We start from the raw sequence: 144,179 nt of genomic DNA, 5'->3' as shown, positions 1-144,179 counted from the left end.
CAGGCTCAGAAAAGTAAAAAATAGTGAGATATCTTGCAGAGGGATGCAGCACTCTTAAAATTGCAAAGCTTCTGAAGCGTGATCATCGAACAATCAAGCGTTTCATTCAAAATAGTCAACAGGGTCGCAAGAAGCGTGTGGAAAAACCAAGGCGCAAAATAACTGCCCATGAACTGAGAAAAGTCAAGCGTGCAGCTGCCAAGATGCCACTTGCCACCAGTTTGGCCATATTTCAGAGCTGCAACATCACTGGAGTGCCCAAAAGCACAAGGTGTGCAATACTCAGAGACATGGCCAAGGTAAGAAAGGCTGAAAGACGACCACCACTGAACAAGACACACAAGCTGAAACGTCAAGACTGGGCCAAGAAATATCTCAAGACTGATTTTTCTAAGGTTTTATGGACTGATGAAATGAGAGTGAGTCTTGATGGGCCAGATGGATGGGCCCGTGGCTGGATTGGTAAAGGGCAGAGAGCTCCAGTCCGACTCAGACGCCAGCAAGGTGGAGTACTGGTTTGGGCTGGTATCATCAAAGATGAGCTTGTGGGGCCTTTTCGGGTTGAGGATGGAGTCAAGCTCAACTCCCAGTCCTACTGCCAGTTTCTGGAAGACACCTTCTTCAAGCAGTGGTACAGGAAGAAGTCTGCATCCTTCAAGAAAAACATGATTTTCATGCAGGACAATGCTCCATCACACGCGTCCAAGTACTCCACAGCGTGGCTGGCAAGAAAGGGTATAAAAGAAGAAAATCTAATGACATGGCATCCTTGTTCACCTGATTTGAACCCCATTGAGAACCTGTGGTCCATCATCAAATGTGAGATTTACAAGGAGGGAAAACAGTACACCTCTCTGAACAGTGTCTGGGAGGCTGTGGTTGCTGCTGCACGCAATGTTGATGGTGAACAGATCAAAACACTGACAGAATCCATGGATGGCAGGCTTTTGAGTGTCCTTGCAAAGAAAGGTGGCTATATTGGTCACTGATTTGTTTTTGTTTTGTTTTTGAATGTCAGAAATGTATATTTGTGAATGTTGAGATGTTATATTGGTTTCACTGGTAAAAATAAATAATTGAAATGGGTATATATTTGTTAAGTTGCCTAATAATTATGCACAGTAATAGTCACCTGCACACACAGATATCCCCCTAAAATAGCTATAAGTAAAAACAAACTAAAAACTACTTCCAAAACTATTCAGCTTTGATATTAATGAGTTTTTTGGGTTCATTGAGAACATGGTTGTTGTTCAATAATAAAATTAATCCTCAAAAATACAACTTGCCTAATAATTCTGCACTCCCTGTAATACCATAAGGGGTAATAGTTATCAACTTAAAAATCCAAAACAACTCTTTTATTTTTGTTGAAATTTTTAACATCTCTAAGATGTTCCCTCGTAGAATGTGATATATTTGGGGTCCAATAGGTTCACTCACCCAGATCCCTACGAGAACATACGAGGGAACATCATAGAGATGCTAAAACATTTCAACAAAAATGTTGCTTTTGTCAAGCACTTCAATTTGACACATTTCACTAATGTACCCAAATGTAAAGTGAAAGTAATATATCTAGCCAGAATACTGCCTAGAGGTGGTGATAGAATTAGAATCCTAAATAAAAAAAGAGTTGATTTGGATTTATAAGTTGAAAACTATTACCCATTATGGTATTAATTTAGAATGGGACATGTGCTATTTTCTGGAATAGTGAGAATTTACATGATCATTTATTTGACTTTTATCTCATCCAATATTTGGATACACATTTTAGAAACCAACAACCCAGTGGATAACAATGTAAAGTTTGTCTTTGTCAGGGTACCTGTGAGTAGTATTAAATAAACTACATATGTATCACCCAATTTAATATTTCATGTCAGCTAATATCTCCCTTGACATGAGTTGAGTGGGCTATAGCCACAGCAGACCACCCCTCACTGTTTAAGACATCAATGAGGACAAAAGGGAAACATTTGTTCAATTAGTGAAGGAAGGTCTTTTTCAAGGGATCCCATACAAAGACTTTCCTGCCTGAAAAGTGACTCATCATAGGACCACTGGGGGAAAGTAGCCCAAAAGCCTGGTCCAGGAAAGTAGGTTTAAAGGAAAGATAACATCTTCACATGCAAGAGTTAATTATCCCATTCTGGGTCACAATCCACAAATCCCAGACAGGCTGGCAGTTTAAATCTCTGTATGACATGGGAAGCTAAAGCTCAAATAAATGAATTGTGCCTAATATTCATAATAATTTAAAATACTCAGATCAGATTGAAAACATCTATATATATGTAATATATGTATTGATCTGAAAATTATTGAATACATGTCTTCTGTATTGAATAATTAGCTGCATTGGTAAATTTAAAATGTGTTCCAAAATTTCAGAATAATAACACTGCTTCTTTTATTTCAGACATCTGATTAGACAGAAGATTCCGAATGTGAAGGGATGCACTTGCAATACGTTGTTCAATGAATTATACCTTAGTTGTGTTTTCATGCATTCAAAATAACATTATCAGGAAATGTACTAAATATGGTTTATAATTATATTGAAATGGAAAGAAACTCCAATGAGCATGTTTTACTATAGAATTGATAAAGATGCCATGTTTGGTCTTTAATAGTATTAAATAGTCCCATATATGCTGTCCAGATAAGTTTATCAAACTAGAAAATATAGGTATATTATTTATAGATATTTGATAAAAATATATATACTGAGAAACAGAATGTTTTATATATGGAATGAAAATGCATTCCAGTTTACTTGTCGTCCCCCGGTGTTTTGTGCGAGAATTGCAACTTAAAGGTATTTTAGATTTTTAAAGAATTTAAATTAGCCATATGCATTCTCAAAGGGCCAATGAGAAGACAAGCTCCAAAGAGCCAATGAAAAGACAAGCTCTGAATGGGCCAATGAGAAGGCAAGCTCTGATTAAGGGCGTAACCAAATTCTTGTTGGAATGATTAGAAGTGAAGGAGTGGCTTATCACTGATACAGGCTGCCACACTAGCTGTGAGAAAGAAAGGGGACTGATACAGACTCAAAGAAATTCATAGGGAAAAAACCTCTTGGAGACTTTTTGGCTGCAGACTTACTTGGCTGGCACACACTCACTGGGCTAAAACAGAGATGCACATATTGCGTTAGTTTCTCTGACTCCATTTTGTTGGGACCCTTTCTTAGGATAAGAAAGATAACTTTGAGGCCTGTACCCTTGCAAATAGTGGAATATCCTTTTGTGAATGACCAACAAGAAGCCACAGGATATTAAATTCTCATACTGGTTTGCTGTTGATGTATATGGTTATTTTATATTTTAATAGATTTTAACAAAGGTATTCTATAACTACATTGTAGCTGCAATTTGTAAGTGTAAATTATAAGTACAGGTATGGGTTCCATAGTCCTGTGTAGTTTAGAAATAATTATATTGGTGCTAAATAATTTTATTGTTGGAAAAGACTTTGTACACTATATTTATAAGTCAGTTTTATTTATTGTGAATTCTCTTAGAAATTGCATATAAATTGACTGTTGTGTTAATAATATACAATTTATCTGGTTGTTATTAATTAAGCATTGTAACTTAGTGACCCACATAGTGGCAGTAAATTAGAGTTGCTGGCTAATTATAGATTGTTCTGGTATTCTCAATTGTGATTTCTTAATAGGCGATTCATTTGGAGCTAAGGTTAATTTTTAGAGATTTATTTTATGGTCTGCTTTGTCTAGAAAATTGTAACAGCATAAACGTGTATAATTGATTCATAATCTAGTTTTTACATACATATATTCAATGTGTATATAAAGGTAACTGATCAGAACTAAGGATTAAATGTTAAATTTTAGTTAGAATTATTGTTGTGTAAGTATATAACACGTTGTTGGCAACTGCTAAGATAAATATACCCACATCGTTTGGAGGTTACTGCTGAAATATAATAAATAATAGTGTAACCTAGGATATATATATAACATAACTGGAGTACACTGCTGAGGTAATACAGTATTTATGGTGATATTCAATTAATAAAAGAACTAACACCTTAAAAGTCGGTCATTTACGTGAAGTATTTTTTTTCCATTCTATTATATCATTATTGAGTCTGACTTTGACATGTTTTTACCCATGTTCAGTTCAGCAAGTATGATTAACTTATGATAATACATGTGAGAGAAGGATATATTGTATACTGTGTATCACAGGCATCTTATTGATATTAAGGAATATGAGCACCATGTTATATCCTTTTTCATATATACTTACACATTATCAAAGTATGTTTCTTTTGCTTCTTTAACACTTTTTAAATCACATTTTTTATCGGACATCTGACCTTAGGACCATGAATTTTTTAATGTCTGCACGGGAAATGTAAATTGTATATGACGTCACGTTGACGTGTCAAATTACCATTGGTCTGATGTACCTTTAAATTTTGTTTGCATATTGTCAGGGTATTGCTGAGTGACATTACATACTATATATGTATATATACTGTATATATATATATATATATATATATATATACATACACATATATAAGACAAAACATGTATTGGTGCACCTCCAAACACATAAGACCACATATTTTTTCACATATTTTTAATATATTTATTAATGCTGCAAAAAATTGCCTTCTTAATATTTCTTATTTTTTTTCAATAAAGATGGGATCTTAGTCACACAATATGGCCATATTCTGCTCAGCCAGTCACCACTTACAAGGTGTCCCACAATAGACTGGTCCTAACACTATAAAATTAGCCTGATTGGGCTGAATCATACAATTCTAACATGCCAAAGTAGGATTCCAACATTGCAATACTATACCTCAAATCAAGACTGCATAGAATGAGGCTCCCTGGATTTATTTACCCACAGTTAAATAGCATTGTCTGGAACACACCTGAACAGGTTGGAGTGCTTTAAACCAAAGGGATTTGGTCAATTTCTCTTGAAGTAATACAACAGGGGGGTTAAGCACATCTAACAAAAACATATATTTTAATGCATATATTGTGGGAGTGCTGCCAAAATTACCAAAATAAGTATAAGACAAAAACAGGTATTGGTGCACCTCCAAACACATAAGACCACATATTAACGGCAAGATTTAGAGTTTTGTCGGTAAGGACCCGCGTAGCTAACGCCGGCTTTTTTCTGGCCGCACCATAAAAATAACTCTGGTATTGAGTGTCCACAGAATGGCTGCGTTAGGCTCCAAAAAAGGAGCCTAGAGCATATTTAACGCAGCTTCAACTCTCGATACCAGAGTTGCTTACGGACGCGGCCAGCCTCAAAAACGTGCTCGTGCACGATTCCTCCATAGGAAACAATGGGGCTGTTTGAGCTGAAAAAAAAACCTAACACCTGCAAAAAAGCCGCGTTCAGCTCCTAATGCAGCCCCATTGTTTGCTATGCGGAAACACTTCCTACGTCTGCACCTAACACCCTAACATGTACCCCGAGTCTAAACACCCCTAACCTTACACTTATTAACCCCTAATCTGCCGCTATCGCTGACCCCTGCATATTATTATTAACCCCTAATCTGCCGTTCCGTAAACTGCCGCTACTTACATTATCCCTATGTACCCCTAATCTGCTGCCCTAACATCGCCGACCCCTATATTATATTTATTAACCCCTAATCTGCCCCCCACAACGTCGCCTCCACCTGCCTACACTTATTAACCCCTAATCTGCCGAGCAGACCTGAGCGCTACTATAATAAATGTATTAACCCCTAATCCGTCTCACTAACCCTATAATAAATAGTATTAACCCATAATCTGCCCTCCCTAACATCGCCGACACCTAACTTCAATTATTAACCCCTAATCTGCCGACTGGAGCTCACCGCTATTCTAATAAATGTATTAACCCCTAAAGCTAAGTCTAACCCTAACACTAACACCCCCCTAAGTTAAATATAATTTACATCTAACGAAATTAATTATCTCTTATTAAATAAATTATTCCTATTTAAAGCTAAATACTTACCTGTAAAATAAATCCTAATATAGCTACACTATAAATTATAATTATATTATAGCTATTTTAGGATTAATATTTATTTTACAGGTAACTTTGTAATTATTTTAACCAGGTACAATAGCTATTAAATAGTTAAGAACTATTTAATAGTTACCTAGTTAAAATAATAACAATTACCTACAATTAAACCTAACACTACACTATCAATACATTAATTAAATACAATATCTACAAATAACTACAATGAAATAACTAACTAAAGTACAAAAAATAAAAAAGAACTGTTACAAAAAATAAAAAAATATTTACAAACATAAGGAAAATCTTACAACAATTTTAAACTAATTACACCTACTCTAAGCCCCCTAATAAAATAACAAAGCCCCCCAAAATAAAAAATGCCCTACCCTATTCTAAATTACTAAAGTTCAAAGCTCTTTTACCTTACCAGCCCTGAACAGGGCCCTTTGCGGGGCATGCCCCAAGAAGTTCAGCTCTTTTGCCTGTAAAAAAAAACATACAATACCCCCCCCCAACATTACAACCCACCAATCAGCCAATCGGATTGAACTTGATTCTGATTGGCTGATTCCATCAGCCAATCAGAATATTCCTACCTTAATTCCGATTGGCTGATAGAATCCTATCAGCCAATCGGAATTCGAGGGACGCCATCTTGGATGACGTCCCTTAAAGGAACCGTCATTCTTCAGTTGGACGTCGCCGGATGAAGATGGGTCCGCGGTGGAGGTCTTCAGGATGGAGCCGGTCCTCATCGGATGAAGATAGAAGATGCCGCTTGGAAGATGATGGTTGCCTGTCCGGATCTACTCTTCTTCCCGGATAGGATGAAGACTTTGGAGCCTCTTCTGGACCTCTTCAGCCGCCGGAAGATGGATCGCCAGCCCCCGCTTGGGTTGGATGAAGATTTTGGAGCCAGGACGGATCGGTGAACCTGGTATGGTGAAGACAAGGTAGGATGATCTTCAGGGGCTTAGTGTTAGGTTTATTTAAGGGGGGTTTGGGTTAGATTAGGGGTATGTGGGTGGTGGGTTGTAATGTTGGGGGGGTTATTGTATGTTTCTTTTACAGGCAAAAGAGCTGAACTTCTTGGGGCATGCCCCGCAAAGGGCCCTGTTCAGGGCTGGTAAGGTAAAAGAGCTTTGAACTTTAGTAATTTAGAATAGGGTAGGGCATTTTTTTATTTTGGGGGGCTTTGTTATTTTATTAGGGGGCTTAGAGTAGGTGTAATTAGTTTAAAATTGTTGTAATATTTTTCTTATGTTTGTAAATATTTTTTTATTTTTTGTAACTTAGTTCTTTTTTATTTTTTGTACTTTAGTTAGTTTATTTCATTGTAGTTATTTGTAGGTATTGTATTTAATTTATTTATTGATAGTGTAGTGTTAGGTTTAATTGTAGGTAATTGTAGGTATTTTATTTAATTAATTTATTGATAGTGTAGTGTTAGGTTTAATTGTAACTTAGGTTAGGATTTATTTTACAGGTAAATTTGTAATTATTTTAACTATTTTAGCTATTAAATAGTTCTTAACTATTTAATAGCTATTGTACCTGGTTAAAATAAATACAAAGTTACCTGTAAAATAAATATTAATCCTAAAATAGCTATAATATAATTATAATTTATGTTGTAGCTATATTAGGATTTATTTTACAGGTAAGTATTTAGCTTTAAATAGGAATAATTTATTTAATAAGAGTGAATTAATTTCGTTAGATTAAAATTATATTTAACTTAGGGGGGTGTTAGTGTTAGGGTTAGACTTAGCTTTAGGGGTTAATACATTTATTAGAATAGCGGTGAGATTCAGTCGGCAGATTAGGGGTTAATAATTGAAGTTAGGTGTCGGCGATGTTAGGGAGGGCAGGTTAGGGGTTAATAAATATAATATAGGGGTCGGCGGTGTTGGGGGCAGCAGATTAGGGGTACATAGCTATAATGTAGCTGGCGGCTCTTTGCGGTCGGCAGATTAGGGGTTAATTATTGTAGGTAGGTGGCGGCGACGTTGTGGGGGCAGGTTAGGGGTTAATAAATATAATATAGGGGTCGGCGATGTTAGGGCAGCAGATTAGGGGTACATAGGGATAATGTAGCTGGCGGCGGCGTGTGGACGGCAGATTAGGGGTTAATAAGTGTAGGTAGCTGACTACGACATTGTGGGGGGCAGATTAGGGGTTCATAAATATAATATAGGGGTCGGCGGTGTTAGGGGCAGCAGATTAGGGGTACATAAGGATAACGTAGGTGGCGGTCGGCAGATTAGGGGTTAAAAAAATGTAATCGAGTTGCGGCGATGTGGGGGGACCTCGGTTTAGGGGTACATAGGTAGTTTATGGGTGTTAGTGTACTTTAGAGTACAGTAGTTAAGAGCTTTATGAACCGGTGTTAGCCCAGAAAGCTCTTAACTACTGACTTTTTTCTGCGGCTGGAGTTTTGTCGTTAGATTTCTAACGCTCACTTCAGACACGACTCTAAATACCGGAGTTAGAAAAATCCCATTGAAAAGATAGGATACGCAATTTACGTAAGGTGATCTGCGGTATGGAAAAGTCGCGGCTGAAAAGTGAGCGTTAGACCCTTTTTTGAGTGACTCCAAATACCGGAGGTAGCCTAAAACCAGCGTTAGGAGCCTCTAACGCTGGTTTTCACGGCTACCGGCAAACTCCAAATCTAGGTCTAAGAAGGCAATTTTTTGCAGCATTAAATGTTAAAAATATGTGAACAAACAAAATTGAGCCTAACATTTACTTCCAGATTTGTGCACATGCTCATATATGACAGTGAAAAGAATTTTCATTGAAAAAGCTGAACTTTCATATGGGTATTTGATAATGTATGGTGATTGTTGTTGTAGCTTAATTGAAGCTGGTGATTTAAAGGGGTATTTGGTATATTACATTTATATTAAATAGACTAGTGTATTCCATATATTAAATATACTAATGCTAAGTAACTTTATTATTAGGAAAGGTTTTGTATTTCATATTTATAAATTCAGTTTTATTTATTGTAAATCTCGTAAGAACTGCACATAAATTGGCTATTGTATTGATAATATACAAATTTCTCTGGTTGATTATTTAAAGTATTCTAAAATTATATTGGGTTGAAAATAGTGAATTATATTTCCCTGGAAATTCCATTAGACTTATTGAATTTCAGCTAAGATTATAAGATTATAATAACTTTGGGATATATTTAGTTAATCAAGTGTTGTTAAATCATTAATCCATATTTGGGCATTGGATTAATGTCATAAATTGTTCTAGTATAATTCATGTGGGATATTTAATAAGCAATTCATTTGGAGTTAAGGTTAATTTATAGAAATATTGTGTCCATAATACTGAGGTACCAAACAATTTATTAAATATTTTTTATAACTTGCTTTGCATAGAATATTGTAACAACTAGACATATATAATTGGTCATAATCGATACCCTATTTCCTGCATAAATATTTTCAATGTGTTTATAAAGTTTAACTGGTCAGAACTAAGGATTAATTTAATTTTAAATTAAATATTAATGTTAATAATAATTTTATTGTCATAATTTATAGATAACTCATTAGCATTTTGGAATACACTACAGTGTATTGACAAATTCTACCATATCAGAATTGCTATTGCTGACAATTTTATGATCGATTATTAATATTCATAATTCCATTAATTCCAAAAATATTGTTATGTATAAATATATAACACGTTGGAGGTTACTGCTTACATAGAATTAAATAATATTGTAACCTAGGATATCTAACAATATGTTGTGTTTTATTCTATGACTAAGTTCCCCGTGTTGTGGCGTAAAATGCATCAGAATCTGTCACCTCCATGGGCTTGTTTTAAAATTTCCAATAAAGTCTTTGGTTTTACTTTTGCACACAGCCTTGTTGTGGCCTTTTTTTGTTTTTTGCTGTACTTTGCGGCTTATCCGCCGCTTTTGGCCGGCACCACGCCATCACAGTGCACCTGATAGGTAAACCCCTTATTCGATCATGTGATCACACTTTTTGTTGGAGCCCTGAGTGGTGTTCTTCTTACTGCTCATTTATTACATTTTGACCAACAGCAGATACAAAATAATAATCTGACTAACAGCAGATACAAAATAATATTTTTATTAGAACTATGTATTATGTAGAATTATGTAAAGTGCCCTGAGAATATTTAATACTTGTCAACACACTCACAGTTTGCTTTGTGATTAGTTTCTGCAAAATACCTATTTGGAGATGTTTTCAGAGTCATGTTGCCAAAATTGAGACTAATAAAGTTTTAAACTACTTCCTGTTTACTACTTCTTTGAGGTAAACAGAATCATATTCTTTTTAATAGATTTTAAAACTAAGTAGTATGAAACCCATTAATAAATAAATTAATAAATAATAAACAGAATAAAAACAATAGACTAGATTACAAGTGAAGTGCAAATGGGCAAATTCGGTTCAATAAATAACCAGCCATTACAAGTGGCTGGTTATTGCTACCGCGAGCTCCCGGTAGCAATTAGTGCTCCAAAAATTAACCAGAGGGCAGACCTCTGAAATTTGGAGCAATTGGGGGACATTTAGAAAATGAACCAGTGTATTAATCTTTATTTAAAAATAGAAAATATTAGCATTTCTATCTTTTAATAAAGTAACTGCATAAGGCAGTTATAAGGGGCTAAAATTGGCGGGTTTGCATTGCAGTCTATGGGAACTCTGTGTTCCCTCTAAATATATATGTATACTTATATACATATCTATTTACTTGTTAATATGAGTATATACACAAATTAACACAGATATACAGGTATATGTATATAAGCATACACATATATATTTAAAAATGCTTCCTAATCTGTGCGATTTACCCCCTTTGCTGCACTTAGGTATTGTGCCGTGTATGATGGTATCAGAACGAGACTTTCATTGGAGCCTATGGAGGCACGCTCTCAGTGTTGTTTATGCAGAACTGGGTAATGTGTAATCGATTATCTATTTTTTTAAAAGACAACAATTTTCAAGTAGACTGTCCCTTTGTTGTAGTATTTAAAGATATCAGTGTTAAAGATACCATCAGTTTTAAATGCTTAGGGCCAGATCACAATCAGATTACGATTACATTTTCCCGCGAGTAATCAGGGGTTTATCTCGGGTGTATGCGCTCATCGGGGTTACCACTATCATTTAAAGTTGAAAGTAAACGCTATCGCTTGAGTGCAATCTCAAATTACTCTAGAATGATTACCGCAACTTCAGAGCTCTGGTTAACTGTTTCCTGAAACAAAAAAATTCCACAAAACACATAAAAAATGGAAACATGGCTTTTATTTTTTAGTAAATAGTGGTCAAAATGCACACCCACTAGGAAACTTACTCAAAGTTTGATAAATGTGTTCCTATCATATCACTATGTAATTAATGGTTGTTTTGGGATCTGGAAGTGATGGTACAAGTCTTCAAAAATTTGTGAATTGTGCATCATTGTTTATTTGTGTTGATTACAGTTGCATAATGATTACCTTTGTTGTTTTTATTTTTATGTTAATTTTAATTATATTTACTTTTTCTTTTCCAAATTATCTATTTTCCCTGTATATTACATTATTGAATGTGAATATTTATTCATTTTATAACGTTCTCTTTTTGCATTAAGTTAAAATCATTATTGTTGGTTGAGCAATGTATACATAATAATGTACTTGTTTTTTATCCATAGCTTTGCTTTGACTCAAGTTCAAGTGACACGTGTTGACATCCCATGAGCTGAATTTGACAACATGTCACCATTATTGATTAAAAATATTTAATCTGATTAACACTTGTCAAGATTTAAGAAGTTGGTTCCTTCTCTAATTAAAGAGTGATGAAGCTATTATTTTCACAGCAACACAAAAATTCCAGCACACAAAATTATTTCAAACATAGCGAATGCATTAGGTTTTTTTGTATATAATTTTTTAAAATTTTAATTTTGTTCATAAAGGGAAAAAAAGAAAGAAAAAAGAAAATGCTTACAAAGTTTAAAGGGCCAGTAAACCTAGCAAATAATGTTATATAATTCTGCACATTATATAACATTAGCTTAGCGCCAGATTTCTAAAGTGAAGGGTTAAATAGATATCTCGCAATGAAAACAGAACGCTACTCCTGGCTCTACTGAGCGGGTCTGTTTTCTTCCTAAGCGCATCTGGGCATGCTGTCTAATCACAGCCGGCCTGATCGCGGTATTAAACTCAATGTAGCTCGCACCCGCTACCAGACCAGAGCGGGAGCAAGCTACATTGAGTTTAATAGTGCGATCGGGTTTGCCTGCGATGCGCTTAGGAGAAGAAAACAGACCCACTCAGTAGAGCCAGGAGTGGCGTTCTGTTTTCTTTGCGAGATATCTATTTAACCCTTCTTTTTAGAAATCTGGCGCTAAGCTAATGTTATATAATTTTGCACTATGTTATATAACATTATTTGCTAGGTTTACTGGACCTTTAAACATTTCCACATTTTTAGTTATTTTAACACTGGAAAATCTATATTACTTCATAAAACTGATTTTTTTTTTGTGGTTTGCCTTTCAACCCAATGGAAAAACTTTAAGCAGCTTTTCAAATGTTTTTATTTTTATTTTATTTATTCAACATCCTTAGTTTTCACAACTAAACAACATTTTAGCCTTATGTTATTTCTTGGCTGTTTGTACACCCTTTTCAAAGTTACAATTTTTGTGCATAATAAATAAAAATATAGTTAAAATCACACTTTGAATCTAAGAAATGTGTAAACAACAAACAATTTCAAGTAGACTATCCCTTAGGTTTTCTAGTTAGCTTAAAAGTATTTTGATGGTCCTTAAAACCACTATATTGTTATTAAGAATTGATATTGATTATAGCACACACCTCTCAGCAAAAGACACAGCAAAAAGGCGTGCAGCACTTCTCTCTCAGTAAGATGTGCTCCCCTCCCACTAATCACCATGGAGATTTGAGTGACACAGCCCCCTTAATACCTAGCACAGACATGATAGTGCAGGGCCCAGGGCTGGCCCTCATTTTTACTGTTCACAGCTTGTTTCCCTACAATGTCTTTCCTTCCACTGGGCCCCTTACTCCAGTGTCCTCTATAACCCCCTGATGGCAGCCCTGGTTTTTCAGGGCACCCCATAGAAATCTTTTATGTGATGAATGTTAGTGTGCCGTAGGCTTTCACTCGAGTGCTAACATTTTACTCTCAGCTTGTAATATATGAATAAAACGGAGCGCTATGGATTGCAAATGTTTTACTCTCTACTTGTAATCTAGGCCAGAGTATTTAAAGCACCATTAAACTTGACATTTCAACAATGTATAAAATGTTTCATTATTGCAAGTGAAACATTATTGCAATATGCATTCATTATTTATTTTGCTACCTTTTGCTGTAAAGTGCATCTAAAAATTCTGCTTGTTTCACTTTCTCCCAAGGAAGGTTTGGGTTAATACTTTTTAGGCACTTTATCTAAGCTTTTATTTACTTCACCCACCCCCCTAACATTTATTATGAACAAAAAAAAGAGTTGCAGTACATTTATTAAAAATAAGTTAAACACAGTTAAAGACAAAATAAAAACAGTTTTTAAAATAAAATGGAGAAAATACAACAGAACCTATAACTTTAACAGTTTAGCCTCTCTTCCAGGGAGATAGCAGAATATTGTCAAACACACAGCAGCATGTAGCCTCCCATGTAGAATGACAATATTATTTTGCTGCAATCACAGTTGAATACATTTTTGCCTGGGTCAGATTTCTGACCAAGCCCCTTCCAGAATGGGCAAGGAAGGTAGCCACCCCTCTTTTGCGGACCACCATAAACCACAGTGCAAACCCTGGCTGGAGTTATAGGACAACTTTCTAATTTCTAGTTATGTATATGCAGTACATATACCCTTATAAGCAATCCCCTTGTGACATCATGAGGATTATTTTGATACCAAACATGACATATCTGTCATATTTAATAAATATGATTAAAGCATGTTTCAAGATATCCCAGAGTGTCATCTATGATTGACCTCAGGTTGTCTTCCTAGGGACACTGGTTTCTGTCACTCTGCATCAGAAAAATTGCTCTCCTGAGAAGAGCAGATTGCACTTTGTGTCTTTTCCCCAGACATATGTAATAAAAAAATATAAGTTTGACTTTAGTTCTGGTACAAATTTACAAATAGCAAAGACATTTTTTTTTTTAACTAAATCTATAAAGCGAATACTGTAAATATATATATGAACAAATTCTACCCACTGCTTGCCTTATTTGGAGGAGCCAATCCAGACTTGTTCCTGGAGTAGACACATCTAGTCGTAGTTTTGTTAGCAAAGTCTGTAGTTTGTGCAGTACCCTTTAAATGGTACCATATCCCCTCTGCTGAGACCAATAAGAGGTAGGTATAAATGACTTAAAGCACTACTAAATACAGTAGAATTCCATAATTAACAAGTGCATAATAAAAACACAATGCAATAACATTTACTCTGAGTTTCACAAAAGCAGTACATTTTTCTCTGGCCTTTTTTTTCCCTCCCATTTGCCAGCCCCCTGTATCATGTGTCAGACATCAGCCAATCACACACTAGTATACATATACCCTGTGAGCTTGGGCAAATGCTCAGTAGGAGCCTCAAAAAATGTGTATATAAAAAGATTGTGCAAAATATGAAAATGGAAGTAAATTGGAAATTTTCTTAAAATAGCACTGCGGAATCTGTTGGCGCTCTACAAATAACCGATAATAATATGTGCTCTTTCTTAATCATAAAAGTTTAGTTTTGACTTGAGTGTACCTTTAATTCAGAGATCAAACAATTACTGTGTATAAAGTTTGAAGTGCTAATTTAGTAGCTGGAAAACACAATTTTTTCTGAGTTAAAAAGGGCAAATTAAAGGAACACTGAACTAAAACTTTTTCTTTCGTGATTCAGATAGAGCATGGAATTTAAAAAAAGCTTAGATGCCTTCTTTTTCAAATAAAGATAGCAAGAGAACTAAGAAAAATTGATAATAGGAGTAAATTAGAAAGCTGCTTAAAATTGCATGCTCTATCTGAATCACAAAAGAAAAAAACATAATTTATGTAAGAACTTACCTGATAAATTCATTTCTTTCATATTGGCAAGAGTCCATGAGCTAGTGACATATGGGATATACAATCCTACCAGGAGGGGCAAAGTTTCCCAAACCTCAAAATGCCTATAAATACACCCCTCACCACACCCACAATTCAGTTTAACGAATAGCCAAACAGTGGGGTGAAAAAGAAAGGAGTAGAAAGCATCAACAAAGGAAATTTGGAAATAATTGTGCTTTATACAAAAAATCATAACCACCATAAAAAGGGTGGGCCTCATGGACTCTTGCCAATATGAAATAAATGAATTTATCAGGTAAGTTCTTACATAAATTATGTTTTCTTTCATGTAATTGGCAAGAGTCCATGAGCTAGTGACATATGGGATATCAATACCCAAGATGTGGAGTCTTCCACTCAAGAGTCACTAGAGAGGGAGGGAATAAAACAAAAACAGCCATATTCCGCTGAGAAAATAATCCACAACCCAAAAATAAGTTTATTTTCACTTTTGAAAGAAAAAAACTTAAATAAAAAAGCAGAAGAATCAAACTGAAACAGCTTACTGAAGGAACTTTTCTACCAAAAACTGCTTCCGAAGAAGCAAATATATCAAAATGGTAGAATTTAGTAAATGTATGCAAAGAGGACCAAGTGGCTGCTCTGCAAATCTGATCAACTGAAGCTTCATTCTTAAAAGCCCATGAAGTGGAGACTGATCTAGTAGAATGAGCTGTAATTCTCTGAGGCGGGGTTTGACCCGACTCCAAATAAGCTTGATGAATCAAAAGTTTCAACCAAGAAGCCAAGGAAACAGTAGAAGCTTTTTGACCTTTCCTAGGACCAGAAAATAAAACAAATAGACTAGAAGTCTTCCTGAAATTTTTAGTAGCTTCCACATAATATTTCAAAGCTCTTACCACATCCAAAGAATGTAAGGATCTCTCCAAACAATTCTTAGGATTAGGACATAAAGAAGGGACAACAATTTCTCTACTAATGTTGTTAGAATTCACAACCTTAGGTAAAAATTGAAAAGAAGTCTGCAAAATTGCCTTATCCTGATGAAAAATCAGAAAAGGAGACTCACAAGAAAGAGCAGATAGCTCAGAAACTCTTCTAGCAGAAGATATAGCCAAAAGAAACAACACTTTCCAAGAAAGTAGTTTAATGTCCAAAGAATGCATAGGCTCAAATGGAGGAGCCTGTAACACCTTCAGAACCAAATTAAGACTCCAAGGAGGAGAAATTGACTTAATGACAGGCTTAATACGAACTAAAGCCTGTACAAAACAGTGTATATCAGGAAGTATAGCAATCTTTCTGTGAAATAAAACAGAAAGAGCGGAGATTTTTCCTTTCAAGGAACTTGCAGACAAACCCTTATCCAAACCATCCTGAAGAAACTGCAAAATTCTAGGAATTCTAAAAGAATGCCAGGAGAATTTATGAGAAGAATATCATGAAATGTAAGTCTTCCAAACTCTATAATAAATCTTTCAGACAGATTTACGAGCTTGTAACATAGTATTAATCACTGAATCAGAGAAACCTCTATGACTTAGAACTAAGCGTTCAATTTCCATACCTTCAAATTTAAAGATTTGAGATCCTGATGGAAAAACGGACCTTGAGATAGTAGGTCCGGCCGTAACGGAAGTGGCCAAGGCGGGCAACTGGACATCCGAACCAGATCCGCATACCAAAACCTGTGTGGCCATGCTGGAGCCACCAGCAACACAAAAGACTGTTCCATGATGATTTTGGAAATCACTCTTGGAAGGAGAACTAGAGGCGGGAAGATGTAAGCAGGTTGATAACACCAAGGAAGTGTCAGTGCATCCACTGCTTCCGCCTGAACATCCCTGGACCTGGACAGGTATCTGGGAAGTTTCTTGTTTAGATGAGAGGCCATGAGATCTATCTCTGGAAGCCCCCACATCTGAACAATCTGAGAAAACACATCTAGATGGAGAGACCACTCCCCTGGATGTAAAGTCTGGCGGCTGAGATAATCCGCCTCCCAATTGTCTACACCTGGGATATGCACTGCAGAGATTAGACAGGAGCTGGATTCCGCCCAAGCAAGTATCCGAGATACTTCTTTCATAGCTTGGGGACTGTGAGTCCCACCCTGATGATTGACATAAGCCACAGTTGTGATATTGTCTGTCTGAAAACAAATGAATGGTTCTCTCTTTAGTAGAGGCCAGAACTGAAGAGCCCTGAGAATTGCACGGAGTTCTAAAATATTTATTGGTAATCTCGCCTCTTGAGATTTCCAAACCCCTTGTGCTGTCAGAGACCCCCAAACAGCTCCCCAACCTGAAAGACTCGCATCTGTTGTGATCACAGTCCAGGTTGGGCGAACAAAAGAAGCCCCTTGAACCAAACGATGGTGATCTATCCACCATGTCAGAGAGTGTCGTACATTGGGATTCAAGGATATTAATTGTGATATCTTTGTATAATCTCTGCACCATTGATTCAGCATACAAAGCTGTAGAGGTCTCATGTGAAAACAAGCAAAGGGGATTGCGTCCGATGCTGCAGTCATGAGACCTAAAACTTCCATGCACATAGCCACTGAAGGGAATGACTGAGACTGAAGGAGCCGACATGCTGCGACCAATTTTAAACGTCTCTTGTCTGTTAGAGACAGAGTCATGGACACTGAATCTATCTGGAAGCCTAAAAAGGTGACCCTTGTCTGAGGAATCAAGAAACTTTTTGGTAAATTGATCCTCCAACCATGTTTCCGAAGAAACAACACTAGTTGATTCATGTGAGATTCTGCAGTATGTAAAGACTGAGCTAGTACCAAGATATCGTCCAAATAAGGAAACACCGCAATACCCTGTTCTCTTATTACAGATAGTAGGGCACCCAGAACCTTTGAAAAGATTCTTGGAGCTGTTGCTAGGCCAAATGGAAGAGCAACAAATTGGTAATGCTTGTCTAGAAAAGAGAATCTCAGAAACTGATAGTGTTCTGGATGAATCGGAATATGAAGGTATGCATCCTGCAAGTCTATTGTGGAATATAATGTCCTTGCTGAACAAAAGGCAGAATAGTCCTTATAGTCACCATCTTGAAAGTTGGTACTCTTACATAACGATTCAAAATTTTCAGATCCAGAACTGGTCTGAACAAATTTCCTTTCTTTGGTACAATGAATAGGTTTGAATAAAACCCCAAACCTTGTTCCTGAGGAGAAACTGGCATGATTACCCCTGAAGACTCCAGGTCTGAAACACACTTCAGAAAAGCCTGAGCTTTTACTGGATTTACAGGGATGCGTGAGAAAAAAAATCTTCTCACAGGAGGTCTTACTTTGAATCCTATTCGATACCCTTGAGAGACAATGCTCTGAATCCAATGATTTTGGACAGATTTTATCCAAAAATCCTTGAAAAACCTCAATCTGCCCCCTACCAGCTGAGCTGGAATGAGGGCCGCACCTTCATGCGGACTTAGGGGCAGACTTTGTTTTCCTAAATGGCTTGGATTTATTCCAATTTGAGGAAGGCTTCCAACTGTAAGCAGATTCCTTGGGAGGAGGATTGAGTTTTTGTTCCTTATTCTGACGAAAAGAACGAAAACGGTTAGAAGCCTTAGATTTACCCTTAGGTTTTTTATCCTGAGGCTAAAAAACTCCTTTTCCTCCAGTGATAGTTGAAATAATAGAATCCAACTGAGAACCAAATAAATTATTACCTTGGAAAGAAAGAGATAGTAATCTAGATTTAGATGTCATATCAGCATTCCAAGATTTAAGCCACAAAGCTCTTCTAGCTAATACAGCTAAAGACATGGATCTAACATCAATTTTGATAATATCAACAATGGCATCACAAATAAAATGATTAGCATGTTGCAGTAAGCGAACAATGCTAGATATGTCAAAATCCAATTCATGTTGCGCTAAATTTTCCAACCAAAAAGTTGATGCAGCCGCAACATCACCCAAGGAAATAGCAGGTCTGAGAAGATGACCTGAATATAAATAGGCCTTCCTTAGATAAGATTCAAGCTTCCTATCTAAAGGATCCTTAAAGGAAGTGCTATCTTCCATAGGAATAGTGGTACGTTTAGCAAGAGTAGAAATAGCTCCATCAACTTTGGGGATCTTTTCCCAAAACTCTATAGATTTTGCTGGTAAAGGATACAATCTCTTAAACCTTGAAGAAGGAATAAAGGAAGTACCTGGCTTATTCCATTCCCTAGAAATCATATCAGAAATAGCTTCAGAAAATGGAAAAATACCTGGGGAAACCACAGGAGGTTTAAAAACAGCATTTAAACGTTTATTAGACTGAACGTCAATAGGACTGGTTATCTCAATATCCAAAGTAATTAACACTTCTTTTAATAAAGAACGCATATACTCTATTTTAAATAAATAAGTAGATTTGTCAGTGTCAATATCTGAGGAAGGATCTTCTGTTTCAGATAGATCCTCATCAGAAGAGGATGAATTATTATGTTGTTGGTCATTTGAAATTTCATCAGCTAAATGAGAAGTTTTAAAAGACCTTTTACGTTTATTAGAAGGTGGAAATGCAGACAAAGCCTTCATAATAGATTCAGAAACAAATTCTTTAAAATTTACAGGTATATCATGCACATTAGAAGTTGAAGGAACTGCAACTGGCAATGTACTATTACTGATAGAAACACTATCTGCATGTAAAAGTTTATCATGACAACTATTACAAATGACATTTGGTGGAATAATTTCTACAATTTTACAACAAATGCACTTAGCTTTTGTAGAACCCATGTCAGGCAGCAATGTTCCAGCAGAAACTTCAGAGGCAGGATCAGATTGGGACATCTTGCTCAATGTAAGAGAAAAAACAACATATAAAGCAAAATTATCTATTTCCTTAAATGACAGTTTCAGGAATGGGAAAAAATGCAAAAGCATAGGCCTCTTTATAGAAAAGAAAGCAGGAGGCAAACAACAATGGGGTATTGAAATAATGAAGAAAAAATTGGCGCCAAGTATGACGCACAACGTAACGTAAACATTTTTGGCGCCAAAAATGACCGGAAATGACACACTTGCATCACTAATGACGCTGCCGTGTGAAAGTTCTCAACGTCACGTATGACGCCGGAAATGACGACGTTGCGTCAAAAACGTAATTTCTCGCGGCAAAAATGACGTAATAAAGTCTAACATTTGATTGAAAAAGACTAAACCCCAGGTAAGAAATAAATTTCTTAAAGTGTTTATATTCCCAAATATGAAACTGATAGTCTGCAGAAGGAAATACATGAACCTGACTCATGGCAAATATAAGTACAATACATATATTTAGAACTTTATATAATTTGCATAAAGTGCCAAACCATAGCTGAGAGTGTCTTAAGTAAATGAAAACATACTTACCAAAAGACACCCATCCACATATAGCAGATAGCCAAACCAGTACTAAAACAGTTCTTAGTAGAGGTAATGGTAAATTTGAGAGTATATCGTCGATCTGAAAAGGGAGGTAGGAGATGAATCTCTACGACCGATAACAGAGAACCCATGAAAAAACCCCCGTTAGAGAAATCATCGTATTCAATAGGTGATACTCCCTTCACGTTCCTCTGACATTCGCTGTACTCTGAGAGGAATCGGGCTTCAACAATGCTGAGAAGCGCATATCAACGTAGAAATCTTAGCACAAACTTACTTCACCACCTCCATAGGAGGCAAAGTTTGTAAAACTGAATTGTGGGTGTGGTGAGGGGTGTATTTATAGGCATTTTGAGGTTTGGGAAACTTTGCCCCTCCTGGTAGGATTGTATATCCCATATGTCACTAGCTCATGGACTCTTGCCAATTACATGAAAGAAAATTGGGTTCAGTGTCCCTTTAACAATAGACTTGTGCAGTGTTGAAAAATTTGTTTTGGAACTAATCTATCAGAATGAATATTCAGAAAAATTAGTTTTCCGAATATTTGTTTACTGTTCTATTTGGTATTCATTGCATTTAAAACTAAACAAATACTGAATATTCAGGGAACAGTTATATTTTCTTTAAAACAAATGTAACTGTTTCTTTGCTACAGGTGAAAAAATTCACCTGTAGCCTTATACTTACCCTCTAGCGAGCTAGAGAACTTGCGCTAAAGGACCTTCTGCTTTAGTGCAGGCTCTAGGAGCCGCGGGGTTAAGCCTCCTATTAGTGGATCCGCTGTGCTGAGCCTCTTATTAGTGCGGCCCAAAGTTCTGTCAATAAGGATCGGGATTAGCGTGGCTCTCCAGCACGCTACAGGTAAGTATTTAACCCTTTTAATGGTAATTTAAAGAATACAAATGCATACTAGCGGATTTTGTTAATATTTGTTTTCTTTAAATTAGCGCATTTGTTCGGATATTCTGTATGTGAAAATTAGGGTTGCCACCTGTCCCTTAAAATACAGAACACTTATAAGTTACACATGCTGCAGGGTGTGCAGGGAGGAACATGAATAGTGCTGTCCAGAAACACAATTCATGTTCCTACCTGCACACCGTGCAGCATGTGTAACTCATAAGTGTCCAGGAAAACATGGCTGAGGTGGCAACCCTAGTGAAAATTAAACGAATACTCATGTTTTCGTCACTCATTTGCATTTGCAATGAAAGAAATGCACACTCCTAGAAAATAATGAAATACATTTTATATTACAATGTAAAAGTGTTCCATCTTTTAACCAAACTTAATAACATTATTATTGTTATATTAATTTATTTTTAGAGTGCCACCAAATTCCATATCACTGAGTACATATGTAGGAGTAACCCTGACACTACTATCATGGTATGTACATTAAACATGTTACTAAGAAGCAGTGTACACAAAGCTACTGTATTCAGTGTTTGCAACCTGTTTGTCTGTAGAATATATTTCATTCATAAACTGATTATGCACAGTTTACACTACAAAAGCTGGGGAATTACACAAATGTAACTGTAAGGTCTCTGGGAACTATTTTCTCCATGAATTTGCCTATTCCAGTTCAATTAGCTCCCTTTCTTCCAGAGACAGACGCTTTAAAACGCTACAGGGTCAAAGCTGTAATTGCTATAGTGCAGCAGATGATTACTGGAGGGTTTTTTTTATATTTTCTTTGAACAATGTCACAAAATATTCTGGCCATTCAGCAAGGATAGAATGTTAAATTGGGCTGGTGAGATAAGGAATATAGTTATTTTAAGGGGACATGATACCCAAATGTTGAAACACTTGAAAGTGATGCAGCATAGCTGTAAAAAGCTGACTAGAAAATATCACCTGAACATCTCTTTGTAAAAAAGAAAGATATTTTACCTCAAAATGTTATAAGTATTCACACCCCATTGTAAAGGACTTTAAAGGGACACTGAACCCAAATGTTTTCTTTTGTGATTCAGATAGCACATGCAATTTTAAGCAACTTTCTAATTTACTCCTATTATCACATTTTTTTCATTCTCTTGGTATCTTTCTTTAAAAAGCAAGAATGTAAGTTTAGATGCCGGCCCATTTTTGGTGAACAACCTGGGTTGTTCTTGCTGATTGGTGGATAAATTCACCCACCAATAAACAAATGCTGCCCAGGGTTCTAAAACAAAAATTGTCTGGCTCCTTAGCTTAGATGCCTTGTTTTTTCAAATAAAGATAGCAAGAGAACAAAGAAAAAGTAATAATATGAGTAAATTAGAAAATTGCTTAAAATTGCATGCTCTATCTGAATCACGAAAGAAAAAAATTGGGTTCAGTGTCCCTTTAAGCAGCAAACCAGTATGTCTGTCCCATGACTTGCAAGGGAGTGTGCCTCATGCACACTCATGTTATTTCCCTATTCAGTTTAAGGAAGTTTACTATGAAATCTCATGACATCACAGTTCATGACCTTAGCACTGTTGATGCTGATTGGCTGCTGTTCATTTCTTCCTTTTTTTAACTGCAGCTGGGCAGCAGCTGAAGTATAACTGTTTACACAGCACTTACTCTGGTGAGTTGAGGAAATTGTGAGGTAAACTATCTTCCTTTTTTACAAAGAGATGTTCAGGTGATATTTTTCTGTCAGCTTTTTACAGTTATGCTGCATCACTTTCATGTGATTTAGCAAATAAGTATTATGTCCCTTTAAGTGTAACATTTGAAAACACATTTAGAAGTTACTATAACTGTATTTTGTTTTAAAATATTTGTGTTCTTTGCATTTTTGTTTGATTTTTTTTTTTTTTTTTACTTTTTTACTTTATTTTCACTCAAGGTGTGAAAATAAAATTTAAAGAACAGTTTTATTGATTTTTTTAAAAATATAATACATTTTATTTATAGCTCTAATAAAATGGGAAAAGGTGGTTGCTTCAGTTGACTGTTCTACAGACTGAATGATTATAATGGATGAAACATTTTGTTTAAAGAATATTAAAGTAATCTGAAAATGTTATTTTTTATGTATGTTGCTGTATTGAGGACATTTGCCCTCATTATCCAGTATGTTTCTATCAGCTATGCAGAAATATGTACTTTAGTTTGGTTTCAAAATTAAACTATACAACTTTAACAACGCTTTTTAAGCAAAAATCAATAAATACCTAAATAAAAAAAAACTTTTAATTTTAATTTATGTGATAGAATTTTTGGAGTTCACCCTCCTTTCAACTAGCTTTTTACCTGGCTTCAATCAATGAATATAGCACAGAGAATACTAATCACTACAGCGCACTTTGAAGAATGTCATCCCTTATGACTCGCTAATTTAGGCTTGTGGGTATTAATGCAAATAAACCTTTTTGTTATGTACTGTACCTTTTTGTAGTTCTAATGTGCTTAAATCTAAGAACAATGAAGGACTTTGTAATTTCATTCTATAAAGGCCAAAAATAAGGGAATGCTGAACTATTTAAGGACATGTTGTAGTTCAGGCCACAAAAACTGTTTGTTAGGACGGGAGTACATGAGGAATGAGTTGAACTTTAAAGAGAAATTATATGTTAATTATTGCTTGTGCTTGATAAGTGATACACACAAGCAAATCTTTTTTTTTTATTTTTTTATTCAGTGTTATTTATTTTAAAGGTGCCAACATCTTCCTTATTTACAACTACCTTATTTAGAGCATTCACCACTTATATGAGCATTAGTCAACTGTGCACCAGTAGGGTTTAACACTTACACAATCTATCATCACTTAGCCGGTGTGGTAAAAGTTCAATATTAAATATAGAAAAAACATACCCAAGAGGAGGATTGCCATGGATCTACAGAACACACATTACCAATCTGTCAGCAGCATCACTTCATGTTAAAGGGATATGAAACTCCAAATATTTCTTTCATGGATCAGATAGAGCATACAATTTTAAACAACTTTTCAATTTGTTTCTATGATCAAATTTGCATTATTCTTTTGGTATAAATAAGCAGAAATGCACTAATGGGAGCTAGCTGGTTTGCTAACGATAAGAGGTATATGTATATATATATATATATATATATATATATATGTACAGCCATCAATCAGTAATTATCTCCCAGTAGTGCACTGCTACTTCTTAGCCTACCTAGGTATGCTTATCAACAAATTAAATATGCTGGTATCATGTCCCTTTAATGGTCCTTTAAGTTTTTAAATACCAAAATAACATTTTCTTAGTTTTATTTAAATTGTCTTAAATGTGTGCAGAGATAATATTGCATTAAAATACTGAAATCCGCATTGTGTTCTTGTTTACTTAGCACCCCACAGCCTTCTGGGAAATGTAGTCCAGATCGTGTTATTGTAGTTCTATTTGGAGATCTGGAGCTCTTTGAGTGATTACACGTTTCTAACTTTTAAGACATTTTCAGTTCACAATGATTTTACTTGGTCTAAAACAAACCACAGTGTTGAACAGCATGCATTTTTGACAAAAACATATTGACAAAAACAATTACAATGGGATTATTTGAACATAGTAAAACAGTATGACAGCGTTTTGTTTCATTCCCTTTCTATTGTATATTAATGAAGTGATGGAGCTGATATTTCTCCTAAAAAGTTGCATCTGCACAGCTCTATTACTTTGCACCGTGTGAAGGCTCTTTTAATTTTCTTTTATATATTTTCATCTAAACATTTTATGCAGGTATTTGTTTCTCCAGTAGCTGTCCATTTCATGAGTAGATTGATAAATAGTGTAAATAAAACTCTTTAAGTTCCAATCCTGCCATTTCCACTTACTAAAGCAGCAGATACCCTTTTATACTAGCACACAAAATACTCAATCCATCAAATTAAAGGGACACTGCACCCAAATGTTTTCTTTTGTGATTCAGATAGAGCATGCAATTTTAACCCCTTAATGACCGCAGCACTTTTCCATTTTCTGTCCGTTTGGGACCAAGGCTATTTTTACATTTCTGCAGTGTTTGTGTTTAGCTGTAATTTTCCTCTTACTCATTTACTGTACCCACACATATTATATACCGTTTTTCTCGCCATTAAATGGACTTTCTAAAGATACCATTATTTTTATCATATCTTATAATTTACTATAAAAAAAATATAAAATATGAGGAAAAAATTGAAAAAACACACACTTTTTCTAACGTTGACCCCTAAAATCTGTTACACATCTACAACCACCACAAAACACCCATTCTAAATAGTTTCTAAATTTTGTCCCAAGTTTAGAAATACCCAATGTTTACATGTTTTTTGCTTTTTTTGCAAGTTATAGGGCAATAAGTACAAGTAGCACTTTGCTATTTCCAAACCACCTTTTTTCAAAATTAGCGCTAGTTGCATTGGAACACTGATATCTGTCAGGAATCCCTGAATATCCCTTGACATGTATATATTTTTTTTTAGAAGACATCCAAAAGTATTGATATAGGCCCATTTTGGTATATTTCATGCCACCATTTCACCGCCAAATGCGATCAAATAAAAAAAATTGTTGACTTTTTCACAAATTTTTTCACAAACTTTAGGTTTCTCGCTGAATGTATTTACAAACATCTTGTGCAATTATGGTATAAATGGTGTTAAATACTTCTCTGGGATCCCCTTTGTTCAGAAATAGCAGACATATATGGCTTTGGCATTGCTTTTTTGTAATTAGAAGGCTGCTAAATGCCACTGCACACCACGCGTGTATTATGCCCAGCAGTGAAGGGGTTAATTAGGGAGCTTGTAGGGAGCTTTTAGGTTTAATTTTAGCTTTATTGTAGTGTAGTAGACAACCCAAATTATTGATCTAGGCCCATTTTAGTATATTTCATGCCACCGTTTCCCCGCCAAATAAGATCAAATAAAAAAAAAACTGTTATATTTTTCACAATTTTAGGTTTCTCACTGAAATTATTTGCAAACAGCTTGTGCAATTATGGCACAAATGGTTGCAAATGCTTCTCTAGGATCCCCTTTGTTCAGAAATAGCAGACATATATGGCTTTGGCGTTGCTTTTTGGTAATAATAAGGCCGTTAAATGCTGCTGCGCACCACACTTGTAATATGCCCAGCAGTTAAGGGGTTAATTAGGTAGCTTGTAGGGTTAATTTTTAGCTTTAGTGTAGAGATCAGCCTTCCATCTGACACATCCCACCCCCTGATCCCCCCTGACCCCCCTCAAACAGCTCTCTTCCCTCCCCCACCCCACAATTGTCCCCGCCATCTTAAGTACTGGCAGACAGTCTGCCAGTACTGAAATAAAAAGCATTTTTTTTTTTAATTATTATTTCTTTCATGTAATTAGCAAGAGTCCATGAGCTAGTGACGTATGGGATATACATTCCTACCAGGAGGGGCAAAGTTTCCCAAACCTCAAAATGCCTATAAATACACCCCTCACCACACCCACAATTCAGTTTTACAAACTTTGCCTCCTATGGAGGTGGTGAAGTAAGTTTGTGCTAGATTCTACGTTGATATGCGCTCCGCAGCAAGTTGGAGCCCGGTTTTCCTCTCAGCGTGCAGTGAATGTCAGAGGCATGTGAGGAGAGTATTGCCTATTTTGAATGCAGTGATCTCCTTCTACGGGGTCTATTTCATAGGTTCTCTGTTATCGGTCGTAGAGATTCATCTCTTACCTCCCTTTTCAGATCGACGATATACTCTTATTTATATACCATTACCTCTGCTGATTCTCGTTTCAGTACTGGTTTGGCTTTCTACAAACATGTAGATGAGTGTCCTGGGGTAAGTAAATCTTATTTTCTGTGACACTCTAAGCTATGGTTGGGCACTTTGTTTATAAAGTTCTAAATATATGTATTCAAACATTTATTTGCCTTGACTCAGAATGTTCAACATTCCTTATTTTCAGACAGTCAGTTTCATATTTGGGATAATGCATTTGAATCAATCATTTTTTCTTACCTTGAAAAATTTGACTCTTTTTTCCCTGTGGGCTGTTAGGCTCACGGGGGCTGAAAATGCTTCATTTTATTGCGTCATTCTTGGCGCAGACTTTTTTGGCGCAAAAAATCTTTTCTGTTTCCAGCGTCATACGTGTTGCCGGAAGTTGCGTCATTTTTTACGTCCTTTTGTGCCAAAAAATGTCGGCGTTCCGGATGTGGCGTCATTTTTGGCGCCAAAAAGCATTTAGGCGCCAAATAATGTGGGCGTCTTATTTGGCGCTAAAAAATATGGGCGTCGCTTTTGTCTCCACATTATTTCAGTCTCTTTTTTTCTTTGCTTCTGGTTACTAGAAGCTTGTTCACTGGCATTTTTTCCCATTCCTGAAACTGTCATTTAAGGAATTTGATCAATTTTGCTTTATATGTTGTTTTTTCTCTTACATATTGCAAGATGTCTCACGTTGCATCTGAGTCAGAAGATACTTCAGGAAAATCGCTGTCTAGTGCTGGAACTACCAAAGCTAAGTGTATCTGCTGTAAACTTTTGGTAGCTATTCCTCCGGCTGTTGTTTGTATTAATTGTCATGACAAACTTGTTAATGCAGATAATATTTCCTTTAGTAATGTACCATTGCCTGTTGCAGTTCCTTCAACATCTAAGGTGCAGAATGTTCCTGATAACATAAGAGATTTTGTTTCTGAATCCATCAAGAAGGCTATGTCTGTTATTTCTCCTTCTAGTAAACATAAAAAATCTTTTAAAACTTCTCTCTCTACAGATGAATTTTTAAATGAACATCATCATTCTGATTCTGATGACTCTTCTGGTTCAGAGGATTCTGTCTCAGAGATTGATGCTGATAAATCTTCATATTTATTTAAAATGGAATTTATTTGTTCTTTATTCAAAGAAGTACTAATTGCTTTAGAAATAGAGGATTCTGGTCCTCTTGATTCTAATTCTAAACGTTTAGATAAGGTATTTAAATCTCCTGTGGTTATTCCAGAAGTTTTTCCTGTTCCTAATGCTATTTCTGAAGTAATTTCCAGAGAATGGGATAAATTGGGTAATTCATTTACTCCTTCTAAACGTTTTAAGCAATTATATCCTGTGCCATCTGACAGATTAGAATTTTGGGACAAAATCCCTAGAGTTGATGGGGCTATTTCTACCCTTGCTAAACGTACTACTATTCCTACGTCAGATGGTACTTCGTTTTTATTATCCTTTAGATAGGAAAATTGAATCCTTTCTAAGAAAAGCTTATCTGTGTTCAGGTAATCTTCTTAGACCTGCTATATCATTGGCTGATGTTGCTGCAGCTTCAACTTTTTGGTTGGAAACTTTAGCGCAACAAGTAACAGATCATGATTCTCATAATATTATTATTCTTCTTCAGCATGCTAATAATTTTATCTGTGATGCCATTTTTGATATTATCAGAGTTGATGTCAGGTTTATGTCTCTAGCTATTTTAGCTAGAAGAGCTTTATGGCTTAAGACTTGGAATGCTGATATGGCTTCTAAATCAACTCTACTTTCCATTTCTTTCCAGGGTAACAAATTATTTGGTTCTCAGTTGGATTCTATTATCTCAACTGTTACTGGTGGGAAAGGAACTTTTTTACCACAGGATAAAAAATCTAAGGGTAAAAACAGGGCTAATAATCGTTTTCGTTCCTTTCGTTTCAACAAAGAACAAAAGCCTGATCCTTCATCCTCAGGAGCAGTTTCAGTTTGGAAACCATCTCCAGTCTGGAATAAATCCAAGCCTTCTAGAAAGGCAAAGCCTGCTTCTAAGTCCACATGAAGGTGCGGCCCTCATTCCAGCTCAGCTGGTAGGGGGCAGGTTACGTTTTTTCAAAGAAATTTGGATCAATTCTGTTCACAATCTTTGGATTCAGAACATTGTTTCAGAAGGGTACAGAATTGGTTTCAAGATGAGACCTCCTGCAAAGAGATTTTTTCTTTCCCGTGTCCCAGTAAATCCAGTGAAAGCTCAAGCATTTCTGAATTGTGTTTCAGATCTAGAGTTGGCTGGAGTAATTATGCCAGTTCCAGTTCCGGAACAGGGGATGGGGTTTTATTCAAATCTCTTCATTGTACCAAAGAAGGAGAATTCCTTCAGACCAGTTCTGGATCTAAAAATATTGAATCGTTATGTAAGGATACCAACGTTCAAAATGGTAACTGTAAGGACTATCTTGCCTTTTGTTCAGCAAGGGCATTATATGTCCACAATAGATTTACAGGATGCATATCTGCATATTCCGATTCATCCAGATCATTATCAGTTCCTGAGATTCTCTTTTCTGGACAAGCATTACCAGTTTGTGGCTCTGCCGTTTGGCCTAGCTACAGCTCCAAGAATTTTTACAAAGGTTCTCGGTGCCCTTCTGTCTGTAATCAGAGAACAGGGTATTGTGGTATTTCCTTATTTGGACGATATCTTGGTACTTGCTCAGTCTTTACATTTAGCAGAATCTCATACGAATCGACTTGTGTTGTTTCTTCAAGATCATGGTTGGAGGATCAATTTACCAAAAAGTTAATTGATTCCTCAGACAAGGGTAACCTTTCTGGGTTTCCAGATAGATTCAGTGTCCATGACTCTGTCTTTAACAGACAAGAGACGTCTAAAATTGATTTCAGCTTGTCGAAATCTTCAGTCACAATCATTCCCTTCGGTAGCCTTATGCATGGAAATTCTAGGTCTTATGACTGCTGCATCGGACGCGATCCCCTTTGCTCATTTTCACATGCGACCTCTTCAGCTCTGTATGCTGAATCAATGGTGCAAGGATTACACAAAGATATCTCAATTAATATCTTTAAAACCGATTGTATGACACTCTCTAACGTGGTGGACAGATCACCATCGTTTAATTCAGGGGGCTTCTTTTGTGCTTCCGACCTGGACTGTAATTTCAACAGATGCAAGTCTCACAGGTTGGGGAGCTGTGTGGGGATCTCTGACGGCACAAGGGGTTTGGGAATCTCAGAAGGTGAGATTACCGATCAATATTTTGGAACTCCGTGCAATTTTCAGAGCTCTTCAGTTTTGGCCTATTCTGAAGAGAGAATTTTTCATTTGTTTTCAGACAGACAATGTCACAACTGTGGCATACATCAATCATCAAGGAGGGACTCACAGTCCTCTGGCTATGAAAGAAGTATCTCGAATTTTGGTTTGGGCGGAATCCATCTCCTGTCTAATCTCTGCGGTTCATATCCCAGGTATAGACAATTGGGAAGCGGATTATCTCAGTCGCCAAACGTTGCATCCGGGCGAATGGTCTCTTCACCCAGAGGTATTTCTTCAGATTGTTCAAATGTGGGAACTTCCAGAAATAGATCTGATGGTGTCTCATCTAAACAAGAAACTTCCCAGGTATCTGTCCAGATCCCGGGATCCTCAGGCGGAGGCAATGGATGCATTATCACTTCCTTGGAAGTATCATCCTGCCTATATCTTTCCGCCTCTAGTTCTTCTTCCAAGAGTAATCTCCAAGATTCTGAAGGAATGCTCGTTTGTTCTGCTGGTAGCTCCGGCATGGCCTCACAGGTTTTGGTATGCGGATCTTGTCCGGATGGCCTCTTGCCAACCATGGACTCTTCCGTTAAGACCAGACCTTCTGTCGCAAGGTCCTTTTTTCCATCAGGATCTGAAATCCTTAAATTTAAAGGTATGGAGATTGAACGCTTGATTCTTGGTCAAAGAGGTTTCTCTGACTCTGTGATTAATACTATGTTACAGGCTCGTAAATCTGTATCTAGAGAGATATATTATAGAGTCTGGAAGACTTATATTTCTTGGTGTCTTTCTCATCATTTTTCTTGGCATTCTTTTAGAATACCGAGAATTTTACAGTTTCTTCAGGATGGTTTAGATAAGGGTTTGTCCGCAAGTTCCTTGAAAGGACAAATCTCTGCTCTTTCTGTTCTTTTTCACAGAAAGATTGCTATTCTTCCTGATATTCATTGTTTTGTACAAGCTTTGGTTCATATAAAACCTGTCATTAAGTCAATTTCTCCTCCTTGGCGTTTGAATTTGGTTCTGGGGGCTCTTCAAGCTCCTCCGTTTGAACCTATGCATTCATTGGACATTAAATTACTTTCTTGGAAAGTTTTGTTCCTTTTGGCAATCTCTTCTGCCAGAAGAGTTTCTGAATTATCTGCTTTTTCTTGTGAGTCTCCTTTTCTGATTTTTCATCAGGATAAGGCGGTGTTGCGAACTTCTTTTGAATTTTTACCTAAAGTTGTGAATTCCAACAACATTAGTAGAGAAATTGTGGTTCCTTCATTATGTCCTAATCCTAAGAATTCTAAGGAGAAATCGTTGCATTCTTTGGATGTTGTTAGAGTTTTGAAATATTATGTTGAAGCTACTAAGTCTTTCCGAAAGACTTCTAGTTTATTTGTTATCTTTTCCGGTTCTAGAAAAGGCCAGAAAGCTTCTGCCATTTCTTTGGCATCTTGGTTGAAATCTTTAATTCATCTTGCCTATGTTGAGTCGGGTAAAACTCCGCCTCAGAGGATTACAGCTCATTCTACTAGGTCAGTTTCTACTTTCTGGGCGTTTAGGAATGAAGCTTCGTTTGATCAGATTTGCAAAGCAGCAACTTGGTCCTCTTTGCATACTTTTACTAAATTCTACCATTTTGATGTATTTTCTTCTTCTGAAGCAGTTTTTGGTAGAAAAGTACTTCAGGCAGCGGTTTCAGTTTGAATCTTCTGCTTATGTTTTTCATTAAACTTTATTTTGGGTGTGGATTATTTTCAGCAGGAATTGGCTGTCTTTATTTTATCCCTCCCTCTCTAGTGACTCTTGCGTGGAAAGATCCACATCTTGGGTAATCATTATCCCATACGTCACTAGCTCATGGACTCTTGCTAATTACATGAAAGAAAACATAATTTATGTAAGAACTTACCTGATAAATTCATTTCTTTCATATTAGCCAGAGTCCATGAGGCCCGCCCTTTTTTTGTGGTGGTTATGATTTTTGTATAAAGCACAATTATTCCAATTCCTTATTTTATATGCTTTCGCACTTTTTTATCACCCCACTTCTTGGCTATTCGTTAAACTGAATTGTGGGTGTGGTGAGGGGTGTATTTATAGGCATTTTGAGGTTTGGGAAACTTTGCCCCTCCTGGTAGGAATGTATATCCCATACGTCACTAGCTCATGGACTCTTGCTAATATGAAAGAAATGAATTTATCAGGTAAGTTCTTACATAAATTATGTTTTTCTTCATACAGTCTGCAGTGATGGATCCCCCTTACCTCAAAACCTCCCTGATCCCCCCATACATCTCTCTAACCCTCCCCCCTACCTATTTGCCGCCATCTTGGGTACTGGCAGCTGTCTGCCAGTACCCAATTTGCCCCCAAAAATAGTTTTTTTTTACTTTTTTTATTTAAAACATTAGTTTTCTGTAGTGTAGCTGCCCACCCTCAATAATCTACATCCCTCCCCCTCCCAGATCCCTTACTTAACAACAGAGATCCCTTCCTTCAATTGCATGATCGTTTTTTTTTACAGGAGTGCATAAGTTGCGTGCGCGCGCACTCCGCCCCCCCACCCCCCCCGGCCGCAACCGCCGACAGAACAATATTTGAGCCGATCAAGCAACAACTTTGAGAAAAAAAAAGGCAACGCAATTGAGAGGAGTAGCTCCCACCCACCAACGAATGTGTGAGCCGCAATAGACGATGCAGAGAGGGCCACAGAGTGGCCCTCTCTGCATCGGTGGATAAAATATGGGATTGCAGTGATGGCTCAATGTTGAGGCATCACTACAATCCCTTGTAAGCAGCTGGAAGCGATCATGATCGCTTCCAGCACTGCAAACAACAGAGGATGTACCAGGTACGTCAATTGTCATTAAGGGGAGCTTTTCCTATGACGTACCTGGTACGTCCTCTGTCATTAAGGGGTTAAGCAAGTTTCTAATTTACTCCTATTATCAATTTTTCTTCGTTCTCTTGCTATCTTTATTTTAAAAAGAAGGCATCTAAGCTTTTTTTTGGTTCAGCCTCTGGACAGCACTTTTTTAAATTTATCCACCAATCACCAAGGACAACCCAGGTTGTTCACCAAAAATGAGCCGGCATCTAAACTTACATTCTTGCATTTCAAATAAAGATACCAAGATAAAGGGACATTCCAGTCAAAATGTAAATGCACATAGATTAACTACATATTTGAATAGGAACATATTTGCAATATACATGTATTGGCAAAAATGCTTCTAGTAAAAGTTATCACTGTTTTAGTGTTAACAATTTTCTCTGCACGTGCATGTGAAGCATAGCTAGTTATTGTCACTGCACCCACATTTTAAATACTGCAGCTGCTCAGATCATCACTGGGGCTTGTGTCATGTCAGTAATTAACAAATTGAATCATTACCAGATGGTACAAGCACCTTAGGCTCTCTGAGCAATTACTGTGTATAAAATGCTGGTGCACGTTGCATATGTAAATACTCTTTTTAAACAGCTATAACTTTTAGTAGAAGCATTTTTGCTAATGCATGTATATTACAAAATTGCTTCTGTTCAATACTGAAATGCATACATGTGGTTTCCAATTTTGGCTGGAATATCTCTTAATGAAGAAAATGTGATAATAGAATTAAATTAGAAAGTTGCTTAAAATTGCATGCTCTATCTGAATCACAAAAGAAAAAAATTGGGTACAGTGTCCCTTTAAGTGATAAATATAAGAGGTATATATTAGGGCTAGTGTGTATGTTTTTACTTTAACACCTGAATTGTAAAACAACATTTGTCCTTGGCATTTTTTTCTATCTTTTCTATATTTCAGTATTTTTCTTTTTTAAAATATATTATATTTCACCATATCATTGGCAAATATTTCAGAAAAAAAAATCTAAAATAGTAAACTTGTAATTAAAATGTTGGTTCTTATAGACGTACAAAATTACGAGAATCAGCATTCAAACACACTTTTTAAAATAAAAATTTGAAATTCAAATGGTAAATTCAATATAGCACTTTTTTTGCAAACAAATAAAATAAAATTGAAAGTTGACTGTTCAGCAAACATTTGTTAATTTAATCAATATTGCCAGCATTTGCCCATCCCTACCAGTATACATCTTTCCCATTCTATATATCTCTTGGGATCCGTATTTCACATTTTCAAATGTTTGAGAAATTCCAGAATGAAAAAAATCATTTGTAATATAGTTTGATACAGAAATGAAGGTGTTAATCAGGAAAAAAGATGTAATCTTTTGGAAGCACTAGAGTATTGGCACCAACTCAAAACATTTTTTTTTCCTGTGGATTCAATTACTCTTGGATGGAGACTAGTCTTGGCACATCTTCTGTCTGTGTGTTAATGACTTTTTACTCACAGTCATTCATTGAATTTTTCTGCTATCAAACATCTTTGCCTCATATGTTATCAAGTTTAACGTCTGGTTTGTTCGTACTTACAGTAGACAAGCAGACAGACAAACAACGTTTATATATAATATTAGTCTTTATCTAGCTACTTATCGATATTATCAATATTGCTTTTCAATCAACCTAGATATATCTACCTGCTACATCTGTTTGATAATCATTTGAGAAAAGAAAAAAAAAGTGTAAATACTTTTAGGTGCTTATTTTGTTTCTAGAACTTTTAAATCTAGCGATTCATATCTGTAGCATATATATATATATATATATATATATATATATATATATATATATATAAAAAAAGAGTAAATCAATCAGCACTCTCTGGACTTATAATGTAGTGGATATTTATTCCAAAACAGTGATGTTTCAGGGTGTTAATCCCTTTATCAGACCAACAATTGTGCAGTGATTTTACAAACATTTATAAATACTAAACCCCACCCACTGTGCAACAAAATGCCAACAGTTGTCATAGTAACCATTGTACACAGTATGTCATGTGATCTCCTTGTCATCAAAATCAAAACAAAATACACACAAATCTATCACAGTATAATCTTCACCCATGATAAGGTGACCATGCATATACATGTTAAGGGCACTACTTCCAGAATCTGAATTCGCTCGCAAGAGAAAATTTTAGTTAGCACACCACTTGTAATCTAGCCCAATGTGTTTTAATATTTTTCCAAGCTCCAAATGTAATACAATTTTGACACTTCGAAAATTTTCTTTTGAAGAATATATATGAGCCTAATTAACTTGATGTCCAGTGCAAATACAGACATTTTTCAAATATTGAGTTGTCGAACATAAATTAAAATCGGCAAATCTTACAAATTTTTACATTATTCTAGGCTCTGTCTATGCACACAAATGTGTTGCTATTAAAGAGATAACTGTCTAGAGGTTATCAATATTCAAGTTTATTTCTGTACCACAGAAATACATTTAAATAATTATCATGTCAGAATGTCTACATAGATCTACAAAATATAAAAACACAAATTAAACAGAGAATATGTTGTATAACAGAATGATTCATCAACATTTTGTAGAATGTGTAATATGGGTACAGAATTATACTACAACAGTTGGAGTATCCTGTGTCATGTTTCCTTTGGGCTATACAGTTCAGAAAGTGTTCCCCATCAATAATACATGAGCTGGCCTGGATTTCTGGCAGCAGATTTAATAATTACTTGTTAAAATGTTGTGTAATAAAATTTTCTGACAGGTAGCCTCACAGGGATTCCTAGTTACCTGTATGCCATAAGGCTGTGGCCTCTTTTCTCCAAAGATGTCTTGTGTATATTTCATTCAAAGATTGGGAACAAAGTGCTTTCCAGGCAAAGTTATAGCAAAGGGTTTAAAATGTAAACAGTTCTTCTTGAGCTTTGCATCAGTTGCTTACAGTCTTTTTTTTCCCCCAATAAATAAATTGTACCACATCTGTCATGGTAGATTGTCCTTGATAGGGTAGCCAGTGATGAGCCAGCAGGTCGGGAAATGCTTAACACGTTTTATTAACAGAATCTTAAAGGGACATTTACACATGTTGAAAATATTTTTTGCCTATAAAAAAATGTTAAGTTAAAGCTGTTTAAATTTAAATTGAATCTAACAGTACAGTATTGATTTTGGGCTTCCTAATAACCCTCATTGACTGATAAGGACACTTGCCTCTGCAAATATGGCAGGAAAAGATTGATTTATTAATCCATATTATGTAATCATTTCAGAAGTAGAATCCGTTTATTTAGTTGGTGGCCGCTCTAGTTTCTTCAGTGCATGTATCTGCATTACAAACAGCACCCTGGATAGCATTTACATTTTGTAATCTTTGAGGTTGTCAATGACAAAGGAAACAATAGAGTTGAACAAATACCCCTCGCTCTCTTCTCAAGACTAAAAAACAGTTAAAATGGGAACCCCAAAACACCCAAAAGGCGTCCAATCAATTAAGAAGCATATCACTTCGTAATTCTTCTCCTGGCTAGGAAGTGCATATTAGAGCACTGGGTCACTAAAAATCCGCCATCGATATCCCAATTAAAAAACAAAATGATGAACCAGTTGTGGATTGAGCAATGGGATACTAAAACAGACCAAATGAGCAGACTAAAGGGCTTCCTTAAGAAGTGGCGGATTTATATTAAGACACTGGATCATGAGATACAGAAGCAAATACTCAAACCATTTGCACACTCTGAATTAGTATTAGAAGATAGGCTTAGAGGAGAATGGAGTTGTTTGGATGACAGCATATAATGAGCATTTATGAGCATTTAAAGCGGGGGGGGGGGGGCAGCGGAGGGGGGTCTTTCCTTTTTTTTTTTTACCCCGACCCCTTGGTTAGTGGTAGGTAAGGTAGAGGAACAATCATAACAAGCATAACATACTTAGAGTTGCTAAGTATATGATGGCTGATGGATTAAATTGAGATAGACATGAGGATGCATAGAAGGATCATTGTAAGATTATGGTAAAAGAAAATACAGAGAGAATGCATTAGAAACTATTTTAAAGGTCAAATAGATAATAACAAAAGTTAAAACTTTATTCTAGTAGTGTACGAAATTGCAAATCGAATATATAATGCTCTTAATTAATGTCTGCTTTATCTATGTACTTGCTTTCGTGTAAATGTGTGGACATAATGTTGTCAGATGTTATGGAAATGACCTTGTAGTAATATATAAGCGCTGTGTACTTCTTTCTGTGAAATAAACATAAATTTAAAAAAAAAAAACATAAAAAAAAAGAAGCATATCACTGTTACACACTGAACCTTACATTTGTTGCTTGTATCAACCATTGCAAACACTAAACTTAGAATCCACTTCAATTAATTTATTGGGCATGTACTATACTGCGGATGGATGAGGTTCCCAACTTGGGAACCTGTACGCCCAGCTTTGCTGTGAATGAGCAGAGGACACTGTATGTCTGCTGCTCATATGTGCTATTACTCAAGCAGTTGCTTGTGCATCACCACCGGCTGCTGACCAATCACACATGAGCAGGGTCTGTTAATTACCGTGTAACAAGTGTTGCGCTAATAGCGCTATTGCTTGTGCGCAAACACAGCCAGAAGTAAACTTTGAAAGCACATGGGTAAGCACGCTTATTACAAGTTTAAAGTAAAATGTTTGCATGCAAGCGAAAGCCGATGTACCCTAACTGTTGGACTTTGGATATCGCAACCACGCTAAATTCCTCTCCCCATAGACTTTAATGGAGAGCACAAATTAATAAAAAACTCTAGAGAGAGAGAGAAATATATATTTAAAAATACATAGAACATGTTCCCCTATATATATATATATATATATATATATATATATATATATATATATATATATATATATATATATGTGTGTATATGTATGTGTATACATATATACACATATAAAACACATATACAGTATATATATATATATCATGTACATAGATACACATATTTAGACATATATATGTATGTATATATATTATATATCTTTGCAATCAAACACCTTGCCATATACCAAATACCTTTGAACCCTTATAACGTTTTTGATTAATATTTATATGTATAATTTTTATTATTATAGTGTATATATGAGTGTATATGTATTTATATTGTGTTTAGTGCAATTTTATTACAAGACCAGAGACTCCTATTTCTTTCATGTAATTAACAAGAGTCCATGAGCTAGTGACGTATGGGATATACATTCCTACCAGGAGGGGCAAAGTTTCCCAAACCTTAAAATGCCTATAAATACACCCCTCACCACACCCACAAATCAGTTTTACATACTTTGCCTCCAAGGGAGGTGGTGAAGTAAGTTTGTGCTAGATTCTCCTCAACATCTAAGGTGCAGAATGTTCCTGATAACATAAGAGATTTTGTTTCTGAATCCATAAAGAAGGCTTTGTCTGTTATTTCTCCTTCTAGTAAACGTAAAAAGTCTTTTAAATCTTCTCTCTCTACAGATGAATTTTTAAATGAACACCATCATTCTGATTCTTTGGACTCTTCTGGTTCAGAGGATTCTGTCTCAGAGATTGATGCTGATAAATCTTCATATTTATTTAAGATGGAATTTATTCGCTCTTTACTTAAAGAAGTACTAATTGCTTTAGAAATAGAGGATTCTAGTCCTCTTGATACTAATTCTATACGTTTGGATAAGGTTTTTAAAGCTCCTGCGGTTATTCCAGAAGTCTTTCCTGTTCCTAATGCTATTTCTGCAGTAATTGCTAAGGAATGGGATAGATTGGGTAATTCATTTACTCCTTCTAAACGTTTTAAGCAATTATATCCTGTTCCGCCTGACAGGTTAGAATTTTGGGACAAAATCCCTAAAGTTGATGGGGCTATTTCTACCCTTGCTAAACGTACTACCATTCCTACATCAGATGGTACCTCGTTTAAGGATCCTTTAGATAGAAAAATTGAATCTTTTCTAAGAAAAGCTTATCTATGTTCAGGTAATCTTCTTAGACCTGCTATATCATTGGCTGATGTTGCTGCAGCTTCAACTTTTTGGTTGGAAACTCTAGCGCAACAAGTAACAAATCGTGATTCTCATGATATTATTATTCTTCTCCAGCATGCTAATAATTTCATCTGTGATGCCATTTTTGATATTATTAGAGTTGATGTTAGATTTATGTCTCTGGCTATCTTAGCCAGAAGAGCTTTATGGCTTAAGACTTGGAATGCTGATATGGCTTCTAAATCAACTCTACTTTCCATTTCTTTCCAGGGAAACAAATTATTTGGTTCTCAGTTGGATTCTATTATTTCAACTGTTACTGGTGGGAAAGGAACTTTTTTACCACAGGATAAAAAGTCTAAAGGTAAAAACAGGGCTAACAATCGTTTTCGTTCCTTTCGTTTCAACAAAGAACAAAAGCCTGATCCTTCATCCTCAGGAGCAGTTTCAGTTTGGAAACCATCTCCAGTCTGGAATAAATCCAAGCCTGCTAGAAAGGCAAAGCCTGCTTCTAAGTTCACATGAAGGTACGGCCCTCATTCCAGTTCAGCTGGTAGGGGGCAGGTTACGTTTTTTCAAAGAAATTTGGATCAATTCTGTTCACAATCTTTGGATTCAGAACATTGTTTCAGAAGGGTACAGAATTGGTTTCAAGATGAGACCTCCTGCAAAGAGATTTTTTCTTTCCCATGTCCCAGTAAATCCAGTGAAAGCTCAAGCATTTCTGAATTGTGTTTCAGATCTAGAGTTGGCTGGAGTAATTATGCCAGTTCCAGTTCCGGAACAGGGGATGGGGTTTTATTCAAATCTCTTCATTGTACCAAAGAAGGAGAATTCCTTCAGACCAGTTCTGGATCTAAAATTATTGAATCGTTATGTAAGGATACCAACGTTCAAGATGGTAACTGTAAGGACTATATTGCTTTTTGTTCAGCAAGGGAATTATATGTCCACAATAGATTTACAGGATGCATATCTGCATATTCCGATTCATCCAGATCATTATCAGTTCCTGAGATTCTCTTTTCTAGACAAGCATTACCAATTTGTGGCTCTACCGTTTGGCCTTGCTACAGCTCCAAGAATTTTCACAAAGATTCTCGGTGCCCTTCTGTCTGTAATCAGAGAACAGGGTATTGTGGTATTTCCTTATTTGGACGATATCTTGGTACTTGCTCCGTCTTTACATTTAGCAGAGTCTCATACGAATCGACTTGTGTTGTTTCTTCAAGATCATGGTTGGAGGATCAATTTACCAAAAAGTTCTTTGATTCCTCAAACAAGGGTAACCTTTCTGGGTTTCCAGATAGATTCAGTGTCCATGACTTTGTCTTTAACAGACAAGAGATGTCTAAAATTGATTACAGCCTGTCGAAACCTTCAGTCTCAATCATTCCCTTCGGTAGCCTTATGCATGGAAATTCTAGGTCTTATGACTGCTGCATCGGACGCGATCCCCTTTGCTCGTTTTCACATGCGACCTCTTCAGCTCTGTATGCTGAACCAATGGTGCAGGGATTACACGAAGATATATCAATTAATATCTTTAAAACCGATTGTTCGGCACTCTCTAACGTGGTGGACAGATCACCATCGTTTAATTCAGGGGGCTTCTTTTGTTCTTCCGACCTGGACTGTAATTTCAACAGATGCAAGTCTCACAGGTTGGGGAGCTGTGTGGGGTTCTCTGACGGCACAAGGAGTTTGGGAATCTCAGGAGGTGAGATTACCGATCAATATCTTGGAACTCCGTGCAGTTTTCAGAGCTCTTCAGTTTTGGCCTCTTCTGAAGAGAGAATCGTTCATTTGTTTTCAGACAGACAATGTCACAACTGTGGCATACATCAATCATCAAGGAGGGACTCACAGTCCTCTGGCTATGAAAGAAGTATCTCGAATTTTGGTTTGGGCGGAATCCAGCTCCTGTCTAATCTCTGCGGTTCATATCCCAGGTGTAGACAATTGGGAAGCGGATTATCTCAGTCGCCAAACGTTGCATCCGGGCGAATGGTCTCTTCACCCAGAGGTATTTCTTCAGATTGTTCAAATGTGGGGGTTCCCAGAGATAGATCTGATGGCCTCTCATCTAAACAAGAAACTTCCCAGGTATCTGTCCAGATCCCGGGATCCTCAGGCGGAAGCAGTGGATGCATTATCACTTCCTTGGAAGTATCATCCTGCCTATATCTTTCCGCCTCTAGTTCTTCTTCCAAGAGTAATCTCCAAGATTCTGAGGGAATGCTCGTTTGTTCTGCTAATAGCTCCGGCATGGCCTCACAGGTTTTGGTATGCGGATCTTGTCCGGATGGCATCTTGCCAACCATGGACTCTTCCGTTAAGACCAGACCTTCTGTCTCAAGGTCCTTTTTTCCATCCGGATCTGAAATCCTTAAATTTAAAGGTATGGAAATTGAACGCTTGATTCTTGGTCATAGAGGTTTCTCTGACTCCGTGATTAATACTATGTTACAGGCTCGTAAATCTGTATCTCGAGAGATATATTATAGAGTCTGGAAGACTTATATTTCTTGGTGTCTTTCTCATCATTTTTCTTGGCATTCTTTTAGAATACCGAGAATTTTACAGTTTCTTCAGGATGGTTTAGATAAGGGTTTGTCCGCGAGTTCTTTGAAAGGACAAATCTCCGCTCTTTCTGTTCTTTTTCACAGAAAGATTGCTATTCTTCCTGATATTCATTGTTTTGTACAAACTTTGGTTCGTATAAAACCTGTCATTAAGTCAATTTCTCCTCCATGGAGTTTGAATTTGGTTTTGGGAGCTCTTCAAGCTCCTCCGTTTGAACCTATGCATTCATTGGACATTAAATTACTTTCTTGGAAAGTTTTGTTCCTTTTGGCCATCTCTTCTGCTAGAAGAGTTTCTGAATTATCTGCTCTTTCGTGTGAGTCTCCTTTTCTGATTTTTCATCAGGATAAGGCGGTGTTGCGAACTTCTTTTGAATTTTTACCTAAAGTTGTGAATTCCAACAACATTAGTAGAGAAATTGTGGTTCCTTCATTATGTCCTAATCCTAAGAATTCTAAGGAGAAATCATTGCATTCTTTGGATGTTGTTAGAGCTTTGAAATATTATGTTGAAGCTACGAAATCTTTCCGTAAGACTTCTAGTCTATTTGTTATCTTTTCCGGTTCTAGGAAAGGGCAGAAAGCTTCTGCCATTTCTTTGGCATCTTGGTTGAAATCTTTAATTCATCTTGCCTATGTTGAGTCGGGTAAAATTCCGCCTCAAAGAATTACAGCTCATTCTACTAGGTCAGTTTCTACTTCCTGGGCGTTTAGGAATGAAGCTTCGGTTGACCAGATCTGCAAAGCAGCAACTTGGTCTTCTTTGCATACTTTTACTAAATTCTACCATTTTGATGTATTTTCTTCTTCTGAAGCAGTTTTTGGTAGAAAAGTTCTTCAGGCAGCGGTTTCAGTTTGAATCTTCTGCTTATGTTTTTTGTTAAACTTTATTTTGGGTGTGGATTATTTTCAGCAGGAATTGGCTGTCTTTATTTTATCCCTCCCTCTCTAGTGACTCTTGTGTGGAAAGATCCACATCTTGGGTAGTCATTATCCCATACGTCACTAGCTCATGGACTCTTGTTAATTACATGAAAGAAAACATAATTTATGTAAGAACTTACCTGATAAATTCATTTCTTTCATATTAACAAGAGTCCATGAGGCCCACCCTTTTTTGTGGTGGTTATGATTTTTTTGTATAAAGCACAATTATTCCAATTCCTTATTTTATATGCTTCGCACTTTTTTTCTTATCACCCCACTTCTTGGCTATTCGTTAAACTGATTTGTGGGTGTGGTGAGGGGTGTATTTATAGGCATTTTAAGGTTTGGGAAACTTTGCCCCTCCTGGTAGGAATGTATATCCCATACGTCACTAGCTCATGGACTCTTGTTAATATGAAAGAAATGAATTTATCAGGTAAGTTCTTACATAAATTATGTTTTTTGCATTAATCTTTCTTTACTACTCAATGCAGCCTTTAAAGAACAATAACATTAAAGATAAATAACATAATACATAATAAGAAACTAACAGAAGCTTATTAGAATGAGAGAAAAAAACAGCCAATCAGCACAGAGAATAGCCTATAAACTGAGTACACAGCAAACACTCTCCCTCTTTCTTTTGCTGCTCAAAACAGATAAGTTGTGCATTATATACATGTTCATTGACTCTTGTATATATTTTGTTTGTTTATATATTTTCGTTTTTTGTAATATTTTGTAGCCTCATTAAAAACCTTGCTGAACGTTTTTTCCTAATATTTCTTTTTCTTTTTAGCAAAATGTCGTTTTTCGTTTTATAATGTTAATTTAGTTTTTTCCTTTCCTGTGTCTTGTAACTTTGACAATCCTACTCTCCGGTTTTCTTACCCCTTCTGGCTAAACTGTTTCCCGTTTGACTGAGCTCTTCTTGTGTTTATGTGTCTTATGTGTCTCCTCTCCCTTCCTGCTGCTGTCTCGGCCGCTCCAGCGCCATTTTGTGGGCCGTCCCCCTCCCGCCCATTCACGCTGATGTGTAATTTTACCTCAGTCAGCCAGCTGCAGCTTTCTAGGTGGTCGAGTTGTAACATTGTTTGCCGTTACACTCGACATTAGTGCAAAACACAGTAAAAAATTTCCTTTTGCAGGCCTGTATTGCCATCTACTGGCTACCATTATATATTATTGTTAATTGTTAGAAATTTATTAAGAAAATTGTTTCACTATTGTGATAAACGTTTTTACCCTAATTTAACTTCAAGTAAAAAATCGTTATTGCCATAATTTTTTGCAAATATTTATATATATCTATATTTATATATATATTTTATTAAGGGAGTTATTTTAGTTATATTTATTTCTTACATATTGTATTTGGTTCAGACATATTTTAATTCCACAATGTCTGAAATGCAAACAGATACATCTCCCTTAACATTACAAACTGTACAAAATATGATAGACTCTTCCATGAATAATGTATTTGATAAAATGTCCTCTTTGATGGGAGGAAAGCAGAAAAAGATTTCTTTAAAAAGAAAAAGCCCATCTATTGCCTATAAAGCAAGCAAAAACTTATTGAAAAATCTCGACAGCTTTTAGCTGATCCTATTGTTCCTCACAGCAAAGGAAGAAAAACCGCTGTCAATAGAACCCTGCACCCCGAGGGTAACCAAACGGGGGATACTTACATATGCTAAAAATTAAAATATAATGATAAAGATATTTCAAAAAATCCATCTGCAGAATCAGAAAATTCAGATGGTGATGAATATACAGATATAAACTCTGATAATTTCAATGAATCGGATAACTCCGACAGCCCCCCTGCGGCCAAAAAACAGAAAAAGAAACTTAAAAAGTTTTATGATTACAGTGAGGACGAGGAAGATTTTGTTGACTGTGTGGGCAACCCTAGATTCAAACCAGACGAATTACACCATCCCCGGTCCGCCGAGTGGTGTCCCCCCATAGACTTAGCCAAATTTATTGATTATCAATTACGTAAGCCCCTGAAAAAACAATCCCGTAACAAGATGAAGGCTGAATGTCCTCGCCCCCTTTTACCTAAAAATGCATCTATCACCCCAGAGGTTGACCCCAAGATTTTAAAATTTATTGGCACCCCTGGGTACAAATTGAAAAAAGGGGTAGATCCTGGAAAATTTGCAAACTTCTGGATTCTGTCGGCCCTCTGACTAAACTATTTGAACTGTCCGAACAAGGAATAGCAGAAAATTGTCCTTTGGACCCTTACGTAGTCAGGGAATGGGTCCAAAGACTGCTTTGCTTTATCGGAAATACCAACTGTGCCATGTCTGGTGAAAGACGTCGGAACATTTTAAGGAAAATAGACCCCAAAATTCCAGATTTTTCCTCAAGCAATATCGCATCCGATAAAAATGGTCTTTTATTTGGTGATTTATATTTAAAAGATCTTAGCCAATACGTAAACACTTTCTCCAATTTGAATAAAGAAAAGACATCAGTGAAGAAAATTTTCTACCCTAACCAAAGTTTTTCTGACAGGGCCGGGAGAGGCAGAGGCCGCTTTCCCTGCCGCCAATCCTATTTATCAAGGTCTCACTACTTTCCCCATCAACCTCAATACCACCAACAATTCCAGACACAATACCAAAGAGGTTATTCAGAACCATCTACCTCCTCCTTCTTCCCGACAAGAGGTCGTCCTTGGACCCAGAGAGGTTTCAGGACCAGAGCCAGAGCTAGACAAGCTTCTGGTAAGTTCATTATTTCCTCCTCTTTCTTTTTTCCCAGAAAAAATTGGTGGCAGACTTGCGCTGTTTGCCCAAAATTGGGCTTCAATTACTTCAGATCCTTGGGTCTTACAAACAGTTTCAGGTATTCTCAAAGAATTTATATCTCCCCCAATCCAAATCTCTCTTCCTCATCCCATTCATTTTTCTCGAGAGGATGCTCTTTTGGTCAAAAAAGAAATTTCAACTCTTTTTTCCAAAAAAGCGATTCTTCCGGTTTTCCAACCCCAAGATTTTTACCTGAGCAACTTATTTTTAGTAAAAAAGAAAAACAATCAGTTCAGGCCGGTCATAAATCTGAAGACACTAAATGCTTACGTTGTATACCATCATTTCAAAATGGAAGGAATACACTTACTAAGAGAGTGTTTAAGAGAAAACGATTGGTTGGTTCGTCTGGACCTCACAGACGCCTATCTAACTGTTCCAATCGCTCAAGAACATTGGAAATTTCTGACATTCCGCTGGGAAGACCAATTTTGGAACTTCACTTGTCTTCCTTTCGGCCTGCCTTCCGCCCCTTGGATCTTCACCAAGTTACTCAAACCTGTAGTGGCTTGGTTGAGACTTCGAGGTATTCGTCTCATAATTTACTTAGACGACATTTTAATAATGGACCAAGATTTTTATCCTCTTCAGAATCATTTAACTTCCACAATTTCCTTACTAGAATCCTTAGGCTTCATTGTGAACAAACAGAAGTCGGTTCTTTATCCTACAAAGTGAAGAACATCAAAAAAGAAATTTCCAAAACTTTATCAAAAGATTCAGTCCCCATCAGAACTATAGCCAGAATAGTAGGTTTACTATCATCCTCTATTCAGGCTGTTTTTCCTGCCCCCTTACACTACCGAGAACTTCAAAGATTGAAAATTCTTCATTTGAGGAAAGGGTTTTCCTATTCTCATTTGATTCCTTTGTCTACAGAAGCCAAAGAAGAACTTTCTTGGTGGCTTTCTTATTTGGAAGCCTGGAATGGGAGAGCCATTTTTGGCAGAACTCCAGATTTTGTCATAGAATCCGATGCCAGTCTTTCAGTCTGGGGTGCGCGTTGTGGTCCTTCCATCACGGGTGGCAAATGGACATTGGAGGAGAAACGTTTCCATATCAATTGTTTGGAATTATTGGCTGGCTCGTTTGCAGTCAAAAGTTTGAAACTTGTCCAACATAACCAAAGAGTTTATTCATCTTTGTTTAGACAGGAATATTTCCATCAAAGCGGAATATATTCCAGGACAATCGAACTCTGTGCTGATTGGCTGTTTTTTCTCTCATTCTAATAAACTTCTGTTAGATTCTTATTATGTATTATGTTATTTATCTTTAATGTTATTGTTCTTTAAAGGCTGCATTGAGTAGTAAAGAAAGATTAATGCAAAAATACTTGTCTCTGTGTCTTTAATAAAATCTAGATTATACCTTCAAAATATTAGGATAATCGGAATTTTTGCCCTAATCCTTTATGCAAGGTCATCAGTTGCGCTATCCCAACTAAATTTGCACTTGTGTGGTCAAGTTAACGATCAACTTGTAATACAAGCACAATTTAGCACTGGTGCGATATTGTGCGTGCTAACCTTAGCGTGCAACTTGTAATCTAGCCCTAAATATTTAGTTGTTCCCATTATAAATAATGCTTGTGACCTGTTATGTTGGGGGTTTTGTTAAATATTTTCACACCAGGATTTGAAGTAGTGCAAGTTACAACTGTTCACAACAAGGTTGCTGGTAGCTTCTAGCCCTGGCTTAAAAAGCTGAAACAGCACTTGCTGAGAGTGTGTACAACAAAAGAAAAAAAAAAAAAAAAAAAAAGAATTGCTAAAATAAAAATGGAAACAGAACATTTTCTTTTTATATGATAAATTCATAAAAAAAAATATTGATATCAACAGTGTAAACATTTGTCTAACATATAAATGCTATTATGTGTGATAAATTTTTATCTTCTCTGAGGCTATCTTTGATGTGTGAAGTAATGTAGAGTATTAAAAATATAGTGCTCTATATGTTAATATTCTCTGTTTGTTCTCAGACAATCAGACTGCAAAATTTTCTTCTTTTTTTTTCCCTCTCTTTACTCTGCACATCAACAGAATTGTAGTATTCAAGTAAAACAAGCAGCCAGCAGGGTTTGCAATGAACTTAATGCGTTTCAGCCACTGGGATATTTCCAGTGTCATAGAAAAACAATCACATATCAAAACCCTTTATCCTAAGTGCTTAAGGGAAAAGAAAAATATTAGCTATGTTTTCATATTTTATAATTCCTTGTATTTTGAGATAGATAGATGATAGATAAATGGATAGATAGAGATAGATATATAGCTAGATAGATGATAGATAGATCGATATAGATGACAGATAGATCGATATAGATGACAGATAGATAGATCGATAGATAGATAGATAGATAGATATAGATAGATAGATAATGCATTAATATATGCTTTATTACTTACAGTAGATAAATGATATATGTGATTTTATTGTTCATAAATGAAAAGAAAATAAGAGGACAGATATTCATTATTGTAGAATTATGTCTTTTTCCTCTGGTGTTTCAGTAAACATTCTTAATGATTGATTATGGTGTACTCACATTTCTGGCTCTGGGAAATATCCATAAATTTTGGATAGACACAGCAGATGCTGTAGTTTGGAGGTATATATTTGACTGACATTGTTGTGCTTTAGAAAGCTGTTTGGGAATTAATAAAGGTTTAAAGGGCTTTTCAGAATCTTGTAGATTTGATCTGAAAATAAATTGTGTTGGGAGGAATTATCAAAGTAGAAACTTTTTATGATTCACCAATAAAGTATTATTATAACTGAAGATGTTTGATTTCTACATTATTTTTTTAACATAATGGACTAGATCCTATGTAAGCTGCCATATACAGCCTTTATAATGGCAGCCCTATTAGCAAAGGCTGAGCAGTTCAAGCAGTGCAGAAGCTCCAAAGTAATAGCAGCAACCATTACTTTCCATGGGAGCCACTAGTATATTATAAGGAAAGTATCCAATGACTGTTGCTATTGTGTATGGCATCCCACAAGTCTCCCACAAACCATTTTTTAATGGAGGCACCTATCTAAACCTGCCTAAACTGCTGAGAAAATAAAAAGAAATGGTTCTTTGCACTGAATTAACACACAGCCACAATTAACCCTATCCACCTTTGTCCCTACACCAGAGTGAGTTAACCCTGGTGGCTACAGCCTTGACCCCCTAACTGCAGTAAACTTTTATTCAGAAGTTATAGATTCAAGCTGTTTTTGAAAGCTATTCTGGCTTCATTAGCCTTAGGGACAAATTTATGATATGTCTGTCCAACATCATCCGCTCATCGCTGATGCTCTAATCTGTTAGAGCATGCAATTTTAATGCTAGCAATGCTGTAATGCTAAGAGATTAAACACATACTTAAAGTACTATTGATCAGGACGTGCAGAGCACTGAAGGTTCCAAGCCAAAACTGTAGCTGATCCAATCAGCAGTGCTAGTTGCACAACCATTTGCAGGGGGTGAAACTCATAGCATAACAGCATAGTTTTTAACATTGTAATAGCCCTTTAAAAATAAAAAATGCATTCCTTTGATGTCCGGTGAAAAAAACAAAAACCTCATCGGAATGAATATTCATTTGGCAGCATCCACTGTTTAAATTGGTGCATCACTTGCAACTAAGATCTCACCATCTGTTCCCTTCAACATTACAAATGCAAAAAGATCATAATTTAGGGGAACATCATAAAAAAGTAAACCATAACATATTTGATTGCATTCTTTGTTCATGGAGCAGGCATCTGCTCATCTTAATTATTACCCAACCATAAATCAGAAGGAAATGAGTCTCATAAAGAAGTAAAAATGTTTTCTCGGGGAGTCTGTTGTGGCACAAAATATTGGATGAGTACAATTTATATGACAGCTCACAAAATTTACAAGTAATTCTTTAATTGCAATATATGTTTCTTTAGTGAACTACTTTATGTCACATATGCAAATAAATAAAGAACATATACAAGAATACGTCTCAGTCTGTAGTTCAGTTTAGGTGTCTTGTATTACAGATGAGATGATGTGTAATGGGAAAGAATATGTATTTATTCTACTATTTCATGTGTTGATTATTTCCATATACAGTGTGTGTATATGTACACAAACGCACACACACATACTCCTACTCCTAAATGTAATGTTTTTGACACTCTGATTGACATCAACAAATTTATACGTGGTCTTACTCTCAAAAAGTTTTACCAACTACACCCTACTATAGAGAAAGAGTTTCACATACCTGACACAAGTGCTAGGCATGACTATCTTAATCCGGCAGAAGCAAGGGATTTTCTAAATCTCCATCTGTTGGAATTTGAAAATACAACAGATGAAGTAGCAATTGATAGCCATACCGGCTACAAGCCAAAATCTATCTTTTACCCCACGCAGTGCAGGGGCCAAGTATTAGAGAGCTTCCAAAAACGGATGGAAGAGGATCTCTTGAAATTGGAGAAGGAAACTTTAAAATCTCAGAGTAGGGAACATGAGAATCTAACCACACAACAAAGAAAGGCACTCAAACAACTACAAGATAGAGACAACATCATCATCAAGCAGTCTGACAAGGGGGGATCCATAGTGGTTCTGGACAAATCCTATTATATTAAGGAAGCAGAAAGGCAATTACTTGACAAAGAAGTTTATACAAGATTGCCTGGGGATCCAACACAACGCTTTGGGTCCCTCCTACTAGATCTGCTTGATGATGGAAAACATCAGGGAATTATTGATGATGAAACATTTGATTATTTAAATGTTCAGCATCCGATAGTACCGATATTCCATCACCTCCCCAAAGTACATAAATCTTTGGAGGAGGTAAAAGGACGCCCGATAGTTTCGGGAATAGGATCCCTCTTTGAAAACTTATCAAATTGGCTGGAATCCTTATTACAACCCCTTGTGTATGGATTGCCATCATACTTGAGGGATACTAAACATCTCTTGAGACTGATGCAAGAACATACTTGGAATGATAAAATGGGCTGGCTAACGATTGATGTGGTTGGCCTCTATTCGGCCATTCCACACGATAAAGGGATAGCAGCCACAAGATATATGCTGGATAACTTCAGCAATTACAACACTGACCTCAAGGCATATATAGTGAGAGTGTTAGATTTTCTGTTAACTCATAACTATTTTGAGTTTTCAGGAAGCTTTTTTCTCCAACAGAGAGGGACAGCTATGGGTGCGAAATTCGCACCAGCCTATGCCAATATTTTCATGGGCTGGTGGGAGTTGACGCACCTATACTCTGATCAGAACCCCTTCCTGTCATCAATCACTAGCTATAAACGCTATATTGATGACCTTCTAATCGTATGGTCTGGTACACAAGGAGATTTAGTAAACTTCTGTGAGTATATCAATGACAATATGGTGGGTTTAAGCTTTACCCACAGTTTTGATAAAGTCCAGGTACCATACTTGGATGTCATTTTGATAGGTAGGCCTTTGGAGAACAAAGTAAGTACCTCACTCTACATTAAACCTATCACATCCAACACTTTCCTTCATGCTAGGAGCTGTCACCCTAGACACACAAGCTATGGGATTGCAAAGGGCCAATTTCTAAGATTAAGGCGCAATTGCTCAGAGCATGACAGCTTTTTGCGAGAGAGTCACTTACTTACCCAAAAATTTCTTGAGAGAGGGTACAATAAAAAGACTATAAACAGGGCCTTCAATGATGTTTTGCATCAAGATAGGTCTACTTTACTCAAAGAGAAGCAAAAACAAAAGCCTTCTAGGAACAAACCTACTTTTGTAACCACGTACAGTTCCCAATATTACCAGGTCTGCAAAATTCTGCGGAAGAATCTCCCGATTCTGCTAGCTGACGATATCTTAAAAGATGAGATTAGGGAGGGTTGCTTCTGTGTCCCAAAGCGTAATATAACAATTGGGAACCGAGTTTCCCCCTCCTTACTTAAAAAGCAAAAACCGACAAGCAGCTGGTTAACCCAAAAAGGGCACTATAAATGTGGTAACAGCACTTGCAAAGCTTGTGGTTATGTGAGTGTCAATAGGACGTTCCAATCCACAGTCACACAAAAGGTATACACACATTCCTACTGTACAAACTGTCGAACGACATATATTATTTATATGATTACATGCTTGGCATGTGATAAGCAGTACGTAGGTTGCACCTCCCGAGAGGCGAGAGAGAGGATACGAGCCCACCTCAATGATATTGAGCGGGGTATCCTAACCACAGGAGCAGCCAAGCACTTCATCGAGGTGCATCACAGAGATGTCAGGAATTTTACATGGCTAATTATAGATCATATTCCAAAGAGACCACAGGGAGGTGACAGATCAAAGGACCTCCTTAGAAAGGAGGCCTTTTGGATTTTCACACTGGGAACCAGACAACCCCTAGGTCTCAATATAGAAACAGATCTCATTAACCATTGGTAGTCCTAGTGTGATTTCCCACCAGTCCTAGCCAGGGATACATTAGCATCCATCAATATCTAATGGTATTGTTACTGCTACACACAATTATATATTTTTTTAAGAAATTAAATCTATGGGTATCATTACCAAGCTATACCTGAATAGTTCCAGTGATCGATTACGACTCGTTGGATATTCAGATAGAGGTCCAGTGGTATTACTATACCACAGGGAGATATCAAGGACTAGGGACACCCAACATTCCATTTTTTGGTGCTTTGAGTGTAGTATTTTTATCTAAAACAAGTTATCATAGCGAAAATATCATGTATGTGAACCATTCACCAAAATAATTACTAGAAGTGCCATTAGTAGGTCGTTTAATACTGTATATAATAGACACAGAATTAATTAAGCAATACCATATATAACTTTTGTTTATATGGTATAAGTTTCAAGATTCAGTTCTTTATCAGTACCTAGCAATAGGCACTTGATACCTAGTACATACAATAGTACATGAGTGCTCATAGGATATACAAACATATATTGCACATTTTACCATCATATATGGGCTATATGCCATTTTAATGAGATCGGCTATTAGATAACTAATTTACACAAGATTAATACTATTAATTAAACATATAAACATTAGTGCCTTACTGCTCTGAATGTAATTTATGCTCGCTCTGATTCAATTACAAATGTATTATTAGATGGGTTACCCTAAGGCTGCAGCTATTGACATGTTAGGTACTGCTTAATAACACCTTTGTTTATTCCTCTCTATAGTCTTTAACTTTTTAACTCCTCCCGAGGAGACATTATCAAGTTTTTAACTCCTCCTAAGGAGATACTATTAAGAGTGGGTGTGAACGCAGCACATAACACATCTAATAGCTTGCTTTCCAGTTAACCACACATCTCCCTATCCTTCCCCCAATTAAGTGTACTCACCTGTTACATGATTTGGGCCATATTACAACCAATAATAAGTTAGGTTAGCCTTTTAAAGCTGCATGTTAGAAGTGGGCATTATGCAGTCTATGAGTAAGGCTCTATAGGAGCTGAAACGCGTCAGACATAGCCCACTATCTGTGCACCTAACAGCCCTTATCCATCCGGCCATGTTACCATCAATGCCTGCAAGCCACTATTTCACAAGCTAACACTTTATAGACATTTGCAGAGCCGCTGTGTGCATGCTTTTATATGCTATTTTCTTCAATAAATGAACCTGTTTTGAGAATTCTGTCCGGACACCTGTGTGTTTTTCTATATATATATATATATATATATATATATATATATATATATATATATATATATATATATATATATATATACAGGGAGTGCAGAATTATTAGGCAAATGAGTATTTTGACCACATCATCCTCTTTATGCATGTTGTCTTACTCCAAGCTGTATAGGCTCGAAAGCCTACTACCAATTATGCATATTAGGTGATGTGCATCTCTGTAATGAGAAGGGGTGTGGTCTAATGACATCAACACCCTATATCAGGTGTGCATAATTATTAGGCAACTTCCTTTCCTTTGGCAAAATGGGTCAAAAGAAGGACTTGACAGGCCCAGAAAAGTCAAAAATAGTGAGATATCTTGCAGAGGGATGCAGCACTCTTAAAATTGCAAAGCTTCTGAAGCGTGATCATCGAACAATCAAGCGTTTCATTCAAAATAGTCAACAGGGTCGCAAGAAGCGTGTGGAAAAACCAAGGCGCAAAATAACTGCCCATGAACTGAGAAAAGTCAAGCGTGCAGCTGCCAAGATGCCACTTGCCAGATGGATGGGCCCGTGGCTGGATTGGTAAAGGGCAGAGAGCTCCAGTCCGACTCAGACGCCAGCAAGGTGGAGGTGGAGTACTGGTTTGGGCTGGTATCATCAAAGATGAGCTTGTGGGGCCTTTTCGGGTTGAGGATGGAGTCAAGCTCAACTCCCAGTCCTACTGCCAGTTTCTGGAAGACACCTTCTTCAAGCAGTGGTACAGGAAGAAGTCTGCATCCTTCAAGAAAAACATGATTTTCATGCAGGACAATGCTCCATCACACGCGTCCAAGTACTCCACAGCGTGGCTGGCAAGAAAGGGTATAAAAGAAGAAAATCTAATGACATGGCCTCCTTGTTCACCTGATCTGAACCCCATTGAGAACCTGTGGTCCATCATCAAATGTGAGATTTACAAGGAGGGAAAACAGTACACCTCTCTGAACAGTGTCTGGGAGGCTGTGGTTGCTGCTGCACGCATTGTTGATGGTGAACAGATCAAAACACTGACAGAATCCATGGATGGCAGGCTTTTGAGTGCCCTTGCAAAGAAAGGTGGCTATATTGGTCACTGATTTGTTTTTGTTTTGTTTTTGAATGTCAGAAATGTATATTTGTGAATGTTGAGATGTTATATTGGTTTCACTGGTAAAAATAAATAATTGAAATGGGTATATATTTGTTTTTTGTTAAGTAGCCTAATAATTATGCACAGTAATAGTCACCTGCACACACAGATATCCCCCTAAAATAGCTATAACTAAAAACAAACTAAAAACTACTTCCAAAACTATTCAGCTTTGATATTAATGAGTTTTTTGGGTTAATTGAGAACATGGTTGTTGTTCAATAATAAAATTAATCCTCAAAAATACAACTTGCCTAATAATTCTGCACTCCCTGTATATATATATATATATATATATATATATATATATATATATATATATATATACACATACATACATATACAGAAATCTTCAAGCAAGGAGCACTCTCACCTAACCAGTCTTTGAACACCAGGGTGCAGCTTGTAATGATAAGCTTCCAAGAAAAAATTGCACTCACTGGTTTTGAAACAAACAGTTTTTGAAACAAACAGTATTTTACTTGCGTGACGTTTCGGGGTATTCACCCCCCCTTCCTCAGACAAGGAGCAGTAAACAATTATATTCATCTCTCAAACCCTTGTGCAACCAATCACAATATAGAACCACCTCATTGGTGGATGAATACACACATTTGTTACATAGTGGTATGTGGACAAATCAAATCATAATAGTAGCACCATAATACAAAAAGTATAATAATAAATACATCAATAAATAAGTTTAAACATCATCATACAGTTAATCATTAAACCAAATACAAACATGTAGTATTTACAATATTCTCATCAAGTGGCTATGTGATCCATGTTATATTGACAGCGTTTGCTGTGTTATATCAGTGAGTGTATATGGATATAATCCTGTGCATGTATTAATAAGTGGGTCCACCAAGAGATATTATCTAGTTAGAACTGGATCTTCCATATACTTGCTCTAATCATAGATCAGGGAAAGAGGTTTAAGAACAGGCAATTTTCTTATTATGCTACCAAACTCAGTTGTATTACTCATCTCTCCTGTTTTCATGGTCAAACCAACACAGGAGGGGCATGGTGCCGTGTCGTGTCATAATGACTACATAGGGGTGTGTGCGATTCCTGACACATGATAGGTTCTCACTGGGCGGTCATCTAGGTGACTGTATCAACTACTTCTCCGTATGTGTGTATACAGATAGAAATCCTGCTCATAATGCAGACTGTCATGCATTGGCTAAGGATCCGGAATCTGTGGAGAGTTTGCATGTAAACATAAAAATGCAAACAATAATGCAAACAACATATCCCAAACATTTGTAGTAAGTTACCCGATACTAAGAAACTCAAGCCTGGTATTTATCTTATCCCCCAATTCCCTTAACCCTTTAAGGACACAGCTTTCAGTTTGCTCAATTGTTTTATGACGGAAAAATTCAGTCATATGTCCTTAAGAGGTTAAATCAATTGCATGACAGTCTGCATTATGAGCAGGATTTCTATCCGTATACACACATAAGGAGAAGTAGTTGATACGGTCACCTAGACCAGGGTTCTTCAAACTTTTTTTCACAAGATCCAGTTTAATGATACCACATACCTTTGTGACCCAATTTATATTCTTGTTCTGAACAACATTATATATGTTGTGTTTTAAATGTTAGATTTTGTTTGTGGCCATACTTTTTATTTTTATATCATAACAATTTTTTTGTATCCTAGCTTGGTTGTCTTCTGAGGATGCCAAGGCGTTAAAAGAAAAACAAAGCAGAGTGAGGCATATAGGGCTTGACCTCCTAAAGCTAAAAGCAGATACATTGCTTATTCCCAGTTTTACTAGCAGGAGGAGAGAGACACATTAGACTGGCCCTGCACAGACAGGAACATGAGATTTAACGGCACAACTTAGGAAAGGCTGGATCCCCCTCCCTTTCTGACCTACCAGATTAGCCTGCAGGACAAGAGGGCACACACAATCAGAAGCAGTAGGATTTTCAAAATTGACTGCCGCGCAATGCATACGAGACGAGTGAAATCCAGAGTTTCATCAGCCCCAGTGGAGGGAGAGGGTCCCTCTGCTGTCATCTCACCATAGTGTTTTGCAGAGAGCGCAGGGGCTGTGCAGGAAAATAATTTAGTGTGATGCTTCCTGCAGCTCTGGCTGCCCTGCGCTCTCTGCCTGTCAGTTAACGCTGTCAGTTTTATATTTAATCTCGTGGAGCTGCTGTCTGTCATGTCACAGCTATTTTTTTTTTTTAAACCGTGCACCGCTGCTTGTAGAAAGATGTGCATGCTGGCAACCCAGTAAACACGGTGTTGCGACCCAGTGATGGGTTGCGACCCGTGGTTTGAAGAACCCTGAGTCCTAGACGACCACCCTGTGAGAAAATATCATGTGTCAGGTATCGGACACACCCCTATGTAGTCATTATGACACTGCACCATGCCCCACTTCCCCAGATTTGGTTTGACCGCGAAAATAGGAGCGGTGAGTAATCCAACTGAGTTTGGTAATGTAATAAGAAAATTGCCTGTTCTTAAACCTCTATCCATGATCTATGATTAGAGCAAGTATATGGCAGATTTGGTTCTAAATAGATGATATCGCTTGGTGGACCCACTTATTAATACACACACAGGATTATATCCATATACACTCACTGATATAACACAGCAAACGCTGTCAATATAATATGGATCACATAGCCACTTGATGAAAATATTGTAAATACATGTTTGTATTTGGTTTAATGATAAACTGTATGATAATGTTTAAACTTATTTATTGATGTATTTATTATTATAATTTTTTTGTATTATGGTACTACTATTATGATTTGATTTTACCACATACAACTATATAACTAAATATGTGTATTCATCCCCCAATTAGGTGGTTCTATGTTGTGATTGGTTGCACGATAGAGGGGAGGGGTTTGAGATATGTATATAATTGTTCACTGTTCACTTTAACTTTGTCTGAGGAAGGGGTAAATACCCCGAAACGTTACGCAAGTAAAATACCGTTTGTTTCAAAACCAGTGAGTGCAATTTTTTCATGGAAGCTAATATACATATGCACATATGTGTGTGTGTATGTGTATATATATACAGTATATATATATTGTCAGCGCAATATTAAAAGAATACTTCTTTTATTATAACATCAGGATAAAATACAGCAACGTTTCGAGTCGCTTGGACCCTTAGTCATGCTACAGATTAAGGTTAGACACCTCCCTTATATACCACCTGCAATCAAAATGACTTAATTAGCTAACCATGTTGGACTACAGAAAAGTTATGTTAGTACCCCCTACCAGTCAGGTTTAAGGTAATGTCATTTTTTTTCCACAGCAATTCTTTGTACAATATTTCTTTCAACATAACATAATCCTTCTTAACATTCTACATTAAACTTTAGTGTCATACAATGTGGACCATAGCTACAGCATACAATAATAATGTATCAATATACTAAATATAAAACAATCATAAAAACAAATGGAGATCATAATCCTTATTCAACCCATTCTGATACAGAGTTTGCAGGTGTTGTATCCACCATACTTCCCTCTTTTTAAGCAGCAACTCTCTATTGCCACCTCTCCTTTGTTTGGGGATGTGGTCAATCATAAAGTGAGATGAAACTGGTAATGTCATGTCTTTACATCTTATGGATGATTTATGTGCACTTATCCTATCCTTTATGGGGTTAATTGTCTCTCCTACATAGCCACACCCACATGGGCATTTCAAAATATAAACTACATAACCTGTATCACAGGTATATAGACCATTAATTTCTACTTTTTTTTGTTATCATTAATTTGGGCAACATATTTCCCCTTTATCATCGAATTTCACTGAGCGCAGTGTATATATATATATATATATATATATATATATATATATATATATATATATATATATAATCAATGTAAATATTTGCATAGGAAATTAGCACATCTAGGCAAGATTCCCTGCTCGCTTTTTCCCAGAAATACCTCATATACAATGTTACCAATGCACAAGAGAATTCTGGGGGGTAAGATATGCAAATTAGATATGCAAATTCTCAGTTTTTTTGCTTCAAAAACACAATTTATGCTTACCTGATAAATTTATTTCTCTTGTGGTGTATCCAGTCCACGGATCATCCATTACTTGTGGGATATTCTCACTCCCAACAGGAAGTTGCAAGAGGATCACCCACAGCAGAGCTGTAATATAGCTCCTCCCCTAACTGTCATAGCCAGTCATTCGACCGAAAACAAGCCGAGAAAGGAGGAACCATAGGGTGCAGTGGTTACTGTAGTTTAAATTTAAAAATTACCTGCCTTAAAATGACAGGGCGGGCCATGGACTGGATACACCACAAGAGAAATAAATTTATCAGGTAAGCATAAATTGTGTTTTCTCTTGTAAGGTGTATACAGTCCACGGATCATCCATTACTTGTGGGATACCAATACCAAAGCTAAAGTACACGGATGAAGGGAGGGACAAGGCAGGTACTTAAATGGAAGGAACCACTGCCTGTAAAACCTTTCTCCCAAATATAGCCTCCGAAGAAGCAAAAGTATCAAATTTGTAAAATTTTGAAAAAGTATGAAGCGAAGACCAAGTCGCCGCCTTACAAATCTGTTCAACAGAAGCCTCATTTTTAAAGGCCCAAGTGGAAGCCACAGCTCTAGTGGAATGAGCTGTAATCCTTTCAGGAGGCTGCTGTCCAGCAGTCTCATAGGCTTAGCGGATTATGCTTCTTAGCCAAAAAGAAAGAGAGGTTGCCGAAGCCTTTTGACCTCTCCTCTGTCCAGAGTAGACAACAAACAAAGCAGATGTTTGACGAAAATCTTTAGTAGCTTGTAAGTAAAACTTTAAAGCACGGACCATGTCCAGATTGTGTAATAGACGTTCCTTCTTCGAAGAAGGATTAGGACACAAGGATGGAACAACAATCTCTTGATTGATATTCTTGTTAGATACCACCTTAGGTAAGAACCCAGGTTTGGTACGCAGGACTACCTTATCCGTATGAAAAATCAGATAAGGAGAATCACATTATAAGGCAGATAGCTCAGAGACTCTACGAGCCGAGGAAATAGCTACCAAAAAAAGAACTTTCCAAGATAAAAGTTTGATATCTATGGAATGAAGAGGTTCAAACAGAACTCCTTGAAGAAGCTTAAGAACCAAATTTAAGCTCCATGGTGGAGCAACAGGTTTAAACACAGGCTTGATTCTAACTAAAGCCTGACAAAATGCCTGAACGTCTGGAACATCTGCCAGACGCTTGTGCAAAAGAATAGACAGAGCAGAAATCTGTCCCTTTAAGGAACTAGCTGACAATCCTTTTTTCCAAACCTTCTTGGAGAAAAGATAATATCCTGGGAATCCTGACCTTACTCCATGAGTAACCCTTGGATTCAAAACAATAAAGATATTTACGCCATATCCTATGTTAAATTTTCCTGGTGACAGGCTTTCGTGCCTGTATTAAGGTATCAATAACTGACTCGGAGAAGCCACGCTTTGATAAAATCAAGCGTTCAATCTCCAGGCAGTCAGCCTCAGAGAAATTAGATTTGGATGGTTGAAAGGACCATGAAGTAGAAGGTCCTGTCTCAGAGGCAGAGACCATGGTGGAAAGGATGACATGTCCACTAGATCTGCATACCAGGTCCTGCGTGACCACGCAGGTGCTATCAGAATCACCGATGCTCTCTCCTGCTTGATCTTGGCAATCAGTCGAGGGAGCAGAGGAAACGGTGGAAACACATAAGCCAGGTTGAAAGTCCAGGGTGCTGCTAGAGCATCTATCAGTGTCGCCTTGGGATCCCTGGACCTGGATCCATAACACAGAAGCTTGTCGTTCTGGAGAGATGCCATGAGATCCAGTTCTGGTTTGCCCCAACGATGAGTTGTGCAAAAACCTCCGGATGGAGTTCCCACTCTCCCGGATGAAAAGTCTGACGACTTAGAAAATCCGCCTCCCAGTTCTCTACACCTGGGATATGGATAGCTGAGTGAATCTCTGCCCAGCGAATTATTTTTGAAACTTCTAACATCGCTAGGGAACTTCTTGTTCCCCCTTGATGGTTGATGTAAGCTACAGTCGTGATGTTGTCCGACTGAAATCTGATGTACCTCAGAGTTGCTAACTGAGGCCAAGCCTGAAGAGCATTGAATATCGCTCTCAGTTCCAGAATATTTATTGGAAGGAGAGACTCCTCCTGAGTCCACGATCCCTGAGCCTTCAGGGAATTCCAGACTGCACCCCAACCTAGAAGGCTGGCATCTGTTGTTACAATTGTCCAATCTGGCCTGCGAAAGGTCATACCTTTGGACAGATGGACCCGAGATAGCCACCAGAGAAGAGAATCCCTGGTCTCTTGGTCCAGATTCAGTTGAGGGGACAAATCTGTGTAATCCCCGTTCCACTAACTGAGCATGCATAGTTGCAGCGGTCTGAGATGTAAGCGTGCAAACGGCACTATGTCCATTGCCGCTACCATTAAGCCGATTACTTCCATACACTGAGCCACCGAAGGGCGCGGAATGGAATGAAGAACCCGGCAGGAATTTAGAAGCTTTGATAACCTGGACTCCGTCAGGTAAATTTTCATTTCTACAGAATCTATCAGAGTCCCTAGAAAGGAAACTCTTGTGAGTGGGGATAGAGAACTCTTTTCCTCGTTCACTTTCCACCCATGCAACCTCAGAAATGCCAGTACTACGTCCGTATGAGACTTGGCAATTTGGAAGTTTGACGCCTGTATCAGGATGTCGTCTAAATAAGGGGCTACTGCTATGCCCCGCGGTCTTAGGACCACCAGAAGCGACCCTAGAACCTTTGTAAAGATTCTTGGGGCTGTAGTTAATCCAAAGGGAAGAGCTACAAACTGGTAATGCCTGTCTAGAAAGGCAAACCTGAGAAGCCGATGATGATCTTTGTGTATCGGAATGTGAAGATAAGCATCCTTTAGATCCACTGTAGTCATATATTGACCCTCCTGGATCATTCGTAGGATGGTACGAATAGTTTCCATCTTGAATGATGGAACTTTGAGGAATTTGTTTAAGATCTTTAGATCCAAAATTGGTCTGAGGGTTCCCTCTTTTTTGGGAACCACAAACAGATTTGAGTAAAAACCCTGTCCCTGTTCCTCCTTTGGAACTGGATGGATCACTCCCATAACTAGGAGGTCTCGTACACAGTGAAAGAATGCCTCTCTCTTTATCTGGTTTGCAGATAATTGTGAAAGGTGAAATCTCCCTTTTGGGGGGGAAGCTTTGAAGTCCAGGAGATATCCCTGGGATATAATTTCCAACGCCCAGGGATCCTGAACATCTCTTGCCCACGCCTGGGCGAAGAGTGAAAGTCTGCCCCCTACTAGATCCGTTACCAGATAGGGGGCCGTTCCTTCATGCTATCTTAGAGGCAGCAGCAGGCTTTTTGGCCTGCTTACCTTTTTTCCAGGTCTGGATTGGTCTCCAGACCATCTTGGATTGAGCAAAAGTTCCCTCTTGTTTAGCATTAGAGGAAGTTGATGCCGCCCCTGCCTTGAAGTTTCAAAAGGCACGAAAATTAGACTGTTTGGCCCTAGATTTGGACCTGTCCTGAGGAAGGGCATGACCTTTTCCTCCAGTGATATCAGTAATAATCTCCTTCAAACCAGGCCCGAATAGGGTCTGCCCCTTGAAGGGAATGTTAAGTAGCTTAGATTTTGAAGTCATGTCAGCTGACCATGATCTAAGCCATAGCGCTCTGCGCGCCTGTATAGCAAAACCAGAATTCTTAGCCGTTAGTTTAGTCAAATGAACAATGGCATCAGAATAAAAGAATTGGCTAGCTTAAGTGCTCTAAGTTTGCCAAGTATGTCATCTAATGGAGTCGCTACCTGTAAAGCCTCTTCCAGAGACTCAAACCAGTACGCCGCAGCAGCAGTGACAGGGGCAATGCATGCAAGGGGCTGTAGGATAAAACCTTGTTGAATAAATATTTTCTTAAGGTAACCTCTAATTTTTTATCCATTGGATCTAAAAAAAAAGCACAACTGTCCTTGACAGGGATAGTAGTACGCTTTACTAGAGTAGAAACTGCTCCCTCCACCTTAGGGACTGTCTGCCATAAGTCCCGTGTGGTGGCGTCTATTAGAAACATTTTTCTAAAAATAGGAGGGGAAGAGAACGGCACACCTGGTCTATCCCATTCCTTATTAATAATTTCTGTAAACCTTTTAGGTATTTGGAAAAACATCAGTACACACCGGCACTGCAAAGTATTTATCCAGTCTACACAATTTATCTGGCACTGCAATGGTATCACAGTCATTCAGAGCAGCTAAAACCTCCCTAAGCAACATGCGGAGGTGTTCAAGCTTAAATTTAAATGTAGAAATATTAGAATCAGGTATCTTTCTTGAGTCATTAACATCACCCACTGACTGAAGCTCTCTTTCCTCAGCTTCTGCATATTGTGAGGCAGTATCAGACATGGTTCTTAAAGCGTCGGTATGCTCTGCATTTTGTCTCACCCCAGAGCTATCTCGCTTACCTCTAAGTTCAGGTAGTCTGGCTAATACCGCTGACAGTGTATTATCCATGACTGCCGCCATGTCTTGTAAAGTAAACGCTATGGGCGCCCTAGATGTACTTGGCGCCATTTGAGCGTGAGTCCCTTAAGCGGGAGTCAAAGGGTCTGACACGTGGGGAAAGTTAGTCGGCATAACTTCCCCCTCATCAGATTCCTCTGGTGATAAATTTTTTAAACAGTCCAAAGAATTCAGCAGCACTCACCACTATGTAGAAAATTCCATTTTTATTGGGATAATTCGAAATAGAAAAGACAACGTTTCGGACCTCTAGTCCTTAATCATGTCATGATTAAGGACTAGAGGTCCGAAACGTTGTCTTTTCTATTTCGAATTATCCCAATAAAAATGGAATTTTCTACATAGTGGTGAGTGCTGCTGAATTCTTTGGACTGTGCTATTATTTTAAGGGTTTTGTGTGGTACCCTTACAGCCTGCACCACCTTGTTATCTTAGTGCTGTACCACTATTGGACTTTGATAAATTTTTTAAAGACAGAAAATGATCTTTATTGCATAAATGGAAATCAGTACATTTGGTACACATTCTAAGAGGGGGTTCCACCATGGCTTTTAAACATAATAAACAAGGAGTTTCTTCTATGTCAGACATGTTTATACAGATTAGCAATGAGACTAGCAAGCTTGGAAAACACTTTAAATCAAGTTAACAAGCAAATATAAAAAACGGTACTGTGCCTTTAAGAGAAACAAATTTTGTCAGAATTTGAAAAACAGTGAAAAAATGCAGTAAATCAAACGAAATTTTTACAGTGTGTATAATACAGGGAGTGCAGAATTATTAGGCGAATGAGTATTTTGACCACATCATCCTCTTTATGCATGTTGTCTTACTCCAAGCTGTATAGGCTCGAAAGCCTACTACCAATTAAGCATATTAGGTGATGTGCATCTCTGTAATGAGAAGGGGTGTGGTCTAATGACATCAACACCCTATATCAGGTGTGCATAATTATTAGGCAACTTCCTTTCCTTTGGCAAAATGGGTCAAAAGAAGGACTTGACAGGCTCAGAAAAGTAAAAAATAGTGAGATATCTTGCAGAGGGATGCAGCACTCTTAAAATTGCAAAGCTTCTGAAGCGTGATCATCGAACAATCAAGCGTTTCATTCAAAATAGTCAACAGGGTCGCAAGAAGCGTGTGGAAAAACCAAGGCGCAAAATAACTGCCCATGAACTGAGAAAAGTCAAGCGTGCAGCTGCCAAGATGCCACTTGCCACCAGTTTGGCCATATTTCAGAGCTGCAACATCACTGGAGTGCCCAAAAGCACAAGGTGTGCAATACTCAGAGACATGGCCAAGGTAAGAAAGGCTGAAAGACGACCACCACTGAACAAGACACACAAGCTGAAACGTCAAGACTGGGCCAAGAAATATCTCAAGACTGATTTTTCTAAGGTTTGATGGACTGATGAAATGAGAATGAGTCTTGATGGGCCAGATGGATGGGCCCGTGGCTGGATTGGTAAAGGGCAGAGAGCTCCAGCCCGACTCAGACGCCAGCAAGGTGGAGGTGGAGTACTGGTTTGGGCTGGTATCATCAAAGATGAGCTTGTGGGGCCTTTTCGGGTTGAGGATGGAGTCAAGCTCAACTCCAAGTCCTACTGCCAGTTTCTGGAAGACACCTTCTTCAAGCAGTGGTACAGGAAGAAGTCTGCATCCTTCAAGAAAAACATGATTTTCATGCAGGACAATGCTCCATCACACGCGTCCAAGTACTCCACAGCGTGGCTGGCAAGAAAGGGTATAAAAGAAGAAAATCTAATGACATGGCCTCCTTGTTCACCTGATCTGAACCCCATTGAGAACCTGTGGTCCATCATCAAATGTGAGATTTACAAGGAGGGAAAACAGTACACCTCTCTGAACAGTGTCTGGGAGGCTGTGGTTGCTGCTGCACGCAATGTTGATGGTGAACAGATCAAAACACTGACAGAATCCATGGATGGCAGGCTTTTGAGTGTCCTTGCAAAGAAAGGTGGCTATATTGGTCACTGATTTGTTTTTGTTTTGTTTTTGAATGTCAGAAATGTATATTTGTGAATGTTGAGATGTTATATTGGTTTCACTAGTAAAAATAAATAATTGAAATGGGTATATATTTGTTTTTTGTTAAGTTGCCTAATAATTATGCACAGTAATAGTCACCTCACACACACAGATATCCCCCTAAAATAGCTATAACTAAAAACAAACTAAAAACTACTTCCAAAACTATTCAGCTTTGATATTAATGAGTTTTTTGGGTTCATTGAGAACATGGTTGTTGTTCAATAATAAAATTAATCCTCAAAAATACAACTTGCCTAATAATTCTGCACTCCCTGTAGGCTAACAGAGCATTGCACCCACTTGCAAATGGATGATTAACCCCTTAGTTCAAAAAACGGATCAAAAAAACGAAATAGACGTTTTTTAACAGTAACAACCAATTGCCACAGCAAGCTGTGGCCCTACCTTCCCCAATAAACGACTTTTGAAAGCCTTTGGGCCCTTTAGAGATGTCCTATAGCATTCAGAGGGCCTTTGAGGGAAGCTGGATGTCACAGTTTGTAATTTTAACTGCACCAACTGTAACTTTTATACTACAACAGTGGAAAGCCTCAGGAAACTGTTTCTAGTCAAAATTTAAGCCAGCCATGTGGAAAAAACTAGGCCCCAATAAAGTTTTATCACCAAAGCATATATAAAAACGATTAAACATGCCAGCAAACGTTTTATATTGCAATATCATAAGGGTATTACCCCTGGGAGTAAGCATGATACCAGTTGTTATTAAATCACTGTATTCAGGCTTAACTTACATTAATCCGGTATCAGCAGCATTTTCTAGTGTTTTCCATCTCTAGAAAAAATTATATCTGCACATACCTGATAGCAGAATAAACTGCACGCCATTCTCTCGCTGAAGTTACCTCATCTGTGTAATCCCCTCAGACATATGTGAGAACAGCAATGGATCTTAGTTACAACCTGCTAAGATCATAGAAACCTCAGGCAGATTCTTCTTCTATTTACTGCCTGAGATAAAATAGCACAACTCCGGTACTATTTAAAAATAACAAATTTTTGATTGAAGAAAATAAACTAGCTATATTTAACCACTCTCTCCTACAACGTCCTTGCTTGTTGAGAGTTACAAGAGAATGACTGGCTATGACAGTTAGGGGAGGATCTATATTACAGCTCTGCTGTGGGTGATCCTCTTGCAACTTCCTGTTGGGAGTGAGAATATCCCACAAGTAATGGATGATCCGGGGACTGGATACACCTTACAAGAGAAATACTGTTTTAACACAGCTATCCTTTAAACAGGATTATAGCAGTAAATCAGAAATCACTCCTAGACAGCCTGTTTCATTCTTTTTGGAACTCATCAGTAGGAGATAGATTTCTGGTTGCTGCATTGGTAAAGCTATTTTCAAGGTTAAACCAAAATTCATTAAAATTATGGGGGGAGATAAAAAACTGAGTTTAAAATCCTCCATGTCTCAAAATTAAATCAATGAAAATATTTGCATAGGAAAGAAATTAGCACATCTAGGCAAGATTCCCAGTTTTTCACATCTAGACAGAGCTAGTTCATGTGTGCCATATAGAAAACATTCTGCTCACTCCTGAGGAATTAATTATGAGACAGCAATGATTGGCTAATATGCAAGTCTGTCAAAAGAACTGAAATAAGGAGGCAGCCTCAATTAGCTTAAAAACAAGGTAATTACAGAGGTAAAGTGTGGTTAATATAACTGTGTTGGTTATGCAAAACTGGGGACAATCTATCTTTTTAAACAATAACAATTCTGGAGTATCTAGGGTTTTATCTTTCAGATTTTTTTTTCTTCGAAAGGATCTATTTGTTATGTAGCTAAGGCTAGCAAGCTATAAAACTTCACACATTAGTTGTTTAATGGACAGAGTTTCTTCAGGGAGATAGTTTAAGCTAACTCTTACAAATATTGAATGGCTTGTTTATGACACAATAAATCTGTAAATAGTTAATTGTTTCAGACTAGAAAGTCAATAAATAAAAATATATTGTGTGTTTCTGTTAGGGAATGCTGCCACTTAGACATATTAAAGGGATAATGAAAATATGAAAATCTGTATTTTTTTATTGTTAAATAACACAGGCAGGTTAGCTTAATAAACACACACACACATATATATATTATATACTAATTGTTTAGTCCATTAGAAAAATGCAACATAGGATTCTGGGTAAGATATGCAAATGTGATTCTCAATTTCCCACCTTTTTGCTTTGTTCTGATTCCGTTTGTGAAGGTAAATTTTCATCCATGAGTGCCCGGTTTTTAAAAATACTTTTAAAAACAGGGGCACTTTCATTGATGAGAATTAACATTGCATTGGATTTGAAGAAATACTTACCTTTTACTCCTGCAAAACCGGATCGCCGATCTCAGCCTCAGTTCCTCTGTACTGACGTCAGAAATGACAAAACCGGCTTCCTCCAATCATGGCTTGCACCCCAGAGAGTCTAGCTCGTGATGCCCGGCTGTGATTGGGGGAAGCCAGTTTCATCATTGCTGTGGTCTACAGCAGGAAGAAGAAGGAGGGGGATCGTCGATCTGGCTTTGCAGGAGTAAAAGGTAAGTATTTCTTAAAATCCAGTGCAATATTAATTTACATCAATGAAAGTGCCCCTGTTTTTAAAAGTATTTTTAAAAACCAGGCACTCATTGATGAAAATTGACCTTCACTTTAAGTATAAATTTATTTTCTCTTTGTCTTTTAATGCTTGCAAATGTTTTCCATATACCATAGTTATAGGTATAGTTATAGGAAATTAGGAGTTGATGTTGACCATTAAAGGGACAGTCGGTGTTTTTTTTCTTTATTTAAAAGTATGTGCTTAAAAATATTGACTAAGAAATCAACTTATCTTTTATGCGTTATTGTAGCATATGCTTCAAACCTGTGAATACCGATCAGCTTTTGCTCTCCCTGGCGACCCATCTGCTTTATCCTTTTTTTAATTATATCTAATATATAGGGGTCAATTTATTATATGATGAGTGTACATGATTCGCTGTAGCGAATCATGTCCACCGCAACATCGCTAAATGCCGACAGCATACGCTATCGGCATTTAACATTGCACAAGCATTTCTTGTGAAATATTTGTGCAATGCCGCCACCCCGGCACATTCATGACTAATTGGCCACTAGCAGGGGGTGCCAATCATCCCGATCGTATTGTATTGCACCTTTAAGGTGGCGTACAAGTTAAGTCTTACGACCGCTGGTTCTTAATTTAAGTTTCAGGTGGACCTGAAACTTCGGGGGTAGAAAGCAGCATCCACTGCTTGCGAAATCTACCCCATAGTCTCAAGCCTATGAGTAAACATGCACTCAGTTTACTTTCTATTGAGCATGCTTTCAGTCTCCTTAAGGATTACAGAAGTTTAGCTCATGTGCAATATTCTATCCCTTCCCCCTCACTACAATGTAAAGAGTGGGTCGTGCAGCATTTGCCACTGCGATGCACTAATTAGTGTAAGATAGCACCGTTGTTTATGTTATAATAAAGCACTTCACATCAATCCCCTTAAATATAACCAGCATTAATATTTAGTAAGTTAAATTAAAAGTGTGTACAGTATATGTTTAATGTTTTTATTTCTGATTATTAACTTTTTCTCTAATATAGATAGATAAATAGACCTAGAATGATCATACATTATTGCTTCAAAGCATCAACATAATCACCTTGTGTATATTTTTACTTTACAAGGTGCACGTTACCCAATAAGGGGATTGATTCTCACTCAGTCAATGTGTGTTGACTCGCTGGTTGCTGTAAACTACAGTAAACAGTGGATCTTGTGCTGTGATTCATTATTTACTTTAGTATTAGTGTGGGAGGCCCAGATACACCTGAGCCATGTTCTAAAGGGGTGATAGGACCTAGGGAGGGGGAGAGATGAATGAGAAGGTGCACACCATGTGGAGGGGTAGGGACGGGCTGCAGGCTTCTTATTGGATGCGGTGCAACATTAGGAATGCAGAATAAAAAGGAGAAAAGACCAGGGCGGACTGCTGATTATATTATGCATGTACAATATGTAAAACGAAGAATAAATAGATACTAATTTACACAAAATGGTTCATTATAATTATTTATAGTAACATTACTTATTGATTTAATGGGCCCTGATACCCAAATGTTGAAACGCTTAAAAGTGATGCAGCATCGCTGTAAAAAGCTGACTAGAAAATCTCACCTGAACATCTCTATATAAAAAAGAAAGATATTTTACCTCAAAATGTCCTAAGTATTCACACCCCATTGCAAAGGACTTTAAGCAGCAAATCAGTATGTCTGTTATTTCCCTATTCACTTTAAGGAAGTTTACTATGAAATCTCATGAGAGTTAAGTCAAATCTCACGAGATCACAGTAAAAGAATTCATGACCTCAGCTGATGCAGTTCATTTAGTTTTTTTTTAACCTGCAGCTGGGCAGCAGCTGAGTATAACTTTTTACACAGGACTTACTCTGCTGAGCTGAGGATATTGTGAGGTAAAATAAGTTCCTTTCTTTCATGTAATTGGCAAGAGTCCATGAGCTAGTGACATATGGGATATACAATCCTACCAGGAGGGGCAAAGTTTCCAAAACCCCAAAATGCCTATAAATACACCCCTCACCACACCCACAATTCAGTTTTTACAAAATTTGCCTCCTATGGAGGTGGTGAAGTAAGTTTGTGCTAAGATTTCTACGTTGATATGCGCTTCTCAGCATTGTTGAAGCCCGATTCCTCTCAGAGTACAACGAATGTTAGAGGGACGTGAAGGGAGTATCACTTATTGAATACGATGATTTCCCTAACGGGGATCTATTTCATGGGTTCTCTGTTATCTGGTCATAGAGATTCATCTCCTACCTCCCTTTTCAGATCGACGATATACTCTCAATTTACCATTACCTCTACTAATAACTGTTTTAGTACTGATTTGGCTATCTGCTATATGTGGATGGGTGTCTTTTGGTAAGTATGTTTTTATTACTTAAGACACTCTCAGCTATGGTTTGGCACTTTATGCAATTATATAAAGTTCTAAATATATGTATTGTACTTATATCTGCCATGAGTCAGGTTCATGTATTTCCTTCTGCAGACTGTCAGTTTCATATTTGGGAATGTAAACACTTTAAGAATTTTATTTCTTACCTGGGGTTTAGTCTTTTTTCAATTTGACTATTTTTTTGCAATTGCGGGTGTTAGGCCCGCGGGTGCGTCAAATGCTAGATTTTATTGCGTCTTTTTTTGGTGCAAACTTTTTTTGCGCGAAAAGATACGTTTACGACGCAACTTCGTCATTTCCGGCGTCATACATGACGCCGAGACCTTTCACACGGCAGCGTCATTAGTGACGCAAGTGTGTCATTTCTGGTAATTTTTGGCACCAAAAAAGTTTACCTTACGTTGTGCGTCATACTTGGCGCCAAATTTTTTTCATTATTTCAATATCCCATTGATGTTTGCCTCTTGCTTTCTTCTCAATCAAGAGGCCTATGCTTTTGCATTTTTTCCCATTCCTGAAACTGTCATTTAAGGAAATAGATCATTTTGCTTTATATGTTGTTTTTTCTCTTACATTGAGCAAGATGTCCCAATCTGATCCTGTCTCTGAAGTTTCTGCTGGAACATTGCTGCCTGACATCGGTTCTACCAAAGCTAAGTGCATTTGTTGTAAAATTGTAGAAATTATTCCACCGAATGTCATTTGTAATAGTTGTCATGATAAACTTTTACATGCAGATAGTGTATCCATCAGTAATAGTACATTGCCAGTTGCAGTTCCTTCAACTTCTAATGTGCATGATATACCTGTAAATTTTAAAGAATTTGTTTCTGATTCTATTATGAAAGCCTTGTCTACATTTCCACCTTCTAATAAACGTAAAAGGTCTTTTAAAACTTCTCATTTAGCTGATGAAATTTCCAATGACCAACAACATAATAACTCATCCTCTTCTGATGAGGATCTATCTGAAACAGAAGATCCTTCCTCAGATATTGACACTGACAAATCTACTTATTTATTTAAAATAGAGTATATGCGTTCTTTATTAAAAGAAGTGTTAATTACTTTGGATATTGAGGTAACCAGTCCTATTGACGTTCAGTCTAATAAACGTTTAAATGCTGTTTTTAAACCTCCTGTGGTTTCCCCAGGTGTTTTTCCCATTCCTGAGGCTATTTCTGATATGATTTCTAGGGAATGGAATAAGCCAGATACTTCCTTTATTCCTTCTTCAAGGTTTAAGAGATTGTATCCTTTACCAGCAAAATCTATAGAGTTTTGGGAAATGATCCCCAAAGTTGATGGGGCTATTTCTACTCTTGCTAAACGTACCACTATTCCTATGGAAGATAGCACTTCCTTTAAGGATCCTTTAGATAGGAAGCTTGAATCTTATCTAAGGAAGGCCTATTTATATTCAGATCATCTTCTCAGACCTGCTATTTCTTTGGGTGATGTTGCGGCTTCATCAACTTTCTAGTTGGAAAATTTAGCGCAACATGAATTGGATTTTGACATATCTAGCATTGTTCGCTTAAGCGGCAAAGATTTCACACCTCACGAACAAAGTATCAGGAACCAACATCCTTTAAAGAGCTAAATCGGTCACTGACCGACAACACATTAAGCGGTCACGGGAACCGCAGGAAATATTCATACGTCAGTGTGAATCACCACGAAGAGCGACATCATCCTTTGCTTACTGCAGGTTGAACTTAGACTGCAACAAGTCATCACAGCGGCATATATTTAACCGCTAGAACGTTTAAACATCACGACTCACCTAGGAACCAAGGGAATCAAACAGCGGCATATATTTAACCGCAGCATTCTCCAACATAAATAGTGTCATCAGACGGATACACTAAAGAGAATCAAACAGCGGCATATATTTAACCGCAGTATTCTCCAACGTACAAAGTGTCATCAGACGGATACACTTAAAGGTACTATAAAGTGTAATAAATACAGCACTATCCGCATTAATATAATATAGTGAACCATCATGTATACCCGGCCTAAACTGTAAGGTTAAGACGTTTTAAAAACCTGGACTATTAGAAGTAGACAGAATGTCAATATCACTGTAACTCACTGTGGCATTAAATAACTCCAATGTATTAATATCTTTTTATCATTTTATACATTTCTATCGTCATTCTATGTACTTAATACTTCAAAGCATTTTATATTTCTTTTAATCCTCTGACACCGGTGTCAATATTGTGTAAAGTGTATACATATATATTTTAAGATTTAATAAATTTGTTTTATAATCAACAGCATATTGGCATCTATTTTATGTAAGGAGTATATTATTAATACTTAGCCACACAAATAGAAAAGTTGAGACCAGTAGCATTTATAACGTAGCCATTTAGGCTAAATTAAATTCACAGCGATACTCATATAACCAAGAATATAAAGATATTCACCAACATCAGGATAGTAAAACGTAGTTACAGGGAATCAGCATTCATTTGCGCCACCTACCTCCACCTCAGCTCATTTCTATAAAACATTGGGATATAGTTTTATAAGGTGTGCATTATTCCCCTCCTTACTTATAGTCTAATCACTATCCCAAACGCACATACACATTTTATCCCTAGACTGTTAAGAAAGGTACACCAACATCTGAAGGATGGACATATTTAACACTAGGAATAACATTCTTGATGACATTTCAAATAAAATTGACCCCGTGAACTCAAATTTCAATAAAATAGATTATATAAACGAGAAAGACACTATAAGTGAACTAGAAAATATTCTATTTAAGGAAATAAAACAGAAATTGGAGTTAGCTTTTTTAAACAAATACATAAAAGAAAATATGGTCCCTAGGGGACTACGACTCAAAAAAGACTGCACGTTCGAATTAAACGAAGAACATAGTAAAGAATGGTTTGACATTCTGGAAACAGCTTCCCTTAAACTTATAACAGTAATTATTAAATCAAGAGAAATAACCTCACAGGAATTAGGGATCAAAATTCAAAATTATAAAGAAAAATTGGAACATACAGATCTAACAGACTCTTTAAACACAAAACAACAAGAAATAGCTAAAAGACTAGGTGAACTGAACAAAGATATAATAGAAGTAAAATGGAAAAAATTCAATAGAGACATTGAGGATTATAAAAGACAAACAGATAACAGCAATGAAGAAGCACAACCCAATTACAGATTACTTTTTAGCAATAAAAAATTCAATAATGAACCTGAGACAGGGAACATGCAGGTTGAGCAAGAAAACACAGGAAAGACCTTAAATCAAACACGAAATGATAGTAATTATTACTATCATAGATACCACAATCATAACAAAGGAAACTACATAAATAGATTCCAAAGACCAAATTACCACTATAATCAACACCGAAACTGGGACAATGATAGAAATAGAAACTACAGACGTGACAACTACAGACATAACGGATATACCTATAATGAATATAGGGATAGTAATAGGGAATTACAACAAGGAAGAAGTAACACATGACATTCACATAAGGATGATCATAGACACAACACGGAAGAGGAACACACACAAGAACACAGAAACTATATACATCACGATTACCAAAATTCAAACAATTTTCACAATTCAAATAGAAACCACCACCACAGAAATAATTATAGAGATAATAATGAGCACTATTACAATAGAAATGAACACTATAGAGGTGAAAATAGAAACTCACATTTCAACCGATATGAACACCACCAAGATGATAATAGAGATTCACATTTTCAAAATTATAGAAACCATGGGGAAAGAAGATTTGAAAACCAAAATTATGATAATTACAACCACAATCACACTTGGAGAAATCAAAATAAAGAAAAACTAGATAGGGAAACACCAAAGGAAAATTTTAAAAGACCACAATCACCAAAAACAAAAGATAATTTCAAAAAACAGAGCACCACCTCACATCCACCAGAAAGAAATTTAGAACACCAGAACAGATACAGTGCACTAAGTCAGGAAGAAGAATCTAGAACTCCCACTACATCCACCAAAACAATAAACCATAGATCTTTTTTAGAAGAAGGCCCAAATCAAACACACGACCCACCGAAAGGAAAAAGAAGATTAGAGGAAACAGAGGAAGGGGAGGGAGAATCAAAAAAAGCAGCGAAGAAATCAAAATAGAACCTAAAGGTATCTTTAATTTGAGTAAATTAATACTAAATGACAAACAAAAAACAATACTCAACAAAGGTCTATCATTTGCCCCATCCTGTAAAATCAACAAATTTGAAACCCTGATTAATGTGAATCAATTTACAAGAAAATTAGCCTTAAAAAAGTATTTTTTGAGAAATCCTCTGGAAAATAATAGTAACTACACATCAAAATACATTCACACCAATTACAAACAAAAATCCACTTTTAACCCCACTCAAGAAAAAGGTAGTATGATTGAAACATTTGAGAAAAAGGTAAAAGAGGATATTGAAAAACTGGAAATAAATAAGGAACTTAAATGGAATTTAAGTAAAAAAGAAAATGAGGTTCTAAAAGAGCTGAAAGAGAACAAAAACATCACTATAAAGCAGGCTGATAAAGGGGGGGGGGGGAGTTGTCATTATGGACACAGAAAATTACCTCAAAGAAGCCGACAGACTATTAGGGGACAAAACCACATACAATAAATTAACAGGTAACCCAATTGAGCAAATGAGAAAGAATTTAGAAAAAATGATCACTTCAGCAAAAGATAAAGGCATAATAAACAACCAAGAATTCAATTTTATTTTAATAGAACATCCCCGAACCCCAGTCTTTTATTTCCTACCAAAAATCCACAAGGATTTAATCAACCCCCCAGGGCGGCCCATAACATCAGGAATAAATTCACTGACATCAAACTTATCTCAATACACTGACTTCTTTCTTCAAAAATATGTCAAAAACATACCTTCCCACTTAAGAGACACTAAACATTTCCTGAATCTAATTGATCATATTAATTGGAAAGAAAATTACATTCTTGTTACTTGCGATGTAAGTAGCTTATACACATGCATTGACCATTCAAAAGGCTTAGAAGCCACAAAATCCTTTTTAACTAAAGACAGCGAAATGGAAAAACCCCAAAAAGAATTTATATTGCAATGTATGGAATTCATACTCAGAAATAACTATTTTTCTTTCAACGGAAGTCATTATATACAAAAAAGAGGAACAGCTATGGGCACGAGATTCGCACCCAGTTACGCTAATTTATTTGTAGGACATTTTGAGGAGCAATTTCTATCGAACACTCCGTGGGGTGCGAATCTCGTGCTCTATAAACGGTTCATAGATGACATATTCATCATTTGGAGAGGAGATGAGGAACTATTAGATGAGTTCATACTAGACTTCAACAATAACGACTTCGGTCTAAAGTTTACACATGAACATAACAAAACTAAAATAAACTTCTTAGATATAGAGATAGCCATAATAAATAACGAAATCACCACAATGACTTTTTTTAAGAAAGTAGATGCAAATAGCTACATTGACTACAAAAGTTGCCACCATACAAAGTGGAAGAATAATATACCTAAAGGACAGTACTCGAGAATAAGAAGGAATTGCACCAAAGTAACTGACTACGACACACAAGCTGAAATTTTAGACAAGAGATTTGCTGAAAGGGGATATCATCCTAAAATTCTAGTAGACACAAAAAAACAAGTCAGATCAATAGATAGAAAGGACCTTCTGGAGGATAAAAATAAAAATAACATGATGAAACATGAGGATAGAGACCCTTATCACATTCCATTCATCACCACATATTCCAGCCAACACAAACAGATAGAAAACATTATAAAGAAACACTGGCATCTTGCAAAAAGTGACCCTATCCTTGGAAAAAGATTAAAACAACATCCTGATATTATATATCGAAAAGCTACCAGCCTGAAAAATATCTTAGCACCTAGCGAGTACAAACAACAAAAAAACCACACTATCCAACGAGACCTTAATAATGAAACCATATCTGGTTTTTTCCCATGCCATGAGTGTAAATCTTGTAAACACAGCACCAAATCTAAATCAGTCAGGTCAACTGTGACAAATAAAGAAGTAAAAATAAATGACATCATCAGATGCACGGATAACAATATCATATATCTAATAGAATGCACTTGCAAACTTCAATACTTAGGCCAAACAAGTAGAAAGTTGAAGGATAGGATGAGAGAACACATCCTAAATATTGAAAAAGAAAGAGATAACACAAAATTATACGCACACTTCAAAACATGCCATAAAGGAAACCCAAATGAAATGTTATTTTGGGGCATTAAAAAGATTAAACCAGACAGCAGAGGAGGCAATCTAGGGAAAAAACTTTTACACCAAGAAGCCAAATTAATATTCGAAATGGGTACTCTACACCCAAAAGGTCTAAACAGCGAAATGGACTTAAACGCCATCCCGTAGTACACCTGAAACCAAATTATCTATGGACTTTAATTTACATCCGGATTACACAATAGTCATATATTAAACACATCAAGGAACAATCATATTCAAGATGTCTAATAATTTATTAGACATACGAAATAATATAAAAGACACTTCCAAACATTCCAGACGCAAAGTCTAAGATGTACTAGTCCATCGCTATACAAACTAGTTCATCGCTATACGATCCAATACTCCAAACCTGGAGTTAATGATGTACCAATTCCACAATCAAACAACGGTTTTAGTTAGGGATACATATATGTTAGAATCCGTCAACTAAGAATAAGTCACACATTAGAAATTCTAGGTGTTGTAACTTCTGACCAACAAACTCATGATCTGTAAAATATGCATAAGTTAATAAAATAACAATCTACACCATAGAATAATTGGTCGATCCATAACTACAACCCTAAAACTATTTTCAAAATAAACAATTTTCTAAATGCTAAATATCGTATTTAAACTTTACCCATAATTTTACCTTTAAATTTTACCCAAAGTCAAAGTTTATGCCAATAATGATTTTTACGCCTCAACACAAACTAGCGTATAGCCAGAAATATCTAAGGTACGCATTAACACACATCAAAGTGTGCACAACAATAAATGAATTTTCACTCACCACAAAATATAATGTGTCTGTATGGAATATATCCCAAAATCTTGATATATGTTTAATAACATACTCCTTATAGCCATGTTTAATAACATACTCCTTATAGCCAAGTTGCAATATCGTGCACAATAAATGAAGATCCACAAATGATAAAGTCTGAAAAGTATGTATGTAAGATAATTTACCCAGAATCAATTCATAATGACGTTAAAATCACCAACTGACTAGAAGTGAAAACTACAACAATTTCTTACTGGCAGTCTAACAGTTAACCGAAACAGGTATAAATAGCTGGCCAATCTACTCATCAGGTATCTTGAGAAAGGCTTTGAAGCCGAAACGCGTTGATACCCGATCACCCTCACACGGATTTGAAGGACACGAGAGCAACACCTCCATCCAAAAACTTCAAAAAACTTAGCCGGACCGGTCACTGACCGGCAGCAAACGGAGGCAGAAGAACAAACAACTGTAAGCGGCAAAGATTTCACACCTCACGAACAAAGTATCAGGAACCAACATCCTTTAAAGAGCTAAATCGGTCACTGACCGACAACACATTAAGCGGTCACGGGAACCGCAGGAAATATTCATACGTCAGTGTGAATCACCACGAAGAGCGACATCATCCTTTGCTTACTGCAGGTTGAACTTAGACTGCAACAAGTCATCACAGCGGCATATATTTAACCGCTAGAACGTTTAAACATCACGACTCACCTAGGAACCAAGGGAATCAAACAGCGGCATATATTTAACCGCAGCATTCTCCAACATAAATAGTGTCATCAGACGGATACACTAAAGAGAATCAAACAGCGGCATATATTTAACCGCAGTATTCTCCAACGTACAAAGTGTCATCAGACGGATACACTTAAAGGTACTATAAAGCGTAATAAATACAGCACTATCCGCATTAATATAATATAGTGAACCATCACGTATACCCGGCCTAAACTGTAAGGTTAAGACGTTTTAAAAACCTGGACTATTAGAAGTAGACAGAATGTCAATATCACTGTAACTCACTGTGGCATTAAATAACTCCAATGTATTAATATCTTTTTATCATTTTATACATTTCTATCGTCATTCTATGTACTTAATACTTCAAAGCATTTTATATTTCTTTTAATCCTCTGACACCGGTGTCAATATTGTGTAAAGTGTATACATATATATTTTAAGATTTAATAAATTTGTTTTATAATCAACAGCATATTGGCATCTATTTTATGTAAGGAGTATATTATTAATACTTAGCCACACAAATAGAAAAGTTGAGACCAGTAGCATTTATAACGTAGCCATTTAGGCTAGCGATACTCATATAACCAAGAATATAAAGATATTCACCAACATCAGGATAGTAAAACGTAGTTACAGGGAATCAGCATTCATTTGCGCCACCTACCTCCACCTCAGACGAGGATCCATGTCTGGCTCTTCTTAGCTATAGAGCTACTCCTTTAAAATGTGGGAAGTCACCGGCAGAATTATTGTTTGGCAGACAGCTGGTCACACGAGTACCAGTTGTGAAACCTTGGAAAAGGTTCCCACAAAAACATGTAATAGAAACCAAATTGAAACTCAGAGAAAAAAGGAATGAATACTATGACCGAGCTGCAAAGCCTTTGGAGAATCTTCAGGTACAAACTCCTGTGCGAGTACAAGGTTCAAACAGCTGGAATACTGAAGGGACAGTTATCCAGCAATTTTCTCCAAGATCGTATGTAGTTCAAACCAATGATGGGCAATGTTTACGTAGGAATTGTAGACATTTGATGGCTATTCCATCAGTTCACAACAATTCGGCAGTGAAGGAAACCTGTGAGGATACATTGAACACTCCATTGCAGCTGGAGAATGAAGATGCCAGAGAAACTTTGCAAAGCTCGACTGACTTGCCTGCCAGTGATGCAATGCAAACAAGGTCAGGTCGATATATCAAAAAACCTAATCGTCTAATTGAACAATGTTAAAAGGGACTGAAGTTTTTTCACATAGACTACAGTTAAAAAAAAAATGTACTTTAAGTTTTCTGTTGTTTAAAAAGAAAAGAAAAAGGGAAATGTGTGATATTGAGATTATCAGTTGGTATGAACCATATCAACCTGTTGTTATGTGCACAATGGTAGAGTCAGGAAGTGCCTCTTGCATAGTGTGTGTATAGCATTCTTAATAAAGTTTACAGTTATGAAGACCTGTGCTTGATCTCCTTATATAAATAAGATAAAACACCCACTGCTTGGCTATTCGTTAAACTGAATTGTGGGTGTGGTGAGGGGTGTATTTATAGGCATTTTGAGGTTTGGGAAACTTTGCCCCTCCTGGTAGGATTGTATATCCCATATGTCACTAGCTCATGGACTCTTGCCAATATGAAAGAAATGAATTTATCAGGTAAGTTCTTACATAAATTATGTTTTCTTATATAGAGATGCTCAGGTGATATTTTCCTGTCAGCTTTTTACAGTTATACTGCATCAGTTTCAAGTGATTTAGAATATGAGTATTATGAGTATTAAAAGAAAACAACATTTATTAACCCTTTAATACTGCAGTGTGTCTTCTTGTGCCAACATAAAAAAACAAATAGCTGTTTTCTTTGAAAATGTTTTCAAGAAATTAAAATGAACATTGTTTAAACCCCTTGAGGTTGAAGCAAACAATAAATACTACAGTAAAAGGGTAAAACTATAAGCAACTTGTCTACTCCCCACTCTCTCTTTATGCCTGGGTGGAATTTTAGGAGTTTATCCAACTTTGAAATTTACCAGCCTCAACTGCTCACTAGGGTTTTAGAGTAGTTTTAAAGTTCTTAAAAAGTGACAGTTTAAATTGCTATTAAAATATGTACTATGCATGTAGATATTTTACAATTCATTACTTGATTGCTGACATCTACTACACACTCACACAATTATTACTATAATGTCCTTTTAAATGCCTGTTTTTTTCAACATCACTTGTGCATTCTACACAGTTATATAAGTCTAGTTTTGTATTTTAATCATACAGTGATGTTTTCCCTTCATATAAGATTGTGATTCATCGATAACCAGACTCCAGCAGCCTAAGCAATTACTTAATGAGCATCTTTTTAAACCTTTTGGACAGACCTTGTATTGATTTAACATAACCCCCTAGCTGATGAAGCTTGTCACAACCGCTTGCCATTATCAGTGACATTTTAGCAAATGTAATCAGTAGTGACCTTTCATGACTTTTTCTGATTTCAAATGATTGTCAATATTTAAAGGATGAATTACAGCAGGTCCATAAAGTGAGATCCATTGGCTGTTTATTTTAATTGTACTCGTTAATTAAAGTTTTTTCCTGACATTCATATAATTTAGTGAAGTATTAATTCATCTTTAAGTAGTAAATTAACTTCACCTGCAGTAACTTGATATTAAACAATTTACACAAGTTTACTAAAAGAATTGGTTTGCTGTTTATAATAAGGGGGCACTAAAGATACACTAAATAAAAAAAATAAAAAAAAGATAGACATGATGATATAGTCAAAGCAAAGATTACCCAGGGAATTATAGATCTATATTTTGAAAATTATGTTAGCAGTTTAAAAATTGAAGAAATAAGAGTGAACTTTTAGTTTCCTTCAAGTAATGGTCACCACTGTGCATTCGGCATTCATTTATATAAATTAATGCTGACTATGGCTGCGCATGGCAGCAATCGGCTTTTTTTGAAGTGGCACAGATGTGTGTTGCACTTTTACATATATCCAGCCCTGAAAAGAGCTGAATGCTGCTACTCACAGCCATATTCTGCATTTGTTTATATAAATGAATGCAAAATTCACATGCCAAGCCACCACCCTGTTGTAATCTGGGAATCAGGATTGGAAAATACAATTTTCTGTGTTAATTTACATGAAAAGGGGGCAAATAAATGATGACAGTATATTGTAATTGCATTTTTGATCCATAGAATTAAACATTTTATACTTCAACCTCAAAGTGTTTAATGCCCCTTTAAAGTATTTTTAAATATATGCATAGCAAAAGAAATATTTAAAAAATATTTTTTAACATAGTTTACAAGGTTTTACAAATCAAATACAATTAAGGAATATACCTGTTGAAATATATCTGGTAGTATTTTTGTTTCTGGCCTCTTTTATTATGTACTAGGCGATAAGCCTGCCCAGAGGACAGTCTATGTTTAAAAACTACAACCCCCCCCCCCCAAAATAAAAACACCCCATAATCTAATACTAAATTACCAATAGCCCTTAAAAGAGCCTTTTGTAGGGCATTGCCCTAAGTTAAACAGCTCTTTTACCTCTAAAAAATACTCAATTCCCCCCAAAAGTAAAAAAAACCCACCCACCAAACCCGCCAAAATAAAAAAAAACTAACACTAAAAAAACTAAACTACCCATTGCCCCTAAAGGGGCATTTGTATGGGCAATCAGCTCTTTTTCAAGTACTCACTGTTCCTGCAGTCCGGCGGAGAAGGTCTTTTTCCCGACGGATCCATCATCTTCTATCTTCATCCGGATTGAAGGCGACGTGGAGCGGAGATGCAGAGCTGTGTTCTCGATGCCTGGATCCTCAGCGGCAGCGGAGGCGTTCCTCGGTGGCATGGAGGCTCGACTTCATCCGATGTCCATCTTAGACTGAAGATTAAATGCAAGGTACCACAATCAATTTGGGGTACTTTGCATTCCTATTGGCTGAGATTTTGAAATCAGCCAATAGGATAAGAGCTACTGAAATCCTATTGGCTGTTCAAAACAGCCAATAAGATTTCATTAGCCCTTATCCTATTGGCTGATTTAAAAATATCAGCCAATAGGAATGCAAGATACCCAAATAAATATGGGGTACCTTGCATTCAATCTTCAGTGTGTGGCAGACGATCGCATGAAGAGGAACCTCCACGCCCCCGAGGAACACCACCGCCGAGGACTGCCGCCGAGGATCGCTACATCTGGGAAGACCGCTCTACACCTCCGCTGCATGCCACCTTCGCTGTGGATGATGATAGAAGATGATGGACCTGCCTGGAAGAAGACCTTCTCCACCGGAATTTGGGAATTGTGAGTACCTATTTGGGGCTTAGTGTTAGGGTTTTTTTTAATTTTATTTTTTTAAGATTAGGGATTTGGGGGCTGTAAAAAAGCTGAATGCCCTTTTAAGGGCAGTAAAAGAGATGAATGCCCTTTTAAGGGCAATGCCCATACAAATGTCCCTTTAGGGGCAATGGGTAGTTTAGGTTTTTTAGTATTAGCTTTTTTATTTTGGGGGGTTTGGTGAGTGAGGGTTTTTTACTATTAGGGGGGGACGGTTTATTTTTAATGTAAAAGAGCTGATATCTTTAGGGCAATGCCCTACAAAAAGCCCTTTTTTATTTTGGATAATGTGGTTTATTATTTTGTCTAATGTTAGACTTTTTTTATTTTCTGTAATCAATCTTAATCTAAAATTTTAATTGTAATTTAGGATTATTTTAATTTATGTAATGGGGTTCATTTAGGGGGTGTTAGGTTAGGGGGCTTAGTAATTAGTTATTTGCGTTGTGGGGTTTGGTGGTTTAGGGGTTAATAGATTTATTATGTTAATTTCTATGTGGATAATTGGTGGTTTAGGGGTTAATAGATTTATTAGGTTAATTAGCGATGTGGGTTAATGGCGGTTTAGGGGTTAATAGATGTATTAGGTAGTTTGCAATGTTGGGGTTGGCGGATTTAGGGGTTAATAATTATTAGGTAGTTGGTTGTTTTTTTTTCTTAATACTTATTGCGGGCTGTTAGGTTTTTTTCTTAAAACTTATTGCGGGCTGTTAGTTGTTTTTTTTAATGCTTATTGTGGGCGGTTATTTTTTTTTTAACACTTAATGCTCCGTTTGCCTTCGCTGCATCCCGGTCAACATTCTTTTGGCTGCCTCGCGCTGCCAACATTCCTTTAAAGATGCGTGTGCAACTGGCAACACCGACGGACGCGTTACAAGCGCAATTATAGTATAGATAGTTAGTTCAATATAATTAATGTCCCTTTAATACCCATTAATTATATTGCTATGTACTAAAATAGTTGTTTTCGCTGGGCATTTATAATACCTAAAGTTTAAGCTCCCATGCAAGATTTATGGAGCCAAAGAAAATAAACATTTCTTCAGATTATAGGATTTTTAATAACCACATTTTTGTGATGGAAATACAGATTCTGTATTCTGCATTTATTAAGTATTTTGTAGCATGTGCAACAAACTATTATTAAGTATTGTGGAGCTTGTGTCTAAGGGCCTAATTATCATAAGCTCACTAGCATGGAGAGAACTCATAAACATTATATTGTAATGTATACCCAGAACCCTGCATAGGTTTCTAAAATGTGATTATTTTTTATATTATATTTTATATTTGTTAAATAACAAAAATTAAAAATAAAGGTTGATCGAAGAGGACGGGATGGGGAGTATTTCATGATGAGAGAGGAAATATAGTTGGGAGACAAAAACTAGGGCAAAGGAGTACAAAAAGCGCAAAAAGCCTTGAGTTATTTATTGTTACAACAAGTAAAAATAATCAACAGAAAAACTTACATTCAAGTAAGTAGATTCGAGCACCAAGTTCACAAACAGCTGCAGTAAAGGACCGGATCCTCAGGCAGATATGTCCAAACAGATTTCAAAAAGGACCGCCGAACAAAGTCGGCGTTTGACGTCACTATAAGGATCCGGCACCGGAGCGTCCCCCTGCAGGCCTAAGCCTCCTAGACCGCTATCGCTGATAATATGACCGGAGCACAGGAGCACTAGTTGCGGTATCCCTACGCGTTTCGTCCAGATCCCGGCCGGACTTTTTCAAGGGTTGTTTGTTAGTAGAATAAGTTGAATGCTAGAACACTGCTATGGGCCATCTATTTATACCATAGGAGAGGAGCACCCTCTATCGGTATATTGGTATAATGATAACCAACATTAATACAATAAAAAACAGGATTATATACATACAAGATTATATACATACAGAAAAATACATATAAAATACAATATAATACAAACCAAAATACATACAAAATACATATCTCTAAATTCATAAAAGTCAGATACAATAATTCTTTAAAATTCATAATTCATAAAATTCATAACCTTTAAAATTGATCTACCTACCTAGACTCTATATTTAAGATTAAATTAAATTACCTATATTGACACAGATTCTATAAGAGTTTGTTAGAGAAAAACTGATAGATGAAGACATAGAGGTGATATTTGACAAAGGCAATATTTGAGCATGAACACCTAGTACTAAAAAGTTAAACCTAAAAAATATATATATATGACCTCAATAAATTACATTAATAAATTACATATATGCTGCAAGGTCCAAATCAATATTTAAACCTTTAGGGGCCAGACTACCAATTTTATATATCCAATATGTCTCCTGCAGTCTTAAAGCTAGGAGCCTATTGTGAATATTCGGAGGAATCCAATCTATAACTTTGACCCTAAGGGAAGACGGATTACAGTTAAGCATTTCCAAAAAATGAAGAGGGACACTATGTTTTATAGATTTTTCTTCTTTTTTAGACATATTGGATATATAAAATTGGTAGTCTGGCCCCTAAAGGTTTAAATATTGATTTGGACCTTGCAGCATATATGTAATTTATTAATGTAATTTATTGAGGTCATATATATATATTTTTTAGGTTTAACTTTTTAGTACTAGGTGTTCATGCTCAAATATTGCCTTTGTCAAATATCACCTCTATGTCTTCATCTATCAGTTTTTCTCTAACAAACTCTTATAGAATCTGTGTCAATATAGGTAATTTAATGTAATCTTAAATATAGAGTCTAGGTAGGTAGCTCAATTTTAAAGGTTATGAATTTTATGAATTATGAATTTTAAAGAATTATTGTATCTGACTTTTATGAATTTAGAGATATGTATTTTGTATGTATTTTGGTTTGTATTATATTGTATTTTATATGTATTTTTCTGTATGTATATAATCTTGTATGCATATAATCCTGTTTTTTATTGTATTAATGTTGGTTATCGTTATACCAATATACCGATAGAGGGTGCTCCTCTCCTATGGTATAAATAGATGGCCCATAGCAGTGTTCTAGCATTCAACTTATTCTACTAACAAACAACCCTTGAAAAAGTCCGGCCGGGATCCGGACGAAACGCGTAGGGATACCGCAACTAGTGCTCCTGTGCTCCGGTCATATTATCAGCGATAGCGGTCTAGGAGGCTTAGGCCTGCAGGGGGACGCTCCGGTGCCGGATCCTTATAGTGACGTCAAACGCCGACTTTGTTCAGCGGTCCTTTTTGAAATCTGTTTGGACATATCTGCCTGAGGATCCGGTCCTTTACTGCAGCTGTTTGTGAACTTGGTGCTCGAATCTACTTACTTGAATGTAAGTTTTTATGTTGATTATTTTTACTTGTTGTAACAATAAATAACTCAAGGCTTTTTGCGCTTTTTGTACTCCTTTGCCCTAGTTTTTGTCTCTCAACCCTGGTGATTTTGAGAAAGATCACCAAAAAGAAGCGGCATCAACTTGAGTTTGCCTAAAGACCCATTCTTTTGGAATTCCATCTACTCCTGTGGAAAAATTGAAATACATTGGGACTTTAGGTTTGAATTCTATGTGCAAATTGTTATCGAATTTCCTACTGTGAAGTTTGTTTATTTTCTTATTTGTCATTGATCTAAATTTGCTTTGACTTGTGCTGTTAGTTTTTAAATTTATTTAATTGGTTTCAATTCAATTTATATATGTTCATTTAATTTCATTTTAATTTTATTTCATTTTATTTTATTTTATTTATTGATAGAAACAGTATAGGTGATTTGAAAGTTTTTAGTGTATTAGCGCTGAAACAATAACTGTGTGTAAATATAGTTGGGAGTTAGACTGTTGAGTGCTTTGTAGGTTAGGGCTAATACTTTAAATTGTATTCTGGAGTGTATGGGGAGCCAGTGTAGAGACTGGCAAAGTGGAGTAGCTGATGTAGATCGTCGACTTAGGTGGATGAGTCTAGAAGAAGCATTCATAATAGATTGGAGGGAGGAGAGGCGGTGTTTTGGAAGGCCAATTATGAGTAGATTGCAATAATCAATGCGTGACAGGATGAGGGAATGAATAAGTATTTTTGTAGGTTTTTTTGTAAGGAAGGGACGAATTCTGGAAATGTTGCGTAGGTGTGAATGGCAGGATTTGGTAAGCGTTTGTATATGTGGTTGAATGTGAGTTCTGAGTCTAGTGTGACCCCAAGGCAACGGACCTAGGGTGAGGTGTTGAGAATAGAGTCTCCAACCATCAGAGAAATGTCAGGTGTCGGATGTCTCGAACAGGGGGGGATAAGAAGCAGCTCCGTTTTGGACAGATTGAGTTGGAGGTAGTGTGAAGACATGCAAGAGAAAATTGCAGAGAGGCAGTCAGAAATCTGGTTGAGTAAAGAGGGAGAGATATCAGGAGAGGAAAGATAGATTTGGGTATCATCAGCATACAGGTGGTACTGTAATCCAAAGGAGGCTATAAGTTTTCCAAGGCAGGATCTATAAAGAGAGAAAAGCAAGGGACCCAAGACAGAGCCTTGCGGTACTCCAACTGAGAGAGGCATAGGATCACAAGATATGTTGTTAAAGGAAACTGAAAACGAGCGGTTTGAAAGATATGATGCAAACCAGGAGAGGGCTGTGTCTCGGATGCCAAATGAATGTAGTATTTTTAGGAGCAGAGGATGGTCAACTGTATCAAAAGCTGCGGACAGGTCAAGAAGAATTAGTAAGGAGTAATGGCCTTTTGCTTTAGATGATAACAGGTCATTTGTTACTTTAGCAAGAGTGGTTTCTGTTGAGTGTTTAGGGCGGAAACCAGATTGTAGTGGATCAAGTAAGGAGTTAGTTGTGAGAAATTCAGCTAGCCGATTATAGACTAGTCGTTCCAATAATTTTGAAGCAAAGGGAAGTAAGGAGACCGGTCGATAGTTAGAAGGTGTGGAGGGGTCAAGCGAGGGCTTTTTTTAGGATTGGTATGATTGACGCATGCTTGAAAGTGTCAGGAAATGTGCCAGCAGTGAGAGATTGGTTAAAGAGATGAGTTAGGGTAGGGGTTAGTGAAGTAGAGAGAGAGGGAATAAGTCATGAAGGAATAGGGTCAAGTGGGCAGGTTGTGGAATGAGCCGAGGATAGGAGTGCGGAGACTTCTTCCTCTGTTACAGGAGGGAAATAGCATAGATTTTTTTTAATAGAAGGGGTGGGTAGGATCGCTGGGTTTGCATGGTGCGATGTGCAGATCTCTTTTCTAATGGTGTCAATTTTATTTTTGAAGTGATCAGCAATAATTTGAGCAGTGAGGTTGGACAGTTCCTGAAGTCCGGTGGTGAAGGTCTTCTTCCAGGCGGTGACATCTTCATTCAGCGCGGGCGGAAGGAGGAGCGAAGGTCACTTCGAAGCAGGAGCGGAGGTCACTGCGGAGCAGGACCGGCGATCGCGGGGCAGGACCGGCGTGGAGGATCCTTTTCATGTGGTCGCCGCCGCATGCTGAATATTGAATGCAAGGTACCCCAATTAGGTACCTTGCATTCCTTTTGGCTGAAATTTTGAAATCAGCTAATAGGATGAAAGCTACTGAAATCCTATTGGCTGTTAAAATCAGCCAATAGGATTTCAGTAGCTCTCATCCTATTGGCTGATTTGAAAATTTCAGCCAATAGGAATGCAAGGTACCCCAATATAAATGAGGTACCTTGCATTCAATCTTCAGTGTGCGGCGGCGACCGCAGGCAGAGGAACCTCCACGTCGGTTCTGCTCCATGAACACTGGTCCTGCTCCACGGTCACCTCGGCTCTGCTCCACCTTCGCTCCGGCTGAAGATAGAAGATATCCCAACGCTGAATGAAGATGTTGTGGCCTGGAAAAAGATTTTCACCTCTGGACTTCAGGAACTGTGAGTACCTATTTTGGGGTTAAACTTAGATTTTTTTGTGGGGTGTGTGTTTTTTTTAGATTAGGGATTTTTTTATTTTTTAATGGGCAGCAAAAGAGCTTTTTTTAGACTTAGGTTTTTTATTTTGGGTGGCTGTGTGGTTGGGGGGGGGTTAGTTTTAGGGGTTAATTGGCACTTTTTTTTAGGTAAACAAGCTGTTTAACTTAGAGCAATGCCCTATAAAAGGCCCTTTTAAGGGCTATTGGTAGTTTAGTGTTAGATTAGGGGATGTTTTGATTTGGGGGGGGGGCTTTTTTATAGGGGTATTAGTTTAGGTTTAAAAAAATTTATTTTGGATAATTACGTTTATTTTTTTCTGTAATTTTAGATTTTTTTAATTTTAGTGTTTGTTTTTTGTAATGTTAGATTTTTTAAATTTTTGTTATTAGTTTTTTTTATTTAATCTTAAATCTTGTAAAATAATTGCGGTTAATTTTTGAGGTTTTAGGTTAGGGGCTTAGTGACTAGATTTAATTTTTTGCGTTGTTGGGTTGGAGGTTTAGAGGTTAATATTGTAATTAGGTAGTTGGCGTTGTGGAGGTTTTTGCGGTTTAGGGGTTAATAGTGTAATTAGGTAGTTTGTGTTGTGGGTGTCACGCCCGCGCTCATGATGCGCTGCTCTGTTGCTCTGGCTGTTGCCATAGATGCAGTGGTTGCACTGAGCGTGCAGTGATGACGTCATCGCCGCACATCAACTTCCCCTTCATGCCGGTTGGATCCTCAGACTCTCCTTGGCACGAATCGGCGCCTATGTATGTACCGCTATTCCTTATCCTCATTGGCCAAGTATAGGTGTTACTTTGTGTGCTCCTGGGTGCTGTGTACTTGAATTGCTGGATTGCCTAATTGATACTGAACTCTGCCTGTCTGACCACTCTGCTTGCTTAACCCCTGAATTGCTGGATTGCCTAATTGATAATGAACTCTGCCTGTCTGACTACTCTGCTTGCTTAACCCCTGAATTGCTGGATTGCCTAATTGATACTGAACTCTGCCTGTACGATCACACTGCTTGCTGGATTGCTTTACCATTGCTGAAATCTGCCTGTCTGACTATTCTATTGGTTTACCCCTGAACTGTAATTCTGCTGGATTTCCTTTGTTGCTGTCTCCTGCCTGTTCCTGGTCATTCTACTGCTTTACCCCTGTTAGTGTTAGATTAGGGGGTGTTTTGATTTAGGGGGGGGGGCTTTTTTATAGGGGTATTAGTTTAGGTTTAAAAAAAATTATTTTGGATAATTAGATTTTTTTAATTTTAGTGTTTGTTTTTTGTAATGTTAGATTTTTTAAATTTTTGTTATTAGTTTTTTTTAATTTAATCTTAAATCTTGTAAAATAATTGCGGTTAATTTATGAGGTTTTAGGTTAGGGGCTTAGTGATTAGATTGAATTTTTTGCATTGTTGGGTTGGAGGTTTAGAGGTTAATATTGTAATTAGGTAGTTGGCGTTGTGGAGGTTTTTGCGGTTTACGGATTAATAGTGTAATTAGGTAGTTTGTGTTGTGGGTGTCACGCCCTCGCTCCTGATGCGCTGCTCTGTTGCTCTAGCTGTTGCCATAGATGCAGCGGTTGCACTGAGCGTGCAGCGATGACGTCTTCGCCGCACATCATCTTCCCCTTCATGCCGGTTGGATCCTCAGACTCTCCTTGGCACGAATCGGCGCCTATGTATGTACCGCTATTCCTTATCCTCATTGCCCAAGTATAGGTGTTACTTTGTGTGCTCCTGGGTGCTGTGTACTTGAATTGCTGGATTGCCTAATTGATACTGAACTCTGCCTGTCTGACCACTCTGCTTGCTTAACCCCTGAATTGCTGGATTGCCTAATTGATAATGAACTCTGCCTGTCTGACTACTCTGCTTGCTTAACCCCTGAATTGCTCGATTGCCTAATTGATACTGAACTCTGCCTGTACGACCACACTGCTTGCTTAACCCCTGAATTGCTGGATTGCTTTACCATTGCTGAAATCTGCCTGTCTGACTATTCTATTGGTTTACCCCTGAACTGTAATTCTGCTGGATTTCCTTTGTTGCTGTCTCCTGCCTGTTCCTGGTCATTCTACTGCTTTACCCCTGAACTGCTATTCTGCTGGATTGCCCTCCTGTTGCCGGACCCTGCCTGTCTTAACCATTCTCTGCCTTCATCTTATTGCCGTTAAGGATTACCCTGCCTACCGTGAGTACGTCTTACCTCATTTCATAAACTCTTTCTGTTCTGCGATATTTCTTATCATTCCACTTTATGCCCGGATAAGAAAACTACTGGCCAAGTTTGGTCTGATAGAGGACCATCCCACGAGCATTACAGTGGAGGGTTTGTGGTTTAACGGTTAATATTTTAATATGCGGATTAGGGGTTTATTTATTTTATTATTTTTGCAATGTGGGGGTTGGCGGTTTAGAGGTACATTTTGTGTGCGGGCGGTTAGTTTTTTTTGTTAATACTTCGTGCTGGCGGTTAGGTGTTTTTTGTTAATACTTTGTGCGGCCGCTTAGGTATTTTTGTTATTATTTCATGTGGGCGGTTAGGTTTTTGTTGTTAATACTTCGTTTTCAGCAGTTAGGTTTTCTTGTTAATATTTCGTGCAGGCGTTTAGGTTTTTTGGTTAAATGCTTTGTTTGGCTGCGCGTAGCCTACATTCTTTTGGCTGATCACGCAACTGACGACGGCGACGGACGCGTTACAAACGCTTTTATAGTATAGATTTATTATGTCACATAATATCGCCAGACCAGAAAACTTTAGGTCATCAGGGCTTAAGTGTTCTTGTAATGTTATTCTTCATTAAAACCTATGAAGACTTTTGAATTGTATAATAAGAGTTTTTATTACATATACAATTTTGTGGGGGTACTCACCGGTGCTTAGTACCCCCAGATAATATTGGTAATCATCCTGTATATACTCTGGTTTTCATTGTAAATAATCTTGTCCCTTCGCTTTTCTAAAAGTTACTGAGCAGAATATATCAATAATCAATTAGTACAGGCACCTTTTTTTGAGTACCGGCACACATTTTATTTTACAAAAACGCACTGTGTATATATATAGTGTATATATATATATTTAATTTTTTTTATTTTTTTCTGGAATTTCTTTTCTTTTACTAACATTGTCTAAACTCTGCTGCTTAAAGAAGATATTAATATATGCATTTAAAACAAATCTTCATACCTTGCTCGCACCACCTGCTTATATAATCTTTACTTCTCTCTGCTGTGTAATTTTCACTAGCATCTGGTCTGCTACATTTCTTTTTTTTATTTCAGTGTTCTAAGGATCTGTAACTAGAGGTCAGATATGAAGGATTTGTTAGGTTACAGGTTAAGTAACAGGTTAAGTAACAGAGCATGTCTTTCAGTGAATTTAATATTGTTTGGAAGAGAAGAAACAAAGGCCTTCACATATCACTTCTGTTACATGATTTTGTCTAAAAACAGAGGTATATAAATAAGGCCCTGGTGTATGTCTTTGTATCAGCAGCACCAGGTACTTTGCTCCTTGCTGTATTCTTCCATATATAAAAATACAAACAACAACGTTTTTGGGGATTACCCTTTAATCAGGATAATCCCTGAAATATTGTTGTTAGTATTTTTGTATATGGAATAATAAAGCAAGGAGCAAAGTACCTGGTGCTGCTGTAGTCTTTTGTTTGCTGACGGCATGATTTAGAGTGTTTGCAGGCACTCCCAGCTAGGATTTAAAGGGACACTGAACCCAAATTTTTTCTTTCATGATTCAGATAGAGCATGCAATTTTAAGCAACTTTCTAATTTACTCCTATGATCAATTTTTCTTTGTTCTCTTGCTAGCTTTATTTGAAAAAGAAGGCATCTAAGCTTTTTTTTGTTCAGAACTGTGGACAGCACTTTTTTATTGGTGGATGAATTTATCCACCAATCAGCAAGAACAACCCAGGTTGTTCACCAAAAATGGGCCGGCATCTAAACTTAAATTCTTTCATTTCATATAAAGATACCAAGATAATTAAGTAAATTTGATAATAGGAGTAAATTAGAAAGTTGCTTAAATTTGCATGCTCTATCTGATTCACAAATGAAAAATTTTGGGTTCAGTGTCCCTTTAAATGGGAGTGCTGAACTATATTGACTTTTGTATATTTTAGTATACCTACCCATCTCTTGTTTGAAACATGGGTATTTCCCATGGGGCCCGGTTATCTAAAGGCCTCTGAGGTGGCGAGATTATTTAAGAATGCTCATCAGTACTTCTATTTCCCTGGTGCAAAAAAAAAACACTTTTCACCCTGAAAACAAGGTGTCTCGCTAAGGGGCGTATATTGCATTTTCATACATTACAAAAGTGCACAATGAAAATTGTAATTTTAAAAATCATACAAATGAACAGTTGAACCATTCACACACAAATGCACAGGAACAACTTGAATTGTTAAGGTGCAGAAAAAATTGGAACAAAATTGTTCACCAATAATCATATTTTATCAAAAATATAAAATTTGTATGCAAATTATACAGAAATAAATTAAATGTGCACAACATAAATTGTAATTTAAAGGCATTTTCCAGCCAAAATTGGAATCCACATGGATGCATTACAGTTTTGAATAGAAGGATTTTTGTAATACACATGTATTAATAAAAATGCTTCTAATAAAAGCTATTGCTGTTTAAAAGTGTATTTAAATATGCACCGTGCCCAAACATTTTAAATACAGAGAGCCTGATGTGATTGTGCCATCTAGTAATGACTCAATTTGTTAATTGCTGACATGATACAAGCCCCACTGGCACTCTAAGCAGCTGCAGTATTTAAAATGTTGGTGCACAGAGAATATCTAGCTTTGCTTCACATGCACGTGCAGAGAAAAATGCTAACACTAAAACAGTGATAACTTTTACTAGAAGCATTTTTGCCAACACATGTACTGTATATTGCAATTATATTTCTATTCAAAGATGTAATTCCTCTATGTGCATATAAATTTTGACTGAAATGTCCCTTTAAGTACACTGGATGTGCAAAAAACACATAGAAATGTATACTTATAAGTACAAAATATAAAACATAGTGTTTTTTTTTATCGTAAATGGGCTGAACATGGGCGTTCCATGGGCGTGTATCAAATTTTCTCTAAATCCAAGCGGAACATTTCCACTCTCCAAATCTCACTGTTTTTTCTCACAACTTTTGGTGAGCTTTTATTAAAATATTCAAAACACTAATTACTCTTAAAGGATACCCTATGCATATGAAAATAACATGGCATTGAAAACAGTCCATTTTGATTTGTATTAGGAGTAATATTAAAGTATAGCCATAAGCTGGGTTCTCTCTGCGTACTTGCAAACTTTTACATAGCAAAGAGCACTCATTCTTACTATAGGAGACAGCTCGCCACTCGCAGGGACAGCTCATTTTCTTTGATAATCGCACCATGACTGTCCCTGCAATGATAAACTTGGTTTTCACGTTTTTGCTGGCAAATGTTTGATCATCAGACCCATGGAGAAAGACTGCTGCTCTGGATAGAGGTCTGGTTGTGATGGTGCAGGGTTGAGAGAGGATCTTTAGAGACCGGTGCAAAACTCGATATCTAACATTTTTAACTTCCAGTAAAGATAACATTTTGTTAAATCCATTCTTGTTAATGTAAAAAAAGTAAAGTTTAATTTCAATAAAATGTATGTAGAATTTACTTGACAGAATGTTAGGTTAATATCATCTTATTAGTCAACAGTAATGTATGTTCAGTCGTATGACCATGTAAACGAGCCTGTGCCTTTAACGAAGATGAGATTATAGACCCACTATGTTAGTCTATGCAGCATATTTCAAGTATTAATGGTTCAGTCTAGTAAAAATTAAACTTTCATGATTCAGATAAGGCATGCAATTTTAAAAAACTTTCCAGATTACTTTTATCATAAAATTGGCTTTGTTCTTTTGTTATTCTTTGTTGAAAGCTAAATATAGGTAGGCTCACATGCTAATTTCTAAGCAGTTGAAGGCTGCCTCTTATCTCAGTGCACTAGACAGTGCTAGTTCATGTGTGCCATATAGATACCATTATGCTCACTCCTGAAGAGTTATTTATGAGTCAACACTGATTGGTTAAAATGTCAAAAGAACTGAAATACGATGGCAGTCTGCAGAGGCTTAGTTACAAGGTAACTCTAGAGGTAAAAAGTATATTAAGATAACCGTGTTGGTTATGCAAAACTGGGGAATGTTTAATAAAGGAATTATCTATCTTTTTAAACCATAACAAATTTGGAGTAGACTGTACTTTTTAGAGCTAAGTGAACTTATGTGAATCAGTTACGTAGACTTACATAGAGACTGTAGAGGCTGATGAGGTCAGAGGTCATGAAGCAGGAGAAACTGGTGAGTGCATAGTCTTTTCTTATCTAGAATCAAACACCACCAATCTGCAACATGTAATCAGTTCACTGTGCCCCATTTTCCTGTTTGGGGAGACATGCCACTTCTTCCCAGTGATGAGAGGAGAAGACGGCATCTGTTAACCCCTTAATGACCAGCAACGTACCCTGTACATTGCTCATCTTTGAATGGGGATTGGTGTTTTGATAGCGTGGTCTCGAACACGCTATTCCAGGAAGCTTATGGTAAGACCCAGGCTACTATGACTTGTAAAACCCTTAACGAGAAGTGAATTACATGGTACGTCGCGGTTGTTAAGGGGTTAACAAATTGCAATATGCAATTTAAGTAACACATATTCTGTACATTGTATTTTTTTCAATAAGCGGAATATAACATTTTATAATGGAGAGAGAAGTTTGTGTATAATCTCTCTTTACCAGTAGCACACAACACATTTTATGTCTGCCTGTTTTCTGTTTGCAGTAAGCGCACCTATAAAAAAGAACAGTTTAACCTGCATTGTGAAAACTGATAATTCATTTACAATAGCATCCAAAATTGATGCTATTTAGTATGAAAATGATTTAGTAGGTAGATCCGTTTACCTGAAAAGATTTTCTCAACATTTTTAAATGTATTATCCTTCTGTTTTCATGGACATATTGACTTTTGTAATAGTAAAATATTTGTTTGGCAGCCAGTGTGTACATAATGGAAGAACATTACATCTCTAGTCAATTATCATAAAGTCCTGCCAAAAATTATTTTAATATTTGTGCATATATAGCACACTCATTAAATAAATTAAATGGCTTTGCTTTAAAGAGACACAGACTCATTTTTTCCTATCATGATTCAGATAGGGCGTACAGTTTTAAACTATCTAATTTATTTATAATATTATATTGCTTCATTCTCCTGGTATCCTTTGTGGAAGGAGCAACAATGCACTACTGGGTACGCCAATGACAAAAGAGATATATGTGCAGCCACTAATCAGCAGCTAGCTCCTAGTAGTGCCTTGCTCCTCATGAGCCTACCTAGATATGCTCTTGAACAAAGAATACCAAAAAAAAGAAGGAAAATAGATAATAGAGGTAGATTTGAAAGTTGTTTAATATTGTATGCTCTTTCTGAATAAAGAAAGAAACATTTGTGTTTCGTGTACCTTTAACTGTCAGTGATTTCTTATTTATTATCATTGAGAGATCATATATTTATATATTCCCTGGGGTGACAGCAAAATCCCTCTGTCCCACCAACACATTACAGACTAGTAATGTCACCCCTTTAGTGCCAGTACAACAAATAAAGCAAATGTTTAACCCCCTTGCGCCAGTAACGCAGACAAATCGGTAATAGTACCACCTGGGTGGGCAATAACACATAGGGCTCGATGATATATTATTCGCCAGCTCAAGCCTTCTTTTTCTCGCTGACACTCGCAGGGCTGCCCCGGTGCAATGATCGTAAAAAAGGGGCAGTCCCTGCGAGTTGCGAGATGGCTCCTATTAAAAGTAATGGAGCTCGCTGGATAGGGAAACTTCGCTCCTTAGTGCGAAGTTAGCAGGGAACAGGGGGAGCACTTTAAAATGAAAATCCTGCAGCCAATATAACTCACATTACGCTGCTTTCTGCTTATAGCATCTTACATTCGCCTATATGTTCGTATGCATTTGTTTTTCTATTGGGGTTATAAGTGATCGTATTGTTTTGACAAAAGCTCGCCACCTTTTAGTTGGCGAGAAAAAACTGTGATATCTGCAGTGCGAAAATCTTTATAGAATTACGCTGGGATTAGTGAGACATTGTCATATACGCCCATGAAACGCCCATGTTCAGCCCATTTTACGAAAAAACAACAATTACGCTTTGCATTTTGTATTTATAAATTCAAATTTCTGTGTGATTTTTGCACATTCAGTGTACTACAATTACGATTTACGCTGTGAATATTTAATTTGATTTATTCCTGTGTACTAATTTTACGTTTTTGTTAACATACGATTTTTGGTGAAGAATTTTGTTACGATTTTTGATGCACCTTAACAATACAATTTTCCCCTGCTTATTTTTGTGTGAATGATTCAAATATTTGTTTTGTATAATGTTTAAAATACGAATTTTGTTGTGCACATTTCATATGAAAATGCAGTATACGCCCCTTAGCGAGACACCCTGTTTTCAGGGTAAAAAATGGCTTTAGACCATTCCACAAGGGAAATAGAAGGACTGGCGAGCATTCTTTAATAATCTCGCCAGCCCAGAGAGCGTTCAATCATCAAGCCCATAGAAGTGTGATTTTACCACCCTTAGCTGCCAGTAACACAGACAGATCGGTAATAGTACCACCTGGGTGGGCAATAACACATAGAGGTGTGATTTTACCACCCTTAGCTGCCAGTAACACACACAGGGATTTATGTTTTTTGTAATATGTTTTTTGATAGGGGTAGCGGTTCCACCTTGATAACTCTATCAATAGACTGAACAGAGACATTCTAGAGGAACCACTGTAGTACATTAGAATACATGTTACATTAGTTTGTAAATTATTTTTTAACTTAACAATCTTATCCATTACAAAACCCTGTTGGCCTGTTTTGAGCTACATACATAGGTGGTTTGCTTGCACTCTCAGTTTCCTCTCTGGGGCAAAGTGCATCGTATCTCTCTTTCCCTGATCTGGCTCTGTTATCTACACATAACGGTGTGGTATGCTGGGATTTGGTGACTTACCAATTGTGTTGATAGGGTCTGTCACTAGTAGATTTGGCATATAATACACACATACCTTTTAGCACAATTTTGTGCACAAAAAAAAATTCTACTTATGTGGCAAAACATATACTACAGTAATATAACATTTAAAAACATAAACATCTTTAATACCTAAAATTCCACTGACTCGATCTTGTTAATCAAGTTTTCTGCTTATGCTGTGTATTTATACAAATTTTCCTATATTGTTTTAATTTTAGTACTCATTGGGCTAAAACGTATCTGTAAATAAATTATTACTATTATTATTATTATTATAAATAATAATAATTTCATTTGGCAACTTCCTATTGATAATTTTAGTAAAAAGAAGGGTGAATGAAAATATAAATATGTGTGTGTTAGTATTATATTTAAAGGGAAAGTAAGCATTAAAGGGACACTGTACCCAATTTTTTTCTTTTGTAATTCAGAAAGAGCATGCAATTTTAAGCAACTTTCTAATTTACTCCTATTATCAATTTTTCTTCGTTCTCTTGCTATCATTATTTGAAAAAGAAGGCATCTAAGCTTTTTTTTGGTTTCAGTACTCTGGACAGCACTTTTTTATTGGTGGATGAATTTATCCACCAATCAGCAAGGACAACCCAGGTTGTTCACCAAAAATGGGCCGGCATCTAAACTTACATTCTTGCATTTCAAATAAAGATACCAAGAGAATGAAGAAAATTTTATAATAGGAGTAAATAAGAAAGTTGCTTAAAATTTCATGCTCAATATCTGAATCACGAAAGAAAAAATTTGGGTACAGTGTCCCTTTAAGCTTTTCTGAAGTGAATTTCATTGCATTGAACTGATGTTATATAAGTAGGGGTAAAGGTTAAATATGTTATATAAAAAGAAAATTAAATCACCCATAAGTGCAAAATTATATACCTAAAAAAAATAAAAATAACAGTCTAGCACAACCTATCAGGTAAACAATGTGTTTTGGAGTTTGTGATATTGCTCATCCATTTACCACAAATCATAATTTTCAGTGAATGTGGAATGAAAAGGCATTTGAGAACCTTAACAAAATATGGATGTAAATCTAGGCCGGTGCAGTAGTAATGCAGAATTAACCCCAATTTAATTTGACCATCTGTCACTCAGTTTATGTACTCAGGTAAAGTTGCACATTTGTTTAAAAACGTACCCTTCGTATTATAAAATAGGATAATTTCAATATATATTTATGTACTTTACATTGTACATATATAGAACTTTATATGCACTTGATATAGTTTGTATTGTAGTATAGTACGTATTTTAGCTTCACTGTGTTGCATTTAGACTCCTGTTTAAAAGTAAATATTGCACAATATTCTTAATAATACATCTCATCTTTTCAGTGAGCTTGCTATGAAATGTTATAGCTACAAGTCCCTCTTAAAGCACTTTCAAAATTTCACATTTTATCATTTATGTTACAACACTGCAACCAATTGCAATATAAAATGAGACAAGGCACTTAAATAGCACTTTTACCTACACAAGGTCTTTCAAACATCCAACTATAACACAAATTGTATGATTTATACTCTCCTCTTTACATTTAATGTTAATTGAAAATAGTTTAAATTCTCCTTAAATATTTATCAAGGATGACTAAAGTCATTTATCTTCATTGCAAGACAATTTGAGTACTCCTTAGAGAAAGGTGTGATAATAAAGTTGAGATGTGAGTGGCTGCTTCATGATTGTGTTCAGATTTTAACATAATTATGCTTTACCACAGATTGACAGTAGTATTACAATATAAATAAAAATGATTAAAGAGGTTCAAATTTTTTTTAAAAAAATCATTAGAATACATATGTATTTTTTTTAGATTTTTTAGAACCTCTATCTATAATATAATAATTATTCATTTATTTACATTATTTTTATATTTAATATTTACACAACGCACCTTAAGATAATTGTCTTCAAGTATGCTAAACCGACACTGTGTTAGACCTACAGCACTAAACCCGAATCACAATTCACAAAACTTACATTTTAACGTTCTTCACATAGAAGAAAATGTTATATATATATATATATATATATATATATATATACAGTATATATATATATATATATATAAAACACGGAAGGGGACTGCACTCCAAGACCAGACCGGGTACACATTCCATGACCCTGCAACATGCCCAGCCCTGGGTGCTCAGTGGCACTCACAAGAAGCTGTGCTGTCACCAGAGTCATAGGCAGTTAACCCCAGACAGGTCTGGGTGCAAGAACCATAGGGGAAACTACAAAACAAATTAATACAACACACAGAGAAAACCCTGCACTCACTAGCAAGCTCACAGCTAAGATTTAAAAGCAAAAATGGAAAGGTTAGTTACCGCATCTGGCCAAATGGGACAAGCCCAGGTACCACATCAAGGTCCTTTCCAATAACTGGGACCCTAAAACAGCCACACAATGCAAGCTCTCAAATCCAAACAAACTGGGAACAAGGGAAGGGTGCACAGGCTTATGTAATCACCCCAGTAATATACAAAACACGGAAGGGGATTGCATTCCAAGACCGGACCGGGTACATATCCCATGACATTAATTTATTTACATTATTTTTATATTTAATATTGACACAACGCACCTTAAGATAATTGTCTTCAAGTGTGCTAAACCAACACTGTGTTAGACCTACAGCACTAAATCCGAATCACGATTCACAAAACTTACATTTTAACGTTCTTCTTCTATTTTTAAGAAATATATATCTATACCTGTATGTCAATATTAACAATGAATAAATATGATTTTTCATGTTTTCAGGCATAAATGTATATATATGCACGCATATGTATATATGGGTGTATATATGTATGTATATACTTATATACACATATAAATACATAAATACATCTGTACACACACACATACATACATACATATATATATATATATATACAGGGAGTGCAGAATTATTAGGCAAATGAGTATTTTGACCACATCATCCTCTTTATGCATGTTGTCTTACTCCAAGCTATAAAGGCTTGAAAGCCTAATACCAATTAAGCATATTAGGTGATGTGCATCTCTGTAATGAGAAGGGGTGTGGTCTAATGACATCAACACCCTATATCAGGTGTGCATAATTATTAGGGAACTTCCTTTCCTTTGGCAAAATGGGTCAAAAGAAGGACTTGACAGGCTCAGAAAAGTCAAAAATAGTGAGATATCTTGCAGAGGGATGCAGCACTCTTAAAATTGCAAAGCTTCTGAAGTGTGATCATCGAATAATCAAGCGTTTCATTCAAAATAGTCAACAGGGTCGCAAGAAGCGTGTGGAAAAACCAAGGCGCAAAATAACTGCCCATGAACTGAGAAAAGTCAAGCGTGCAGCTGCCAAGATACCACTTGCCACCAGTTTGGCCATATTTCAGAGCTGCAACATCACTGGAGTGCCCAAAAGCACAAGGTGTGCAATACTCAGAGACATGGCCAAGGTAAGAAAGGCTGAAAGACGACCACCACTGAACAAGACACACAAGCTGAAACGTCAAGACTGGGCCAAGAAATATCTCAAGACTGATTTTTCTAAGGTTTTATGGACTGATGAAATGAGAGTGAGTCTTGATGGGCCAGATGGATGGGCCCGTGGCTGGATTGGTAAAGGGCAGAGAGCTCCAGTCCGACTCAGATGCCAGCAAGGTGGAGGTGGAGTACTGGTTTGGGCTGGTATCATCAAAGATGAGCTTGTGGGGCCTTTTCGGGTTGAGGATGGAGTCAAGCTCAACTCCCAGTCCTACTGCCAGTTTCTGGAAGACACCTTCTTCAAGCAGTGGTACAGGAAGAAGTCTGCATCCTTCAAGAAAAACATGATTTTCATGCAGGACAATGCTCCATCACACGCGTCCAAGTACTCCACAGCGTGGCTGGCAAGAAAGGGTATAAAAGAAGAAAATCTAATGACATGGCCTCCTTGTTCACCTGATCTGAACCCCATTGAGAACCTGTGGTCCATCATCAAATGTGAGATTTACAAGGAGGGAAAACAGTACACCTCTCTGAACAGTGTCTGGGAGGCTGTGGTTGCTGCTGCACGCAATGTTGATGGTGAACAGATCAAAACACTGACAGAATCCATGGATGGCAGGCTTTTGAGTGTCCTTGCAAAGAAAGGTGGCTATATTGGTCACTGATTTGTTTTTGTTTTGTTTTTGAATGTCAGAAATGTATATTTGTGAATGTTGAGATGTAATATTGGTTTCACTGGTAAAAATAAATAATTGAAATGGGTATATATTTGTTTTTTGTTAAGTTGCCTAATAATTATGCACAGTAATAGTCACCTGCACACACAGATATCCCCCTAAAATAGCTAAAACTAAAAACAAACTAAAAACTACTTCCAAAAATATTCAGCTTTGATATTAATGAGTTTTTTGGGTTCATTGAGAACATGGTTGTTGTTCAATAATAAAATTAATCCTCAAAAATACAACTTGCCTAATAATTCTGCACTCCCTGTATATATATATATATATTTACAAACATACAAATATTTAGACATGTACATGTATGTATACATGTATTTTAGAGCCCTTTTTGTAAAACACCTTATATCATATATCTTTGAGCTCTTATAACATTTTTATAATAATTTTAAAATAATTTTTAGCAGATAGTGTTTATATGAGTGTAACTACTGTGCAAAAGCTGGAACAAAACAGATATCACATGCACACAAAAGTTAACGCACTACTTGTAATCTAGCCCTCAGTGAGCCAAAAACAAGAGACAAAAGGGTATAGCAACCAATCACCAGCTAGCTCATTGCATTGCTGCTTCTGAGCCTAACTCAATAGGCATTTCAGCAAAGGATACCAAGAGAATTAAATTTAATTTTAACTTTCATGTTCAAAAATCATTTATAACATATAGACAATTTTAATAACTGTTACAATAATCCAGCTTGAAATAATGTTTTTAATAGATTCTCTATTTAAAATTGTAAATTAAATACAATATATATATATATATATATATATATATATATATATATAGAGAGAGAGAGAGAGAGAGAGAGAGAGAGAGAGAGATAGAGAGAGAGAGAGCATACTAATGAGGTGAAGTTAACCTAACTTCTCAATCTTGTACACAGTAATTGGTCAGGTCAGAGCACAAGATAATGTATATATTCCCTAACTGGCCAGCATCAGATCAGATCAGATCACCAGATCAGGTTCATGGATTCAACAAGGCTTTTTAAGTGGTGCATCAATGAATTAGATTTGATTTGGCAAAAACAATGCTATATATATATATATATATATATATATATATATATATATATATATATATATATATATATATATATACTAGGCGATAAACCTGCCCAGAGGGCAGTCTATTTAAAAAAAAAAAAAACTACAACCCCCAAAGCTAAAATTACAAAAAATAAAAAAAGTGTAAAATTACAGAAAAAATATACAAAGCTATCCAAAATAAAAAATGTAAACCTAAACTAATACCCCTATAAAAATAAAAAATCTCCCCAAAATAAACCCCCCCCAAATTTAATACTAAACTACCAATAGCCCTTAAAAGGGATTTTGTAGGGCATTGCCCTAAGTTAACCAGCTCTTTTACCTAAACAAATGACCAATTACCCCCTAACAGTAAAGAAAACCCACCCACCAAACCCCCCCAAAATAAAAAGAAACTAACACTAAAAAAACCTAAACTACCCATTGCCCCAATCAGCTCTTTTCCAGCCCATTAATTCCCTAATCTAAAAAAATAAACCCCCCAAAATAAAATCATAACACTAATCCCCAAATAGGTACTCACCGTTCCTGAAATCTGGCGGAGAAGGTCTTCTTCCAGACGGCTCCATCATCTTCTATCTTCATCCAGAAAAAAAGGCGGGCGGAGTGAAGGTGCAGAGCTGTGGATCCTCAGCGGCGGTCCTCACCAGCGGAGCGGAGGAGCGGAGCTGTCTTTTCCGATGCGTGGATCCTCAACGGTGGTGGTCTACGTCGGCGGCAGTCCTCAACGGCATGGAGGCTCCTCTTCATCCGATGTCCGTCATACAGCCAATAAGATTTCAGTAGCTCTCATCCTATTGGCTGATTTCAAAATTTCATCCAATAGGAATGCAAGGTTCCCCAATAAATATATATATATAATATGTAATATATATATATATATATATATAGACGATCGCATGAAGAGGAGCCTCCACGCCGCTGAGGAACGCCACTGCCGAGGACCGCCGCTGAGGATCCATGCATCAGGAAGACAGCTCTACACCTCCGCTCCGCGCTGCCTTTGCTCCGGATGAAGATAGAAGATGATGGAGCCGCCTTGAAGAAGACCTTCTCTGCCAGACTTCAGGAACAGTGAGTACCTATTTGGAGCTTAGGTTTAGGCTTTTTATTTTATTTTTTTGGGTGTATTTTTTTTTTAGATTAGGGTTTTTGGGGGCTTGAAAAAGAGCTGATTGTCCTTTTAAGGGCAGTAAAAGAGTTGATTGCCCTTTTAAGGGCAATGCCCATACTAATGCCTCTTTAAGGGCAATGGATAGTTTAGTTTTTTTTAGTGTTAGATTTTTTGGGGGGGTTTGGTGGGTGGGGGTGTTTTACTGTTAGGGGGGGCTTAGTATTTTTTAGAGGTAACAGAGCTGTTTAACTTAGGGCAATGCCCTAAAAAAGGCCCATTTAAGGGCTATTGGTAGTTTAGATTAGGGGGTGTTTTTATTTTGGGTGGGCTTTTTTATTTTCATAGGGATTAGGTATATTTTTTTATTTCTGATAAGTTTGTTTATTTTTTCTGTAATGTTAGACTTTTTATTTTTTGTAATTTAATGTTAGTTTTTATTTTATTTTAATTGTAATTTAGTAGTAATTGGGGTTAATATAGGGGTGTTAGGTTAGAGGGCTTAGTAATTAAATTAGTTAATTGCGTTGTGGGGGGTTTGGCGGTTTAGAGGTTAATAGGTTAATTAGGTTATTGCGATGTGGGTGTTTGGTGGTTTAGGGGTAATGGGTTATTTATGTTTATTGCGATGTGGGGGGTTGGTGGTTTAAGAGTTAATAGGTTAAATAGGTTTATTGCGATGTGCGGGTTTTGCAGTTTAGGGGTTAATAGGTTCATTTGGTTTATTGCGATGTGGGTGATTGACGGTTAAGGGGTTAATATTTTAATTATGTTATATTCGGATTAGGGGTTAATTATTTTATTGTTTTGCGATGTGGGGGTTGAGGGTTTAGGTGTTTGTTAATACTTTGTGTGGGAGGTTATTTATTTATTTTTTTATATTTTCTGTGGGCGGTTAGGTGTTTTTATATTTATGTCTTGCAGGAGGTTACATGTTTTTTAGTTATTTTGTGCGGGCGGTTGCATGTTTTATTTTTTTAAGGCTTCAGGTTTGCCTATGCTGCATCCAGGTGGATACTGAAAATGGTAGGGTGGTGAATCCTGCCATTTTCGGAATCCACCGGGATCCAGCTTTGCGCAGCCAACATTCTTTTAAGGATGCGTGTGCAACTGGCAACACTGATGGATGCGTTACAAATGCGATTATAGTATAGATATATATATATATATATATAACGCATACATGCACCTCATGCTCAGACATGCACACATATTAGAAATGAAACAAACTATTTTGACAACTTTATACATGATTATAGGTGCATATATAGCATTGTGACATTTGTTAAGAAAGGAAAAACAAAAAGCATTGACTTTTTATTACTATGTTTTATAAGTAATTTTATCAGGTTCAATGCATGTCTGTTACATCTGAATGAAGGGCCAGCATTATATGTTCTCCATTACGCGACAGCACTTTCTTCAGCATTAAAGTTTACATTTTTTCCCCAAAGGTCATATTAAATTGGCTGCAGTGAGAATGTGCCAACATAATCAGCCTGTTAGAAAACAAAGGATGGCAGAAACAGTATGGCATACAATCGTTTATGGTACTAGTGATCATTGAGCCTTGGCTTATCTTCATTTCAACTGAATATTAGGTAACAAAAATATCAGATCTTATATTGTATTATTTATTTAGACGCACCTCAAATATTTAAGGCACTATAAAATATGCAGACCCTTCTTTGTGTCATTTCAAAGGTGATCAATAAAATTAATTAATTATTATTAGCAGTAGATTTAATATTTATTTGTTAAATACTTGTATATTTATAGAGCTAAATACACGAACAAGGTGTATACAACACATGACGTGTACACACAGTGAAACAATAAGGTTAAACTCAAATTAAGGAACAATATGATGTAATTCATAAAGGAGGACAATGATCTTGCTCGAAACATTGTATTACATCATTTCTTCTTTAACCTTGATAAACTATTCAAAATATGTATTTCTTTATTAATATATTTACACAATGACAGGCTGCTATCTAACTCATTTTTAAAAAAAAGAAGCTATTTAGTCTATGAAAAGTACATGAAGTATATTAATTTCCACTTATCCACAGACATTATGCTAATTGTATGCAAATAGGCACACCATTAATAAACATTGAATGGTCAGAATATTTCTTTTGGAATCAAACTGCATAATTTTTCAAAATTTATCCTTTGGCTCTTCTACTTGAAAAAATAGATACTACTAAATATTCATTGCACATATGTATGCCTTTTGGTAATGTCCCATTTCTTATGTTGGCTGTGCAACATTTAATTTGAATATATAATATTGCTGACATGAAAAGAATTCATAACCCTGAAAACTTATTTGAGAGAAAAAAAGAAAAAAGAATGACACCAAAGTGGCAAAAATAGAAAAGATATTGATGGGTATTTGTTTCTGCTTGGATGGTTTACAGCAAATGCATTTTCAAAAACCTGTGTAAGAAAAGTATTTGTGTCAATCAAAAAACAAAGATGTTTGTTCCTCTGAAGTATGAATTATTTTTAACTGATCAAAAAAGAAAATGCTTTATGAATCTGATTATATCCTTTTCAGTGGTAAGGAAACAGAATTTTGTTGGTTTGACAAAGTCTAAGTTTGACCTTGTCTATAAAATCAAAGCAAAGCAGTGATGCACAAAGGAATTAAGTAAGAAAATATTTTTTTTTATAGATCAAATAAAGCAACAATAATTTTTTTATTGTTATCTTGATCAGCATAACATATAACACTATGCCCTGGATTACAAGGGAAGTGCAAAAATATTAGTGCTATTGTGTATTAACATCACTCGAGCATAATCCATACTGCTTCAATTTTAGCTCATATTACAAGTCCAAAGTTAAATCCTTCACATAATAGACTTCTGTGAGGGTGAGCAGTAAAATTTGTGTCAGATACAGCTTAAACGCTAAGCCGATGGAGCAGAAAAACTTGCTTAAATAGTGGAGTTCTTTATTTAGATCTGTGCTATACTATTTCAATGAAACAAAATACTTTTTATACGTATAGTATTTAAGTTTTCCCCTGTCTACCTCTAGTCATGGGTGCTGCCATTTTGAAATTTGGCTTCAATGCATTCCAGTGCTGATGTGTTTGCACACGTGCTGCAACTCTCCTTCAGATACCTGCAATGTAACCTAGGTTCCAAAATGATGGATCCCATATTTAGAGGGAGGTGCATGAATTGTTTAGTGTTTCTTTAAAGGGTTATAAATCTTTGAAAAACCTATACCAAAAAAAGATGTAGTATGAAAAGAAATTCACTAAAAAATGAAGTTTAAAAATTAAATGAATTTCTTATATTAAATTCTCCATTAACTAGCAGCAATGACCGCCTATAAAAGAGGCAGATTATTGCACAAAGACTGCACCGTGCTTCATCCAATCATGATGGAGAAGAAGTATTCTAATTATAATATTCATTATGCTTTCTGGTGCCCAAAATCGCATTCGCAATAACAAATGTTGGTAAACGCATACACACTTATTATCAACCTTCCTGATGGACATCTTTGTTAATCCAAATTAGCATATGAGCAATTGAAGCACCACAATCAAAATTACATTTATATTTCTTGCTTGTTAGCCTAGGGGTGTTTGTTGTACTTTACTAGTTTCCATAGCTTCTGCTGCTGCTCCTCTGTTCGCTCCCTCGGCAGTGTCTGCAGTCTGGTGCACTTCTCCTCCTGACTGTAACATCACAACCACGTTCCCTCTATGTTCGCCGCTTGGTTGACGATGTGCCTCAATACAGAGCACAGAGGGGATCTACAATGCGCAAGCATGAGACGGTGTGGACTACAACTGTGCATGCGGGCCCCCATGATGGTTCTACCTGGGTAGAACATCATCATAGGGTCTGCATAATGAGAAAAACTGTGGGTTTGGCAGCAAAAATAATTTTGAATCTAAAATACTGGTGAACGGTAAGAAACCTTTAATAACTCCTAACCTAATTGCAAATAATATTGATTTTTAATAATGTTTTAAAATAGCTAAAATAATTTTTTGAGTTTACTATCCCTTTAAGCATAAACACTTCACTCATACAAGCATACCCAACAGGATTACTTTAGAGACCATCTTGGAGAGTTTGACAATCATTAAACTACTTTAGAAGTCATTTGCACATCATCAGGCTTGTAATGTCAGCTGAGGTAAAAAAATTCTGGGTGATGACTTCAGAATGATTAGAAGATTACCTTACTGATTACTTCACAAGCATGAACATTCAGTAAATGACTCTAAAGTCATCTCATTTAAATATTTTGGCCTGTGTGCATACTTCAGGATGGCTTCTGATGACTAGTCTGGAGTCAATGATTACTTCAGAATGACTCCAGGAAGATCATCCCTTTTGACTAGGGTACACATACATAAACATACACCTTTAACTACTTCCCAGTCCTGCCTCTTGTCATATACCATATCCCTTTGATCCTGCCACAAAACCTTTTTTCATGAATTAACCTTTGTTTCCTAAGTATTAAAAGGACAGACTAGTCAAAATTAAACTTTCATGATTCAGATAAGGCATGCAATTCCAAACAACTTTCCAATTTACTTTTATCATCACATTTGCTTTGTTCTCTTGGTATTCTTAGTTGAAAGCTAAACCTATGTAGGCTGATATGCTAATTTCTAAGATAGAGGGTGTTAGTTAATGTGTGCCACATTCATAACATTGTACTCAAGCCAGTGGAGTTACTTATGAGAGGGAACTGATTGGCTAAAATGCAAGTCTGTCAAAAGAACTGAAATACAGGGGCAGTCTGCAGAGGCTTAGATACACGGTAGTCACAAATGTAAAACGTTTATTAATATAACCATGTTGGTTATGCAAAACTGGGGAATGGGTAATAAAGGTATTATCTATCTTTTTTTAAGCAATAACAATTCTGGAGTAGACTGTCCCTTTAAATATAAATATAACTTACATTTTATTATTTCCATTGGATTTTAACATGTTTTGTTATGCAAACCTAGCAAGTGATAATCAATTACTTCAGGTCTCAAAAAGTGCTACATTTTTACATGAACATTTTAGTTTGTGCTTGATTACAAAACTTTAATCCATTTGTAATACCAGATTGCATTAATCTCTGCACAAACTAATGCACCCTGTGCTATTGATTGCTCCACTAGTATTCTAGGCCGAAACTTTTAACTTGGTGACACAGCCAGGAACTACATTTGAGATTGCAAAGACAGCTTGCATCATGAAATGATCCTTGTATACTTATTAATAGAGCAGAGAAACTTACACCGAGATTACGAGTTTGGCGTTAGCCTTAAAAAGCAGTGTTGAGAGGTCCCAACGCTGCTTTTTACCTAACGCTGGTATTACGAGTCTGATAGGTACAGGCTCAGCGCTCACTTTTCTTCCGTGACTCGAGGCTACCGCAAATCCCCTTACTTCAATTGCGTATCCTATCTTTTCCATGGGATTTGCCTAATGCTGGTATTAGGAGTCTTGGAAGAAGTGAGCGGTAGAACCTCTCCTGTCAAGACTTCGACCGCATTTAAAAGTCAGTAGTTAAGAGTTTTATGGGCTAACGCCGGAACATAAAACTCTTAACTAAAGTGCTACAAAGTACACTAACACCCATAAACTACCTATTAACCCCTAAACCGAGCCCCCCCCCCACATTGCAAACACTAAAATAAAGGTTTTTAATCCCTAATCTGCCGACCGGACATCGCCGCCACCTACATTATACCTATGAACCCCTAATCTGCTAACATCGCCGATACCTACATTATATTTATTAATCCCTAATCTGCCGCCCCAAACGTCGCCGCCACCTACCTACAATTATTAACCCCTAATCTTTCGACCGGACATCGCCGCCACTTTAATAAATGTATTAACCCCTAAACCGCCGCACTCCCGCCTCGCAAACACTAGTTACATTTTATTAACATTTATTAACTCCTAATCTTCCGACCCCAACGTCGCCGCTACTATAATAAATTTATTAACCCCTAAACCTAAGTCTAACCCTAAGTCTAACCTCCCAACTTAAATATAATTTAAATTAAACAAAATTAATTTAACATAATTAAATAAATTAATCCTATTTAAAACTAAATACCTATAAAATAAACCCTAAGCTAGCTACAATATAACTAATAGTTACATTGTAGCTAGCTTAGGATTTATGTTTATTTTACAGGCAACTTTGTATTTATTTTAACTAGGTACAATAGTTATGAAATAGTTATTAACTATTTAATAACTACCTAGCTAAAATAAGTACAAAATTACCTGTAAAATAAATCCTAACCTAAATTACAATTACACCTAACACTACACTATCATTAAATAAATTACCTAAACGACCTACAATTATTTACAATTAAATTAAATAAACTAAATTACTAAAAAAAAAAACCCCCACTAAATTACAGAAAAAAAAAGAATTACAAGAACTTTAAACTAATTACTCCTAATCTTATCCCCCTAATAAAATAAAAAAGCCCCCCAAAATAAAAAAAAAATCCCTACCCTATACTAAATTACAAATAACCCTTAAAAGGGCCTTTTGCGGGGCATTGCCCCAAAGTAATCAGCTCTTTTACCTGTAAAAAAAAATACAATACCCCCCCAACATTACAACCCACCACCCACACACCCAACCCTACTCTAAAACCCACCCAATCCCCCCTTAAAAAAACCTAACTCTAACCCCCTGAAGATCACCCTATGTAAGGTTTATCCAATAAAGGAACACAATTACAGATACTGTTTGTAATATTATGTAAGGCAATATATAACGAAAGCAAGTTAAGGATGAATTATAATATGTATGTCTCACTGCTGGTAATGAATACCCAATAACTGTAAGGCAATCTGATCCAGCAGTGAATTTATCTAGAATGATTGTGAAATAAAACCAAACTTTATATGGTTTAATAAAGAGTTAAATAAGAATGTGCAGCAAAATTATTATGTAGCAGGAAAAAGGTCTAATCATCAGAATTGAGAGGCAAGAGGAAATGCAGTATTGATAACTTTTGAGGAGTTCAATATTGCAGAGGTAACTTCGATAACCACAATTGTTATAATTAGAAGGCAGAGACAAGATTATTAAAACTACGAAATAGCAAAATAAGAATATGAATGTTATTCCCCAGCTAAGTATGGTACTTCCAGAGATTAGTCACATTTACTACCTTATCCCATAGAGAGTTCTCCCTTTTGCCTGTCAGCAATGCGGTTTAGTGCTGAGCTGAGATGCTGAGTAGTGTAAACAGGAAGTTCCGGTTTCAGTCCGGTGGAATTCTGGGAGCTGTAGTTCAATTGCAGAAAAGAATAATAATAACGAAAAAACGGGTAAACACTTGCTGAAGAAAATAATAAAGTTAGTTAAAGCTTGCCAGGTCAGTATACTTATAGTTGTTAGATGGAGGATGACTGGAAGGAATCCTGTCCTGGGAAGGAGAGCTGAGAATGGTGCAGCTTACTCGAGCAGCGATGAAAGTTTCACCTTGCAGGTATGAGAATGAGGCTTGGTACTCAGGTGTTCAAAGGAACGGATTAGAATAACTAAGCAATGATGCTTAGTTGTTCTAACTATTTAAAGGGGAAGTACCCAATCAGAAGAAAGAACGAATTAAAGGCACAGTAACCCTTACAGGACCCCCTGCTCAAGGACGCTGTTCCACAGCGGTAGGACGAGGTCTGTCGGGGTGACGGCGATGAAATGAGGAAATTAACCTGGGAGCATTGACACTGGATGCAGGTTCCCAAGAATCCTCATCAGAAGAGAAATTCTTCCAGTGAATAAGATATTGTAGGGCACCCTGGCGTAGCCTAGAGTCCAGAATGGACTGGACTTCGAATTCATCCGGATCAAGGAGAATTGGAGGAGGAGGTTGTAGAATGTTGGATACTCTCTGCTCCTTGTAAGGCTTCAAAAGTGACACATGTATTGTTGGGTGAATGTGGAGAGTATTAGGAAGTTCAAGAGTGACAGCGTTCTGATTTACTATTCCTTTTATGCGATAGGGTCCGATGAAAAGACTTGCCAACTTTTTACTGGGTAGTTGTAATTTTAAGTTTTTTGTGGACAATCAAACCTTTTCTCCAATAGAATAATTTGGTGGGGGTCTTCTGCGTAAATCATAGAACTTCTTTTGTGTAGCTTGTGAGTTCTCAATATTTTGACGAATGAAGTTGAAATTATCAACGAGTGAATTGTGTAACTCATCCACCAAAGGAAAATTTAAATCGTCATTTGAATCCAGAAGAAAGGTCGGATGGTATCCATAATTAGCAAAAAAAGGTGTAAGTTTTGTTGAGGAATTTACAGAATTATTATATGCAAACTCAGCAGTGGATATGAAGTCAATTCAGTTGTTTTGATGGAAAGAACAAAAACATCTTATGTATTGTTCCAACCACTGATTCACACGTTCTGCCTGACCATTGGTTTGTGGATGGAATGATGTAGAGAATCTATGATCTATTTGAGTGAGATCACATAATTTCGACCAGAACCTAGAGGTAAACTGCGTGCCTCTATCTGTTGTGAGGATGGAAGGAATTCCGTGTAATTTTACGATGTTGTCTAAAAACAGCTGTGATGTTTCTGCCGAGGTTGGCAATTTGTGATAAGGTAGGAAATGAGCCATTTTCGTGAAAATGTCAACCACCACAAAAATTGTAGTTTGATTTTTTGATGGAGGTAAATCAACGATGAAGTCCATTGAAAGATGTTGCCATGGTTTGGTGGGTATAGGAAGGGACATGAGTAATCCATAGGGAGGTTTTCTCTCCGGTTTGGACGTGTTGCATATGATGCAAGTTTGAATGTGTTGTTGAACACTCTCTCTCATCTTTGGCCACCAAAATGACCTCTTAAGTAAGTCAAGGGTGCGTTGAATTCCTGGATGTCCAGAGAGGGGAGTATCGTGGTGGTTTTGTAGAAGTGTTTGTCTTAATGAAACGGGTACATAGATCCTACCTTTGTGATAATAAATTCCGGATTTGTTTAGATAAGTAGAATGATCTTGATCGGTTTCTTGACTGGTATGCCTTTTTTAGATCTGATATAAAGGTGTTAGTGAGACCAATGAAATGATGTTTGGGTATGATCTCAGTAGGATGGTCTTGGGGATCAGGTTTTTGAGGTAACCTTGAGAGAGCATCTGCTTTACCGTTCTTATTTGCTGGTCTGTAAATAATGTTGAAAGAGAATCTAGAAAAATAGAGGCTCCATCGAACTTGTCTTGCAGATAAAGTTTTGTTTGACTGTAAATATTGGAGATTTTTATGGTCGGTATAAATTTTGATAGGATGTTTTGTACCTTCCAGTAGATGTCTCCAGTATTCAAGAGCCTGTTTTATAGCGAGAAGTTCTTTGTCTCCGATAGGATAATTCCTCTCTGCTGGAGTCATAACTTTGGAATAATAAGAGATTGGGTGAATTGGACTATTTAGATCCATTTGTTGAGATAACACAGCCCCAATTGCGAAGTCTGAGGAATCGACTTCTAAGATATAATAGAAAGAAGGATTTGGAAATGTCAGAATGGGTGCATTAGTAAAAAGATTTTTCAAAGTTGTAAAAGCTACCTCAGCTTCTGGAGTCCATTGAAATGGAATAGATATACTGGTTAATTTTGTCAGTAGTTTTGCAACTTTAGAGAAATCTCTAATAAATTTTCTGTAATAGTTTGAGAACCCTAAGAACCTCTGTAGGTCCTTCCTTGTCTTAGGTATCTCCCAATTTGACACAGCCTCGACCTTTTCTTGTTGCATTTCTATGCCAGTTGGGGATAAATTGTAACCCAGAAAAGTTACTTTGTCAGTATGGAAAAGACATTTTTCGGGTTTCGCATATAGTTTATGTAATCTTAAACGTCGGAGTACTTCTGTCACATGTTCTACGTGGTCAGTATAATTCTTTGAATAGATTAAAATGTCATCCAGGTATATAACAACACTAGTATCCAGAAGATTGTGGAAAATGTCATTAATAAAGTGCTGAAAGGTGGCAGGGGCATTACATAACCCGAACGGCATAACGAGGTATTCGTATAAGCCGTATCGGGTCCTGAATGCCGTTAGCCACTCATGTCCTTCTTTAATCCTGATGAGGTTGTAGGCTCCTCTCAAATCCAATTTGGTGTATATGGTGGCTTCTGACAGGCGCTCAATGAGCTCTGGTATGAGTGGTAGGGGATAACGATTTTTGATTGTTACTTTGTTTAGTTGTCGATAGTCGATAATGGGTCTGATAGTGGAATCTTTATTACGCACAAAGAAAATGCCAGCTCCTGCTGGTGAAGTTGATGGTCTGATAAACCCTTTCCTGAGGTTTTCTTCAAGGTAAGCCTTAAGATGTTCAAGTTCCGGCTGACTGAGAGGATAAAGGTGACCAAATGGAATGGATGCTCCGGGTTGTAGATCGATGGGACAGTCATACTGTCTGTGGGGTGGTAGGTTTTCAGCTTCTGTCTTGCTGAAAACATCCTGGAATGTTGAATACTCCAGCGGAATTGGAGAATCCGTTGAATCACTTTTTAGACAATTTTGAATATTTAAACAATGATTGCTACAGAAATGTGAGTTAAACTTAATATGTGCAGGTGACCATTGTATTACTGGATTATGTGTTTGTAACCAATTAATACCTAATACTACAGGATATTTAGGAGAGGGTAAAACATCAAATGAAATGAGTTCACTATGACCTAATGAGGTCATGTGAATAGGTATAGTTTGATGAGTAACAGGACCTGTAGTTATGGGTGAACCATCAATCACACGGACAAAGATAGGTTTTGTTTTGCGAATAAGGGGGATTTTATTGGATTTAACAATTTGTAAATCTATAAAGTTGCCATAGGCTCCTGAATCTATAATCCCATCAATCGTCAGATGTCTTTGATCCCACTGTAGAGAGAGTGACAGAGTGAAATAGGCTGAGTTAAGTACATTCAGAATTGTAGAAGTAGTAGAAACAGACTTACTGCGTTTGTTCTTTTGGAGGACAGGGCAGTCTTGAACTGTATGTTGAGGGTTTGCACAGTACATGCATAAGGATTTTATCCTACGTCTAAGTCTTTCTTCCGGTGTGAGCGGTCCTCGGGCTATACCTATCTCCATAGGTTGTTCAGCCACTTTTGAGGTTGTAGGTATATCTCGTGAGCTTTGTCCTGAAAACATTTTAGGACGAACATCTGAATTAAATCGTTCAGCACGTCTTTCACGTAGTCTGCGATCTAACAGTGTGGCCGTTCTCATTAATGCTTCAAGAGTCTTAGGCAATTCGACTCTGGCAAGCTCATCTTTGAGACTATCAGCAAGACCCAGTCTGAATTGGTTGCGCAGTGCAACTTGGCTCCATTGGGAGTCAGAAGCGTATAACTTAAAGTCAGCGACATAGTCCTCGACTGGCCTTTTACCCTGTTTAAGATTCCTCATAGAGGATTCTGCAGTTAATTGCACATCTTTGTCCTGATATAGGTTATCAAGTGCATCAAAGAATTCCTCTAGTGACCCCAGTAGTGGATCTTCTGTCTCACACAGGTTATCCGCCCATGAGCGGGGTTCACCTTTCATAAATGATATGATACTCAGAACCTTGACCCTCTCAGTTGGGTATGTTCTGGGTTTTAGTTGAAACAAAAGTTGACAGGAATTTTTAAACTGTCTATAGAATTTACGGTTACCAGAAAAAGGTTCAGGTAACATAACTTGGGGTTCTGGGTTATGCTCCTGAGGTGTGGGTCTAAGGCTTAATGAATCTCTTATAATAGCCCTTAGTGATTGATTCTCAAGTTGCACATCATGGACTGCTTGTGCAAGTTGATCAACTTTCTGAGACAAGTTATACACAATTTGTGGAATATCTGTTGGTTCCAATTCCATTTTTTAGGCTTAGTTATTATGTAAGGTTTATCCAATAAAGGAACACAATTACAGATACTGTTTGTAATATTATGTAAGGCAATATATAACGAAAGCAAGTTAAGGATGAATTATAATATGTATGTCTCACTGCTGGTAATGAATACCCAATAACTGTAAGGCAATCTGATCCAGCAGTGAATTTATCTAGAATGATTGTGAAATAAAACCAAACTTTATATGGTTTAATAAAGAGTTAAATAAGAATGTGCAGCAAAATTATTATGTAGCAGGAAAAAGGTCTAATCATCAGAATTGAGAGGCAAGAGGAAATGCAGTATTGATAACTTTTGAGGAGTTCAATATTGCAGAGGTAACTTCGATAACCACAATTGTTATAATTAGAAGGCAGAGACAAGATTATTAAAACTACGAAATAGCAAAATAAGAATATGAATGTTATTCCCCAGCTAAGTATGGTACTTCCAGAGATTAGTCACATTTACTACCTTATCCCATAGAGAGTTCTCCCTTTTGCCTGTCAGCAATGCGGTTTAGTGCTGAGCTGAGATGCTGAGTAGTGTAAACAGGAAGTTCCGGTTTCAGTCCGGTGGAATTCTGGGAGCTGTAGTTCAATTGCAGAAAAGAATAATAATAACGAAAAAACGGGTAAACACTTGCTGAAGAAAATAATAAAGTTAGTTAAAGCTTGCCAGGTCAGTATACTTATAGTTGTTAGATGGAGGATGACTGGAAGGAATCCTGTCCTGGGAAGGAGAGCTGAGAATGGTGCAGCTTACTTGAGCAGCGATGAAAGTTTCACCTTGCAGGTATGAGAATGAGGCTTGGTACTCAGGTGTTCAAAGGAACGGATTAGAATAACTAAGCAATGATGCTTAGTTGTTCTAACTATTTAAAGGGGAAGTACCCAATCAGAAGAAAGAACGAATTAAAGGCACAGTAACCCTTACACCCTACCTTGAGCCGTCTTCACCCAGCCGGGCACAAGTGGTCCTCCTTATGGCAGAAGTCTTCATCCGATCGGGGCACAAGAGGTCCTCCAGATGGTAGAAATCTTCATCCAGGCAGCATCTTCTATCTTCATCCTTCCGGAGCGGAGCAGGTCCATCTTCAATCCAGCCGACACGGAGCATCCTCTTCAAACGAAGTCCTAACCAAGAATGAAGGTTCCTTTAAATGACATCATCCAAGATCAATCCTATCAGCCAATCGGAATTAAGGTAGGAAAAATCCTATTGGCTAATGTAATCAGTCAATCGGATTGAAGTTCAATCTGATTGGCTGATCCAATCAGCCAATAGGATTGACCTTGCATTCTATTGGCTGTTCCAATCAGCCAATAGAATGCAAGCTCAATTCTATTGGCTGATTGCATCAGCCAATAGGATTTTTCTTACCTTAATTCCGATTGGCTGATAGGATTCTATCAGCCAATCGGAATTCAAGGGACACCATCTTGGATGACGTCATTTAAAGGAACCTTCATTCGTTGTTAGAACTTGGTTTGAAGAGGATTCTCCGCATCGGCTGGATTGAAGATGGACCCGCTCCGGAAGGATGAAGATAGAAGATGCCGCCTGGATGAAGATTTCTACCGTCTGGAGGACCTCTTCTGCCCCGATCGGATGAAGACTTCTGCCGTATGGAGGACCACTTGTGCCCGGCTGGGTGAAGACGGCTCAAGGTAGGGTGATCTTCAGGGGGTTAGAGGTAGGTTTTTTTAAGGGGAGATTTGGTGGGTTTTAGAGTAGGGTTGGGTGTATGGGTGGTTGGTTGTAATGTTGGGGGGATATTGTATTTTTTTATACAGGTAAAAGAGCTGATTACTTTGGGGCAATGCCCTGCAAAAGGCCCTTTTAAGGGCTATTTGTAATTTAGTTTAAGGTAGGGAATTTTTTTTTATTTTGGGGGGCTTTTTTATTTTATTAGGGGGATTAGATTAGGTGTAATTAGTTTTTTTGTTGCTTATTTTTAAATTTATTTTATTGTACAAAACCAAGAAAAACACAAACATAACACACACTTCTCCATACATTGGAGATTACAGCATAAAAGAGAGATATAAAAAAAACAACTCAAAACATACAACTCAGAAACTTCTACTCATCTCAAGTATGATAACAAAACCTTTCCCGGACATTCCCCCCCCCCCCCCCCAAAAAAAAGAATTTTCCCTCTCTCCTCTCACCCCCCCCCCCCACACACATGTATCCCTCAACCCCTCTCTAGTCTAGTTTGATGTTGATAATTTGTTCTATGTAGTGTACAAAGTCGTTTCCCTGAAAACACACAAAAACCTTCCACTTTCTGCAGAATTTTTCTCTTAAGGGTCCCCCTAATTTTTATTCATACGCAGCCTTAATTGATGAGTCTAATAATACTTTCCTCACTTCTGAAATGGGGGGTGTCTTGCAAGAGATCCAATATTTGAAGAAAAGTGATCTAATAATTACTAATGCTACTAATATAAAGTTAACATCTTTGTCCCAAGAAACATGGGATCTTAAAAAAAAGATAGAATCTCTTGTTAGCTGGATCTTCTTCTTTATTATATTAGAAAGAAAATATTCCACCTTCATCCAGAATTGGTTTGCCTTGGGGCACCCCCAGAATAGATGATTCAAGTCAGGATCCTGACAGTGGCATTTAGAACAGATATTAAGCACATTCTTATTCCACTTAGCCACTCTCTGTGGGGTTAAATAATCTCTGTGTATCATTCTGAATTGAATTTCCCTATAGTAAGATGAGGAAAACAACCTCTGTGTAGTCTTCAAACTCTTTAAAAGTATTGTATCAAGATCAGGTGAATCAACCATTGTTGACCACTGGGAAGTCAAATCTAATACAACCGATGTTTCTTCTAAAGACAATAAGAATTTGTAAATAAAAGATAGCCATCCCTTCCTCACCTTTACCACATCAACCAGTGGGTGTTGTTCCCACATCTGAGGATCCAGATTCACCAATTTAAGAATGTAGCTTTTCGCTTGTATAAAATAGAATAAATGTTTTTTCTGTGTTTCCGGGAAAATAGGTGTAATTAGTTTTTTTTTCTGTAATTTAGTGGGGTTTTTTTTTTTTTTAGTAATTTAGTTTATTTAATTTAATTGTAAATAATTGTAGGTGGTTTAGGTAATTAGTTTAATGATAGTGTAGTGTTAGGTGTAATGGGAACTTAGGTTAGGATTTATTTTACAGGCAATTTTGTACTTATTTTAGCTAGGTAGTTATTAAATAGTTAATAACTATTTAATAACTATTGTACCTAGCTAAAATAAATACAAAGTTGCCTGTAAAATAAATATAAATCCTAAGCTAGCTACAATGTATTAGTTATATTGTAGCTAGCTTAGGGTTTATTTTATAGGTAAGTATTTGGTTTTAAATAGGATTAATTTATTTAATTATGTTAAATTAATTTAGTTAAATTTAAATTATATTTAAGTGAGGGGGGGTTAGACTTAGGGTTAGACTTAGGTTTAGGGGTTAATAAATTTATTATAGTAGCGGCGACGTTGGGGTCGGAAGTTTAGGGGTTAATAAATGTAGGTAGGTGGCGGCGACGTTGGGGGGGGCAGATTAGGGGTTAATAAAAGGTAACTAGTGTTTGCGAGGCAGGAGTGCGGCGGTTTAGGGGTTAATACATTTATTAAAGTGGCGGTGATGTCCAGTCGGCAAATTAGGGGTTAATAATTGTAGGTAGGTGGCGGCGACGTTGGGGGCGGCAGATTAGGGGTTTATAAGTATAATGTAGGTGTCGGCGATGTTGGGGGCAGTAGATTAGGGGTACATAGGGATAATGTAGGTGGTGGTGGTGTCCGGAGCGGCAGATTAGGGGTTAGTGATATAATGCAGGTGATAGCGGGGGCGGCAGATTAGGGGTTAATAAGTGTAAGATTAGGGGTGTTAAGACTCGGGGTTCATGTTAGGGTGTTAGTTGTAGACATATTTTTTATTTTCCCATAGGAAACAATGGGGCTGCGTTAGAAGCTGGACGCTGCTTTTTTGCAGGTGTTTCCTATGGCGAAATCGTGCACGAACACGTTTAGCCAGCTTACCGCTACCGTAAGCAACACTGGTATTGAGGTGAGATGTGGAGCTAAATTTTGCTCTACGCTCACCTTTTTGCGGCTAACGTCAGGTTTAAAAAAACCTGTAATCCCAGCGTTGTCTTAAGGTAGCATTAGAAAAAAAAGGCTTGTTAGCACCGCACCCCTGTTAATGCCAAACTCGTAATCTAGGCGTTAGTATTGTAGACATTTAAGAAGATAAACTAAAGGAACCAGAATGAGGACTGGCAAACAGAAACTAGTAAATTAATTACAAATGTGTCTTAAAGTAAGATAGCACCCTGCCTTTAAACACAGATATAATGAATGCAATAAGGTTCAGGAGTGAAATAAAAATGGGACTATTTAAAGACAGGCTTATAAATTAGCAAAGCAAATCATACATAGATCTGACACCCGTAAGTAGACTTGTAGACTTTTTCTTAGAGGCAAATGGCTTAGTCTAGGTTTAAGATAACTTATTCTTAAAAAGGTAAACTATTTCAAAATTACTCCAACTTTACCTGAGTTTTAAGCAGTCAAAATTGACTGACTTCCAAAAGTCCTGTTCCTGTCCTTCAAACTGGAACCTAATTGGTTGTTGTTGTTTTTTAAATACTTTCCACCAAGTTGATACTGTTAAAAATAAATGAATGAATGAATAAATAAATATATAAATACTAAATAAATAAAAATTCTCCACTGCAAGAAAAAAAAAGGATCAATTATAAGGCAGGTACACTATTAAAGAGACATCTTCTTCTGCGATTTGGACGGAGAATACAATTTTAAACAACTATCCAACTTAATTCTATTATGACATTTGCATCTTTCTCTTGGTATCCTTTCTTGAAGGAGCAGCAATGTACTTGTGGAAGCTAGTTAAACTTATCTAGTTAGCGGTATATATGTGCAGGCACCAGTCAGCAGCTAGCTCCGAGTAGTGTATTGCTGCCGCTAAACCTACCTAGGTATGCTCTACAACAAATGATACAGAGAGGACAAAGCCAATTAGATAATAGAAGTAAATAGGAAAGTTAAATAAAATTGCATGCTCTATATGAATCTTGAATCATTTTGTGTTCAATTTCCCCTTAAAAAGCATACAAATAAACCCTTTGGCTTAGAGTACTGGTTTTCAAACCTGTACTTAGGCCTCCCTAACAGGCCAGATTTTGAGGATATTTGAGCTAGAGCACAGGTGAAACAATCAGCTGATTAGTAAAAATTGTTATTTTACCTGCTCTCAACCAAGGTAATCCTGAAAATCTGGCCTGTTAGGGAGGCTTTAGGACAGGTTTTAAAACCAGTGGCTTAGAGAATAATATCTCATTACTTAGTTTATACTGAGTGGCTAATGTAAAATCATTACTTTTATTTGATATTGATATATGAATGGAAGATACCTAAAATAATTTTGTTTATATTAACAATACTCCTTAAGTGTGAAACTGGCTCTCTTTTTAAAAAGAAATCAAAAACCGTTTAATGCTCAAAACTAACAAATCACTATTATTGGAATTTGGCTATTATATAAAAAAAAATGTTGGTGTCTAAAAATAATTTTATGTATGGATCTGAAAGATTATAATAAATAAATAATAATAAAACTGAAAAAGTGTAATACTTGACTATCAAAACCGGATTAGCATTTAGTTGTTTGTGAAATGTACTAGTCAGAGTTGTTAACTTGAAGAAAAAAAATAACATTTTATGGTCATCAGCTGTTTTACAAGTTGCATACTTCCAAATTAGATTATTTTTAGCCCTAGTTATAAAATATATCCTAAAAAAGGAATGTCATCAATTTGTAATCCTGGGAAGTTAAAAGATACATTTTTACGTGTGCGATGCCTATCATAAAAGAGGATGAAACACAATTATACTTGCTTGTTGGAAATAGTCGGTGCTTACATTTTGACTGTGGAAGGTTTGTCTGTAAAATATTAAACATGGTCAAGGAACTTTAAAATTTCACCTGTGGAGAATCTGTAATAATATCTTTGTGTGATACATTATGCTTTATACTTTTGTCTCGCAAAAAGGGGATTTTAGCTTTTCATTTTATTACATTTATATTTGTGTTATTATCCTGTGGTTATGCAATACTTTTTTGTTCATATAGACTCAATATATGTTATATAATTCAGGTCTATGATTTAAACCTGTTAGTATACTTCTTATTAGTAACAGGCAGGCTTATTTTGGGCAAGATTACAAGTAGCTCGTTTTACGTTTTCTGCGCGCAATGTGGTCTTTTCGCAAATAATTTCCATTGCACAGCTATTACAAGTCTTGAAAATTTGCAATTGCGCAAACACGTATTCGCCTTTTACGCAATAATCCTTTCTGCGCTCGTAGAGCTGTAGTTAACAGTTTTGCACAACATAAAAGTTTCATGAAACACTTCAAAAATACATTACAAAGTACAGTTACACTCATATTAACACTGTCTAATAAAATATATATATATATTTTAAATTATTTTTTATTGAGGTTTTGATATGACATAGATAATACAGGTACAAGATAGTAGTAAAAAAAATAATAATAGGCTGAGATATTGCCATAACATAACAATGAATCAGTGCCTTGTACAATACAGACAAAACTAGGAATTACTGTGTGGTGAGTACAGTTTAAAACATGTGAGACAAAAGTGATCAGGCCGTCATCAACAAAAGGTATCCTATACCAAAATAAAACCTCATTTTTCTTATGGGGGTTAGAATAAATGTGACTACAGTATAGGCCTCTGATGGGCCAGATAAATAGATAAATATGTGATAATCGGTAGTCAATTAGAGGTCACTCATGGACCTTTTGAAAAATAATGGGGGAATATCAGCAGGCAAGAGCTGCTCTAATATTGGGAAAAGGGAGGGGGACGTGTCCGAGAGGTGTAGGGAAAGGCATTGTTCTGATTACAAAGTTGGTAAACAGTAAAATACTTCTTCTTCCAATAGTGTACTTGGGATAGATTTATGTATGGTAACAGGGCAATCCCTATATACCCACCTACATGATGACAACAATACATATACTTATATATATAATGACACAGTAGTAAGAGGCTACCCTTATAATAGGGCGTTTAGATAAGATATAGTGTGTAGGACGTATTATGGCATCGGGCTAGGGAAAGCATAGTGGATATCTTTACTTCCTCTTACTAATTATTGTTGTAGGTTATGTAAATATAGATATTGCAAAAGAGGGATATCACAGTAACAAAAGCCCCTTAGATTAACCATAGTGTCTTGTCTATGTTGGGATACTACATAGCTCTGCTTGTGATATGTTCAGCATTCCATAATAACACTATACGGAATGGGCATGACATAGAGCAAAAGTGTACTAAGTTATTTAATTGTTTAATAGGGAGGTAAAACCTAATAGAGTGGTATAGACAAATCAGTATGCTAAATATCTGTAGTTCTAGCCCCTCCCTAAAAACAAAGCTTAAACATAGCTCATGAAATAAACAAGTAGATATCCATCAACCTCAACAATTAGATAATACTGATACATAATACAATACCATCTGAAACTATAGGTTAGGGCTATATATCTTTCCCAAATTGTAGGCGCTGGGTAACAGATTTATCCATATATGAAATAATGCAAATAACTTAAATGAGCTGTAATACCTACATTACATGTAATGTTTAAAAGACATCATTCGAGTCAATATATTTCTTATATCTGAAGCATGTATCTACACTTACTAACCCCGAAAATTATGATAGTTATTCTTTGTGTGTTTCTGTAGTTGGTACCATAAATAATTCTGCGGTTTGAGACAGTTAAGAAGACAGACTAGATCTCATAGTACAAACTAGAATATTATATCTCAAGGCGCCTTGTAGCCACATATAGGCAAGGTACAACTACATAGGTAACATGGACATTGTCTAGTGAGGATACCTGAGCTAAAGAGCTTAACATAGTTATAATAGGTTGTATTACTGAGTTAAACATGTAAGAAAGTATACAAGAGCTCCTGTATTACATCTGGACAGCCTGACTCTATAAGGTATCCATGGAATATATTAAAACATATGCAGTTAACCCATCTATAAGTACCCATGTACCTATATCCTGTCCATTCATAAATAAGACCACAAGACCATCGTCCCTCACGTCGCAGATCAGGTCAAAAGATTGAAGTGTCTAAGCACTACTAAATTTAATAGGTCAAAATTATTAGGTTTAAGCTATTAAGGTATGTTCAGTAGTATGGGGAAATCTAGTGGGCTATAGGTAAGATTATTGTGTGTTTCTGAGGGAATAAGTAATATGGATATATATATACATAAGCATAATTAGGATGCTAGGGTTGCTGTAGCTGGTAAATAAAGGGGTAGGGGGTTGTTCTCACCTGAAGATTGGGAAGAGGGTGCAAGTATTAAATTTAGCTTATAGAAATAACCTATAGGTTTGAGAAGTTGGAGTTACAGCATCGGCTCCCTACAGTTAATGTCCCATATTATTTGATAGTTTGAATGTGGATATAGGTAAGGGGTGAACTGTAAAAATATTTACAAGTGCGTTGGAGCATTGTGACCATCTTCTATTAGGGGTTAGTGATTGAGGAGCAAATATAGGGGCAGTCCTAATAAGAGTTAGTGTAGCGTAAAGTGCCCGAGCCGCCTTAATGACATGGCTCCCTAAGGTAAGATAGAAAAGTTACCTTACAGTGGACAGGTTAGGCTGATGCTGTGGGGTCATAGTAATGAGCTACAATAAGAAAAATAAGTACATATAAGGAACTGAACATTAAACTGAATATAAACAGGGTAACATTACAGCTGAATCCGCTGAATTACATATGTTGAAAGAAGGGCATGATCCGGTATAGCATTTCTCTGTATAAGGTTTTGTTACCATTTTAAGTACCTGGGGTATGTCTTAAGGATCAATATTCAACACACTCAGAAGGAGATTCTGGCTTAAGCTTTGTCGTGTGGAGGCTGTAAAAGAATGCTACAAATAAGAGTCCATGTTGATCCGAAGAATGAACAGGCTCTTAGATCGTGATGATATGGGCTGACATTCTAGCCTACACCAGAACGGGACCAGCTCTTGAAATCACAGGGGGAGACCCACTCATATCTGACATAGTTACTGGTTTCAAGGGAGAAAACTTGCGAGACTCTGCCAGCGAGGCTGCTTCCTGGTGTAAATAGTGTAATTACGATCAACTCTGCCATCTTATGCCTCATGGTTATAGGTGGATCAGAGTCTTGGCTATGAGAATCGGCTGCATCTCCCCAGCCAGAAGCCTCCAATGAGGAACTAATTTTCAGATCTTCAGTCAGGTATGGGGTTAGAGTGGGTGTTTGCCTGTGTGGCCGGTAGACTATGTCTGAAAATTGCTCTGTAATCGCTACCGGGATAGTGATCATCCTCCTGGGTTCCAGGATGGGCGTCATGGGAGCAGTCAGGTGTTCTGAAGAGTATATCTCTACGTAGGTATCAGCGTACTTTGGGACACTGTAATCTGCGGTTGCCCTGGGCTCTTTCGAGGAAAGTGTTAGGGTCCAGTCTGCAACTTGGAAGTCCTCAGTTAGTTTAGGAGAGTCTGTCTCAGGGTTTATTAGTCGTCCGTCTCTCATTGAATCTATCGTCCATCTTCCGCTCAAATTCAGCCAGCAGGGCACATATAGATTCTTGAAATTCCTCCATCATCTTGGGTAATGTCAGCAATTGGAGAGATCTGCTGCACAGCCTGCACCCGATGACCCGGGGGTTTGGGGTAGATGTTGTAAGGCTGCCTCACCTGACCAACAATCCAGGATAGTGCCCAAAGAGAGAATAAAGAAGTAATAGTCCTGAGCTTAGTATCAAACTGTTTAAGAAAGTTTCATAATGTGGAATCTATAGAGTAATATCCATGTTTCTCTATGTATGTGTATGTTTGTCAATGTAAAATCCCTGTGGCAGATTTTTTTTTTCTAACACCTGAGATCTTGTATCTTTGAGCCCTTATAACTTTTGTGCGCAATTGTTTTTAAAATATTTTTTATTGGGGCATGTCCGGGCAGCAGCCATATCTGGTCGCAAAAGAGAAGCTCCTGCTATATCTCAGACAATTCATGGATTATCTTGGTCATCACTAAGAATACGGGATTATCTGTATAGACATGTTTAACTATGGAGATAATGAAAAGATTTAACATTACAATCTTATGCACATTAAACAACTTCTCAGAGGGATTTTCAATGCGATATTCGCATATAGATCTTGAGATATCTAGACATATATATTCATATACAAAATCTCTCCTCCTTTTTTTGCATCTCATTGTACATTCCGATATTCATATACATATCTCGCTATAAATAGATATATCATTCCAAAAATCATCACATATATAGAGAAATATTTATTTATAAATAAATAGAACATATATAAGTTATGAAAAAACATTTTCGCAAAATATGAAATATTTGCATTTTCATGTACACTTTTCACATTATGTCAAGGGCTTTGCGCAACATATTAGTTTTTTTTGTGTTTTTTTTTCCTATTTGTCTTCTCCATTGACTTATATGGGGAATACGTGAACACGCACACAATTTGGCTGTTTAAATTACGCGGCTTAATTGTGCACAAAATACGTTATTTTGCAACTTGTAATAGCTGCGCAACCCCATATGCGAAGAAGCCATAACGTGTACTGTGTTTTCGCAACTGATTTTCTGCGCGACTTGTAACCTTGCCCTTTGTGTTTATTGATCTTACCCAAATACACCACTCTGACAGACCAATGCATAGATGCTGCTACATTGGGGCCTAGTTATCAACGTGTCTACTTTTCCTGGCTTTGCCGGCCCAATACGCCCGCCTAAGCTCACCTCACATCGCCGCCGCGGACCTGCAAAAATTTGCCTAAGTTATCAAAAAAGCTGTCAAAAATCTGCACACCAAGTACGGGGCGATGAGCAGCGGACTGTGAGAGTTATCACTCATCCGATCTCGCTGCTCTTCGGCTTTTTCACAGCTTTCTTGCTAGCCTGTCACTAAGCACCCACACTAACTACACTGTTCTACCCCCTATACCGGCGCCCCCGGAGCCTCCCGCAACTAAATAAAGTTACTAACCCCTAAACCGCCACTCCTAGACCCCGCCGCAACTCTTATAAATGTATTAACCCCGATCAGCCAATAGAATGCGAGCTCAATCTGATTGGCTAATTGGATCAGCCAATCGGATTGAACTTGAATCTGATTGGCTGATTCAATCAGCCAATCAGATTTTTCATACCTTAATTCCGATTGGCTGATAGAATCCTATCAGCCAATCGAAATTGAAGGGACGCCATCTTGGATGACATCCCTTAAAGGAGCCTTCATTCGCCGGTAGTCCGTCGGTAAAGAAGGATGTTCTGCGTCGGCGGGATGAAGATTGAAGACCTGGCTTGGAAGATGACATCGCCCGGATAGAAGACTTCTTCAGCGCCTCTTGGAAGATGACATCGCCCGGATGGAAGACTTCTTCAGCGCCGCTTTGAGGATCACTTCATCGGATGGAAGATTTCTTCAGCGCCCCTTGGATGATCACTTCTGCCGCTCTGGATGTCCTCTTCGGTTCCATCGCTGCTCGGCTGAGTAAAGACGACTCAAGGTAGGATGATCTTCAGGGGATTAGTGTTAGGTTATTTTAAGGGGGGTTTGGGTTAGATTAGGGGTATGTGGGTGGTGGGTTTTAATGTTGGGGGGGTTGTATTTTTCTTTTACAGGCAAAAGAGCTGAATTCTTTGGGGCATGCCCCACAAAAGGTCCTTTTAAGGGCTGGTAAGGTAAAAGAGCTTTGAACTTTTTTAATTTAGAATAGGGTAGGGCATTTTTTTATTTTGGGGGGCTTTGTTATTTTATTAGGGGGCTTAGATTAGGTGTAAGTAGCTTAAAATTGTTGTAATATTTTTAAAATGTTTGTAACTTATTTTTTTTATTTTTTGTAACTTAACTTTTTTTATTTTTTGTACTTTAGTTAGTTTATGTAATTGTATTTAATTGTAGTTATTTGTAGTTAATTTATTTAATTAATGTAATGATAGTGTAGTGTTAGGTTTAATTGTAACTTAGGTTAGGATTTATTTTACAGGTAATTTTGTATTTCTTTTAGCTAGGTAGTTATTAAATAGTTAATAACTATTTAATAACTATTCTAACTAGCTAAAATAAATACAAAGTTATCTGTAAAATAAATATAAATCCTAAGATAGCTACAATGTAATTATTAATTATATTGTAGCTATCTTAGGGTTTATTTTACAGGTAAGTATTTAGTTTTAAATAGGAATAATTTATTTAAGTATAGTGTAGTGTTAGGTGTAATTGTAACTTAGGTTAGTTTTTAGTTTACAGGTACATTTCTCTTTATTTTAGCTAGGTAAGCTATTAAATAGTTAATAACTATTTAATAGCTATTGTACCTAGTTAAAATAAATTGAAAGTTACCTGTAAAATAAAAATAAATCCTAAGGCCTAGATTTAGAGTTGGGCGGTAGCTGTCAAAACCAGCGTTACTACCACCGGTATTTAGAGTCAGTCATTAAAGGGTCTAACGCTCACTTTCCAGCCGCGACTTTTCCATACCGCAGATCCCCTTACGTCAATTGCGTATCCTATCTTTTCAATGGGATCTTCCTAACGCCGGTATTTAGAGTCGTGGCTGAAGTGAGCATTAGAAATCTAACGACAAAACTCCAGCCGCAGAAAAAAGTCAGTAGTTAAGAGCTTTCTGGGCTAACGCCGGTTTATAAAGCTTTTAACTACCGTGCTCTAAAGTACACTAACACCCATAAACTACCTATGTACCCATAAACCGAGGTCCCCCCACATCGCCGCCACTCGATTAATTTTTTTTAACCCCTAATCTGCCGACCGCCACCTACGTTATACTTATGTACCCCTAATCTGCTGCCCCTAACACCGCCGACCCCTATATTATATTTATTAACCCCTAACCTGCCCCCCACAACGTCGCCGCCAGCTACCTACAATAATTAACCCCTTATCTGCCGAGCGGACCGCACCGCTACTATAATAAAGTTATTAACCCCTAATCCGCCTCACTCCCGCCTCAATAACCCTATAATAAATAGTATTAACCCCTAATCTGCCCTCCCTAACATCGCCGACACCTAACTTCAATTATTAACCCCTAATCTGCCGACCGAATCTCGCCGCTACTGTAATAAATGGATTAACCCCTAAAGCTAAGTCTAACCCTAACACTAACACCCCTCTAAGTTAAATATAATTTAAATCTAACGAAATAAATGAACTCTTATTAAATAAATTATTCCTATTTAAAGCTAAATACTTACCTGTAAAATAAACCCTAATATAGTTACAATATAAATAATAATTATATTATAGCTATTTTAGGATTTATATTTATTTTACAGGTAATGTTGTATTTATTTTAACCAAGTACAATAGCTATTAAATAGTTAAGAACTAACTAAAGTACAAAAAATAAAAAAGAACTAAGTTACAAAAAATAATAAAATATTTACAAACATTAGAAAAATATTACAACAATTTTAAACTAATTACACCTACTTCTAAGCCCCCTAATAAAATAACAAAGACCCCCAAAATAAAAAAAATGCCCTACCCTATTCTAAATTAAAAAAGTTCAAAGCTCTTTTACCTTACCAGCCCTGAAAAGGGCCCTTTGCGGGGCATGCCCCAAAGAATTCAGCTCTTTTGCCTGTAAAAAAACCACATACAATAATCCCCCCAACATTACAACCCACCACCCACATACCCCTAATCTAACCCAAACCCCCCTTAAATAAACCTAACACTAAGCCCCTGAAGATCTTCCTACCTTATCTTCACCTCGCCGGGTATCACACCGATCCATCCTGGCTCCAAAATCTTCATCCAACCCAAGCGGGGGCTGGCGATCCATAATCCTGCGGCTGAAGAGGTCCAGAAGAGGCTCCAAAGTCTTCATCCTATCCGGGAAGAAGAGGCGATCCAGACCGGCAACCATCTTGATCCAAGCGGCATCTTCTATCTTCATCCGATGAGGAACGGCTTTCCTACCTTAATTCCGATTGGCTGATAGAATCCTATCAGCCAATCGGAATTCGAGGGACGCCATCTTGGATGACATCCCTTAAAGGAACCGTCATTCTTCAGTTGGACGTCGGAGGAAGAAGATTGATCCGCGCTGGAGGTCTTCACGATGGAGCCGTTCCTCATTGGATGAAGATAGAAGATGCCGCTTGGATCAAGATCGTTGCCGGTCTGGATCGCCTCTTCTTCCCGAATAGGATGAAGACTTTGGAGCCTCTTCTGGACCTCTTCAGCCGCAGGATTATGGATCGCCAGCCCCCGCTTGGGTTGGATGAAGATTTTGGAGCCAGGACGGATCGGTGTGATACCCGGCGAGGTGAAGATAAGTTAGGAAGATCTTCAGGGGCTTAGTGTTAGGTTTATTTAAGGGGGGTTAGATTAGGGGTATGTGGGTGGTGGGTTGTAATGTTGTGGGGGGGGTATTGTATGTGTTTTTTTTTACAGGCAAAAGAGCTGAATTCTTTGGGGCATGCCCCGCAAAGGGCCCTTTTCAGGGCTGGTAAGGTAAAAGAGCTTTGAACTTTTTTAATTTAGAATAGGGTAGGGCATTTTTTTATTTTGGGGGTCTTTGTTATTTTATTAGGGGGCTTAGAGTAGGTGTAATTTGTTTAAAATTGTTGTAATATTTTTCTAATGTTTGTAAATATTTTATTATTTTTTGTAACTTAGTTCTTTTTTATTTTTTGTACTTTAGTTAGTTTATTTAATTGTAGTTATTTGTAGGCATTGTATTTAATTAATGTATTGATAGTGTAGTGTTAGGTTTAATTGTAGGTAATTGGAGGTATTTTATTTAATTTATTTATTGATAGTGTATTGTTAGGTTTAATTGTAACTTAGGTTAGGATTTATTTTACAGGTAATTTTGTAATTATTTTAACTATTTTAGCTATTAAATAGTTCTTAACTATTTAATAGCTATTGTACCTGGTTAAAATAAATACAAAGTTGCCTGTAAAATAAATATAAATCCTAAAATAGCTATAATATAATTATAATTTATATTGTAGCTATATTAGGGTTTATTTTACAGGTAAGTATTTAGCTTTAAATAGGAATAATTTATTTAATAAGAGTTAATTTATTTAGTTAGATTTAAATTATATTTAATTTAGGGGGGTGTTAGGGTTAAAGTTAGACTTAGCTTTAGGGGTTAATAAATTTATTAGAGTAGCGGTGAGCTCCTGTCGGCAGATTAGGGGTTAATACTTGAAGTTAGGTGTCTGCAATGTTAGGGAGGGCAGATTAGGGGTTAATACTATTTATTATAGGGTTATTGAGGCGGGAGTGAGGCGGATTAGGGGTTAATACATTTATTATAGTAGCGCTCAGGTCCGGTCGGCAGATTAGGGGTCAATAAGTTTAGTTAAGTGGAGGCGACATTGGGGGCGGCAGATTAGGGGTTAATAAATATAATATAGGGGTCGGCGATGTTAGGGCAGCAGATTAGGGGTACATAGGGATAATGTAGGTGGCGGGGGTGTACGGAGCGGCAGATTAGGGGTTAAAAATAATATGCAGGGGTCAGCGATAGTGGGGGCGGCAGATTAGGGGTTAATAAGTGTAAGGTTAGGGGTGTTTAGACTCGGGGTACATGTTAGAGTGTTAGGTGCAGACGTAGGAAGTGTTTCCCCATAGGAAATAATGGGGCTGCGTTAGGAGCTGAACGCTGCTTTTTTGCAGGTGTTAGGTTTTTTTTTCAGCTCAAACAGCCCCATTGTTTCCTATGGGGGAATCGTGCACGAGCACGTTTTTGAGGCTGGCCGCGTCTGTAAGCACCGCTGGTATCTAGAGTTGCAGTGGCATTAAATTATGCTCTACGCTCCCTTTTTGGAGCCTAACGCACTGAAAACCCAGCCATTATGTGAACTCTAAATACCAGCTGTATTTAAAAAGTGCGGGGGAAAAAAAGCATGCGTTAGCTACGCGGGTCGTTACCGACAAAACTCTAAATCTAGGCGTAAGATAGCTACAATATAATTATTACTTATATTGTAGCTATATTAGGGTTTATTTTAAAGGTAAGTATTTAGTTTTAAATAGGATTAATTTAGTTAATAAGAGAAATATTATTTAGATTTATTTAATTAATATTTAAGTTAGGGGGGTGTTAGGGTTAGTGTTAGACTTAGGTTTAGGGGTTAATAAATTTATTACAGTGGTGGCGGTCTAGTGGGGGGCAGGATAGGGGTTAATAAATGTATTATAGGTGGCGACAGTGTAGGGGGGGCAGATTAGGGGTTAATAAATTTAATATAGGTTGCGGCAGGGTCCGGGAGCGGCGGTTTAGGGGTTAAACTATTTATTAAGTTGCGGCGAGGTGCGGGATCGGCAGGATAGGGGTAAATAACTTTATTATAGGTGGCGGCGGTATAGGGGGGGCAGGATAGGGGTTACTAGGTATAATGTAGGTGGCGGTGGGCTCCGGGAGCGGCGGTTTAGGGGTTAATACATTTATTATAGTTGTGGTGGGCTCCAGGAGCGGCGGTTTAGGGGTTAATATGTATAGAGTAACTTGCGGTGGGCTCCGGGAGCGGCGGTTTAGGGGTTAATATTTATAGAGTAGCTTGCGGTGGGCTCCGGGAGCGGCGGTTTAGGGGGTAATAACTTTATTTAGTTGCGGCGGTGTAGGGGGGACAGATTAGGGGTGTTTAGACTCGGGGTACATGTTAGGGTGTTAGGTGTAGACAGCTCCCATTGGAATCAATGGGATGTCTGGCAGCAGCGAACTTGTACTTTCGCTATGGTCAGACTCCCATTGATTCCTATGGGATCCGCAGCCTCCAGGGTGGCGGTTTGAAAACCAGGTACGCTGGGCCGTAAAAGTGCCGAGCGTACCTGCTAGTTTTTTGATAACTAGCAAAAGTAGTCAGATTGTGCCAAACTTGTGTGTGGAACATCTGGAGTGACGTAAGAATCGATCTGTGTCGGACTGAGTCCGGCGGATCGAAGTTTACGTCACAAAATTCTACTTTTGCCGGTCTCTAGCCTTTGATAACTAATGCGAATCAGCCTCGCCACAAATACGCTGCGGAATTCCAGCGTATTTGAGGTTGACGGCTTGATAACTAGGCCCCATAGTGAGAGTCTGGGTTCTAGCCAAATTTTTGGTCACACTTGAAATATTCAAAACTTTAGCGGTTTATGTACTGTGGCTGTTTTTAAAGGGCAATTAAATACAGTAGAATGACCTAATCAGCAAATACATAATAAAAAGGCTGCGCAAAAGCACTTCTGAATTTCAAATGAGTAGTTTAGTCTGAAAAATTGCAAACAGTTTCATTTTCTTTCACATTTGCCAATCACATAATACATGTATATATGTATAATGCATATATACTGTGATCTCATGCACATACTCAGTAGGACCTGGTGCCTCGGAAAGTTTGCATATAAAATGATTGTGCACATTTTCATAATTGAAGAGAATTGTAAATGTGTAAATTGTGTGCTCTATCTGAATCGTGAAAGTTTAATTTTTACTTCAGTGTCCCTTTAAGCTATTGCTTTATATAGTAATGTATGATTCTTTGTTTGTTGCTGTTATGTGCGTAATGTTTCCATTAACCCATTTTCGAAAGTAACATCTAACATCAAATGTACAACTATTGGTTTTAGGTTAGCAAATAATTATACATTATAAATCATACATTTTAATTGAAACATATTTATGTTTTATTATGAGATTATGATATAAGTAATTATATTTCATTATGGTTTTCTATTTTATAAACTCTAATAATCTATCTTGAATTTAGATTTATTTACCAATATGATTTATGGCCTAATACACAAGTGTAGATTTTTGCATTAATGTATGCTTTTGACTAGCCATTCTAGATTAGGATTCTGTAATTTTTCTTTTTTTTGTCCTACTAATAGTGAAATAATTTCCAATATTTTGAACATTAAAGATGATATTATAATATTTATAATAAATACTTATTTTTATGATTTTTATTTTTATCGTATGCACAAAGGAATCATGGAACATGTCAGGGAAGGCTCAAAACATTGTGCCACCTGGGTACAAAAATTAAATGAGATCCCTTCAACAATCATCCACTACAATCTAAACCCAAGCAAAGTCAGCAATAGCAAATATTAACGTTCGGCAGACTAAAATTTCTCATAAGAGCAAGCTGATACCCAACTGATGGAACCCGTTTGAGACTAATTTCCCTTAAAAAGACACGTCAGAATATGCTCTTCCTTTGTGCCACCCCTATCAAATGCTTAATCATTTTACATAATCAGTGATGCTTCCAATGACATCAGCGGCAGACAATCTCAGGTAGGAAAGTACCAGCCACTTCCACTGTATTTGACACAACTCTGAATTGTAAAACAAAACAAAAACAAAACAGTAAACAAAGAATATTGTCAAAAGTAAAAGACATTTTGCATCTTCTCTGACTGGTTCCGGGAAACTGCTGAGAAGAAAGGTATAGACCGCATAATGATCAGTGTACTAAAAAGCACACATATCTTTAAACCATCAACAAGAGGGCTTTAAAACCTCTAGACTGTTTGATATGTGTAATGGTCCTTAAGTGGTTAATTTAGAATTTTTAAGAGAAACAAACTGATTGATAAGATTTACAACTGGAAGAGAAACTCCCTGAGCCAGGTGATTTTATTGGAACAGTGCATAGTAATTTAGTATATTAAGAGTGCACCAGAAATTCAGATAATCTGTAAATTGACTAGATGCCCTTTAAATTACAGAAAGAGCAGATAACCCCTACCTCTTTACCCTAATGTATAAATAATGATGATCCAATAATTACCTTGTCTAAAAGTCATCTTAGTATGAAGAATTATATTTGAACACTATCAGAAGCCTTAAAATTGCACTACCAACCAAAAACATGTGATGTTCTTTATAAAATGCATTAAAATTGGCTACGTAGTTTACTAGCTTTTTTCCTAAACCAGATATTCTTTGAGATAAACATATGCATGAAACAATCATTTACTGCACTTTACAAATTCACTGTGTATTTGTTATGTACTAGAGTAAAAGCAAGATATTCTTAAAAAAAAAAAGATATATATATAGATAACAACAAAAAATAAATGGGGGTTATTATTTCAGTTTATATTTGACGGTTGGTAAACAATGCACAATTCAATTCAGAAGCACAGCAGGTAAGGCAAGTAGGATGCTTGGTTACATATAAACACCATAACATGTGAGGTACTTTCCCATTTTATAGATAATTTATAAGGTGGCATCTTGAATATTGTGTTGAAAATTTGTCGCGTCCAATCCGTCGTATGCAACGGCGGAAGATTTATACATTTGATGCCTCGCTAGTCAGTTTTGTCCCAAGTGACTGCAAGGTGTCAGAGGTCACATTTGTCTGGTATTTTACATACATATTAGTAATCAATATAATTGTTGAATAAGGAACAAAATTGAATGTAGTTATTTTTTAAGCGGACATATAAGTTTCAATTTGGGAGGGTTTAATATAATATACTAATCAAACAGATGTCAGTTATAAAATCGATGTAAAAAAAGTTTTGATTAGCTCTCTTTCTAATGGCAATATACATCTTGTTGATAAGTTATTTTAATCAATGGATTGGCGGCACATATATAGTAAACTATATTAGCTAATAAAATTTTATGCCATAGTAGCTTACCTAACAACCATCTCTCTAGCAACTCTCCATTCTCGAACTTTCAATACAGTCCAGTCTGCCTTAGGATGTAGGAGTCATGACAGGAGATGAGATAATTGGATCGTACATTCTCATATTAGGGTCACACGCCATCTGTACATTCAGAGAATGGCAAGACTTTCAGATTCCAATAAACAATTGACGTCTGGTGACCTTTATTTATATCAGTTGTAAGTGTATTTCATATAGCTCCTATTGTTTATTATTGTGTTTGCCACCTAAATCCTGGCGAGGGATAATTCACAAGGTTGGCGCAGAAAAGTATCTGTCAGAACAATAGATTGTTAAGTAACTAATGTTTATTGCGAAATTTATGCGAGCAAGGAGTTTTATGATACAAAAAAAGACTTGGATAGAAGAGTTGAGGACAAGTTCGCTCGCTACTTGTAAATTTAATTTATTTTTTCGATTTGACTGCTTAGTACATATTTCTATATGCACACGGGTATTAACTCCGGAATGCTGACAAACACCTTGCTGACTGCTTAATACACGGAGCCCACAGAGTTGCCACTTTCCACGATTTAATAAAATGTGCCCATGATTTAGCAAATTGTGAGCGTAATTAAATATATTATATACGCTACTTTGAACCTACAATTTAGCAAATTGTGAGCACAATTAAATAAATCAATGTTAATAATCAAAATTTGCCCACAAATTTCTTACACAATTTAGTAAAAGCATGGTAGACCATGACCATTGTGTTATGATAGTTTGGTCCTTTGTGAGAACAATACCAAAAACAAGTTCATGGCAGTGCGTTTTATAAGGCGTGCTCCTACATTGAACTTCTAAACAAGACTGCTCCTTTGTGAACGTGAGTTCAATAATGTAGCACTGAAAAACGCAGTGTCTTGAATATGTTTGGAATTTACTGTCATGAAAGAATGATCACATTTGAAAGCCCATTCACCAAGGTGTGTTTCCTTTTAAAATCACGTTCACAAAGGTGCTTAAATATCTTCTTTGAAGATACAATATTGCAATGGAGCACTTTCACAGTTTACAGTTTCAGTAGTGTTAAAATCCAGTTTAAAGGGAAACTAAACAAAAAAAAAAATATTTAATGATTCAGATAGAGCAGGCAATTTTAAGCAACTTTCTAATTTACTACTATTATCAATTTTTCTTCGTTCTCTTGCTATCTCTTTATTTGAATAAGTAGGAATCTAAGCTTAGTAACCGGACCATTTTTGGCTCAGCACCTGGGTAGCGCTTGCTGATTGGTGATTAAATTTAGCCACCAATCAGCAAGCGCTACCCAGTATTTTTTGTGAGCTAACATTTTTTAACTGTTCTCCAATCAGAGCGCTGATTGGAGAACAGTTCAAACCATCAACTCACAGAGAAAATGACTTTTGAACTGGGCTGCCAGAGAGCAGGGAAAGTTTACCATCACTTTAAACCACAGAGATTGCAATCAAGGGCGCGATCCGATATCGATCGCAGTTTGCGGCGCAAGCGAGGGAACCGGCGTCGCCCGCAGTTTCAGCTCGCAACTCGAGCCATCCCATATAGGTCGCCGTCAGATGCTAACGTGCCGTAAGTCTCACAAACCAGCGATGTCCAGAAATCTGCGTAAGTACAAATTTCTGGCGTCGCCAGTGACTTGCGGCACGTTAGAAACTGCCGGCGCCTATAAAACCTGACTAAAGTTTAAAACACCCGCACTGTCTAACACGCCTCCCTAACATAGCCCGCACTGTCTAACACGCCTCCCTAACATAGCCCGCACTGTCTAACACGCCTCCCTAACATAGCCCGCACTGTCTAACCCTCTATCCGCTATCCCCCCTCACTAGCCTAACAATAAAAAAGCTATTAACCCCTAAACCGCCGCAACCTAATAAAGTTATTAACCCCTAAACCGCCGCTCCCGTACCCCGCCGCCAGCTATATTATATCTATAACCCCCTAAAGTGAGCCCCTAACACCGCCGCCATCTATATAAAAATTATTAACCCCTAATGTAAGCCCCTTACACCGCCGCCATCTCTATTAAAATGATTAACCCCTAATTTAATCTACCTACCCCGCCGCCAGCTATATTATCTATATTAACCCTAAGTATATTATAGTTAATATAGGTATTACATTATATATATTAACTATATTAACCCTAATTATATTAGGGTTAATATAGTTAATATAGTTACTATAGTATTTATATTAACTATATTAACTCTATCTAACCCTAACTAAATTTATATTAAATTAATCTAATTCATTTATAAACTAAAATATTCCTATTTAAATCTAAATACTTACCTATAAAATAAACCCTAAGATAGCTACAATATAATTAATAATTACATTGTAGCTATGTTAGGGTTAATATTTATTTTACAGGTAAATTGTTAATTATTTTAATTAGGTATAATAGATATTAAATAGTTATTAACTATTTAATATCTACCTAGTTAAAATAATTACCCAATTACCTGTAAAATAAATCCTAACCTAAGTTACAAATACACCTACACTATCAATACATTTAATAAACTACAAACATCTATCTAAAAATACAATTAAATTAACTAAACTAAATTACAAAAAAAAACAAACACTAAATTACAAAAAATAAAAAAAGATTACAAGATATTTAAGCTAATTACACCTATTCTAAGCCCCCTAATAAAATAATAAACCCCCAAAATAAAAAAATTCCCTGCCCTATTCTAAATTCAACAAATTTCAAAGCTCTTTACCTTACCAGCCCTTAAAAGGGCATTTTGTGGGGCATGCCCCAAAGAATTCAGCTCTTTTGCATACAACAAATACAATACCCCCCCCCCCATTACAACCCACCACCCACATACCCCTATTCTAAACCCACCCAAACCCCCCTTAAAAAAGCCTAACACTACCCCCCTGAAGATCTCCCTACCTTGTCTTCACCACACCGGGCCGAACTCCTGATCCGATCCGGGCGATGTCTTCCTCCAAGCGGCAAAGAAGAATTCTTCCTCCGGCGATGTCATCCTCCAAGCGGCAAAGAAGAATTCTTCCTCCGGCGACGTCTTCCTCCAAGCGGCAGCAAAGTCTTCATTCTTCCGGCGGCATCTTCAATCTTCTTTCTTCGCTCCGCCGCCGCGGAGCATCCATCCCGGCCGACTGCTGAACTTGGAATGAGGTACCTTTAAATGACGTCATCCAAGATGGCGTCCGCCGAATTCCGATTGGCTGATAGAATTCTATCAGCCAATCGGAATTAAGTTAAAAAAATCTGATTGGCTGATTGAATCAGCCAATCAGATTCAAGTTCAATCCGATTGGCTGATCCAATCAGCCAATCAGATTGAGCTCGCATTCTATTGGCTGATCGGAACAGCCAATAGAATGCGAGCTCAATCTGATTGGCTGATTGGATCAGCCAATCAGATTGAACTTGAATCTGATTGGCTGAATCAATCAGCCAATCAGATTTTTTTAACTTAATTCCGATTGGCTGATAGAATCCTATCAGCCAATCGGAATTCGGCGGACGCCATCTTGGATGACGTCATTTAAAGGTACCTCATTCCAAGTTCAGCAGTCGGCCGGGATGGATGCTCCGCGGCGGCGGAGCGATGAAAGAAGATTGAAGATGCCGCCGGAAGAATGAAGACTTTGCTGCCGCTTGGAGGAAGACGTAGCCGGAGGAAGAATTCTTCTTTGCCGCTTGGAGGATGACATCGCCGGAGGAAGAATTCTTCTTTGCCGCTTGGAGGAAGACATCGCCCGGATCGGATCAGGAGTTCGGCCCGGTGTGGTGAAGACAAGGTAGGGAGATCTTCAGGGGGGTAGTGTTAGGCTTTTTTAAGGGGGGTTTGGGTGGGTTTAGAATAGGGGTATGTGGGTGGTGGGTTGTAATGGGGGGGGGTATTGTATTTGTTGTATGCAAAAGAGCTGAATTCTTTGGGGCATGCCCCACAAAAGGCCCTTTTAAGGGCTGGTAAGGTAAAGAGCTTTGAAATTTGTTGAATTTAGAATAGGGCAGGGAATTTTTTTATTTTGGGGGTTTATTATTTTATTAGGGGGCTTAGAATAGGTGTAATTAGCTTAAATATCTTGTAATCTTTTTTTTATTTTTTGTAATTTAGTGTTTGTTTTTTTTTGTAATTTAGTTTAGTTAATTTAATTGTATTTTTAGATAGATGTTTGTAGTTTATTAAATTTATTGATAGTGTAGGTGTATTTGTAACTTAGGTTAGGATTTATTTTACAGGTAATTGGGTAATTATTTTAACTAGGTAGATATTAAATAGTTAATAACTATTTAATATCTATTATACCTAGTTAAAATAATTAACAATTTACCTGTAAAATAAATATTAACCCTAACATAGCTACAATGTAATTATTAATTATATTGTAGCTATCTTAGGGTTTATTTTATAGGTAAGTATTTAGATTTAAATAGGAATATTTTAGTTTATAAATGAATTAGATTAATTTAATATAAATTTAGTTAGGGTTAGATAGAGTTAATATAGTTAATATAAATACTATAGTAACTATATTAACTATATTAACCCTAATATAATTAGGGTTAATATAGTTAATATATATAATGTAATACCTATATTAACTATAATATACTTAGGGTTAATATAGATAATATAGCTGGCGGCGGGGTAGGTAGATTAAATTAGGGGTTAATCATTTTAATAGAGATGGCGGCGGTGTAAGGGGCTTACATTAGGGGTTAATAATTTTTATATAGGTGGCGGCGGTGTAAGGGGTCAGATTAGGGGATAGATAAGGTAGATGGCGGCGGTTTTAGAGGCTCACAGTAGGGGGTTAGTTTATGTAGATGGCGGCGGGGTCTGGGAGCGGCGGTTTAGGGGGTAATAACTTTATTAGGGATTTTGGGGGATCGCGGTTGACAGGGAGATAGACATTGCGCATGCGTTAGGTGTTAGGTTTATTTTCTAGTTAGTTTAGGGAGTTACGGGGCTCCAATAGTCAGCGTAAGGCTTCTTACGGCTGCTTTTTGTGGCAAGGTGAAAATGGAGTAAGTTTTCTCCATTTTCGCCACGTAAGTCCTTACGCTGCATATTGGATACCAAACTGCGTGGGTTTGGTATACCTGCCTATAGCCCAAAAAACTACGGGCGACGGCAGAAATATACGCGCGTAACTTCTAGGTTACGCCGTATATGTGATACCAAATCCGCGCAAATATTGGCGTCGCCGGCTTTTGCGGGCGACGATTTATATCGGATCGACCCCAACATTTTTTAAAGACAGTAAAAAATTAACCAAGTAATAAAATGTATTACAGAAAAATCCTGCATACATATTCACTCTTGTGTTTTAAAATGGTTACAGTATAACATTTACAATTATACAAGGATGCTTGATTAAAATGAGATCTGAGATAAAAATCTTGCAAAGCAACAAAATAAATGCATAAATATTATATAATAAAAATGTGTACCCTAGGAAATTATACATATACTGTGTGTGTGTGTATATATATATATATATATATATAAATAAATACATGTATGTATACAGACACATTTTCATGTTCAGTATGTTCACAAAAAAATTGCTGTAACATAATGTATTCAAAAACTGAAAACACTACCATAATAAATTGGACCCTAAAGTAATGTTTTTTTTTCTAGTGACTAAAAAGTCACACATAAAAAAGAGCACGTTTTCAGGATACACAGAGGATATTTTTCTAATGAATTGGTTCCTCGGTGTGTAATGGTTTTTCATGTGAGTAAATCCCATCTGGTGTCCTAAATCCTACTGTAAGTACCGTTTTTATGTTCTGCTGGAGAGATTTTTACTGATCAGAGAACTATGTGTTACATTTATGGTTATGGTAGTGAAGGATATAATATCACAGCATTTTACCTAAAACCATTAATAAATACTCATATAGTTTTATTTTTCATTAATCAAGGCGTTAATTCATTATTTTTCTGCAACATAAAGGGAACTGTTCTTCATGGTACTTCATTTAGATGTAAAATATAGAAACATGTTTGAATGTATTAGAGGAATTTGAAGTATATGAATATTTATAGACTATATCAAATTCTACCAATCTAACATACAGCAATGCAGAGTTCTAATTGTATCCATTAAAAAAAAATGTTGCACCATACTTGGTCACCTTGTGCTTTGAGTTTTAGTTTTATTAATTAATGCATACTTAAAATATATACATATTTTAATGAGTAATTTAATGTAAAACAATTGCAGTATTACAATACAATTAAAAGACTAACGGCCAGATAACAAGTTTTTCGTTTTGAGCTGTGCGGTGCTAACGAGCAGTTTTCTCTCACCGCTCACTTAACTACAGCGCTGGTATTACAGGTTTTAAAAAAACCAGCGTTAAAAGACAAGAAGTGAGCGTTGAGCAAAATTTTGCTCATTACCGCACTCCAATACCAGCGCTGCTTAAGTGAGCGGTGAGCTGGTTGTACGTGCTCGTGCACGATTTCCCCATAGGAGTCAACGGGGAGAGCCGGTTGAGAAAAAGTCTAACACCTGCAAAAAAGCAGCGTAAAGCTCAGTAACGCAGCCCCATTGATTCCTATGGGGAAATAAAATTTATATCTACAACTAACACCCTAACATGAACCCCGAGTCTAAACACCCCTAATCTTACACTTATTAACCCTAATCTGCCTCCCCCAACATCGCCGACACCTGCATTATATTTATTAACCCCTAATCTGCATCTCTGGACACCGCCGCCACTTACATTATACTTATTAACCCCTAATCTGCTGCCCCCAACATCGCCAACACCTACATTATATTTATTAACCCCTAATCTCTCGCCCCCAATGTTGCCGCAACCTAACTACACTTATTAACCCCTAATCTGCCACCCCCAACGTAGCCGCCACTATAATAAACATATTAATCCCTAAACCGCCGCACTCCCGCCTCGCAAACATTAGTTAAATATTATTAACCCCTAATCTGCCGTCCCTAACATTGCCGTCACCTACCTACACTTATTAACCCCTAATCTGCTGCCCCCAACGTCGCCGCCACTATACTTAATTTATTAACCACTAAACCTAAGTTTAACCCTAACCCTAACACCCCCTAACTTAAATATAATTACAATAAATCTAAATAAAAAATCCTATCATTACCTAAATTATTCCTATTTAAAACTAAATACTTACCTATAAAATAAACCCTAAGATAGCTGCAATATAACTAATAGTTACATTGTAGCTAGCTTAAGGTTTATTTTTATTTTACAGGCAAGTTTATATTTATTTTAACTAGGTAGAATAGTTATTAAATAGTTATTAACTATTTAATAGCTACCTAGCTAAAATAAATACAAAAGTACCTGTAAAATAAAACCTAACCTAAATTACACTAACACCTAAGACTACACTATAATTAAATAAATTAACTAAATTAAATACAATTACCTAAATTAAATTTGCTAAAGTACAAAACCCCCCACTAAATTACAGAAAATAATAAACAAATTACAGATGTTTAAACTAATTACACCTAATCTAATAGCCCTATCAAAATAAAAAAAGCCCCCCAAAATAAAAAAAACCTAGTCTAAACTAAACTACCAATAGCCCTTAAAAGGGCCTTTTGCGGGGCATTGCTCCAAAGTAATCAGCTCTTTTACCTGTAAAAGAAAATACAAACAACCCCACCAACAGTAAAACCCAACAAATTAAATACTATCTAAAACAAACCTAAGCTCCCTATTGCCCTGAAAAGGGCATTTGGATGGGCATTGCCCTTAAAAGGGTAGTTAACTCTTTTGCAGGCCCAAACCCTAACCTAAAAATAAAACCCACCCAATACACCCTTAAAAAAACCTAACACTAATCCCCTGAATATCGACTTACAGTTCTGAAGACCGGACATCCATCCACAAAAAAAGCGGCAGAAGTCTTCATCCAACCGGGCCGAAGTCCTCAACAAAGCCGGGAGAAGTCTTCATCCAAGCCGGGCGAAGTGATCCTCCAGACGGGCAGGTCTTCATCCAGACGGCATCTTCTATCTCCATCCATCCGACGCGGAGCGGGTCCATCTTTAAGACATCCGACGCAAAGCCAATAGGATTGGAACAGCCAAAAGAATGCAAGCTCAATCCTATTGGCTGATTGCATCAGCCAATAAGATTGAACTTCAATCCTATTGGCTGAGTGCATCAGCCAATAGTATTTTTTCTACCTTAATTCTGATTGTCTGATAGAATTCTATCAGCCAATCTGAATCTAAGGGACGCCATCTTGGATGACGTCACTTAAAGGTACCTTCATTTGTCTTTAGTCGTTGGATGAAGAGGATGCCCCGCGTCGGATGTTTTGAAGATGGACCCGCTCCGCGTCGGATGGATGAAGATAGAAGATGCCGTCTGGATGAAGACTTCTGCCCGTCTGGAGGACCACTTCGCCCGACTTGGATGAAGATTTCTCCCGGCTTCGTTGAGGACTTCGGCCCGGTTGGATGAAGACTTCTGCCGCTTCCTTGAGGATGGATGTCGGGTCTTCAGAACTGTAAGTCGATCTTCAGGGAGCTAGTGTTAGGTTTTTTTAAGGGTGTATTGGGTGGGTTTTATTTTTAGGTTAGGGTTTGGGCCTGCAAAAGAGCTAACTGCCCTTTTAA

Source organism: Bombina bombina, chromosome 4 (assembly GCF_027579735.1).
Source record: "Bombina bombina isolate aBomBom1 chromosome 4, aBomBom1.pri, whole genome shotgun sequence".
NCBI lineage: Eukaryota > Metazoa > Chordata > Amphibia > Anura > Bombinatoridae > Bombina > Bombina bombina.
This window is presented reverse-complemented; position numbering follows the sequence as displayed.